At 47.5% G+C, this 144,179-nt stretch overlaps 1 protein-coding gene across 1 annotated transcript; it reads right to left on the bottom strand.

Annotated features, from left to right (window-relative positions):
- Positions 1 to 805: 805 nt before the first annotated feature.
- On the bottom strand, positions 806 to 112,314 carry LOC134965161 (sialic acid-binding Ig-like lectin 10). Its single transcript, XM_063941682.1, has 10 exons — positions 112,218 to 112,314; positions 53,916 to 54,212; positions 37,492 to 37,521; positions 31,467 to 31,721; positions 28,822 to 28,869; positions 15,663 to 15,911; positions 11,152 to 11,436; positions 7,548 to 7,650; positions 4,032 to 4,119; positions 806 to 1,078 (listed from the first exon to the last, which is right to left on the bottom strand). Exons 1-10 carry the CDS (start codon positions 112,312 to 112,314, stop codon positions 920 to 922), a joined length of 1,611 nt encoding a protein of 536 aa, XP_063797752.1. The 3' UTR covers positions 806 to 919.
- Positions 112,315 to 144,179: the final 31,865 nt, after the last annotated feature.

The raw sequence follows: 144,179 nt of genomic DNA on the forward strand, positions 1-144,179 counted from the left end.
CGGAGAGGATCCCAACACTAATTGAATATACCTAATAAAGTAGAGAACATACACATATAAAACATTATTGAGCAGATAATACATTTTTACTGTATAACAGCATAATAAAGAGCAGTGGCGGATTGGGAACTAAAATTGGCCCAGGAACAATTTGTACAAGTGGCCTCATATGGGCAGCACCAGAGGTATACCATGTAACCATGGCGGCAGTACCACCCTTCACAAAAAAAACAGGCCACACGTGCACATCAGCCCACTGGGAATCTTCCCTGAGATCCCTATGGCCAATCCACCCCTTATAAAGAGAGTTCTATGTGTTTCTTTTGGTATCCGGACTCCAGGTCGACAACAAAAAGGTCGACATACCTTAGGTCGATGTCAATTGGTCGACACACCTTAGGTCGACATGGACAAAAGGTCGACATGGACAAAAGGTTGACAGGAACAAGGTTGACATGGGAAAAGGTCGACATGCGTTTTTCACGATTTTTTACTTTTTTGGAACCTTTTCATACTTAACGATCCACATGGACTACGATTGGAACGGTAATCTGTGCCGAGCGAAGCGGTAGCGGAGCGAAGGCACCATGCCCGAAGCATGGCGAGTGAAGCGAGCCTTGCGAGGGGACGCGGTGCACTAATTGGGGTTCCCGGTCACTCTACGAAGAAAACAACACCCAAAAAACATAAAAAACACATGTCGACCTTTTTCCATGTCGACCTTGTTCCTGTCAACCTTTTGTACATGTCGACCTTTTGTCAATGTCGACCTAAGGTGCGTCGACCTAAGGTGTGTCAACCTTTTTGTTGTTGACCTGGAGTCCCAGACCCGTTTCTTTTCTACACCTTTTAGCCAATCCCTAAACCCAGGGGCAGGTCATTATTCTGTTTGAAATTCCGGCTCTTGAAGTGGGATCAGCTATTTTCGTTTGATCTCTGCATACTCAGTCTCAGTCTCTGGTGCATCAGTTTTAGCTTTCATCTTAGAGAAATTAATAGTGACATACTGAACATCCTCACTGTTCATGTACACTGATCCTTCGTCTTCGGTTGGAGGCTGCTGAGGCGTATGGGCTCCCTAAGTGTGAAAAACAGATTTATCCTTAATTAAAAAGTGGAAGCAGTTCCATATTTATTTGCTTGCTTTCTTATATTGAAAACTTTTCTATTGTTAACAGTATAATGATACAGACAAAATGTAAAAAAAAAAAAACGTTGCCGTGATTTTTCTCATTCGAAATGCAGAAATATTGGCATCTTAATAAAAACAGTCACCAACATAAATTCCAATGCTACAGCATAGAAGCTTTGTGCAATCTCTGGGGCACCCAAGGTAGAACCCCACCAACTCCTCAGAAAAAGCACTGCTTCTTAATATAGCAAGTTTGAAATTATAGCCAAGCTGGATTGGTATGGGATCCAAGAATACGGGATGCCGGCTGTCACTTTACCGACAGCGGCAACCCGGCCAGCCCGCATACCAGCCAAGCACCAAATTCTCAGCTCATCAAGGTCATTGAGGAATTTGTCAGTGGCTGGCACACCATTCTATCACTCATTAAGCCTCCCAGCCTTAATCTTTGTGGGATAAAATCAGGCTGCAATTAGGATTAGTGTTAGGATTGGGGTTAAGATTAGACTGTGATTAAGGTACAGCTGTGGTTAGAGTTAGGGTTAGGCTGTGGTTAGGGTATGGCTGTGGTTAGAGTTAGGGTTAGGCTATGGTTAGGGTATGGCTGTGGTTAGAGTTAGGCTGTGGTTAGGGTATGGCTATGGTTAGGCTGTGGTTAGGGTATGACTGTGGTTAGAGTTAGGGTTAGGCTGTGGTTAGGCTGTGATTAGGGTACGGCTGTAGTTAGAGTTAGGGTTAGGCTGTGGTTAGGGTATGGCCGTGGTTAGAGTTAGGGTTAGGCTGTGGTTAGGGTATGGCTATGGTTAGGGTTAGGCTGTGGTTAGGGTATGGCTATGGTTAGGGTTAGGCTGTGGTTAGGGTATGGCTGTGGTTAGAATTAGGGTTAGGCTGTGGTTAGGATTAGGCTGTGATTAGGGTACGGCTGTGGTTAGAGTTAGGGTTAGGCTGTGGTTAGGGTATGGCTCTGGTTAGGGTTAGGCTGTGGTTAGAGTTAGGGTTAGGCTATGGTTAGGGTATGGCTGTGGTTAGAGTTAGGGTTAGGCTGTGGTTAGGCTGTGAGTAGGGTATGGCTGTAGTTAGAGTTAGGGTTAGGCTGTGGTTAGGGTATGGCTGTGGTTAGAGTTAGGGTTAGGCTATGGTTAGGGTATGGCTGTGGTTAGAGTTAGGGTTAGGCTGTGGTTAGGGTATGGCTATGGTTAGGGTATAGGCTGTGGTTAGGGTATGACTGTGGTTAGAGTTAGGGTTAGGCTGTGGTTAGGCTGTGATTAGGGTATGGCTGTAGTTCGAGTTAGGGTTAGGCTGTGGTTAGGGTATGGCCGTGGTTAGAGTTAGGGTTAGGCTGTGGTTAGGGTATGGCTATGGTTAGGGTTAGACTGTGGTTAGGGTATGGCTATGGTTAGGGTTAGGCTGTGGTTAGGGTATGGCTGTGGTTAGAGTTAGGGTTAGGCTGTGGTTAGGATTAGGCTGTGATTAGGGTACAGCTGTGGTTAGAGTTAGGGTTAGGCTGTGGTTAGGGTATGGCTATGGTTAGGGTTAGGCTGTGTTTAGGGTATGGCTGTGGTTAGAGTTAGGGTTAGGCTATGGTTAGGGTATGGCTGTGGTTAGAGTTAGGGTTAGGCTGTGGTTAGGCTGTGATTAGGGTACGGCTGTGGTTAGAGTTAGGGTTAGGCTGTGGTTAGGGTATGGCTATGGTTAGGGTTAGGCTGTGGTTAGGGTATGGCTGTGGTTAGAGTTAGGGTTAGGCTATGGTTAGGGTATGGCTGTGGTTAGAGTTAGGGTTAGGCTGTGGTTAGGGTTAGGCTGTGATTAGGGTACGGCTGTGGTTAGAGTTAGGGTTAGGCTGTGGTTTGGGTTAGGATTACAGCTAGGGTTAGGGATTAGGATTACAGCTAGGGTTAGGGATTAGGGTTAGGGACTCTCCAATGCTAAACCTCATGAGTACTGTAGAGGGCATGACCAAATAGTAAAGGCATGGCCACACCTCTGTACCAGAAATAGATGAAAAATAGTATAAGAGTCGCAACAAATGGCAGCAAGAACTGCACAGGGGGCACTTTAAACCAGGTGTAGATCCAGGGGGTGGTGGCCAGAAGTGTGATCACTCCACCATACACATTATGAAATCAAGGAGACTACTGGACCCACCGGTGCACAGCACACAACAGCATGTGCTGGGCTGATGAGAGAGGATGCTGCCACTGACAAGAAGTGGGGGGACACAGGTAATTAGTACCCCCTCCCTGTCTTGGTGCCACTGCCTGTCTACGACGACATTCTGCATATTGACATTTTGTACACCCCCCCCCCCCCAACGGGTTTTCAACACAAAATAATGTTAGTTTATATTTGTTCCATTTAATGTCACTCTCTTTACAATCCCACAATCTCTATAATGCTAGGTCTGGCCTAGATAAGGTCAGACAGAGGTCAGCAGAGAATTTCATCTTATACTGTGGCTAACCCTACAGACTAACCAAGAATCTCATCCAAAAATGACTTTCTCGAGATAACAAAATTCAACAAAAATTCAGGGGGAGACATATCAAACCTTTGGGAGAGTTAAAGTGGAGAAGTTTCCATAGCAGTCAAATAGCTTCCAACTGTCACTTCATAGACTGTGCTAGATAAATGAGTTGCAAGCTAATTGGTTACAATTGGAAACTTCTACACTCAGGGGCGCCAATAGCTACATCGGGCCCCAGTAATGAGAGGGGGCATGGCTAATGCGGGGGAAGCGGGCAGCAGACCGGGGACCGTCCGGGCCTCTTCAACAGGACCAGGCCTGGGTAATCAGTACCCGCTCTCCCTCTCCCGGTGCCACTGTCTACACTGCATCTCTCTCATAGAGTTGTTACATCTCTCCTTCAGTCGTATAGTAATTATTGGCAGAGCCACTTACATTACAATATTCCGTATTGCTGTAAATGGCATTACTGTCAATAGTGTTGAACTCCTTCTTGTCTTCAGACTTCGGCTGTAATGTTTTCCTGCAAACACAAAGTCAGTTATGGGATAAACAATTTCAGTGCAGATTTGGAAGACTTTCCAAAAAATATTTATAAGTGTAGGACACCTGGGTCACACAAATAACCGGCAATTCAAAGGCACTCCCCATGGCATGTGACTCTAAAATGCCGCAGTAGATTCGCTGTCTGTGCTCTGATTGGGTGATTGAGTTGGGTGGAAAAGTGCACTATTCTCATGTTCCCACAGTAATAACTAACTGTTAATGGAAAAGACACAAAATGTACCTCATGACAATTCTGAAGATCTCGTGTGAGGGAAATGTTATTTCCCAACTGCAGTATTTCTTATTATTTAAATTATCAACGGAAAAATAAAATTAATAAATAACATACAAAGGGAAAGAAAAAAGTTGTTTAACCAAATAATATAAAAGAATACATATGACTATGCAAAACACATAGGGGGTCATTCCGAGTTGATCGCTCGCTAGCCAGTTTTAGCAGACGTGCAAACGCTATGCCGCCGCCCATTGGGGAGTGTATTTTAGCTTAGCAGAAGTGCGAACGCATGTGCAGCCGAGCTCAGCAAAAACAGTTTGTGCAGTTTCTGAGTAGCTCTAGACCTACTCAGCCCTTGCGATCACTTCAGCCTATTCTTGTCCGGATTTGACGTTATACACCTGCCCAGCGAACGCCAAGCCACGGCTGCGTTTTTTCAGACACGCCTGCATTTTTGCAAACACTCTCTGAAAACGGTCAGTTGACACCCAGAAACGCCCCCTTCCTGTCAATCTTCTTGCGGCCATCAGTGCGACTGAAAACTTCATGCAAAACAACAAATGCCTTTGTACCCATACATCGCGTGTGCGCATTGCGGTGCATACGCATGCGCAGAAATGCCAATTTTTAGCCTGATCGCTGCGCTGCGAACAACGACAGCTAGCGATCAACTCGGAATGACCCCCATAGACATACCAAAGCAAATGAGAGCTCTTCATGCCACACGATAAGTGCCCAGGCTTAAAGACAAAAGCAGGATCAACTACAATAAAACCATCTAAACTAGCAAATACATTAATCAAGCCTAGAGTTCAACAGATTATTTAATTTTGTAACAATTTATTTTTTAAAAATACGGTCTTTTGATACCAACCACCCATCTACTCCTGATTCTTTCATGCTATTTTTTAATTCAAGTCTAGGTACCCAAGGTTGGCACCAATGTTTAAGATGAACTTTTTTGTAAGCTGTATAATAATATTAATATTTAACTTTTGGAAGTGGCCTTTAACTGAACCTAGTAGAATGTGTATGAAAAAATAAAAAGGTCAACTTCAAAATAATGTGTTTTCTGGAATGGAAATGCAGTGTTCTAACAGGCAAATAATCATTTTTACAAATTTCTTTTTACTCAAAAAAGAAAAAACACATGTAAGAATAAGAATACACTAAATTATAATTGAACAAGCTACAGTATTAAACATTACATTGTAGCTTTTTAAAATGCAGCAAAAAATATTAATCATATGTTATTTTTACGTGGAGGAATCGTTCAGTGCTCCCATCAATTTGGCCCATATATGTTAATCACCGGGTTCTAGACCCGATAATTATAATTTCTTATTGCATGGCAATAAGAAATTATTGTTTGCCCTAATGTATGAACAAGCACATGATGCAGTGACAGGGGCTCTGAAAGGAGCCGGTCTGCAATCAGGTTACTTCTTCTGAGGATCTCATGTCGCTATTACACGTGTGGTCTGTTGTTAATTTGGCACTAAAGTAGTCCTCATAGAAACCTACGGGGACTTCTTTTGTGGTCAAAAACAGATGAAAAATCTTATATGTCCTCTACACATTCAAGTGAAACTTGCAGGTTCACCTCTGAAAATGAATGGGGTTTTTTTAACAGCTATACCGCAAATATTAATTGGAAAATAGATATTTTTGGCCTACCATATCAACTATGAATAATGTAATGGCCATTGTCTCTCTGAACCAAACAATACCCAAGCAGTAATATTTCGGCAATAGCATTAAAGCATAACATTTTATTGAATACAGGATGAGCCTCCGATATCCAAAGTACTTGATACCAGAATTATTTAGAATATTGTAATTTTCCATATTTTGGAATATTGACGTAACATAATGATATCTTGGGGATTGGACCCAAGTCCAAGTATGAAATGCATTTATGTTTCAAATACACCTTATAGACATGGCTTAAAGGTAATTTTCTACAATATTTGTAATATTTTTTAGTAAAAGCAGAGGTGTACCTATCTCAGTCACGCTCAAAAATTTTGGGGGGTGATTTCGGAATATTTTGGATATTGAACTTTTAGTTATAAGAGATTCGGGGCCTAATTCAGACCCAATCGCTGTTGTGCGAATTCGCACAGCGGCCGATTATCGAACGACTGCGCATGCATACGGATTGTAATGCGCAGGCACGAGGCCAAACTGTGAAAAAAATCCTGCTTTTTTTATTGCTAGGTGTACGCAATTTGATTGACAGCAAGCGGGCGTTTTGGGGTGTGGTAACTGGCCATTTTCTGGGAGTGCCTGGAAAAACGCAGGAGTGCCCAAGCATTTTCAGGGAGGGTGTGTGACGTCAGCTCCGGCCCCGATCAGCCTGTTTGTATTACACTGTAGGAGTAAGTCCTGGGATGCGCACAGATTGCACAGACTGGAAATATAATTTCATGGAGAGTGAGTTGGAAATGGATTTGCAGATGTCCGCTGTCGCATGCATTCGCACACTTGCACGGGACGTTTTTTTCACTCTCTATGGGTGGCGACTATCTGATCGCAGACCTCAGGTCTGAATTAGGCCCTCAATTTGTAACAAAATGGATTACTTCCTCCTCAGCCTGGGATCCGGTCTGAAGATCGACAGTGTCTAGGTCGACAATGTTTAGGTCGACCACTATAGGTCGACAGTCACTAGGTCGACATGGATGGAAGGTCGACAGAGTTTCTAGGTCGACATGTGCTAGGTCGACATGAGTTTTTCACATTTTTTTTCTTTTTTTGAATTTTTTCATACTTAACGATCCACGTGGACTACGATTGGAACGGTAAAGTGTGCCGAGCGAAGCGGTAGCGGAGCGAAGGCACCATGCCCGAAGCATGGCGAGCGAAGCGAGCCATGCGTGGGGACGCGGTGCACTAATTTGGGATCCCGGTCACTCTACGAAGAAAATGACACCAAAAAAAATAATTTCCTCATGTCGACCTTTAGACCTGTCGACCTAGCACATGTCGACCTAGAAACCCTGTCGACCTTCCATCCATGTCGACCTAGTGACTGTCGACCTATAGTGGTCGACCTAAACATTGTCGACCTAGACACTGTCGATTTGATGAACCACACCCCTCAGCCTTAATGGGTAAATATCAATTAATGAAATACGGAAGAAAAGAAATGATAAAAAGATACTTACTTTCTAATGTACTGTATTATTAGGAAGCCTGCTATGAACAGAACAACAATGAAAATGACCCCACAAGCTGCACCAATTGCCAGGGCATTCGAGGCCGATGGAGCTGCAAAAGATGGGAAACAAAAGTGTGCAATGTCATTTATTTCCATAGTAAGGGGCTGACTGAAGGTTGATGTTATTTCCATTATCTGGTTTTTCTAGGATGGTTTTTGATCTCTGCATGCGCGGGAGCAGCACTGCATATGTGCAGATCTGGTCTTGTGACGTCAGTCGCAGTTCCCCAAAAGCCGCAGCATGATTGAGATGCAGCTGGAATTTGGTGGAGGCCACAGTGAGCATTGCAGAAAGCGAAGACATGTCGGATTATTTTCTGAGCGCGCCGAAACCAGCTGCTCCTTCCGCAGGTGTAGTTTTACTGCCTTCGGTAACATAGGGGTCTATTTACTAAGCCTTGGAGAGAGATAAAGTGGACGGAGATAAAGGCCCAAATGTTTTAAGCCTTAAAAAGTGATAAAGTGGAGATGGATAAAGAGTGATAAGTGACCAGCCAACCAGCTCCTAGCTGTCATTTTTCAAACACAGGCAGGAGCTGATTGGCTGGTCATTTATCACTCTTTATCCATCTTCACTTAATCACTTTTTAAGACTTAATATATTTGGGCATTAGTACCAACCAATCAGCTCCTGTCATTTTTCAAACACAACCTGTAACATGGCAGTTAGGAGCTGATTGGCTGGTACTTTATGTCTCTTCACTTTATCACTCTCCACAGCTTAGTAAATAGACACCATAGTTTTGTCGGACATTCTGAGTAATCTAAGGGTTACTCAGATTTCTGATCATGCAGATGATCCAATATTGCATCTTCGGATGTAGGCAGTGGGTCAGAAAATCCTGCACTGGGTGACTTTTTACACCAGACGCCTCTTGTGGCTTTTGCATTTTTTTGCACAGCCCCTGCGCACAATGATTCCCCAAGATCCTTCAGTTCCTGGATTCAGAAGTTTTTTTAATTTAACATTATAAGGCTCATTCATGTGCGGTTGTTCTTGCTGCTGCCGTTGCTATCTTTTGCCGTATGCAATTGAGATTATATGCTAATATGGGCAGAACCTACCTGAGCATAAAGACGCCCGCTGCTGTTATTTCCACCCGACAGTATAAAATTGCTGATACATACTGTAGGTACCATTGTCACACATCAGGTCATGTCACTGAATCTGGGTGCCTTCAGTAGACGTGCAGGCTGAGATGCTCTCCAGAAACGTGGGCCCTCCAGTATTATTACTATCCTTTATTTATATGGCGCCACAAGGGATCCGCAGCGCCCATTACACAGTACATAATCAAATGAGCAAACAAGAAAACAGCACTTACAGTACAAGACAGTATAGGACAGGTATAGAGAACCCGGGGTTAGGTGCCATCAAAGGGAGTATGGAGTATAAGATAGTGTAAGTAAGAAAAGGAAAGGCACATGAGGAAAGAAGTCCCTGCTCTTGTGAGCTTACAATCTAAAAAGTGAAGGGCTAACAGACCGGAGTGACACAGAAGGGGTAGACAGTGAGCACAGACAAGAGGGTTAGTAGGAGAGTTGGTTGGGTTTGGTGAAGAAGTGGGTCTTGAGAGCCCATTTGAAGTTTTGTAGAGAGGTGGAGAGTCTGAGGGAGAGAGGTAGAGAATTCCAAAGATAGGGAGCAGCATGTGCAAAATCTTGTAGGTAGGAGTGGGAGAAGGTAATCAGTTTGCAGGAGAGACGAATGTAAAGAGAGATAAAGTCAGAGACGTAAGAGGGAGAAGAGTGGGTGAGGGCTTTGTAGGTGAGTGTGAGAAGCTTGAATTGGATTCTGAATGTAAAGGAAAGCCAGTGAAGGTCCTGCAAGAGAGGGGATGTGGATGTAGTACTTTTGGTGAGGAAGATGAGACGGGCAGCAGCATTGAGGATAGATTGGAGTGGAGAGAGGTATTTTTGAGGGAGACCAGATAGGAGGAGATTGCAGTAGTCCAATCGGGAGATGATCAGTGAGTGGATGAGGGTCTTAGTAGCGTCCTGGGTGAGAAAGGGTCTGATCCTGGAGTAGCAAATACAGTTTGCAATAGGGAGGCATATCCCAGTATTGGGAGCGGTGGGATCCCGGGATTTGGGGCCAAAATTACCAGAATTTGAATCCCAGGATTGGAGGTTCCAATCCTTATATTTTAGGATTGCCCTGCGCCTGCGCTGTTTCATTTCTGTGGGGCAGAGCTAAGCACTCGGATCAGAGGCTGCCCGGCTGTGCGCTGTGCCACGTGACATTCTGGCTGCCCCATGCTGGCCTGCCCCTTCAGCCGCAGCAGTACTCCGTCCGTCCCCTGTGCCTGTGGCAATAAAAGTTGGCTGAGGGAGCTGGGATGGGACTCAGGAGGAGGAGGGAGCCCTGCTGCTGCAGACCAGTGCAACAAAGGCCAGCTGATCCCCAGTGAGACAGTGCAATTGCCTGGGCTCTGCTTGACCCTGGTTGTGCCCTATCATAACACCACAGCAATAAAATAACATTCATGGCCCAGCAAAGGACCACAGAGTGGTGAAGTGAGCCAGTGGAGAAGTTGCCCATGGCAACCAATCATCTGCTACATATAATTGTATAGAATGCCCTTGATAAATGTTACTTCAAAGCTGATTGGTTACCATGGGCAACTTCTTCACTGGCTCACTTCTCCATTCTAGTCATTGCTTCATGAATAGACCCCCAAGTATCTCACACTGTATGACTCAAAAACGCTTGGAGAATTTGAGGCATATCTGTAGCAGGGATGTGCAGTGAGTTAAATGGCTGAGGAGGCACTGGCTAGTACCAGAACCAGATTCACACAAAACATATGAGCCAAAGGGTTCATGTGGGAATTATACACAGGAGCAGCAGTATATACATCTGGGCATTATACACAGGTGTAGCAGTATATACATGTGGGCATTATACACAGGTGCAGCAGTATATACATGTGGGCATTATACACAGGAGCAGCAGTATATACATCTGGGCATTATACACAGGTGCAGCAGTATATACATGTGGGAATTATACACAGGAGCAGCAGTATATCCATGTGGGTATTATACACAGGTGTAGCAGTATATGCATGTGGGCATTATACACAGGTGCAGCAGTATATACATGTGGGCATTATACACAGGAGCAGCAGTATATCCATATGGGCATTATACACAGGTGCAGCAGTATATACGTGTGGGCATTATACACTGGTGCAGCAGTATATACATGTGGGCATTATACACAGGTGCAGCAGTATATACATGTGGGCATTATACACGGGTGCAGCAGTATATACGTGCGGGCATTATACACTGGTGCATCAGTATACGCTGCTGGAAATTTGGAGAGTTTGATCAGAGATGTGTGGAAAAGGGAGGCGGGGGGAGGCACTGCTTCACCATATACTTTTTACTCCAGCGTTTTGACTATAAAAATGATTAGAATAATACAAAGAAGATATTTGTAATATATTCTTTGTATTTTTCATATACTTTATATGGTTAAAACTCTGACATTTACATATGACCCCTCTGCACTCATACCCATTAACATTGCAACCAATACTTACTGTTACTCAGCAGAAGAAGACTCAGCTGCCCATAGTTATTGGACGCCAAGCACTGTATCTGCAGAACACTGGGCAGGCTTACTTTCAGAGTGCTATTCGTCACTGCGTTTAATGTCACAGTGGAAATATTAAGGTCTTTTTCATTATAGGAAGACGTATAGAGTTTCTCATCAATCTTCCATTGCAGGACTGCCAGTGGAAATGACTGGATTTTACAAGTACACTCAATGTTGTTTTTGTCCTGCAGGCAAGTGGAATTTTCACCTGCTAATGTTTTCGGTTTATCTGTAACAACAAAAGGAAATTTTATGATAGCGACATACATGTGGATGTATGTATACTGCATAATTGTAAAATAAGGCATTTTAAACTTATGTTGACATAAACCTTAAATAACTGAAATAACTGGCAATTTATACTGCAACTCAAGGATGAACGCATGGGGGTATATTTACTAAGATCCCGATTTTGACCGATTTTTTATTTTTTTTCAAAGTGTCATCTCGGGAATTTACTAAACAGAAATCTCGGCAGTGATGAGGGCATTCGTATTTTTTATGAGGGCAGAGAAAAAAAAATCGAATGAATACACCATCGGTCAAAAACGCCTGTTATTTTATACAACTCGGTAATTTACTAACAATTCGTATTCACAATCACTGCTGGCAGTAGCCAAACACTGCCAGTAAATGTTACAATTCGTAAAAAAAGCAGTTTTCAAATAGACCTACTTTTTTTTATCCGTATTCTGATAGGCATGCATGGATCAGTGAAATCTGTGCATGCTTATCAGTGGGAAGGGGTGTGAATGGGTTAAAAATAAAAAAAAATTGCATGGGGTCCCCCCTCCTAAGCATAACCAGCCTTGGGCTCATTGGGCCGGTCCTGGTTGAAAACATACAGGGAAAAAATTGTATAGGGTTCCCCCATATTTCATCAATCAGCCCCGGGCTCTGCGCCTGGTCCTGGTGCAAAAAATATGGGGGACAAAAAACGTAGAGGTCCCCTGTATTTTTAACACCAGCACCGGGCTCCACTAGTCAGAGAGATAATGCCACAGCCGGGGGACACTTTTATACTGGCCCCTGTGGCCGTGGCATTACCCCCCCAACTAGTCACCCTTGGCCGGGGTACCCTGGAAGAGTGGGGACCCCTTAAATCAAGGGTCCCCCCCCTCCAGCCACCCAAGAGCCAGGGGTGAAGCCTGAGGCTGTCCCCCCCATCCGTGGGCGGTGGATGGGAGGCTGTTAGCCATAGTATAAAAATAAAGAATATTGTTTTTTGTAGAAAAACTACAAGTCCCAGCAAGCCTCCCCGCAAGCTGGTACTTGAAGAACCACAAGTACCAGCATGCGGGAAAATAACGGGCCCACTGGTACCTGTAGTTCTACTACAAAAAAAATACCCCCCCACAAAAAAATACACACACACTGTGACAGTACAACTATAATTTACAAACATGCACACTTACACACACACACACACACACACACACACATACTTACCTATGTTGACACGGAGCCCCTCGGTCCTCTTGTCCAGTAGAATCCACGGGGTACCTGTAAATAAAATTTATACTTACAAACAATCCGGTGTAGATCGGTCCTCTTCTTTATCTTTATAATCCAGGGACTTGTTTAAAATAATAAAACGAAGAACCCGAACCGCGCACTGAAAGGGGTCCCATGTTTACACATGGAACCCCTTTCCCCCGACTGGTGGGACCCCCCGTGACTGCTGTCAGTGAAGGTCCCACCAGCCAATCAGCGAGCGCCACGTCATGGCACTCTCCTGATTGGCTGTACGCTCCTGCACTGTCAATCAGGAGGAGCGCACTGGTTACAATGTAGCGTAGCGGCGCTCCATTGTAACCAATGATGGGAACTTTGCAGTCTGCAGTTAACTGCAAAGTTAATTGTGGTCACCCACAAGAGTGACCCCAATTAACTTTGCGGTTAACCGCAGACCGCAAAGTCCCCATCATTGATTACAATGGAGCTGCGCTAAGCTACATTTTATTATTTTCAACAAGTCCCTGGATTACAAAGATAAAGAAGAGGACCGATCTACACCGGATTGTTTGTAAGTATAAATTTTATTTACAGGTACCCCGTGGATTCTACTTGACAAGAGGACCGAGGGGCTCCGTGTTAACATAGGTAAGTATGTATGTGTGCATGTATATAAATTAAAGTTGTACTGTCACGGTGTGTGTGTGTATTGTTTTTTTGGGGTATTTTTTTGTAGTAGAACTACAGGTACCAGTGGGCCCGTTATTTTCCCGCATGCTGGTACTTGTGGTTCTCCAAGTACCAGCTTGCGGGGGAGGCTTGCTGGGACTTGTAATTCTTCTACAAAAAACAATATTCTTTATTTTTACACTATGGCTATCAGCCTCCCATCCACCGCCCACGGATGGGGGAACAGCCTCGGGCTTCACCCCTGGCCCTTGGGTGGCTGGAGGGGGGAACCCCTTGATTTAAGGGGTTCCCACTCCCCCCAGGCCAGGGGTGACTAGTTGTAGGGGTAATGCCACGGCCGCAGGGACCAGTTTAAAAGTGTCCCCCGGCTGTGGCATTATCTCTCTGACTAGTGGAGACCGGTGCTGGTGTTAAAAATACGGGGGACCCCTACGTTTTTTGTCCCCCATATTTTTTGCACCAGGCGCAGAGCCCGATGCTGGTTGATGAAATATGGGGGAACCCTACACAATTTTTTTCCTGTATTTTTTCAACCAGGACCGGCTCAAAGAGCCTGAGGCTGGTTATGCTTAGGAGGGGGGACCCTATGCAATTTTTCTTTCTATTTTTAACACTTTCCACACTTCATTTAATGTACACAGTGAAGCCCTGCACGGATCTCACTGATCCGGCCGGGATTCATTGTGTTAAATCCAGCAGTGTTTTACTAATCACTCCCGTAAAACACTGCCCGACAATACGAATCACATCGACATTGGAAAATACAAAAGAAGACAACTCGGCTGCTTAGTAAATTACATGCACTTTCTTCAAAAAGTTGCAAATTAACACAACCGATGTCATTCGAATTTAATCTCCCACCAAATCCCTACAAATACGAATGTTAGTAAATATACCCCATGGTGGTAAATTTACTAATGATTTACTAATGATCAATGTTAAAACTATTTCAAAATCATACGTACGTAAAAATGTGATCTAGACCCTGAAACACAACATCGATGTTAATTGATTTCGAACATTTCTTAATCGAACATCGATCTTTAGTAAATGAACCCTATCTGGATGCATCAAGCAATGAATAGAGGGGACAAGTGAACCAGAGAAAAAATTCCCTTAGCAACCAATAAACTTGTACCCAGGGCCGGACTGCCCATCTGGCGCTTCTGGCAAATACAGGTCCCGGCTCTCTGTTTTGTCCCTCGCTGCCACCGCCGACACCCGGAGTGCCCATTGCTGAGCAATATGGGGCGTGCCACGAGTCCATGACCCCTGACTCACAGCATGCCCCAATTTGCAGTGTCCACACGCCCTGTTGCTAAGCAATATGGGGGCGCGCCGCAAGTCCACGCACTCTGACTCGTAGCATGCCCCCATTTGCACTGTCTGCGTGCACCTTTCTTGGCACGTGCCCCCTTTTACGTGCGTACGCGTGGATGCCAGGGCCGGAAAGAGGTCCCAGTCTGTCCCTGCTTGTACCGATCACTTTATAAAACATACATAACAAATGCTACCTCAAAGCTGATTGGATTCTATGTGAAACCTCTCCACTATTTTCACTGCTTGATATATCGACTCCATAACACTTTATCTAATAGCCAAACTGATAATATAAAAAATATAAAGTTACTGTAGAATATAAAATTTCCTGTTTTCATGGAATTTATCATCGTTAAAGTGCTGGGTTAAATAAGAACCCAACTCGCAATGGAGTTTCCTCCCTAAGCAAGGGACTATCCCCCATTGTCTATACAAAAGAGAGAAGGATGAAGTAAGTGAATATACTGCAAACAACTGATATTAATGATCACATGAAAAGTTGGGTTCCTCAGTAATTCATTCAGGTATCATAAAGGCAAAATAATGGTTTGAATTCTTACTTAGAGCCATTTTTATCTTTTATTGTTTTATTGTTCATCTTTAATTTGAGACTTTAATTAATCTTAAGGAATTGACAGTCAACTAAAAATCAAGAATTTTTTTACATTTTTTTTTTTTTAATGAAACAAATAGTTACTGATAATAATCCTGTTTTGGAACTTGTAGTAATAACATGATAATAGAATTTAGCAAACACATAAAAAAACATGTTAGATAATAAAAAAAGGCCTATATATGATTATCGTAGCAATGCCAGCAAAAGCATGTAAGTTGGTCACATATTAAAATAAAATAATAAAATTCATGACCGTGTTCTTCTTCAAATCATTAATGATATCTTAAAATCAATAATTTATTCATAGAACCAGTGGTGGCAAGAAAGGTGCAAAATATCCTGATTTCACCTTTGTATAATAGTTATTTACTTACATGTCACTTTGATGATGACTGAAGCATCTGACATCCCATGAGTGTTATTAGCTTGGCAGGTATATGATCCTTCCTCACTGAGTGATATGTTGGGGAGGTTGAGTTGCCCCGAAGAAAGAGGTGGAATAATGTGATGATCCGGCTTTATCCAGAACACAGTAGCTGCTGGAGAACTTTCTGCAGAGCAGAGAAGAGAGAGAGTGGATCCCTCTAGAGCGTATGTAACATTAGAATCTTCCATGATACAGTCTGCAGGAAAAAGATAAAATGAATTACATTTCTTTTTATTTTCTAAAGGAAATTTTTTTTATTTCTCAGATTCAATGGTCTATTTACTAAGACTTGGATGGAGATAAAGTGGACGGAGATAAAGTACCAGCCAATCAGCTCCTAACTGCCATGTTACAGGCTGGGTTTGAAAAATGATAGTTAGGAGCTGATTGGCTGATACTTTATCTTCATCCACTTTACCTCCATCCAAGGCTTAGAAAATAGGGGATCCGGTCTCTAAGTCGACAGTAACTAGGTCGACAATGTCTAGGTCGACCACTATTGGTCGACAGTAACTAGGTCGACAGGGTGTCTAGGTCGACAGGGTCTTTAGGTCGACATGTTCTAGGTCGACAGGTCAAAAGGTCGAGTTTTTCACAATTTTTTTCTTTTTTTTTTTAACCTTTTCATACTTAACAATCCACGTGGACTACGATTAGAACGGTAATCTGTGCCAAGCAAAGCGGTAGCGGAGCGAAGGCACCATGCGGTGCACTAATTGGGGTTCCCGGTCACTCTACGAAGAAAACGACACCAAAATAACATAAAAAACTCATGTCGACCTTTTGACCTGTCGACCTAGAACATGTCGACCTAAAGACCCTGTCACCCTAGACACCCTGTTGACCTAGTTACTGTCGACCAATAGTGAGCCATGCGAGGGGACGTGGTGCACTAATTGGGGTTCCCGGTCACTTACGAAGAAAACGACACCAAAATAACATAAAAAACTCATGTCGACCTTTTGACCTGTCGACCTAGAACATGTCGACCTAAAGACCCTGTCGACCTAGTTACTGTCGACCTTCAATACCACACCCAGTAAATAGACCCCTTAATATCTTGTTAATCAGTGAGACAAGTATCTGCTCCTTGGTATTGGTTATGATGTTGGCTTTAGTAGCCCACCATAGTGTTATTTCTAATATTTTTTCCTCTTTTTGAATTATGACTATGGACTATGTAAATGTACGTAACAGCCTTTTAATGTTTTGCCTTTTAAATCATTGCCCCTTTAAAATATTGTAGAATCTCACCAATGCCTTTTATTACATTTACCCCTATGATGCGATGGAGACCAACGTTTTTGTCTGGAAGAAGGTGATGGAGCTGAAGCCTTATGTAAAAAATTATTACTGGTTTCCGAAGTTTAAAGGTTTTCTTATGGAAACCATTTATGGGGAAATCTTACATAATGCATCTGTTGGATCTTCCCATTTCTACCAATTAAAAAATGCCGCAGTGCAGTGGGTCCCAAACTTTCAATCACGGCTCCCTACAGTATCAGATTTTTTGTCATGCCACGCCTAGGCCAAAAGTTTCTTATAAATAAATTCAGTACAAAAATAGAAAATGAATGCCCTTATTTATCAATGAGTGATAAATTTCACTGTGTGTGATAAATTGCACCAGCACCGCTTACACCAAATTCACTGTGTGTGATAAATTGCACCAGTACCGCTTACACACGTAGCGCCCCTTGTACCAGTGCCGCTTACACACATAACCTAACGCCCCCTGTACCAGTGACGCTTACACACATAACGCCCCTTGTACCAGTGACGCTTACACACATAACGCCCCCTGTACCAGTGACGCTTACACACGTAACGCCCCCTGTACCAGTGACGCTTACACACATTATGCAGACAGTCACACATACACACACACACCAGACACATATATATACAAACACACACACACTGCACAGCACTCTCACCTTTTATATTGATTCAGCCAGTCACTCAGTTCTGCCAGCCAGTCTCTATTGTTATCACCAGTGTCCCAACGCGCCGCATTACAGGGAAGTAGACGCACTACATAAACTACAGCTCCCAGCAGCCCTTAGCGCCGAAGCATTCCACCCCTTAGGGCTGCTGGGACCTGTAGTTTATTGCGTACATCTTCTTCCCTGTAATGCGGCGCGTTGGGATAGGGACACCGGCGCAAACAATAGTGACTGCCTGCTGTGCGAGTCTCCAGGAGAGCCACTGCCAAAGGGAGGACAGCAGCTTAGCTGCTGACAGGAGGAGAAGCATTACCCGCCCCTCCCCCACTCACAGTACCTCCGAGCCCCATCCGCGGCACCCCCACACTCCCCCTCTAGCACCCGCGATAGCTCCGGACCCCCTCCCCCACCCGCAGCGACCCCGCACCCGTACCTCCCGCCGCACCACCGCAGCCACCCCTCCCCCACCTGGGGCAACCCCGCAACTGCTCCTCCCCCACCTGAAGCGGGTCCGGACCACCACCCGCAGCACCCACGCACCCTCCCCCACCTGCGGCCCCACCACAACCGCCCCTCCCGTGGCACCCCAGGATCCCATCCGGCTCTTCCCCGCACCCCCTACTTCCCCAACCAAAGCACCTACTAGGTGATTCACCAGGCCCTGCATGCGCTGTTCACGCCGTTGCAAGGGGCTATGACCCCTTAACCATTGCACGCCCTTTGTCCGTGCAATATTTAACCACTCACACAATTATGATTGGATGTAATACTCCATATAATAAAAATATTCCACGCCACAAGGGTGTGCAAGGGTTAAGGGGCCGTAGCCCCTTACGACGGTGTGAAGAGCGCCCGTAGGGCGCGATGAATCACCTAGTATATATAGATATAATGACCTGAAACTAGAGATGTGCACCGGACATTTTATGGGTTTTGTGTTTTGGTTTTGGATTCGGTTCCGCGGCCGTATTTTGGATTCGGACGTGTTTTGGCAAAACCTCCCTGAAAATTTTTTGTCGGATTCGGGTGTGTTTTGGATTCGGGTGTTTTTTTTCAAAAACCCTTCAAAAACAGCTTAAATCATAGAATTTGGGGGTAATTTTGATCCTATAGTATTATTAACCTCAATAACCACAATTTCCACTCATTTTGCAGTCTATTCTGAACACCTCACACCTCACAATACTATTTTTAGTCCTACAATTTGCACCAAGGTCGCTGGATGACTAAGCAAAGCGACCCAAGAGGGCGGCACAAACACCTGGCCCATCTAGGAGTGGCACTGCAGTGTCAGACAGGATGGCACTTTAAAAAATTGGCCCCAAACAGCACATGATGCAAAGAAAAGAGAAAAAGAGGTGCACTGTGGTCGCTGGACGGCTAAGCTAAGCGACACAAACACCTCAATATCACAGGAATTATTTGTTCTAATCAATGGTATTATTGGTCCAAATCACTGGAAGAAAATGACAATATCACTGGAATTATTTGTTCTAATCAATGGTATTATTGGTCCAAATCACTGGAAGAAAATGACAAAATCACTGGAATTATTTGTTCTAATCAATGGTATTATTGGTCCAAATCACTGGAAGAAAATGACAAAATCACTGGAATTATTCTGTCACAACTGAGGGCCTGAGCTGACGGGAGGCAGCCTCAGTTGTAGGGGCTGAGATGTACCGGAACCTGGGAGGTTGTATCAGACCCCTGGACATGTAAGTAACATGAATAATAACTGCCCGAAGGCGTGACCACGACAACTTGGATAAAAGTCAAGGATGTTTATTATGACAACTCCGCAACACAGCAGCAGTAAAAGAAAACGTAAAAGTCAGCAAAGAATAAATACAGTTCCTGGGTACTACAGGATGGCAGGAGCCACAGGGCACTGGTAGTGTGAGATAGTTCTTATGATCTTCTAGATGGAAAGTCCTTACCAGGCCCGACTGTAGCAATGGAGATAACCCAGGATTGTGCCAGCTGGTGTTCCAGGAAAAGCTGGGTTGCTGAAGATAAAACAGCTGCTGTGGATACTGGCTGGAACCAGACTGTTGTTAGCACGGAGTGGATACTGGCTGGAACCAGTTAAATAATAAATGAACTTGGGAGCGATGAAATATGAACTGAAATGTAGAACTTGAGAGCGGAGAAATAATAATACCGGTGGAGAGTGGTAAAGTGTAGAAAGGACACCGGCCCTTTAAGGAAGCTGTACTCTGCTGGAAGCTGAGCTGGAAGCAGGTAATGTTGTAGCTGGAAACAGATGAATCCACAATGGATTGGAGAGTCAGGCTACACCGCAGGTGGAATGCTGGTGCGGGTCTCTATGGTGGAAGTCTTGAGACAGGAGCTGGAACCTGGAAGACAATCACAGGAGAGAGACAAACAGGAACTAGGTTTGACAACCAAAGCACTGACGCCTTCCTTGCTCAGGCACAGTGTATTTATACCTGCAGCAAGGAAGGGATTGGCTAGGCAATTATGCAGATTATCAATACTGAGAACAGATTGGTGGAAATGATCAGCTGACAGAATCCAAGATGGCTGCGCCCATGCAGACACTTGGAGGGAAGTTTGGTTTGTAATCCATGTGGTAATGAAAACAGTAATGGCGGCGCCGGCCACCGGAGACAGGAGGCGCCAGGCTGACAGATGCACATCCAACCACGCGGACACAGCGGAGGCCGCGGCTGACATAATCGCCACTCAGACACTCTGCATGCAGAAGTTCAGGGACGGCGGCGGAGGCCGCGGGAGACGCCATGCCAGGTGTAATATGGCGTTTACTGTGACAGCGTCCCAGAGTGACAGGAGAGGAAACAGGAATGTACACATCAGGATAACAGATGGGATCCGGTCCTGGAGCGCTGAGCCAGCCTTAGGAGGCATCTGATGGGTAAGAAATGGCGTCCAGATACCCGGATCGTGACAGCACCCCCCCCTTTAGGAGTGGCCCCAGGACACTTCTTTGGCTTTTGAGGAAATTTGGAATGGAATCTCCGGACCAAGGCAGGAGCATGGACATCAGAAGCATTGGTCCATGAACGTTCCTCAGGACCATAACCCTTCCAGTCAATAAGATATTGTAGTTGACCGTAACGGTGACGTGAGTCCAGGATCTTGGCCACTTCATACTCAACGCCTCGTTGAGTTTGGACTTTCGGAGTTGGAGGAAGTGAGGAATGAAACCGATTCAAGATCAGCGGTTTCAACAGGGAAACATGGAATGTCCTGGGTATTTTTAAGAAGGGAGGCAACTGAAGTCTGTAAGCAACAGGATTGATGACTTGTTCAATCTTGAAAGGACCGATATAGCGAGGTGCAAACTTCATACTGGGAACTCTTAACCTCAAATTCTTCGTGGATAACCATACCCGATCACCCACCTTGAGAGCAGGAACTGCTCGACGCTTCTTATCCGCAAACTTCTTGTACCTGAACGATGCCTTGAGCAGAGCTGATCGTACGCTCTTCCAGATATTGGCAAACTGATGCAAGGTGATATCCACTGCGGGAACAGAAGTTGCTGGAAGCGGTTGAAACTCAGGGACTTTAGGGTGGAATCCAAAGTTAGTGAAGAATGGTGTTGAAGCAGATGAAGAATGATACTGGTTGTTATGACAGAACTCGGCCCAGGGAAGTAATTGAACCCAGTCATCTTGAGAGGAGGACACATAGATGCGGAGGAAGGCCTCCAAGTCCTGATTCACCCTCTCGGTTTGACCATTGGTCTGAGGATGGTAAGCCGTGGAAAACTTTAGCTTGACTTGGAGGACTTGACATAAACTTCGCCAGAATTTGGCTGTGAATTGAACTCCTCGATCTGAGATAATTTCTTCAGGAAGACCGTGGAGTCGGAAGATCTCTTGTATGAATACTTGAGCCAACTTGGAAGCTGACGGAAGACCGGTGAGAGGAATAAAGTGTGCCATCTTGGTGAACCGGTCAACTACCACCCAGATGGTATTGAACTTGTTGCACATGGGTAAGTCTGTAATGAAATCCATCGACAAGTGGGTCCATGGTCGACGGGGAACGGATAGTGGAACCAGTTGCCCCGCAGGCGACTGGCGGGATACTTTATGTTGGGCACACTTTGGGCAAGATGCAATAAACTCCAAGACGTCCTTTTTCAGAGTTGGCCACCAATAGGACCTAGAGATAAACTCCAGGGTTTTTTGGATACCTGTATGTCCGGCAAAACGGGAAGCATGGGCCCAATGCATGAGCTTCTTCCTTAGCATCGGCTTCACAAAACTTTTCCCTGATGGGGGCGTAGAGTCCATCCCTACCGTGGAGAATGCCAACGGATTTATAATAGGATGCTTGTCTGAAGACTCTGACTCATTTTCTTGCTCCCATGAGCGGGAAAGGGCATCGGCCTTGCGATTCTGAGAGCCCGGACAGAACTGGAGTTTAAAGTCGAACCTGGAAAAGAAAAGTGCCCATCTGGCCTGACGAGGGTTGAGACATTGTGCGCCCTTCAGGTATAAAAGGTTCTTGTGGTCTGTAAGTATGGTGATTGAATGAGAAGCTCCCTCCAACAGATACCTCCACTCTTCTAGAGCGAGCTTGATGGCTAGCAACTCCTGGTCGCCAATGGCATAGTTGCGCTCAGCTGGGGAGAACTTCCGGGAGAAGAAACTGCAAGGGTGTAAATGGCCATCTTTAGCCCTCTGAGATAACACCGCTCCTACTCCAACGGAGGAGGCATCCACCTCTAAGATGAAAGGAGAGTCGATGTCAGGCTGTTTCAGAACAGGCGCAGAGATGAACCTTTGTTTTAAAAGATGAAATGCTTGCATGGCTTCTTCAGACCACTTGGACGGGTTAGCACCCTTCTTAGTGAAAGCAGTAATAGGCGCCACAATGGTGGAAAAGTCTCGTATAAACTTTCGGTAATAGTTGGCGAACCCTAAGAACCTCTGGACCCCTTTGAGGGTTAAGGGTACCGGCCAATTTTGGATTGCTTGTAGTTTCTCAGGATCCATCTCTAGTCCGGAACCGGACACAATGTACCCTAGAAACGGAATGGACTTGACTTCAAAGACGCATTTTTCTAATTTGCAATAGAGATGATTGACACGGAGACGGGACAGAACCTCTTTAACCCAAAAACGATGTTCCTCTAAATCGTTGGCAAAAATGAGGATATCGTCTAGATAGACCACGACATGACGGTATAGAATGTCTCTGAAGATCTCATTGACAAAATGCTGGAAGACAGCTGGAGCATTGCTCAATCCGAAGGGCATGACGAGGTACTCATAATGTCCGTCACGGGTGTTAAAGGCGGTCTTCCACTCGTCACCCTCACGGATCCGGATGAGATTGTATGCACCTCGCAAGTCCAGCTTTGTAAAGATGGTAGCTCCGCTAACTCTGTCAAAGAGCTCAGTAATCAAGGGTAAAGGATAACGGTTCTTGATGGTAATGTCGTTCAAACCTCTGTAGTCGATGCACGGCCGCAGACCACCATCTTTCTTTTTTACAAAAAAGAAGCCTGCGCCGGCTGGAGAAGAAGAAGGTCGAATGAACCCCTTTGCTAGGTTCTCTTTAATATATTCCTCCATAGAATGCGTCTCAGGCAGAGACAACGGATAAGTTCGGCCTCGAGGTGGAACCTTCCCTGGAACGAGATCAATCGGACAGTCCCATTCTCTATGAGGAGGAAGGATATCAGCAGAAGCTTTACTGAACACATCCGTGAAATCTTGATATGGAGGAGGTGGAACATCAGACGACCTGGGGGAGGAAGAACAGACAGGCAATACTTTAAACAAACATGTCTCAGCACAGGAGGAACCCCATGCCAGGATTTGTGTAGTCGTCCAATCAATTGTAGGATTGTGAAGACGGAGCCATGGAAGGCCCAGGACCACAGGATGTGTGGCTCTTGGAATCACTAAAAAAGAAATAAGTTCGGAATGAAGAACTCCCACTCTCAGACGAACTGGTAGAGTCCTTAAAGAAATAACTGCATCAAAAATTTTGCTGCCATCCACGGCAGTTAAAGAAATGGACGAAGGAAGTCTCTCGGTGGGTAGGGACCACCGTTTAACATAGGCTTCGGTAATAAAGTTCCCAGCTGCTCCGGAATCAAGGAGGGCAATGACGTTCCGATAACGTTGAGCAACTTGAAGCGAGACTGGGAGATTACAATCTTGAGGAGATGGAGAGGAGATCATTACTCCTAGCCGGCCCTCTCCTTGGCGAGCTAGGGTCTGGAGTCCCGGACGTTTGGGACAGGCATTAATGGTGTGAGACGGAGCTGCACAATAGAGACAGAGAGACTCGGAGAGACGTCTTCGGCGCTCAGCAGGAGTTAAACGGGAACGGCCAAGTTGCATGGGCTCATCTTTAGATGGTGACAGTTGACGAGTAGGAGGAGCAGAAGATTTTGGAGCAGATGATCTTCCACGCTCAGTTGCTCTCTCTCTGAAACGTAAATCAACTTTCGTGCAGAGTGAGATTAGCTCATCTAACTTAGAAGGTAAGTCTCTGGTAGCTAACTCATCTTTAATACACTCAGATAAGCCATGCCAGAATGCAGCATACAGGGCCTCGTCGTTCCATGCCAGTTCGGATGCCAGGATCTGGAACTGTATCAGATATTGTCCTACAGTACGTGACCCCTGGCGTAAACGGAGAATCTCGGATGAAGCTGAGGTTACCCGGCCTGGCTCGTCGAAGATGCGCCTGAATGTTGACACGAAGGCAGTGTAGGAAGATAGCAGGGTGTCAGACCTCTCCCATAACGGTGATGCCCAATCAAGGGCTGAGCCACTGAGAAGAGAAATAATGTAGGCAATTTTTGTACGGTCACTGGGAAAATTGCCAGGTTGTAGCTCAAACTGAATCTCACACTGGTTGAGAAATCCCCTGCAGAATCTTGGAGATCCGTCAAATTTTGCTGGCGTTGGAAGATGAAGACGTGGAGCAGAAATGGGTAAGGTGGGTGGGGTTATAGCTGGAGTCACTGTGGTTGACGCACCAGACGCGCCTGATCCACGGAGAGTTGTCTGAATCCCATCCAGCCGAGTAGAGAGATCCTGGAGACAGCGGATGATGTGGCCCTGTGCAGCCTCCTGATGTTCTAGTCGGGCTGCCAGTTCTTGCATCGGCCTGGCCGCTTGATCCTGGTCTCCGGCTGGATTCATTAGGTCAGTGCTTACTGTCACAACTGAGGGCCTGAGCTGACGGGAGGCAGCCTCAGTTGTAGGGGCTGAGATGTACCGGAACCTGGGAGGTTGTATCAGACCCCTGGACATGTAAGTAACATGAATAATAACTGCCCGAAGGCGTGACCACGACAACTTGGATAAAAGTCAATGATGTTTATTATGACAACTCCGCAACACAGCAGCAGTAAAAGAAAACGTAAAAGTCAGCAAAGAATAAATACAGTTCCTGGGTACTACAGGATGGCAGGAGCCACAGGGCACTGGTAGTGTGAGATAGTTCTTATGATCTTCTAGATGGAAAGTCCTTACCAGGCCCGACTGTAGCAATGGAGATAACCCAGGATTGTGCCAGCTGGTGTTCCAGGAAAAGCTGGGTTGCTGAAGATAAAACAGCTGCTGTGGATACTGGCTGGAACCAGACTGTTGTTAGCACGGAGTGGATACTGGCTGGAACCAGTTAAATAATAAATGAACTTGGGAGCGATGAAATATGAACTGAAATGTAGAACTTGAGAGCGGAGAAATAATAATACCGGTGGAGAGTGGTAAAGTGTAGAAAGGACACCGGCCCTTTAAGGAAGCTGTACTCTGCTGGAAGCTGAGCTGGAAGCAGGTAATGTTGTAGCTGGAAACAGATGAATCCACAATGGATTGGAGAGTCAGGCTACACCGCAGGTGAAATGCTGGTGCGGGTCTCTATGGTGGAAGTCTTGAGACAGGAGCTGGAACCTGGAAGACAATCACAGGAGAGAGACAAACAGGAACTAGGTTTGACAACCAAAGCACTGACGCCTTCCTTGCTCAGGCACAGTGTATTTATACCTGCAGCAAGGAAGGGATTGGCTAGGCAATTATGCAGATTATCAATACTGAGAACAGATTGGTGGAAATGATCAGCTGACAGAATCCAAGATGGCTGCGCCCATGCAGACACTTGGAGGGAAGTTTGGTTTGTAATCCATGTGGTAATGAAAACAGTAATGGCGGCGCCGGCCACCGGAGACAAGAGGCGCCAGGCTGACAGATGCACATCCAACCACGCGGACACAGCGGAGGCCGCGGCTGACATAATCGCCACTCAGACACTCTGCATGCAGAAGTTCAGGGACGGCGGCGGAGGCCGCGGGAGACGCCATGCCAGGTGTAATATGGCGTTTACTGTGACAGCGTCCCAGAGTGACAGGAGAGGATACAGGAATGTACACATCAGGATAACAGATGGGATCCGGTCCTGGAGCGCTGAGCCAGCCTTAGGAGGCATCTGATGGGTAAGAAATGGCGTCCAGATACCCGGATCGTGACATATTCGTTCTAATCAATGGTATTATTGGTCCAAATCACTGGAAGAAAATGACAAAATCACTGGAATTATTCGTTCTAATTAATGGTATTATTGGTCCAAATCACTGGAAGAAAATGACAAAATCACTGGAATTATTCGTTCTAATCAATGGTATTATTGGTCCAAATCACTGGAAGAAAATGACAAAATCACTGGAATTATTCGTAAACATTTGTAGAAAGTCGCTGCTTTCTGATTACAGAAATGCTCAGATATAACTGCGAATCCACAATCCCTTCCCAGAGGAAAAAGAAATTGAGAAACCATTGTTTGAGAATGTTTGTTCTCTTTCCCTTACAAAGGAACAAACCACTTTCCAAGAAGACTGACGTTTTTGGGATTATGGAGACAATGTTTTTGAATATAAATCCTAAAGCAGGTGGTGTATTAGAGCAAAAGAGTGCAAGAGACCAGCCATGCAGTTTCTGAAATATTATGACAAAATGTTACTGTATTTCATAAGCACTCATTCCTAACTCTGCTAAGTACTGTTTGGTATACTGTATCTGGCTTCCATGAGGTAGTTGTCCATTATTTCAGCTTCCATTGACCTTTTTGAAAGCAGTAGAAGTTATCGATTCTTTTTTTTTTTTTTTTCCTATTTTTAATTTTCTCCTGCATAGCCCAGTAAAATGTTGCAATGTTAAGTATTGTCTTGGGACTTCTGGGGGTCCACTTCTTCACCAAACCCAGCCAAATCTCATCCTGATTCCGAACCCTCTGTTCCACGTTCTCTATGTACCCCATCTGTGTCACCCATGTCTGTCTACCCCTCCCCTTTAGATTGTAAGCTCTCACGAGCAGGGCCCTCTTCCCTCATGTGCTTATATACTGTTGGTCACCAAAATACTGCACTGTAATACTATATATACTGCTCACAAAAATGCCGCACAGATATGGAATGGATACTTGCAGTGACACAGAGCTGCAAGATACAGCAATGGCCTACTGTACAACTATATACTGTTAGTCACCAAAATGCTGCACTGTAATACTATAAATACTGCTCACAAAAATACCGCATAGATATGGAATGGATGCTTGTAGTGACACAGAGCTGCAAGATACAGCAATGGCCTACTGTACTGTACTACTATAATTATTATATACTGGTGGTCCCCAGTCCCCACAATGCAGCACACTGATCAGATATTTGCAGCACACCAAGCACAGATATGGAGCGTTTTCAGGCAGAGAACGTAGATATTTTCAGCACATTGAGCACAGATTATTTGCAGCACACTGAGCACAGATTACGGAGCTTTTCAGGGAGAGAACGCAGCCACGTCCTCTCCGTTCAATCTCCAATGCACGAGTGAAAATGGCAGCGACGCGCGGCTCCTTATATAGAATACGAATCTCACGAGAATCCGACAGCGGGATGATGACGTTCGGGCGCGTTCTGGTTAACCGAGCAAGGCGGGAGGATCCGAGGCTGCCTTGGACCCGTGTAAAATAGGTGAAGTTCGGGGGGGTTCGGATCCCGAGGAACCGAACCCGCTCATCTCTACCTGAAGCAGAAGGTTTCATGGGCCTATATAAACACTTCAACCTCCCAACTCATCCTTGGCGAAGATGGGAAAGAAATAGTTAAAAATGATGCTCACAATTCCCCCTCCAGTGCTTACTGCGGATGAAAGCGGGGAAGGGAGCTGCGTATAACGTGCCTGCCTCCAAGTTAGAAGCCAATCAAAACAGTAACAATTTACTCCTGGAACATGTGCAATGCCAGGGGGGAATATACCTTTATTTGTTGCCATACTGACTGCTAATTGATATATTAAGTAATTCCAGATTTACTGTAAGCTTGGACGCACCATTCCCAATTTAAAATCGCTCTGTTAGTATGCGTACTTGCCACTGTCGGTATTCTGACTGCCGGCATCCCAACACCAACCCAAAATATAAATACAGGTTCAGTATCCCATATCCAAATATTCCGAAATACGGAATATTCCGGAAAAAAATGAATTTTTTGAGTGAGACTGAGATAGTGAAACCTTTGTTTTCTGATGGCTCAATGCACACAAACTTTGTTTCATACACAAAGTTATTAAAAATATTGTATAAAATGACCTTAAGGCTGTGTGTATAAGGTGTATATGAAACATCAATGCATTCTGTGCTTAGACTTAGGTCCCATCACCAGGATATCTCATTATGGTATGCAATTACTCGAAAATACGGAAAAATCCCATATCCAAAATACTTCTGGTCCCAAGCATTTTGGATAAGGGATACTCAACCTGTATGCACAAAAGTGAATAACATCACAAACATTGGGCCTAATTCAGTAAGCAGAATTTGCAATACTTTGGATCGCATGCTGGGGGCCACCCATCGCAGGGCAAGACCGCCCAGCATGCTGACCAGTGCCAGAACCTACCCCCAGATGAAGCAGAAACTAGGAAGGAACTAGGAATGCCATCTGCTGGCACAGCTTAGCCGCCATGTTCCTGATCGCGGCTGCTGCATGTGACATCACGGAGCCGCCGCGATCACGCCCCTGCCACGCCCCCATTTGCGCCGCACCACCCCCCGTTTTCCCAACTCCACCGCGGCAACACTACATCTCCGCCCTGGAAACGTATATATATATTAAGTTTATTGAGTACACCAAGAAATTATTACTTGTGCTCTTAGCCATGGAACAGATGATCTTTGGTGTTCGTGGGGGATCTAAAATGACATAAAAAACATAATTACATTTTTGTAAATCTCTTTAGAGTCCTAGAACCTTAATAGCTTTAGATCAATGCAATTGTTATTTATGAAAGTATCTTCATTTTAATCTTATATTTACTTTAATAATGGTAATATAAAACTAATTTCACCGCACTTTTACCAATATCCTGTATTTTGCACAGTACCGTTTCTCTAAAATAATATACAGAAATTTGGGGATTTTTATTTTTTGGGAGGTTGATTAAATTAATAACCAAATCTACAGTAGTGGGTTTGCATCTCCTATTTACACACCACACAGCTTACAAATGAAGGGCCCAGTACCATGGAACAAGATTCAAGGGACAGATGTGTAAACTGAAATTCAAACTGTACGACATCAGGAAAAACCACAGATGTGATAAGGTACCAGCCAACCGGCGCCCTTCTCTCATTTTTCAAACACAGCCTGTAACATGGCAGTTAGGAGCTGGTTGGCTGGTCATTTATAACTCTTTATCCATCTCCACTTTGGGGGTGATTCAGAGTTGATAGTAGATGTGCTAAATTTATCATAGCTACGATCAGGCACACTGACATGCGGGGGGGGGGGGGGGGGGGGGCGCCCAGCACAGGGCTAATCCGCCCCACATGTCAGCTCCAGCTCCGTTGCAGAAGTACAAAAGCATCGCACAGCGGCGATGCTTTTGTACTGTAGGATTAACTCCCTGCCAGTGCAGCTCCTGCCCGCTGGCAGGAGTTACTCATCCCTGTGAGGGCCGCAGTGGCTGCGTGTGATCTCACCCAGCCACCGTGGCCTGCTCCGCAACGGTCCAGGCACGCCTGCGTTGCCCGGACAACGCCCCACTAAATGGTGGCCAAATGCCGCCGCCCCGCCCCCTCCCGCCCAGCAACCACCTCCGCCTGTCAATCAGGCAGAGGTGATCGCTAGCCAAAGACAGCCATCGGCTGTCTGGCATGCGCCGGCACACTGCGGCACCGTTGCATGCGCAGTTCAAACCCGATCACTGCTGTGCAAAAACGCACAGCAGCGATCGGGTCTGAATGACCCCCTTTATCTCGTTAAAGCTAAATACATTTGTGCCGCTATAACACTTCCTTCCTTGCCTCATTACCGAGGTGATGCAGGAAGGGACATCGACAAGATGTATTAACATCTGTCTGCCGAAAGGGGGCGGGGGTGGGAGCGAAGGCTCCACTTCTGATGATGCCCCTGAGCACACAGCGCATCAGCTTAGTGGTGAAGCGATGTTACCCCCTTGTTACACACCGTCCACATAGAAAAATATGGGGATGGCGGATGCAAGGGCTGGTGACCGAAATGTTTCTATGATTTTACAGTACTTTCAGGCAACACTTATTTCTGCCCTTAAACATGTAGAAACAACGGTGTAGTATTTTAGGATAAACATGGGAAAGATTTAATTAATGAGGACTGTTTGATTGTAAAGTAGTACAGTAGTAAGTAGAAATGTCACCATTTTCAGATTTTTATTCTGCCAACCCATAATATTATGAATGAGTTTACCAAAGCATCCCCAAATACCATATTGTAGGTGTGCACTTTAAAGAACGGGGGCTAGCCAATGAGAAAGTGATTTGCAGTGCACAACCTGTGCATGCTATAAGTTATCGTCATTGTCAAACTTATACTACATGCATCCGGAGATATATATATTTAATGTTGCCGTTACATTTAAAAGGTAGATTTGCTTTCCCTTTGGAACATTGAATTCTGTTTTCTTTATATAGTTTGGTGTGTTTAACTAATTATTTGAATTGACATAGGTGGTCATAGGACATAGGACATAGGTTGTTCGCTTGTTGCCGTTTTTCGCAACGGAGTGATTAGGTAGAAAATGCGCATGTGCATTATACGCAGCGCACATGCACTTAGTTATTTAACACAAAACTTAGTCGATTTACACGAGCTCGAGCAACGTTTTTTCAACGCTCGAGTGATCGTAATGTGATTGACAGGAAGTGGGTGTTTCTGGGCAGCAACTCTGCGTTTTCAGGGAGTGTGCTAAAAACGCAGGCATGCCAGGTAAAAACGCGGGAGTGTCTGGAGAAATGGGGGAGTGGCTGGCCGAACGCAGGGCGTGTTTGTGATGTCAAACCAGGAACTAAACGGACTGAGCTGATCGCAATCTAGTAGTAGGTCTGGAGCTACTCAGAAACTGCAGGGAATTATTTAGTAGCAGTTCTGCTAATCTTTCGTTCGTTATTCTGCTTAACTAAGATACACTCCCAGAGGGCGGCGGCCTAGCATGTGCAATGCTGCTAAAAGCAGCTAGCGAGCGATCAACTCGGAATGAGGGCCATAATGTCATATTATAAGTAAGTTTAACTGAAAAATGTTTGAAAAACAGCTGCTGGAGAAGCCACGTGCAGTTTTAGTATGCTTATTGAAAGTCACCAAAAATGGTAAGTGCCTATAATCCCTATAAATCTAAATATTTTATCAGTAAACAATTTTACAATGTACTATAAGTAATAACTCTTGGATAGAATGTTATATGAGATTTTATATATATATATATATATATATATATATATATATATATATATATTACATTTATTTTACTTACATTGTACAATGATTTCAGCTCCTTTGTTAGCCACCCCTTGCACATTCCATGCTGAGCAGAAGTATATTCCAGCATCACTGAGTCCAATGTTCTTCAGTTCATAGGTTAGTTCATTTCCATTTAATGTACCATTTTTTTCTTGTCCTCCCATAATCCACTTGATGATAGCCTTTGGGTTACTGTCCACTGTGCAATGCATGCTTATGCTTTCTCCTTTCTTCACAATAAAAGGTATGCTTTCATTTGTGACAATCTCTAATAAAACAGCAAATGTTACATAATTAGGTTCAATTCTAGAGCAGTTTACAGTAAATTAATATTAAGTAAAAAAACAGGGAAATAATATATACATATTATAGCATGCACAGTACAAGAAATCTGGCATAAATCATTGACAAAGCCACCGAGGGAAGCACCTGAGGATATAAATGATGATGATGATGATGATGTTGATGTCTCCTAATATCTGGTTGCTAGCCAGGACTGTGCAGTATAGGAGCTTTTACCAAACTTGGACTAATGTCTTCTTCCTAGGTTTTTGTGCAGTAGCAGGGTAACCTCACCTGCCTCACCCCACCCCACGTCACTGGGGCACAGGTCACATGACTCTCCTCAGCCTATCAATCATTTCCCAGGTGTGAGTCTCTATGGAGCTTCCAGGTTTTTATTTGTAGATAAGTGTTTAATTGTGCGTGTAAATTGTTGGACACTAAGGGGTAAATTTACTAAAGCTTCTAAAATTGACAAATGGTGATGTCGCCCATAGCAATCAATTCAATTCCGTCTATCATTTTCTAGGATGCAATAGAGCAGTGGTTCTCAAACTCGGTCCTCAGGACCCCACACAGTTCACGTTTTCCATGTCACCCAGCAGCTGCACTGTGTATCACCAACTGCCATATTTTAAAAATCTACAGGTGACCTGCAAAACATGAACCGTGTGGAGTCCTGAGGACCGGGTTTGAGAACCTATGCAATAGAGCAGTGGTTCTCAAACTCGGTCCTCAGGACCCCACACGGTTCACGTTTTCCATGTCACCCGGCAGCTGCACTGTGTATCACCAACTGTCACATTTAAAAAATCTACAGGTGACCTGCAAAACATGAACCGTGTGGGGTCCTGAGGACCGAGTTTGAGAACCTGTGCAATAGAGAAATGATAGTCAGAATCTGATTGGTTGCTAGGGGCAACATCAACACTTTTTATTTTTAGAAGCTTTAGTAAATTTACACCTAAGGATCAATTATCAATTTTACTGTCATTAACAAACATGGTGGCGCTATACAGTATAAGTAACTGTAAATAAATAATAATAATAATAAATAAGTAAAAGAGTCAGCATTTACTCAACTGACGTTGTGCACAGCACTGAATACAAGTAGGGGAACTAGCTTTCATTTCTTAACAAAGAATAAATAATAAAGCAATACTTCTTAAAGTAACGTCTTAAGCAATATACTCTATCGGTTACCATCCCAGCAGTTGGTATGCCAGTGCTCATGTAACCGAGGCCGGAATCCTGACACCACTCGGAATCCTGGTGCCGGAACACTGGCCGCCGGCATCCCGAAGTTAAGTATTGGAATGCCTGTTAGGGTTAGAGCCAGGCTGGTGAAGGGGGGGGGCTGATTAGGGCTAGGCACTAGAAGGGGGGGGGGGGATTAGCCATAGCTGCCACCCCTGTGTCTTAGCCCTAGCTATCACCCCCGTATCTTAGCCCTAGCCATCACCCCCATGTCTTAGCCCTAGCCGCCACCCCCTGTGTCTTAGCCCTAGCCACCCCTGTGTCTTAGCCCTAGCCGCCATCCCGTGTCTTAGCCCTCGCCACCCCCTGTGTCTTAGCCCTAGCCACCATCCCCTGTGTCTTAGCCCTAGCCACCACCCCATGTGTCTTAGCCTTAGCCACCACCCCCTGTGTCTTAGCCCTAGCCACCCCCCTGTGTCTTAGCCCTAGCCACCCCCCCTGTGTCTTAGCCCTAGCCACCCCCCCATGCCTTAGCCCTAGCCACCCCCCCTGTGTCTTAGCCCTAGCCACCCCCCCTGTGTCTTAGCCCTAGCCACCCCCCCATGCCTTAGCCCTAGCCACCCCCCCTGTGTCTTAGCCCTAGTCGCTACCCCCACTATCTTAGCCCTAGCCGCCACCCCAGGTGGCTTAAGGTTAGGAAAGGAGGCAGGCAAGGGGTAAAATAACTACCCGTCCCCTATTGACATTCGGAAGGTCGGGATGCCATTGTCAGTCATGTGACTGCCGGTACCCCAACCCACGGGCACATGTATCACACCCACACTATCAGGCCATTTCAAAGGTAGGCTAAAAAGAAATTGAGAATATGTTGAAACATACTGTGCGTAATACATGTCACCTGTAATATAGCGTGGGGCTGCCTATAACAATGGCCATGTCGCTGATAAAACTGTGTGGTCAAGGGCCAACTTCTTTTCAGAATATTATGGGGGAGATATGTCAAAGCCTTAATAGAGATAAAGTGGAGAGAGATAAAGTGCTAACCAATCAGCTCCTGTCATTAGGGTAGAGGTATCAAACCCTGGAGAGAGAAAAATGAGAGAGAGATCAAGTACTAACCAATAAGCGTCTAACTACTCCAAGGTTTGATACATCTCCTCCTGTATTTGAAAAATGAAGCCGCTTGGCCTGTAATTTACCCCTCTCCACTTTATCTCTCTCCAAGGTTTGATACATCTCCCCCTATAGCATATAACATGTGGTATTGGGTATACAGGAGAGCTAGGAGTCACAATAAAGCTTTCCAGGGTCATATCTGGGGCACAGATGGGCAACCGTTTGGCCTTATTATAATGGGATGACCCATGTGTTAAACCTACATACGTTGATGCTTCATCAGAACCCATTACATCTTTTTGGATGGGGCAATAAACCCTTCAACAAATCATAAGGGAGGTTGTGTTTCCTCTCTGCCAGAGAGCATCTCAATACACCGAGTGACGACTGCACAATGGAAGGATAGTACCACCTTCATCAATTCATCCCTATGGCAAACGCAGTGTCAGTACACATTACAGGCAGAATGCACAGAGAATGGCAATGGAACATTGATGACGTCAGCTGAACTCTCAGGAACTGATGCTGAGTAGATATACCTAAAACCCAAGCAGAGCTGGCCATATATCAACGATGTGTCCAGCTCTGTGTGGGTAGCATATGTGCCTTCATTACTCCTGGGTGGGATTTACCAAAGTGTGGTTTTGTAAAACCAACATTTTTTTTTTAATTTGAGAGGTATCAAGCCTTGGGAGGAGATTTCTCAAATCTTGCACAGAGAGAAAAAGAGGAGATAAAGTACCATCCAATCAGCTTTGAACCATTGGCGTTTCTACAAAGGGTGCAGGGTCCAGGGGGGGCCCACACCACACCCATTGCACCCATTTTAACACTTTAGCCAAATTGGTCTCCGGATCATGGTGGGCGCCATGTTTCTGGAGACCTGCACATGCCCCCTCCTCTGTAGAAATGCCCCTGCTTTGAACTTTCATTTTATGGACTGTGCTAGAAAAATGACAGAAGCTGATTGGCTGGTATTTTATCTCTCTCCACTTTATCCCTGTCCAAGATTTTATAAATCTTCCCCTTGGAGAGAGATAAAGTGAAGAAGTTGCTTAAAGAAACTCATCAGCTTCTCTCATTTCAAAGACTGTGCTACTGTATGTAATTGACAGAAACTGATGGGTTACCCTGGACAACGTCTCCACTTTATCTCTTTCCAAGGCTTGGTACCACCTTGGTCTTTTTTTCTGGATTTTATATTATATGCCATAATTACTAAAGTTTAAACTATCACTAGGACACTAGAAAACCACCAGTTTAGGTAACACCAGACATATCACTGATTTTTACAATGCAAGTTTACAAATCACAGCCATGCCCACCACAACTTAATGCCGTGATTTGCGGCATTACTTTACTGGTGAAGTGGGTGGCATGTAGGAGGTTTGTCTATTCTCCTGGGAGTTGGAGGAACTCCCCGAAATGTCATAGTCTTGCGGAAATACTGGAGAGTCGGCAAGTGAGACCGGAATCTTTCCTGGGGTCAGTATGGCATGCATTTTGGGTGAATGCCCACACAGAACTTTGGCTTAGCTTACATGCCCTTCCAATGCCCATCCTGTCCCTTTAGAGCAGTGATGGGGAATCTTTGGCATTCCAGCTGTTGTTGAACTACACATCCCAGCATGCCCTGCTACAGTTTTAGCATGGCCAATTAGCAAAACTATAGCAGGGCATGCTGGGATGTGTAGTTCAACAACAGCTGGAGTGCTAAAGGTTCCCCATCACTGCCTTAGAGAAAGAAGCTTAAACTGCATCTCAGCCAACATAGGTACAAATCTTTGGTGCACATGCATTTTGCAGGGAACTCTATATGAGCCTCTCAGGCAGCGCCGTAACTAGGTGTGTGCAGAAGGGGCATTGCCCACAGCGCACACCTAGTTAGAGCGCATATTCCCCCTGGCTGCGCTCCCACTGCCCGTCCATGAGGAGGCTGTCTGAAAGGGCCCCCTGCCACCCGCCACAGATCGGATCTCTATTACCGATCTGTGGTGCGGCAATGTGCTCCCCACTGACAGCCGATACAGCCGCCGGTCCTGCGCTCCGCCTACCCCTGCCTAATAGGAACCCGCCCGCACGTGATGTGAAGACGCCAGGCTGTGTGCGCCCTCCTCCTTTACCGCGTCTTGACGTCTCCTCCCCTGCTCCAGCTTTTTTTTATGAAGCTCTCTCCCGAACCTGCGGTGCGCTGTCCCCTCCTGTTCCAAGGCTCTCCACATGTGCGCTCTCTCCTGTAGCCGCCTCCTGTCAGTCCTAGGATGCCTGCCAGGTAATTGTTATATGTAATGCGACTGGGGGGGAAAGGGGGGGGGGAGTTTGATTTTGAGCCACGTATGTAACTCAGTGCCGGATAAAATATGTTTGGAAGTATATACACATTATAAGTTATATTGTAACTTATCATGTGTATATACTTGCAAACATATTTTAAGTGTTATGTCCCTGTATCTCCCCCTCAGCACCCATAACCTCCCTGTAACTCCCCCTGAGTGCCCCTTTCCTCACCCTCCCTGTTACTCCCCCCTCAGCGTCCCAGCCCTTACCCTCCCTGTATCTGCACCTTTAGTATCCCTGCCCTCATCAAAAAAGGGCACGCTATCTGCCGTAATGTGTAAAAGGGGGACGCTGTCTGCCGTAATGTGTAAAAGGGGACGCTGTCTGCCATAATGTGAAAAAAGGGGATACTGTCTGCCTTAATGTGTAAAAAGGGGACACTGTCTGCCGTAATGTATAAAAACGGGGACACTGTCTGCCGTAATGTGTAAAGAGGGGATGCTGTCTGTTATAATGTGTAAAAAGGGGAAGCTGTCTGCCGTAATGTGTAAAAAGGGGATGCTGTCTTCCGTAATGTGAAAAAGCAGCTCTACCTGGTGTAGTGGCGCTACTGTGCGGTGTAATTTGAATAATGGAGACTACTGTGCACCATTATATGAATTGGTATTATTTTGTGGCCACACCCCTTTCCCGTGAAGCCTCGCCCCTATATTTTTTACTGCCGCCGGTTTACGTTAAGGGGGGGGGGCGCCGATGCCGTTTCTTGCGCTAAAATCAGCGTTTTCAGCGCTAAAATGTCTAGTTACGGCACTGCTCTCAGGTTATACGACTCCAACGTTACCACAGAGAGTAAAGTGGTCATCCGTTGTGACATCCAACCGCCATGCAGGAAGAGACAAGAGGGGAAAATAGATTTACTCTGGCAGAGGGGAAATTCAGATCCAACACTCTTGAGTACATATAGAGATTTGTTCTAGTGTGTGTAAGTGTGTGTGTGTGTGTGTGTGTGTGTGTGTGTGTGTGTGTTTTAAATGGCAGGTTCCTCATTAGCAGATAGAAAAGACATTCAGCAGTATAAATTATCTATAGTTCTATTTCTGAAAACCACTGTGCCAGTTTTTTTTGTAATTTATTTAAAACAATTTGAGTAAGATGAGAGCTTTTACCTCCAATGGTGATTTTTATTGAAGGAGGATCTGAAAAACACACAAAAACATGATACACACTCAGTAGTATGTCTATGAACTCTATATACTGTACATATTAAGAAGCTGTTACTGCTCCACACAATATAGACATCCCTTACACCACAACGTGGTGACATTACTTATAATAATGATGCTGCATGGAATTCCCAGGAGCATTTAACTACTGTATCAGCAGCATATAGTAAGTGGTACACAATGGACCACATTGGTTCTTCCCTGCACTGGTATGGCCATCACTCAATGTAGGCAATGGCTACATTTCTGCAGCAGCTCCATTAATCTGCATGGGGCCATTGAAAGAAAATGGAAACATAAGAAGCATGCATTTTCTAGTAAGATATAATATCATCCTTTACACTTCAACCCATGACATAGTTACTGAGAGTAGACCAGGGGTGAGCAATAATCATCTTTTCAGCTGCTGTGGGACTACATATTCCAGCATACCCTGCTATGGGCAAAGGTGCAGTGGTGGCATTACAGGTCCGTATGGTGGCATGATGAGGGGGTGTGGATCATTGCATCGACAGGTTCTAGGTCGACAATGTATCAGTCGACCACTATAGGTCGACAGGGTTGGAAAGTCAACAGGGGTTCTAGGTCAACATGGTCTAGGTCGACAATTCAAAAGGTCGACAGGAGTTTTTCATGTTATTTTGGTGTTGTTTTCCCCTAGCATGGCTCGCTTTGCTCGCCATGCTTCAGGCAATTACTGTTCCAATCGTAGTCCACGTGGATCGTTAAGTATGAAAAAGTTCAAAAAAAGAAAAAAAACTCATGTTGACATTTTGACCTGTCGACCTAGAACATGTCGACCTAGGAACCATGTCGACCTAGTGACTGTCGACCAATAGTGGTCAACCTAAACATTGTTGACCTAGACAGTGTCGACCTTCAGACCGGATCCCTGATGAGGCTATGTGCTGGTGTAATGACGGCATAATGGAATTTATGTATGTTGAATAAAGGTCTCCTGGTGACATGTTGGGGGCCATATTGTGTTGGACTGTATGGTGTACAGATGAAGCTGTACATTATATAATGGGAACAGGGTTGTAATGCTGGTAATGATACTGTGATAGTAGACAATGCATGGGGGCGGGGGGGGGATTTGTTGCACTCAACACTGGTATTTAAAATAAAAGGTATGTACAGCCTGGATATTAAGACGCAGTTTCCTTGGCCTCGCAAGCCGCCCTGCGATGGCAAGCATGAGTAAGCTGAAGCAGCTTTGCATTTGCAATTCTTAATGGATCAGGCCCTATGACCAATATGCAGGAAGTACTAAAGTGGACAGATTAAAGAATCCATAGTGAATTCAGGCTAGGCACAGTCATTTACCTATTTAGAGACATAAAACTCAGATGTGCTTGCTAATTTTAAAAAAATCCTCTGCATGTGCATTTTGAAAATAAAGAAAAAAACATATGTATGCATGATGGACACACAAAGGATTATGGTTAGGTCTAAAACCAAGTTGAGGAAGGGACCTCTGACGTCACCAGGTGAGGAGCGACATCAACATGGGGAGGAGCCATGGCCGAACAGGGTACCGGAAATGTACCTTCGCCGCTCACCACACTTCGGGTTACTAAAGGGAGTACTTGGTGGCGTGGATAGTAGAAGATCTATCCCGCTGGCCTAGCTCCTCCCCCTGGTGTCATGGCTCCTCCCCCTGACATCAAAGGTCCTTTCTCCAACTTGATTCTAGCATCTACCAAATATGTAGCTGCTTTTATGCTTGTTTGATACAGAGAATTCTAAAGGCCCCCATCCACTAGTCCGATTTGGGCAGTTTACTTCAGATTTTGACGCATCTGACCGTCAAATCTGAAGAAAAGTGTCACATCGGACAGCTCTTCTGATCCGATGCGCAGTCCCGTGTCAGATAAGTCTGAACTACAAATCTCTGAGGCTGCCCCAACTATTTATCTGAATCTGAAGAAATCAGGTGCACATCGGAGTGTTTTTTTTTACTTCAGTTGTATCTGATCAGATTCATCTGAAGCGTCACTTGACTGACATCTCCCTGGCTACTCCCACCCACCACTGGATTCGGCAGCAGCATCATATCAATCGCAGATAGATACAGTGGCGGAAGTTCGTCCCATTTGCCTGGAGTCAAGATAAATATTGGTGCCCCCCCTATTTCCTATATTAAGATAAATAAATGTATGTATGTGTGCGTATATATATATATATCAAAAAGGAAAATATTCGGCACTCCCATAAATTCAATGATACAACTCGCCTGGTGCCATCCACAGAACAGGTCATGTAGGAAATGGATATTGGCGGCACTCACGGTCTTTACATGGACATCAGGAAATGAAATAAATCAGATCTGTGTTGCTTAACGTTTCGGTCTTTATTCGACCGTCATCAGAAGTCACTTCTGATGACGGTCGAATAAAGACCGAAACGTTAAGCAACACAGATCTGATTTATTTCATTTCCTGATGTCCATGTAAAGACCGTGAGTGCCGCCAATATCCATTTCCTATATATATATATATATATATATATATATATATATATATGTGCGTATATATATGTGTGCGTGTGTGTGTGTGTGTGTGTGTGTGTGTGTGTGTGTGTGTGTGTGTGTGTATGTGTGTATGGAGTGTTCTAAAAAAATGTATATACTGTATTTATACATTTAATTGTCTTTTATTTTAAATCACACATTTCTTAGCAGTCATACCCAGGATTAGAACCCATGACCTTTTACACTGACAGCAGACACTTTACTGATGGAGTTATTTTACTCCTGTACAGGAAGCATGAGAATTCTAACTATATGAAGTTACATGTAATTGTCAGAGAAGTATCTTCATATAGTTAAAATTCTCATATTTCCTATACAGGAGCAAATAGCTCCGCTAGTAAGGTGTCTGCAACCAGTGTAATAGGTTGTGGTTTCTAATCTTGGGTGTGACCTTTGTGAAATGTGTATATTCAGTATAATAAAGAGGGTGTGATTTGTAAGGTGCAGGGACCAGTGAGGAAGTCGGCCACTGAAAAGACAGCGACAGATATCAATTAACTTAATTCAATGGTGTGTCAGAATGGGAGGAGAGGTGCCCCCCTTCAGAGCAGGAGCCCGGCGGCAGATGACTCCATTGCCTCCCAGAGTTCTGCCTCTGATTAGATATATCTGATGCGATCTGACACATGATAGGTCGCATTAGATATATCTGAAGTGAATGTAGTTTAAATTAAAACCATCCGATTCCCGGAATGCTCTCGGGAGAGTTCAATAGAAATCTGATGCGATCTGTAGTTCAGACAAGTCTGAGTAGTGGATGGGGGCCTTAACAGTTTTATTCAAAGTAAAGTTTTACTTTTCTTACTAGAGGATGCAGACACAATACTTTAATCAGCACATATTGATGCACAGAATTATTATCTGGCATTGAACCTATCTGACTTCTCTCATAGTGCGCCCTTACCAATATAATTTATATACATAAAGAGTTAGGCAGCAGCCCTTAAACAAATTGCAGGTTTATATATGGAGGAGAAAAATCATAATCTACTCTGGGCGTTGGGTACGGGATCCAGGCAGTCGAGATGACGGAGGTAATTATACTGACCCCAGCATCCCAACTGTTTATAATGCCAACAGGAATGCAGGAGGGAGTTAAGCCTAATCCTCTCCCTCCCCCTAACCCTCTCCTCCCACAGCCTAAAGGCCCATACACACTTGGCGATAAAATGAGCGATGACGCTCATTTCCCCCCTCCCTGAGCGACGTCGCTCATTTTATCGGCAAATGTGTATGCCGCCAGCGATGACCGATGCGCGGCCTCGCGGGTCGGCAACGATCGTCGCTGTCGGCAGTGCATGCATGCAGGATCTGGACTGTCATCCAGGACCTACATGCACGGCTGGCGGAGGCGTGACGTCACTTAGCGATAATGTGTATGGACCTTAACCCTAACCCTTGGTTCCAGGGCCGTAACTAGGTGTGTGCCAGTGGTGCCGTGCCCACAGCTCATATGCACTGTATGGGCACCATGTAGCAGCATCACCCGCACGACCACTGTATAGGAATAAATCTGGGCAGCCAAGAGGCGCCCGCCACACCGCACTAGTGAAGAAACAACTGGAAATAAACTACAGCTAAGGCTGCTGGTAGCTGTAGTTTATTACCAGTTTGATCACTCAGTTAGAGTGGGTCCGGCCGTGTGATGCTTCCCCTACGGCCTACGCTATTACTATTGCCGGCCCGACAGTGCAGCACTGCAGGAGAGGGGACAGTGAGACGGCCCTCGCTGCTGGGAGCTGTCAGGGGACGGAGCCTAGCTCAGGCAGAAGGAAGAAACAGAAGGCCCACTCCAGAGGAGTAGAGGTGACAGGAAATGTGTAAGTCTGTCACTCCCTTCCTCATATCCCTCTGTACAACTCTCTCCCTCATCTCTCCCTCTGTATAACACTCTCCCCTTTCTTATTTCTCCTTCTGCATAACACTCTCCTTCATCTCTCCTTATGTATAACACTCTCCTTCATCTCTTCCTCTGTATAACACTCTCCTTCATCTCTCCCTCTGTATAACACTCTCCTTCATCTCTTCCTCTGTATAACACTCTCCTTCATCTCTCCCTCTGTATAACACTCTCCTTCATCTCTTCCTCTGTATAACACTCTCCTTCATCTCTCCCTCTGTATAACACTCTCCTTCATCTCTCCCTCTATATAACTCCCTCCTTCATCTCTCCCTTTGTATAAATCCCTCCTTCATCTCTCCTTCTGTATAACTCCTTCCTTCATCTCTACCTCTGTATAACTCCCTCGTTCATATCTCCCTCTGTATAACTATCTCCTTCATCTCTAACTCTGTATAAAACGCCCCTTCATCTCTCCTTCTGTATTACTCCCTCCTTCATCTCTCCCTCTGTATTACTCTATCCTTAATCTCTCCCACTGTATAACACTCTCCTTCATCTTTCCCTCTGTATAACTCCCTCCTTCATATCTCCCTCTGTATAACTCTCTCCTTCATCTCTCATTTTGTATAACTCCCTCCTTCATCTCTCCCTCTGTATAACTCCCTCCTTCATCTCTCCCTCTGTATAACACTCTCCTTCATCTCTTCCTCTGTATAACGCTCTCCTTCATCTCTCCTTCTGTATAACTCCCTCGTTCATCTCTCCCTCTGTATAACTCCCTCGTTCATCTCTCCCTCTGTATAACACTCTCCTTCATCTCTCTCTCTGTATAACACTCTCCTTCATCTCTCCCTCTGTATAACACTCTCCTTCATCTCTCCCTCTGTATAACTCCCTCCTTCATCTCTCCCTCTGTATAACTCCCTCGTTCATCTCTCCCTCTGTATAACTCCCTCGTTCATCACTTCTTCTGTATAACTCTCTCCATTATCTCTCCCTCTGTATAACTCCCTCGTTCATCTCTCCCTCTGTATAACTCTCTCCTTCATCTCTCCCTCTGTATAACTCCCTCTTTAATCTCTACCTCTGTATAACTCTCTCCTTCATCTCTCCCTCTGTATAACTCCCTCCTTCATCTCTCCCTCTGTATAACACCCTCCTTCATCTCTCCCTCTGTATAACACTCTCCTGCATCTCTTCCTCTGTATAACGCTCTCCTTCATCTCTCCCTCTGTATAACTCCCTCCTTCATCTCGCCCTCTGTATAACTCCCTCGTTCATCTCTCCCTCTGTATAACACTCTCCTTCATCTCTCTCTCTGTATAACACTCTCCTTCAGCTCTTCCTCTGTATAACTCCCTCATTCATCTCTCCCTCTGTATAACTCCCACGTTCATCTCTCCCTCTATATAACACTCTCCTTCATCTCTCTCTCTCTCTCTCTGTATAACACTCTCCTTCATCTCTCCCTCTGTATAACTCCCTCGTTCATCTCTCCCTCTGTATAACTCCCTCGATCATCACTTCTTCTGTATAACTCTCTCCATCATCTCTCCCTCTGTATAACTCTCACCTTCATCTCTCCCTCTGTATAACTCCCTCCTTCATCTCTTACTCTGTATAACTCCCTCCTTCTTCTCTCCCTCTGTATAACTCCCTCCTTCATCTCTCCCTCTGTATAACTCCCTCCTTCATCTCTTACTCTGTATAACTCCCTCCTTCATCTCTCCCTCTGTATAACTTCCTCCTTCATCTCTTACTCTGTATAACTCCCTCCTTCATCTATCCCTCTGTATAACTCCCTCCTTCATCTCGCCCTCTGTATAACTCCCTCGTTCATCTCTTCCTCTGTATAACACTCTCCTTCATCTCTCTCTCTGTATAACACTCTCCTTCAGCTCTTCCTCTGTATAACTCCCTCATTCATCTCTCCCTCTGTATAACTCCCACGTTCATCTCTCCCTCTATATAACACTCTCCTTCATCTCTCTCTCTCTCTCTCTCTCTGTATAACACTCTCCTTCATCTCTCCCTCTGTATAACTGCCTCGTTCATCTCTCCCTCTGTATAACTCCCTCGATCATCACTTCTTCTGTATAACTCTCTCCATCATCTCTCCCTCTGTATAACTCTCTCCTTCATCTCTCCCTCTGTATAACTCCCTCCTTCATCTCTTACTCTGTATAACTCCCTCCTTCTTCTCTCCCTCTGTATAACTCCCTCCTTCATCTCTCCCTCTGTATAACTCCCTCCTTCATCTCTCCCTCTGTATAACTCCCTCCTTCATCTCTTACTCTGTATAACTCCCTCCTTCATCTATCCCTCTGTTTAACTCCCTACTTCATCTCTCCCTCTGTATAACTCCCTCCATCATCTCTCCCTCTGTATAACTCACTCCTTCATCTATCCCTCTGTATAACACTCTCCCCTCTCTTATTTCTCCTTCTGTATAACACTCTCCTTCATCTCTCACTCTGTATAACTCCCTCCTTCATCTCTCCCTCTATATGACTCCCTCCTTCATCTCTCCCTCTGTATAACACTCTCCTTCATCTCTCCCTCTGTATAACTCCCTCCTTCATCTCTCCTTCTGTATTACTCCCTCCTTCATCTCTCCCTATGTATAACTCCCTCCTTCATCTCTCCCTCTGTATAACTCTATCCTTCATCTCTCCCTCTGTATAACACTCTCCTTCATCTCTCCCTCTGTATAACTCCCTCCTTCATATCTCCCTCTGTATAACTCTCTCCTTCATCTCTCCTTCTGTATTACTCCCTCCTTCATCTCTCCCTCTGTATAACTCCGTCATTCATCTCTCCCTCTGTATAACACTCTCCTTCATCTCTTCCTCTGTATAACGCTCACCTTCATCTCTCCCTCTGTATAACTTCCTCCTTCATCTCTCCCTCTGTATAACTCCCTCGTTCATCTCTCCCTCTGTATAACACTCTCCTTCATCTCTCTCTCTGTATAACACTCTCCTTCATCTCTCCCTCTGTATAACTCCCTCCTTCATCTCTCCCTCTGTATAACTCCTTCGTTCATCTCTCCCTCTGTATAACACTCTCCTTCATCTCTCTCTCTGTATAACACTCTCCTTCATCTCTCCCTCTGTATAACTCCCTCCTTCATCTCTCCCTCTGTATAACTCCCTCGTTCATCACTTCTTCTGTATAACTCTCTCCATCATCTCTCCCTCTGTATAACTCCCTCGTCCATCTCTCCCTCTGTATAACACTCTCCTTCATCTCTCTCTCTGTATAACACTCTCCTTCATCTCTCCCTCTGTATAACTCCCTCCTTCATCTTTCCCTCTGTATAACTCCCTCCTTCATCTCTCCCTCTGTATAACTCTCTCCTTCATCTCTCCCTCTGTATAACTCCCTCCTTCATCTCTCCCTGTGTATAACTCTCTCCATCTCTCCCTCTGTATAACTCCCTCTTTCATCTCTACCTCTGTATAACTTTCTCCTTCATCTCTCCCTCTGTATAACTACCTCCTTCATCTCTTACTCTGTATAACACCCTCCTTCATCTCTCCCTCTGTATAATTCCCTCCTTCATCTCTCCCTCTGTATAACTCCCTCCTTCATCTCTCCCTCTGTATAACTCCCTCCTTCATCTCTCCCTCTGTATAACTCTCTCCTTCATCTCTCCCTCTGTATAACTCCCTCTTTCATCTCTACCTCTGTAAAACTCTCTCCTTCATCTCTCCCTCTGTATAACTCCCTCCTTCATCTCTCCCTCTGTATAACACTCTCCTTCATCTTTCCCTCTGTATAACTCCCTCCTTTATCTATCCCTCTATATAACACTCTCCTTCATCTATCCCTCTGTATAACTCCCGCCTTCATCTCTCCCTTTGTATAACACTCTCCTTCATCTCTCCTTCTGTATAACACTCTCCTTCATCTCTCTCTCTCTCTGTATAACACTCTCCTTCATCTCTCCCTCTGTATAACTGCCTCCTTCATCTCTCCCTCTGTATTACTGCCTCCTTCATCTCTCCCTCTGTATAACTCCCTCCTTCATCTCTCCCTCTGTATAACTCCCTCCTTCATCTCTCCCTCTGTATAACTCCCTCCTTCATCAATCCCTCTGTATAACACTCTCCTTCATCTCTCTCTCTGTATAACACACTCCGTCATCTCTCCCTCTGTATAATACTCTCCGTCATCTCTCCCTCAGTATAACACTCTCCTTCATCTCTCCCTCTGTATAACTCCCTCCTTCATCTCTCCTTCTGTATAAATCCCTCCTTCATCTCTCCCTCTGTATAACTCCCTCCTTCATCTCTCCCTCTGTATAGCACTCTCCTTCATATCTTCCTCTGTATAACTCCCTCCTTCATCTCTCCTTCTGTATAACTCCCTCCTTCATCTCTCCCTCTGTATAACTCTATCCTTCATCTCTCCCTCTGTATAACTCCCTCCTTCATATCTCCCTCTGTATAACTCTCTCCTTCATCTCTCCTTCTGTATAACTCCCTCCTTCATCTCTCCCTATGTATAACTCCGTCCTTCATCTCTCCCTCTGTATAACACTCTCCTTCATCTCTTCCTCTGTATAACGCTCACCTTCATCTCTCCCTCTGTATAACTTCCTCCTTCATCACTCCCTCTGTATAACTCCCTCGTTCATCTCTCCTTCTGTATAACACTCTCCTTCATCTCTCTCTCTGTATAACACTCTCCTTCATCTCTCCCTCTGTATAACTCCCTCCTTCATCTCTCCCTCTGTATAACTCCTTCGTTCATCTCTCCCTCTGTATAACTCCCTCGTCCATCTCTCCCTCTGTATAACTCCCTCGTCCATCTCTCCCTCTGTATAACACTCTCCTTCATCTCTCTCTCTCTCTGTATAACACTCTCCTTCATCTCTCCCTCTGTATAACTCCCTCCTTCATCTTTCCCTCTGTATAACTCCCTCCTTCATCTCTCCCTCTGTATAAGTCTCTCCTTCATCTCTCCCTCTGTATAACTCCCTCCTTCATCTCTCCCTCTGTATAACTCTCTCCATCTCTCCCTCTGTATAACTCCCTCTTTCATCTCTACCTCTGTATAACTCTCTCCTTCATCTCTCCCTCTGTATAACTCCCTCCTTCATCTCTCCCTCTGTATAACACCCTCCTTCATCTCTCCCTCTGTATAATTGCCTCCTTCATCTCTCATTCTGTATAACTCCCTCCTTCATCTCTCCCTCTGTATAACTCTCTCCTTCATCTCTCATTCTGTATAACTCCCTCCTTCATCTCGCCCTCTGTATAACATTCTCCTTCATCTCTTCCTCTGTATAACGCTCTCCATCTCTCCCTCTGTATAACTCCCTCCTTCATCTCTCCCTCTGTATTACTCCCTCGTTCATCTCTCCCTCTGTATATCTCCCTCGTTCATCTCTCCCTCTGTATAACACTCTCCATCATCTCTCTCTCTGTATAACTCCCTCGTTCATCTCTCCCTCTGTATAACTCTCTCCTTCATCTCTCTCTCTGTTTAACTCCTGCCTTCATCTCTCCCTCTGTATAACTCCCTCGTTCATCTCTCCCTCTGTATAACACTCTCCTTCATCTCTCTCTCTCTCTCTCTCTCTGTATAACACTCTCCTTCATCTCTCCCTCTGTATAACTCCCTTGTTCATCTCTCCCTCTGTATAACTCCCTCGTTCATCTCTCCCTCTGTATAACTCCCTCGTTCATCACTTCTTCTGTATAACTCTCTCCATCATCTCTCCCTCTGTATAACTCCCTCGTTCATCTCTCCCTCTGTATAATACTCTACTTCATCTCTCTCTGTATAACACTCTCCTTCATCTCTCCCTCTGTATAACTCCCTCCTTCATCTCTCCCTCTGTATAACTCCCTCCTTCATCTCTCCCTCTGTATAACTCTCTCCTTCATCTCTCCCACTGTATAACTCTCTCCTTCATCTCTCCCTCTGTATAACTCTCTCCTTCATCTCTCCCTCTGTATAACTCCCTCTTTCATCTCTACCTCTGTATAACTCTCTCCTTCATCTCTCCCTCTGTATAACTCCCTCCTTCATCTCTCCCTCTGTATAACACTCTCCTTCATCTCTCCCTCTGTATAACTCCCTACTTCATCTTTCCCTCTGTATAACTCCCTCTTTCATCTATCCCTGGAGGGCTGGGTCAGTTGATGGTGGGCAAGTTTGTAAGCCATTGGCGGCGGCAGCGGGCATTGGCTCAGAGGCAGTAGCGGGCATTGGCTCGGCGGTGGTAGGGGTCATCGGCAGGATTCGGTGATCATTATGGCTGTAGTGCCTCACCAGCATCTGACCTCACCGCACGCCACTGCTTTGTATAACACTCTCCTTCATCTCTCCCTCTGTATAACACTCTCCTTCATCTCTCCCTCTGTATAACTGCCTCCTTCATCTCTCCCTCTGTATAACTCCCTACTCCATCTCTCCCTCTATATAACTCACTCGTTCATCTCTCCCTCTGTATAACTCCCTACTTCATCTCTCCCTCTATATAACTCCCTCGTTCATCTCTCCCTCTGTATAACTGCCTCCTTCATCTCTCCCTCTGTATAACTGCCTCCTTCATCTCTCCCTCTGTATAACTGCCCCCTTCATCTCTCCCTCTGTATAACTGCCTCCTTCATCTCTCCCTCTGTATAACTCCCTCGTTCATCTCTCCCTCTGTATAACGCCCTCCTTCATCTCTACCTCTGTATAACTCCCTCCTTCATCTCTTCCTCTGTATAACACTCTCCCCTGTAAAAAGGGGCACTACCTGCCATACTGTGTAAATAGGGGCTCTGCCTGCAGTAAAGTGTGATTGGGGCTCTACCTGGTGTAATGTGTATAAGTACTGTGTGGTGTAATTTGAATTGGTATTATTTTATGTCCATGTCACTTCCCCATGAAGCCACGCCCCTGTATTTTACAGCACGCACCGGCCCTGTTTTAAATATGGGAGGTGGGGGGCGCTGATGCTGTTTCTTGCACACAGCGCTAAAATGTCTAGTTATGGCACTGCTTGGTTCCTGCAGCCTAACCCCTAAGCTCTCCTCAATGCAGCCTAACCCAACCCCCCCCCAGCGCAGCCTAAGCCTAACCCAGCCCCTGCAGTCTAACCCTACCACTCCTTCCCTGCAGCCTACACTTAACCCTCTCCCTGCAGCCTAACCCTAACCTCCCTGCCCCCTAAGCCTAACCTCCCCGCAGCCTAACCCTACCACTATCTCCCTGCAGCCTACAACTAACCCTCTCCCCGCAGCCTACCCCTACCACTATCTCCCTGCAGCCTACAACTAACCCTCTCCCCGCAGCCTAACCCTACCACTATCTCCCTGCAGCCTACAACTAACCCTCTCCCCGCAGCCTAACCCTTACCTCCCAGTCCCACAGCCTAACCCTATCCCTCCCCGCAGCCTAACCCTACCACTATCTCCCTGCATCCTACACCTAACCCTTTCCCCACAGCCTAACCCTTACCTCCCAGTCCCACAGCCTAACCCTATCCCTCCCTCCCCGCAGCCTAACCCTACCACTATCTCACTGTATCCTACACCTAACCCTTTCCCCACAGCCTAACCCTTACCTCCCAGCCCCACAGCCTAACTCTAACACTCCCTCCCCACAGCCGGATTGTCCTTTTGAATTGCCTGATAGGACTTTATTTAGATTCGATAGGACTTCTGAGTCTGGAAAGAAAGAAGGTGGTGGTCTCTGCATATATATCCACGATCGATGGTGTTCCAACGCGGATCTGATTGAGACCTTTTTTTCTGCTGATTTGGAACTCATGCTTATGCGGTGTAGACCATTTTATTTGCCCCGGGAATTTGCTGTGGTTTTTGTGGCCGCAGTGTATATCCCCCCGCAAGCGAATATTGCCTTGGCATTAGATATCTTGCTCATTTCTTTTTCCAAACAGATGACGCTACACCCGGACTGTGCATTTATTGTTGCCGGTGATTTTAATCAGGCAAATTTAAGATCTGTATTTCCCAAATTTGTACAGAATGTTTTGGTACCAACTCGGGGGGCTAACACTCTTGACCATGTTTATACTAACGTTAAACATGCATACAAATGTCTTTTGTGTCCTCATGTTGTGCAGTCCGATCACTCATCACTCTGGTTAATTCCCAGATAATGTCGGTATTAGGGAGGGACCGACCAATTACTAAGGAAGTTGAGATCTAACCAGAGGGAGCTTTATTAAGTTTGCAGGGTTGCCTTGAGTGTACTGACTGGGATCAGTTTATTGAGGAGGCTACTGGGGATTTAGGTGTTGATAACGATCGCTTGGCATCAATGGTGTCATTGTATATCAATTGTTGCATAGAAAGTGTTACTAAGAGGAAGTTAGTTCGTACCTTCCCAAACGACAAACCTTGGATGAACAGTGAGGTTCGTTCTCTATTGAGAGCTAGGCATAGGGCGTTTAGAGTAAAAGATAAATTAGCTTATATGACTGCCCGTTTTAACTTAAAAAAAGGTATTCGTCTTGCTAAGGAAGCTTATTCGAGTAAGATTGAAAACCATTTTAAGGAATCAGGTGATGCAAGAATGATGTGGAGAGGAATTAAATGCATCTCTGATTACAAAAGTTCTACTTCTGTCAGGACAGGCGGTCCTTCGGCTGATGAGCTAAATCATTTTTATGCATGCTTTGAAGAGGTTGACTCTTCTACTGGTAATTCTTTTAGATTCCACTCAGATAGTTTTCTGACCCTAACTGAAGTTGAGGTTAGGGATTGTTTTAGCAGAACGAACGTAAGGAAGTCTCCTGGCCCGGATTGTATTCCAGGCAGAGTATTACGGGCGTGTGCTGAGCAGCTGGCAGGCATTTTTACAAAGATTTTTAACTTTTCACTGAGTCAATGCACTGTTCCACTGTGTTTTTAAACTTCAATAATTGTTCCAATTCCTAAGACTGAGTCGGTCATTGGTCTGAACGACTATAGGCCGATTGCTCTCACTTCATTGATTATGAAATGTTTTGAGAGAATTCTTTTTGTCCATCTAAAAAGTGTCATCCCATCGGGATTTGACCCTAATCAGTTTGCCTATCGGTCGAACAGATCAACGGAGGACGCAGCTCTTATGGTGCTTCATAGACATCTTGAAAATAGAGACACCTATGCTAGATTGTTATTTGTGGATTATAGCTCCGCCTTTAACACGGTAGTGCCGGCGGTGTTAGTAAAAAAGCTTTTAAAGATCGGATATGATACGACCATATGTAATTGGCTGTTGGATTTCCTGATAGATCACCCGCAGACAGTCAGACTGGGCTCTGACTTGTCTTCGGTACTGGTGTTAAACGTAGGAGTTCCGCAGGGTTGTGTTTTTAAGTCCCTTCTTATATTCCTTGTATACCTCCGACTGTGAGTCTAATTTGGAGACAATCTCTGTGATTAAGTTTGCGGATGATACCACTCTGGTGGGTTTGATAACTGGTGGAGATGAGAGTGGTTACAGAGAGGAAGTGAGAAGGCTCGCTGAGTGGGGGGTTAAAAACAACCTGTTATTAAATAGTAAGAAAACCAAGGAGGTTGTGATAGACTTTAGGAAATCTAAAAAAAACAGCATCTGTCCATTGATATTGAATGGTGAGGAGGAGAAAAGAGTTACCGATGTGACATTTTTGGGGATAACATTCACGGAGGATTTATCATGGTCCTTGCATATCACGTCCGTGGTTGGGAAGGCTCAGCAGCGTCTTTTTTTCTTACGGTAGCTCCGAGCAGCAGGTCTGCAGCAATCTACTCTTGTTAACTTTTATCGCTGTGTGATTGAGAGCTTGCTGACCTACGCGATCACGGTGTGGTATGGTAATGCCAAGTGTTCGCATCTTGTTTCCTTGGAAAGAGTTATTAAATCTGCGGAGAGTATCATTGGCCAACCCTTGCCTAGGTTGGCGGATGTATTCACCGCGAGGAGTCTGTCGAAGGCAACCAAGATGATTAAAGATTTGGGTCACCCCTGTAATTTGTGTTTTTCCCTTTTGCCATTGGGGAGACGTTATAGGTGTTTAAAATGTCGTACCACTAGGTTAAGAAATAGTTTCTTCCCCTCTGTGATTGTTGGTTTGAATTCTCAACTTTGCTAAACTTATGTGATGTATTTTATCTGGTGTATATGACATGAGAACTGTATGTAATTTTGCTATACATGTCCATGTACAGTGACAATAAATTATTCTTATCTTATCTATACCTAACCCTCCCCCCACAGCCTAGCCCTAACCTCCCAGCCCCGCAGCCAACACCGAACCCTACCACCCCACATCCTAACCCTAACCTCCCAGCCCCGCAGCCAACACCGAACCCTACCACCCCACAGCCTAGCCCTAACCTCCCAGCCCCGCAGCCAACACCGAACCCTACCACCCCACAGCCTAACCCTAACCTCCCAGCCCCGCAGCCAACACCGAACCCTACCACCCCACAGCCTAACCCTAACCTCCCAGCCCCGCAGCCAACACCGAACCCTACCACCCCACAGCCTAGCCCTAACCTCCCAGCCCCGCAGCCAACACCGAACTCTACCACCCCACAGCCTAACCCTAACCTCCCAGCCCCGCAGCCAACACTGAACCCTACCACCCCACAGCCTAACCCTAACCTCCCAGCCCCACAGCCAACACCGAACCCTACCACCCCACAGCCTAACCCTAACCTCCCAGCCCCGCAGCCAACACCGAACCCTACCACCCCACAGCCTAACCCTAACCTTCCCGGGATACTTGCGTTCGGGATCCTGCCTACTGGGGTGCCGATGTCATAAATATGACAGATGTCTGTATTCCGGCGCTAGCATTCTGACTGTCGGGATCCCGAGCACTGGGATCCTAACTACATCCCCTAACAATATAGGGGATATAAAGACTTACAGTCTATGTTTGTGAGAAATTTATTTAGGGTGGAGGAAATTCCTATTTGAACAGAGTAAAATGTATAATGCGCATACAGTAGTAGAAATGTTCTTCTCTCTGTGCAGGGCAGCCCTGTGTGTTAGTTGTGCCTGAGCCAGAGGTGGGTACAGTGCCGATATGTGCGCAGGTGACCAGTGATTGATGCAATTCCTGGGATGCAATAAGGGTTTCCCGGGCATGTCACTGAAAAGGCTACTTAGAAGGAGAAACTGAACCTGCCATAATGCAGGTGCAAGTTCTGATAGTGTGCCGATGGTAATGCAATGTCCTAAGACACTGTAAGTGGGCGTTGAGGTTCTTTAAAAATTAGAGGAGGCATTAGCATAATGACTCAGACACGTATATGGCAATAGATGCAGCCACAATTGGTTCCACCAGAGAATCAAGCTCTTTCATCCCCTTTCTTCCCTGTTCCCCACAGGTAACTGTCATGCTGTCTTCAGGGCCATCCTGATGTATAGGCACACCAGGTGGCTGCCCAGGGCCCCACAATTCTAGGGGCCTCCGAGCAGGGGCAGGCGGTGGTCACACAATCAGAGTGGCCAGAGAGCATTCTCTACCGGCCTCCCAGCCTGCAGCCAGACAGTGAGTGGCTGTCAGCACGCTGATTGGTGGATGGCTGGAGCTATTGACTTTACTTGCAATTGTCGGTGCTATTTTCCTGGTGCTTTCTTTAGAAATATGGAGCTATTGAACACGAGCAGTAGACTCTAGCACAGCGCCTCCAGCGCTTGTATTGGTGCAATTTCTTCCAGGTGAAGACTCCTCAGAAATTGCACATGGACCCCATGCCCTAATAATATGCCCCTAGAAGAAAGGTAGAGGGCAAAGCATTCACTACACGCAGTGTTTAATGACACTATCATGCATGTGCACACTTGATCCAACATGGCTCCTTTTCCAGGTAAGTCCCCGGCAGATGACCATGAATTGTGACTTAGAGGAGGCAAATTTGTAGGAAAAAGAGCAGATCGACCAGTCTGTCTTCCAATTTGCTTTAGTACATAGACCCTGCTGTGTATAATATATGGATAATAAGATTAGTACGTAATACAAGACATGAAGACAATCAGACTTACATTCAACATGTAAAATAACCGTCTTTCTGGTTGTCACCATGCTGGGCTGGAATGTCACAGTGCAGGTGAGTGGTGACTGGTTGTCTCTCTGCCCAGCTATGAATGTGAAGTTGGAGAAGTATGTCCTGTTACCATCTGTATAATTAGACTGGAAATCTGTAGAACTCCCCTGTACTCCTGTCCATGTGATAATTGGAGGATATCCAGCACATCGTCCAGGACTCGTGCAGGTAAGTGTCACCTCTTTACCAGCAACCAAACTCTTCACTGGAGAGATCTCAGGTTGATCGTGTAAGTCTATAAACAAATTTAGAAACATATTTATATGGCGAGCCAAATTCTACTTGTTCTGTTCCAACATTACTCTACACCAGTGGTTCCCAAACTTTTTTGAAACACGGTGCCCTAGAGTATCAGAATTTGTTTCACGGCGCCCCTAGGCCAAAAGTTTCATATTGAGAAATTTAGAATGAAATATTACATTAAGTCAATTGTGTTTATATGTCATCCTGAAGGTGTGTACACACGGTGAGATAAATCTGTAAGACTTTGACTATATTGTCAAAATCTTAAGGAAAGTTAGTGCACATCTCAAGGGGGGTCATTCCGAGTTGTTCGCTCGTTGCCGCTTTTTGCAACGGAGCGATTAATGTGAAAATGCGCATGCGCACGGTACGCAGTGCGCATGCGCTAAGTATTTTAGCTCAAAACTTAGTAGATTTACTCACGTCCGAAAGAAGAATTTTCATCGTTGAAGAGATCGGAGTGTGATTGACAGGAAGTGGGTGTTTCTGGGCGGAAACTCAGCATTTTCACGGCGTTTGCGGAAAAACGCAGGCGTGCAATGCTGCTAAAATCTGCTAGCGAGCGAATAACTCGGAATCACCCCCAAGGTGTTTGGCAGCTTGCGATCCCGATTCGATCCCAAAGCGCGGTCCCGTGGGGTTGGTATTGCAAGGCTAAATAAACTGCAGGCAAGTCACTCTCTCACTATCCAGTACAAACTATAGTCAAAAATGGCACTTAATCAAAACCGTACACAGTAAAAATCGAAAGTACAGATAGTCAAGATCTGTGCTGTTCACGGGAAATTGCATAGTCAAAACGGGCATAGCAAGGATCTCACCGTGTGTACACACCTTTAGGGTCAGTAATATGGTGGGGGATAAGATTTGCTTCTTTTTGTCCACATATATTATAATTGGCAGCCACCAGCACTGGTTTTACCAATTACATAGACCATAAACAATTTGAATTGGTCCTGGACCACCAACCCAGGGCACCCCTGCAAGTGTCCTGGGGCACCCCAGGGTACCACAGCACACAGATTGAGAACCACTGGTCTACACATAAAGTAGCCTCTCATGATTCATCAACTCAGGTCAATCAATAGGTAGATGATGAAATGACATATGCACAATGATTGTTCCCTTCTGTAAATGACCCTTACTCAGTTTGGTCTGATGCTGAGTCTAAAGGACTGGAGAAACTAAAGATACACTGGGCCTAATTCAGAGTTGATCGCAGTAGCAAATTTGTTAGCAGTTGGGCAAAACCATGGTGGTCATTCCGAGTTGTTCGCTAGCTGCAATCGTTTGCTGTGCAGCGATGAGGCAAAAAAAAGGCACTTCTGCGCATGTGTATGTGGCACAATGCGCATGCGTAACATACTTTCACAACAGCCGATGTAGTTTCACACAAGGTCTAGCGAAGCTTTTCAGTCGCACTGCTGGCCGCAGAGTGATTGACATGAAGTGGGCGTTTCTGGGTGTCAACTGACCATTTTCAAGAAGTGTTCGAAAAAACGCAGGCGTGCCAGAAAAAATGCAGGCGTGGCTGGGCGAACGCAGGGCGTGTTCGTGACGTCAAAACAGGAACTGAACAGTCTGAAGGCATCGCAAGCACTGAGTAGGTCTGAACCTACGATGAACCTGCACAAAATTATTTTGTAGCCGCTCTGCGATCCTTTTATTCGCACTTCTGCTAAGCTAAAACACACTCCCAAATCTCTCTGCAAATGTTATCTCTTCCACACCTGCAGTTCACATGGTTTTGCCAAACTGTTAACAAATTTGCTGCTGCTATCAACTCTGAATTACCTCCACTGCGCAGCGATCAGGTTGAAAATCTGCATTTTTGCGCATGGGTATGCACCGTAATGTGCACGCGCATTGTACGGGTACAAAGCCCGTTGTGGTTGTGCACAGGTTCTAGCGAAGTTTTCAGTCGCACTGACGGCCGCAAGAAGATTGACAGGAAGGGGGCGTTTCTGGGTGTCAACTGACCGTTTTCAGGGAGTGTTTGCATAAACGCAGGTGTGTCTGAAAAAACGCAGGTGTGGCTGGGCGTTCTCTGGGCGGGTGTATGACGTCAAATCCGGACACGAATAGGCTGAAGTGATCGCAGGCGCTGAGTAGATTCAGAGCTACTCTGAAACTGCACAAACTGTTTTTGCAGAGCTCGGCTGCACATGCGTTCGCACTTCTGCTAAGCTAAAATACACTCCCCAGTGGGTGGCGGCATAGCGTTTGCACGGCTGCTAAAACTAGCCAGCGAGCGATCAACTCGGAATGACCCCCATTGTCAATTGACAAGCATTACCATCTGTTTCTGCTTACAGAGTAGGGAGGGTCCTATAACCGAAGCTGTCTCAGGCCTTAAGGACTCCATGTGCTAAGCTTTGGAGAGAGATAACGTAGACGGAGATTAGGGGGTAGATGTATAAAGGCTAGTTATGGCTGGGAAGTGATATCAGCAACGTTATGTGGGCTGCTACAGCTTCTTCCCCATGTATGAAGAAGGAGAAATATCCCTGGCTGCAGTGGCTGCTGGCTCCGAGGATGCACAGAACATATTTCAAGAGTAGCACGATCTCGGGCATGCCCAGTGGAGTTGTGCAGGGGCAGAGACATCGCGCTTAAGCACTAGGCTGATGCGCTGTGGGGGGTCTGGCAGCGATTGCGAGAGAGGGGAGTTTTCACTCTCCCACTTTGGCACCTGCGATGTTAATACATCTCAGAGATGCTGCCTCCTGCTTTCCCTCGATAAAGAGACAAAGCAGGAAGCATTATACCCGCATGATATGTGCCAGTATAATGCATTTACCCCAAAGTACCAACCAACTAGCTCCCACCTGTCATTTTACAGGCTGTGTATGAAAAGAGTTATCCGGTTTATAGGTCATTGGTAAAAAGGTCGAGAGTCACTAATGTTCGACATGCATTACATTGACATGGTCAAAAGGTTAACACGGTCATTAGGTTGACATGTAATAGATCGACAGTGCTTATTTGTTAACATGTATAAAAGGTCAACTGGTTCAAATGGTTGCCATGGCAACGATCAACACACATATATGGTCAACACAAGTTTTTAAGGGTTCTTTGTAATTTTTTTACTTTTTCATACTTTACCATCCATGTGGACTACGATTGGGAATAATAAGCTGTGCCAAGCGCAGCGGTTGCAGAGTGAGTACACTAACTGGGGTCCACCTAATGATCCATTCCCTTTGAAAAACGACAGGAGCTGACTGGTTGGAACTTTACCGCTCTCCACTTTACCTCTCATGAGGATTCCCTCATGTCTGTATACCAGTTCTCATAATAAATATCATTGCGTGAATATACATTATTACCATTCCTTATGGCTACTTGTGCAACTGCACCCAGGGATTTCTTGACATGATGCAACTGGTATGTATGAGAGGGTGGCTAGAAAGATGTCATCTCTGAAGAAAAGCTACAAATCTAAATGCTATGTGTGTTAAAAACCTAACACTGCCCATTCCTCAGAAAGCACCAACCCAACAGTGGACTTTGGGGCTGGAATCTTGTTGTATGGGATGCATTTCATCAGAAGGGACTGGGCATCTTGTTGAAGAATGGATGGATGGCGCATAATACAGGGAGATACTGCAAGACAACCTGCTTCTGCCTGCTAGACAACTAAAACTTGTGAGAAAGTTAGCAGGACGGGTGGTCTTCAGTTTGCCGGCTGTCGGGATCCCGGCGCACAGCATACCGACACTTTATCTCCCTCTTGGGGGTCCACGACCCCACTGGAGGGAGAATAGATAGCAAGGGGCTCATTTGCGCTCGCCACACTGTCGGTATGCCAGTGGTCGGGATTCCGGCGCCAGTATGCTGGTCGCCGGGAGCCTGGCCGCCGGCATACCATACTACACCCAGCAGGACAATGATCCAAATCTAGGCCAAAAGCAACATTGGGGGTCATTTCGACCTGATCGCATGCTAGGATTTTTTGCAGCGTTGCGATCAGGTCAGAACTGCGCATTCGTATGCACCGCAATGCGTAGGCATGTCGCACGGGATTGTTGCTGTGCTATGGCTTTTACGAAGAATCCATTCGTACAGCTGACCGCAAGGTGATTGACAGGAAGAAGGCGTTTGTGGGTGGCAACTGACCGTTTTCTGGGAGTGGTTGGAAAAACGCAGGTGTGTCCAAGCGTTTGCAGGGCGGGTGTCTGACGTCAGTTCCGGGACCAGACAGGCTGATGTGATCGCAGCGGCTGAGTAAGTTTTGGGCAACTCAGAAACTGCACAAAGTTTTTTGTACAGCTTGGCTGCACATGCGATCGCACACTTGCACAGCTAAAATACACTCCCCAGTGGGCGGCGACTATGCGAACGTTGGACTGCGAAAAAAAGCACAAAAGCACTAGCGAGCGATCAGGTCTGACTTAGGCCCACTGGTGGGGTAAAACTACAAGTCCAGCTTTCATTCCAATTAAGAATCTGTGGCATACTAGCCTATTTTTGAAAAAAACATTTCAGGAAGACTATGAGCGATGATGTGGACTCGTACATCTGAGAGACGTGTCATAAAAATGACTTACATACAAATGTAAATGAGCCCCAAAGCAGTTAGTAACATCTACTTGTTGATAAGAAATACACGCATACTTTTCAGAGCTTGCTCATGTATAGTGTTTCACAAGCGGTTCTATATAAGTGGCCACGAGAAACCTTATTTGAAAAAGCATGTAGCCAGGGATCACTGGCCCTCATTCCGAGTTGTTCGCTTGCTGACGATTTTCGCAGCACAGCGATCAGGTGGAAAATGCGCATGCGCATGGTAAGCAGCGCGCATGCGCTAAGTAATTTAACACAAAACTTAGTAGTTGTACTATAGCTCGAGCGACGTTTTTCAGTCGCTCGAGTGTTCGTTGCTTGATTGACAGGAAGTGGGTGTTTCTGGGCGTCAACTCAGCGTTTTCAGGGAGTGTGCTAAAAAACGCAAGCGTGCCAGGGAAAAACGCAGGAGTGGCGGGAGAAACGGGGGAGTGGCTGACCGAACGCAGGGCGTGTTTGTGACGTCAAACCAGGAACCAAACATTCTGCAGTGATCGCAATCTGTGAGTAGGTCTGGAGCCACTCAGAAACTGCAAGGAATTATTTAGTAGCAGTTCTGCTAATCTTTCGTTCGTTATTCTGCTAAGATACACTCCCAGAGGGCGGCGGCCTAGCGTGTGCAATGCTGCTAAAAGCAGCTAGAGAGCGAATAACTCGAAATGAGGGCCACTATGCCCTACAACCAATGCAGGGAAATTGCACATATGATCCCATTTGAATGTATAAGGGGTATATTTAATTGAAGTCGAAAGTTGCCGTCTGTCGAAAAGACGGCAGTTTTCGACTTTTTTTTTAGGTCGGAAAGGGTTCCGACCTATTCAATCTAACCCCAAATTTTTTGACAAGTCGAGGAATTCGACTTGTCGAAAAACCCGTGGATCGGCGGAAGAGCTGCCGATCCACGTGCTTGTGTTGAAAACAGGGCCAAAACCGACAGGTTTTGGCCCCCTTTTCGACCATCTCAATTCGACTTTAAAAAAAGTCGAAGTGAGATGGGGAGAGCAGTGGCGGAGACGGGGAGAGCAACGCCGGAGATGGGGAGAGCAGCGCCGGAGAATGTCACAGCTTCCGCTCACTCACAGCAGCGTCCACCCGGCTCCAGCAAGCGAGACCTCGCTTGCTGGAGCCGGGTGGATGCTGCCGTGAGCGGCGGCTGCGATGCAGGGACGGGGAGAGGAGGGACGGGGAGAGGCAGGGAGATGGGAAGGGGGGAGCCGGGGGAGAGCCGCGGGCAGACAGGGGAGAGCAGCGCTACAGCAACGGCTATATAGCCGCTGCTGTAGCGCTGCTCTCTCCCGTCTCCCCGCGTATCTCCCCCGTCTCCCCTCCCGCATCTCAATTCTACTTTTTTTAAAGTCGAATTGAGATGTCATTGAATAGCCCAAATCGGATTCATTCCGACAAATGAATGTCGTAATGGATCCGACTTCAATTGAATATACCCCTATATCTCTGATTTCCTTTATTTTACTCCAAGATTATAACAGCTACTGATGGAGGTAAGGCATAATTAGAGAGATTGCTAGACTCTTCAGGGAGTCAAGGAGATTGCAGAGTTTTGAAGGAGTCTCCCTGACAATCAGGGAGAGTTGGCAAGTGTGATCTGTGGCACGATTTGCAAAGTAAAGCACGCAACCTACAAGGGAAAATGGGCAAATAACCCCTCCAAAAAGTGGATGTCATTCAGCTTCAGTTGCAGTTCTGCAATTTTAGCAGAACTGCAACTGCAATCGCACTGGAAGAGCCGCCCAGCACGTACACAAGGCTGCCCAGCCCACAACAAGCTGCCCACCGTTGCATTTGCAATTCTGCAAATGCATCTGCAAGATTGTAAATGCATCGCAAAAACCAAGTACCATCGACAATTCCAGTTGATCCAGGGCTACACAATATTGAGACTGCATTAGCACTGGGCGCCATGTTTTAAGCCGCAGCAATCGCAGCTGACATCAGATGCATGCCCTGAAAATGGCCATGACACACTTGCATTTTCTCAACCACTCCCGGCAAATGCTATGTGAACACCCACAAACAGCTGCGGCCTGTCAATCAGTCTGCGATCACATTCTGGCAAAATGCGAGCGCAGAAAAATTGCAAATCATAGACCGCGCACGCACAATGCATTCGCAGCGCATGCGCAGATGGCCAATAATTACCCGATCTGCAATTTTGCAATTGTAGCTGTATAATGCCCAATGTGCCAAGCATGCAGAAACCCCAACAGACAAAACTGCTAATTCAGCTAAAGGTGGTACTGCCGATACTAGATTGCAGCATTTGAATGGTTAGGTCTAAAACCAAGTTGTAGAAGGGACCTCTGACATCAGTAGGGGGAGGAGCCATGGCCGAAAAGGGTACACGAAATGTACTCTTGCTTTGGGCACGGTGGCTCGTTCCGCTTCGCTCGTCATCGGGTTGCTAAAGGGAGTAGTTGGTGGTGTGGATAGTAGAAGAACTATCCCGCTGGCCTAGCTCCTCCCCCTAGTGTCATGGCCCCTCCCCCTGACGTCAGAGGTGCTTTAGCCCACTTGATTCTAGCATCTACCGTATTGGAATACTTATGCAAGCAACAGTTTCAGTTTATTTATTTATTATTATTTTTTTATATCTGCAGATCAATAATAAATTATCAGTTTGAAAATGTACTTTTAGGGCTACTGGTTCACAGTAGAATTCTGGGGGTGATTCAGCCCTGATCGCTGCTGTGCATATTTTGCACAGCAGGCGATCAGGTCATAACTGCACATATTTATGCACCTCAATGCGCACGCGCGTCAGACAGCAACAACCGGCATTGCCAATCAGAGACAGGATGGTGCGAAAATTCTGATTGCACGGGCGTTCACAAGGTGATTGACAGGAAGAGGACATTTGTGGGTGGTAACTGACCATTTATTGGGAGTGTATGGAAAAACGCAGGCGTTCCCAAGCGTTTTCAAAGAGGGTGTGTGACATCAGCCCCGACCCCGATCAGCCTGATGTGATCGCACTGTAGGAATAAGTCCTGGGCTGTGCAGAGACTGCACACAGTGGATATTTGCAGCTCTGCAAACACATGCGATCACACAATTGCACAGGCGAATTTACACTCCCCCTGTAGGCGGCGACTCTCTGAACGCAGGATAGCAAAGTTTTCAGCCCGGAGATCAGGTCTGAATCACCCCCTCTGTCTGGAATCATCTGTGATGTAGCATTGTAATACAGCCAAATCTGTTTTCTTTTTAGGGGCTAAATACATTTGTAAGTCACTGTAGAAGCTAGTAAAGAGAATGTTATATACAAGATCCATTACTTAGAAGCCGAAGAGTGGCCTAAAGGCTAAGGTCCTATATTATTAACTTTTATTGGTAGTTACTTTGCACCCATACAAGCAGTCATTTTCTGAAAAAAGAATTTTGCATTTCACTACAGCTGACAATCTTGTATTAACGACTACTGTCATCACAAACGGGTGTGGATCATTAGATCGACAGTGTCTAGGTCGACAATATTTAGGTCAACCACTATAGGTCGACAGTCACTAGGTCGACAGGGTCAGAATGTCGACAGAGTCAGAAGGTCGACCTGTTCTAGGTCGACAGGTCAAAAGGTCGACATGAGGTTTTTGTTTTGTTTTTTGGTGTCTTCGTAGAGTGACCGGGAACCCCAATTAGTGCACCGTGTCCCCTCGCATGGCAAGCGAAGCGAGCCATGCTTTGGGCAAGGTGCCTCGCTGCGCTGCTGCTGTGCTCGGCACAGATTACCGTTCCAATCGTCGTCCATGTGGATCGTTATGTATGAAAAAATTTTAAAAAAAGATTTAAAAAAAAACCTCATGTCGACCTTTCGACCTTTCAACCTAGAACATGTCAACCTTCTGACCCTGTCGACCTAGTGACTGTCGACCTATAGAGGTCGACCTAAACATTGTTGACCTAGACACTGTCGATCTTCGGACCAGATCCCATCACAACTAGTCCAGCAATTCCCAAACTCTGGGCCTAATTCAGACCTGTGAATTTGCAGAGGTTTGTGATCAGATAGTCGCTGCAAAGACAGAGTGAAAATCCACCCCACGCAAGTCTGCGTACGGCATGCGAAAATTTCTACGAATGCCAGAGAGCTGTAAATCCATTCGCAATTCACTCACCATCTAATGATTTTTCCAGTCTGTGCGTAGCCCAGGACTTACTCCTACAGCGCGATACACACAGGCTGATCGGGGCCGAAGCACCCGCCCTGAGAACGCTTGGGAACGCCCGCATTTTTCCTGACACTCCCAGAAAATGGCCATTTACCACCCCCAAACGCCCGCTTCCTGTCAATCAACTTGCGTGCGCCTAGCGATAGAAAAAAATCGCTGGATTCTTTCGCAGTTTGGCCTCGCGCATGCGCACTATGATCCGTATGCATGCGCAGTCGATCGATAATTGTCCGCCTTGCGAATTTGCACAACAGCGATCAGGTCTGAATTGGCTCCCTTCTCCTCAAGGCACCCCAACAGTCCAGGTTTTAATGATATGCATAATTAAGCACGGATTGCTAAATCAAATTGACTGAGGTGCTAATGAACTCAACTGTGCTCAAGCAGGGATAGCCTTAAAACATGGACTGCTAGGCTGCCTAGTGGATGGAGATTGGGAACTGCTGCATTAGTCTGTTTCCCATTTGCATCTATGTGAAATGTCTTTTATAAAATACTTTGCCAGTATATAAAAAGAGGGAAACATTAAAAAAATTGTTTTAAATTATGAAACTTGCAATGTAAATGGTCCTTTTATTCACCTGTTACTGTCAAATGGGGCACAATATCCCGGTAGTTGAAACTGACTGTATCTTCAAGTCTGAATTGATAATAGTTTGTATCTCCTGAGAGTGCATTATTTATGGATAAGGAACAGTCTCCTCTCGACACTTCTCCAGTCAGGAAGAATCGTCCTTTAGCATTATCAGAGATTGAAGATCTAACATTAGCGGCCACAAGTTCACCATGGGAATCAGGCCTGTACCAGTAACCCCTGGCAGTCTGGGATAATGTCACATCTCTGGGTACTGTAAAAGTGCATGGGATGTGCACACAAAGTCCTTCTTGCACTGTCACCTCCCTTGGTGCATATATGTTATATCCTGGCAGTTGACCACCAATGCCTGCAGAGATAAAAAAAAATATTTCATCATTTAATTATTGTTGTCTTAAGGAACACAGATACAGGATTTGCCATACGGAATGCATGGGGCTTTTCCAGGGGTAATTGCATCATTTGGTGACACATGCCCAAAATATTCTAAAATATAGATATTTAAAAAATATGCAAGTCATTCCCCATACTGTTCCTATCATTCCCTTCCCCACACTGCCCCCCTCATTCCTTTTCCCACACTATCCTTAGCATGCCTTTCCCCACACTGTCCTTATCACTCCCTTGCCCACACTGTTCCTATCCTTCCTTTCCTCACACTGCTCCTATCCTTCCTTTCCCCACACTGCCCCTATTCTCCCTTTCCCCACACTGCCCCTATCCTTCCTGTCCCCATGCTGCCCCTATCCTTCCTTTCCTCACGCTACCAATATCCTTAATTTCCCAACATTGCCCCTATCTTTCCTTTCCACATACTGCTCCTTCCTTCAATTGCCCACACTGCTACTATCCTTCTTTTCCCCACATTGCCCCTATCCTCACATTCCCCACACTGTCCCTATCCTTCCTTTCCCCACACTGCCCCTATCCTTCCTTTCCCCACACTGCCCCTATCCTCGCTTTACCCATATTGCTACTATCCTTCCTTCCTTTCCCCACACTGCTCCTATCTTCCTTTCCCCACACTGCCCCTATCATCCCTTTCCACACTGCCCCTATCCTCCCTTTCCACACTGCCCCTATCCTTCCTTTCCCCACATTGCCCCTATTCTCCCTTTCCCCACGCTGCTCCTATCCTTCCTTCCCCATGCTGCCCCTATCCTTCCTTTCCCCACACTGCCCCTATCCTTCCTTTCCCCACACTGCCCCTATCCTCCCTTTACCCATATTGCTACTATCCTTCCTTCCTTTCCCCACACTGCTCCTATCTTCCATTCCCCACACTGCCCCTATCCTCCCTTTCCACACTGCCCCTATCCTCCCTTTCCACACTGCTCCTATCCTCACTTTCCCCACACTGTCCCTATCCTTCCTTTCCCCACACTGCCCCTATCCTTCCTTTACCCATATTGCTACTATCCTTCCTTCCTTTCCCCACACTGCTCCTATCTTCCTTTCCCCACACTGCCCCTATCCTCCCTTTCCACATTGCCCCTATCCTTCCTTTCCCCACATTGCCCCTATTCTCCCTTTCCCCACGTTGCCCCTATCCTTCCTTCCCCATGCTGCCCCTATCCTTCCTTTCCTCACACTGCCCATATCCTTCCTTTACCCATATTGCTACTATCCTTCCTTCCTTGCCCCACACTGCTCCTATCTTCCTTTCCCCACACTGCCCCTATCCTCCCTTTCCACACTGCCCCTATCCTCCCTTTCCACACTGCCCCTATCCTCCCTTTCCACACTGCTCCTATCCTCACTTTAACCACACTATCCCTATCCTTCCTTTCCCCACACTGCCCCTATCCTTCCTTTCCCCACACTGCCCCTATCCTTCCTTTACCCATATTGCTACTATCCTTCCTTCCTTTCCCAACACTGCTCCTATCTTCCTTTCCCCACACTGCCCCTATCCTCCCTTTCCACACTGCCACTATCCTCCCTTTCCACACTGCCCCTATCCTTCCTTTCCCCACACTGTCCCTATCCTTCATTTCCCCACGTTGCCCCTATCCTTCCTTTCCCCATGCTGCCCCTATCCTTCCTTTCCTCACACTGCACCTATCCTTCCTTTCCCCATGCTACCACTATCCTTAATTTCCCCATGCTGCCCCTATCCTTCCTTTCCCCATACTGTCCCTATAATTCCTTCCTTTCCCTACACTGCCCCTATCCTCCCTTTCCCACACTGCCCCTATCCTTCCTTTGCCCACACTGCCCCATCTTTCCTTTCCCCACACTGCCCCTATCCTTCCTTTCCCCATGCTGCCCCCATCCTTCCTTTCCCCACACTGCCCCTATCCTTCCTTTCCCCATGCTGCCCCTATCCTTCCTTTCCCCACACTGCCCCTATCCTTTCTTTCCCCACATTGCCCCTATCCTTTCTTTCCCCACATTGCCCGTATCCTTCCTTTCCCCACACTGCCCCTATCCTTCCTTTCCCCAAGCTGAACCATCCTTCCTTTCCCCACACTGCCCCTATCCTTCCTTTCCCCACACTGCCTCTATCCTTCCTTTCCCCATGCTGCCTCTATCCTTCCTTTCCCCATGCTGCCCCTATCCTTCCTTTCCCCACACTGCCCCATCCTTCCTTTCCCCACATTGTCCCTATCCTTCCTTTCCCCATGCTCTCCCTATCCTTCCTTTCCCCACGCTGCCCCTATCCTTCCTTTCCCCATGCTGCCCCATCCTTCCTTTCCCCTCATTGTCCCTATCCTTCCTTTCCCCACACTGCCCCATCCTTCCTTTACCCATATTGCTACTATCCTTCCTTCCTTTCCCAACACTGCTCCTATCTTCCTTTCCCCACACTGCCCCTATCCTCCCTTTCCCCACTGCCACTATCCTCCCTTTCCACACTGCCCCTATCCTTCCTTTCCCCCACACTGTCCCTATCCTTCCTTTCCCCACGTTGCCCCTATCCTTCCTTTCCCCATGCTGCCCCTATCCTTCCTTTCCCCATGCTGCCCCTATCCTTCCTTTCCTCACACTGCCCCTATCCTTCCTTTCCCCATGCTACCACTATCCTTAATTTCCCCATGCTGCCCCTATCCTTCCTTTCCCCACACTGTCCCTATCCTTCCTTCCTTTCGCTACACTGCCCCTATCCTCCCTTTCCACACTGCCCCTATCCTTCCTTTCCCCGCATTGCCCCTATTCTCCCTTTCCCCACGCTGCTCCTATCCTTCCTTCCCCATGCTGCCCCTATCCTTCCTTTCCCCACACTGCCCCTATCCTTCCTTTCCCCACACTGCCCCTATCCTCCCTTTACCCATATTGCTACTATCCTTCCTTCCTTTCCCCACACTGCTCCTATCTTCCTTTCCCCACACTGCCCCTATCCTCCCTTTCCACACTGCCCCTATCCTCCCTTTCCACACTGCTCCTATCCTCACTTTCCCCACACTATCCCTATCCTTCCTTTCCCCACACTGCCCCTATCCTTCCTTTACCCATATTGCTACTATCCTTCCTTCCTTTCCCCACACTGCTCCTATCTTCCTTTCCCCACACTGCCCCTATCCTCCCTTTCCACACTGCCCCTATCCTTCCTTTCCCCACATTGCCCCTATTCTCCCTTTCCCCACGTTGCTCCTATCCTTCCTTCCTTCCCCATGCTGCCCCTATCCTTCCTTTCCTCACACTGCCCCTATCCTTCCTTTCCCCACACTGCCCCTATCCTTCCTTTACCCATATTGCTACTATCCTTCCTTCCTTTCCCAACACTGCTCCTATCTTCCTTTCCCCACACTGCCCCTATCCTCCCTTTCCACACTGCCACTATCCTCCCTTTCCACACTGCCCCTATCCTTCTTTTCCCCACACTGTTCCTATCCTTCCTTTCCCCACGTTGCCCCTATCCTTCCTTTCCCCATGCTGCCCCTATCCTTCCTTTCCTCACACTGCCCCTATCCTTCCTTTCCCCATGCTACCACTATCCTTAATTTCCCCATGCTGCCCCTATCCTTCCTTTCCCCACACTGTCCCTATCCTTCCTTCCCCTACACTGCCCCTATCCTCCCTTTCCCACACTGCCCCTATCCTTCCTTTGCCCACACTGCCCCATCTTTCCTTTCCCCACACTGCCCCTATCCTTCCTTTCCCCATGCTGCCCCCATCCTTCCTTTCCCCACACTGCCTCTATCCTTCCTTTCCCCATGCTGCCTCTATCCTTCCTTTCCCCATGCTGCCTCTATCCTTCCTTTCCCCATGCTGCCCCTATCCTTCCTTTCCCCACACTGCCCCATCCTTCCTTTCCCCACATTGTCCCTATCCTTCCTTTCCCCATGCTCTCCCTATCCTTCCTTTCCCCACGCTGCCCCTATCCTTCCTTTCCCCATGCTGCCCCATCCTTCCTTTCCCCTCATTGTCCCTATCCTTCCTTTCCCCACACTGCCCCATCCTTCCTTTCCCCACACTGCCCCTATCCTTCCTTTACCCATATTGCTACTATCCTACCTTCCTTTCCCAACACTGCTCCTATCTTCCTTTCCCCACACTGCCCCTATCCTCCCTTTCCACACTGCCACTATCCTCCCTTTCCACACTGCCCCTATCCTTCCTTTCCCCACACTGTCGCTATCCTTCCTTTCCCCACGTTGCCCCTATCCTTCCTTTCCCCATGCTGCCCCTATCCTTCCTTTCCTCACACTGCCCCTATCCTTCCTTTCCCCATGCTACCACTATCCTTAATTTCCCCATGCTGCCCCTATCCTTCCTTTCCCCACACTGTCCCTATCCTTCCTTCCTTTCCCTACACTGCCCCTATCCTCCCTTTCCCACACTGCCCCTATCCTTCCTTTGCCCACACTGCCCCATCTTTCCTTTCCCCACACTGCCCCTATCCTTCCTTTCCCCATGCTGCCCCCATCCTTCCTTTCCCCACACTGCCCCTATCCTTCCTTTCCCCATGCTGCCCCTATCCTTCCTTTCCCCACACTGCCCCTATCCTTTCTTTCCCTACATTGCCCGTATCCTTCCTTTCCCCACACTGCCCCTATCCTTCCTTTCCCCAAGCTGAACAATCCTTCCTTTCCCCACACTGCCCCTATCCTTCCTTTCCCCACACTGCCCCTATCCTTCCTTTCCCCACACTGCCTCTATCCTTCCTTTCCCCATGCTGCCTCTATCCTTCCTTTCCCCATGCTGCCCCTATCCTTCCTTTCCCCACACTGCCCCATCCTTCCTTTCCCCACATTGTCCCTATCCTTCCTTTCCCCATGCTCTCCCTATCCTTCCTTTCCCCACGCTGCCCCTATCCTTCCTTTCCCCATGCTGCCCCGTCCTTCCATTCCCCTCATTGTCCCTATCCTTCCTTTCCCCACACTGCCCCATCCTTCCTTTCCCCACATTGTCCCTATCCTTCCTTTACCCATATTGCTACTATCCTTCCTTCCTTTCCCAACACTGCTCCTATCTTCCTTTCCCCACACTGCCCCTATCCTCCCTTTCCACACTGCCCCTATCCTCCCTTTCCACACTGCCACTATCCTCCCTTTCCACACTGCCCCTATCCTTCCTTTCCCCACACTGTCCCTATCCTTCCTTTCCCCACGTTGCCCCTATTCTTCCTTTCCCCATGCTGCCCCTATCCTTCCTTTCCTCACACTGCCCCTATCCTTAATTTCCCCATGCTGCCCCTATCCTTCCTTTCCCCACACTGTCCCTATCCTTCCTTCCTTTTGCTACACTGCCCCTATCCTCCCTTTCCACACTGCCCCTATCCTTCCTTTCCCCACATTGCCCCTATTCTCCCTTTCCCCACGCTGCTCCTATCCTTCCTTCCCCATGCTGCCCCTATCCTTCCTTTCCCCACACTGCCCCTATCCTTCCTTTCCCCACACTGCCCCTATCCTCCCTTTACCCATATTGCTACTATCCTTCCTTCCTATCCCCACACTGCTCCTATCTTCCTTTCCCCACACTGCCCCTATCCTCCCTTTCCACACTGCCCCTATCCTCCCTTTCCACACTGCTCCTATCCTCACTTTCCCCACACTGTCCCTATCCTTCCTTTCCCAACACTGCCCCTATCCTTCCTTTACCCATATTGCTACTATCCTTCCTTCCTTTCCCCACACTGCTCCTATCTTCCTTTCCCCACACTGCCCCTATCCTCCCTTTCCACACTGCCCCTATCCTTCCTTTCCCCACATTGCCCCTATTCTCCCTTTCCCCACGTTGCCCCTATCCTTCCTTCCCCATGCTGCCCCTATCCTTCCTTTCCGCACACTGCTCCTATCCTCACTTTCCCCACACTGTCCCTATCCTTCCTTTCCCCACACTGCCCCTATCCTTCCTTTACCCATATTGCTACTATCCTTCCTTCCTTTCCCCACACTGCTCCTATCTTCCTTTCCCCACACTGCCCCTATCCTCCCTTTCCACACTGCCACAATCCTCCCTTTCCACACTGCCCCTATCCTTCCTTTCCCCACACTGTCCCTATCCTTCCTTTCCCCACGTTGCCCCTATCCTTCCTTTCCACACTGCCCCTATCCTTCCTTTCCCCACATTGCCCCTATTCTCCCTTTCCCCACGCTGCTCCTATCCTTCCTTCCCCATGCTGCCCCTATCCTTCCTTTCCCCACACTGCCCCTATCCTTCCTTTCCCCACACTGCCCCTATCCTCCCTTTACCCATATTGCTACTATCCTTCCTTCCTTTCCCCACACTGCTCCTATCTTCCTTTCCCCACACTGCCCCTATCCTCCCTTTCCACACTGCCCCTATCCTCCCTTTCCACACTGCCCCTATCCTCCCTTTCCACACTGCTCCTATCCTCACTTTCCCCACACTGTCCCTATCCTTCCTTTCCCCACACTGCCCCTATCCTTCCTTTACCCATATTGCTACTATCCTTCCTACCTTTCCCCACACTGCTCCTATCTTCCTTTCCCCACACTGCCCCTATCCTCCCTTTCCACACTGCCCCTATCCTTCCTTTCCCCACATTGCCCCTATTCTCCCTTTCCCCATGTTGCCCCTATCCTTCCTTCCCCATGCTGCCCCTATCCTTCCTTTCCTCACACTGCTCCTATCCTCACTTTCCCCACACTGTCCCTATCCTTCCTTTCCCCACACTGCCCCTATCCTTCCTTTACCCATATTGCTACTATCCTTCCTTCCTTTCCCCACACTGCTCCTATCTTCCTTTCCCCACACTGCCCCTATCCTCCCTTTCCACACTGCCCCTATCCTTCCTTTCCCCACATTGCCCCTATTCTCCCTTTCCCCACGTTGCCCCTATCCTTCCTTCCCCATGCTGCCCCTATCCTTCCTTTCCTCACACTGCCCCTATCCTTCCTTTCCCCACACTGCCCCTATCCTTCCTTTACCCATATTGCTACTATCCTTCCTTCCTTTCCCAACACTGCTCCTATCTTCCTTTCCCCACACTGCCCCTATCCTCCCTTTCCACACTGCCACTATCCTCCCTTTCCACACTGCCCCTATCCTTCCTTTCCCCACACTGTCCCTATCCTTCCTTTCCCCACGTTGCCCCTATCCTTCCTTTCCCCATGCTGCCCCTATCCTTCCTTTCCTCACACTTCCCCTATCCTTCCTTTCCCCACACTGTCCCTATCCTTCCTTCCTTTCCCTACACTGCCCCTATCCTCCCTTTCCCACACTGCCCCTATCCTTCCTTTGCCCACACTGCCCCATCTTTCCTTTCCCCACACTGCCCCTATCCTTCCTTTCCCCATGCTGCCCCCATCCTTCCTTTCCCCACACTGCCCCTATCCTTCCTTTCCCCATGCTGATCCTATCCTTCCTTTCCCCACACTGCCCCTATCCTTTCTTTCCCCACATTGCCCGTATCCTTCCTTTCCCCACACTGCCCTTATCCTTCCTTTCCCCAAGCTGAACCATCCTTCCTTTCCCCACACTGCCCCTATCCTTCCTTTCCCCACACTGCCTCTATCCTTCCTTTCCCCATGCTGCCTCTATCCTTCCTTTCCCCATGCTGCCCCTATCCTTCCTTTCCCCACACTGCCCCATCCTTCCTTTCCCCACATTGTCCCTATCCTTCCTTTCCCCATGCTCTCCCTATCCTTCCTTTCCCCACATTGCCCCTATTCTCCCTTTCCCCACGCTGCTCCTATCCTTCCTTCCCCATGCTGCCCCTATCCTTCCTTTCCCCACACTGCCCCTATCCTTCCTTTCCCCACACTGCCCCTATCCTCCCTTTACCCATATTGCTACTATCCTTCCTTCCTTTCACCACACTGCTCCTATCTTCCTTTCCCCACACTGCCCCTATCCTCCCTTTCCACACTGCCCCTATCCTCCCTTTCCACACTGCTCCTATCCTCACTTTCCCCACACTGTCCCTATCCTTCCTTTCCCCACACTGCCCCTATCCTTCCTTTACCCATATTGCTACTATCCTTCCTTCCTTTCCCCACACTGCTCCTATCTTCCTTTCCCCACACTGCCCCTATCCTCCCTTTCCACACTGCCCCTATCCTTCCTTTCCCCACATTGCCCCTATTCTCCCTTTCCCCACGTTGCCCCTATCCTTCCTTCCCCATGCTGCCCCTATCCTTCCTTTCCTCACACTGCCCCTATCCTTCCTTTCCCCATACTGCCCCTATCCTTCCTTTACCCATATTGCTACTATACTTCCTTCCTTTCCCAACACTGCTCCTATCTTCCTTTCCCCACACTGCCCCTATCCTCCCTTTCCACACTGCCACTATCCTCCCTTTCCACACTGCCCCTATCCTTCCTTTCCCCACACTGTCCCTATCCTTCCTTTCCCCACGTTGCCCCTATCCTTCCTTTCCCCATGCTGCCCCTATCCTTCCTTTCCTCACACTGCCCCTATCCTTCCTTTCCCCACACTGTCCCTATCATAGGTGTGCGCAGGGGGGGTTCCTGGTGCGCACAGGCACCCCCAAATGTCTGGCACCCCGATTTCACATGCCTGATGCAGCGATCGCCGAGCAGGCTGATTACTGTCCCCTCTGCTCTGCACCCTGTCAGGACTGCATTACTGACCGGACGCCTGGTCAAGGGTGCCACTGACACCGCTTTCAAATTCCCAGCTCCACCTCCATGTACAAAAACTGTGATGTGACGTGATTACGTCATGCTGCTTGCATGCCACACCCGCCACATGCCCACCTCTCTCCTTCTATGCTATGCCAACGCCAGCCACTGATGAGGATCAGCATGCAGCCAGCGTTCCTCTTAGGAAGACAAATTCAATACTGGCAGGCAGTCGGCATCAGCATTAACACGTTACTCGTTTTTCCAGCAGCAGCAGTACTAGTCTGCGACTGTCAGTGTCAGTTTAGTTACCGACTTGTAAGTAAGCTGCTGCAGCTTGCTGGGGAAAGAGAGGGGGAACCAGACCAGGCTGAGGAGGAGCAGTGTAATTGCAGTGAGTGCCATCAGGGGTGTTTGTTTGGTGCACACCACAACATCTGACAATGTACCTGCTTTATTAGGATTGGTACAAAGGTGGATATTTTATATGCGTTGACCATCGATAGATGGTGCTAGACACGCCCAAAAGGCGATGCTATACACACCCCTCCGACGGTGCACCCCCTAATAAAATGAGCTGCGCACGCCAGTGGTCCCTATCCTTCCTTCCTTCCTTTCCCTACACTGCCCCTATCCTCCCTTTCCCACACTGCCCCTATCCTTCCTTTGCCCACACTGCCCCATCTTTCCTTTCCCCACACTGCCCCTATCCTTCCTTTCCCCATGCTGCCCCCATCCTTCCTTTCCCCACACTGCCCCTATCCTTCCTTTCCCCATGCTGCCCCTATCCTTCCTTTCCCCACACTGCCCCTATCCTTTCTTTCCCCACATTGCCCGTATCCTTCCTTTCCCCACACTGCCCCTATCCTTCCTTTCCCCAAGCTGAACCATCCTTCCTTTCCCCACACTGCCCCTATCCTTCCTTTCCCCACACTGCCTCTATCCTTCCTTTCCCCATGCTGCCTCTATCCTTCCTTTCCCCATGCTGCCCCTATCCTTCCTTTCCCCACACTGCCCCATCCTTCCTTTCCCCACATTGTCCCTATCCTTCCTTTCCCCATGCTCTCCCTATCCTTCCTTTCCCCACATTGCCCCTATTCTCCCTTTCCCCACGCTGCTCCTATCCTTCCTTCCCCATGCTGCCCCTATCCTTCCTTTACCCACACTGCCCCTATCCTTCCTTTCCCCACACTGCCCCTATCCTCCCTTTACCCATATTGCTACTATCCTTCCTTCCTTTCCCCACACTGCTCCTATCTTCCTTTCCCCACACTGCCCCTATCCTCCCTTTCCACACTGCCCCTATCCTCCCTTTCCACACTGCTCCTATCCTCACTTTCCCCACACTGTCCCTATCCTTCCTTTCCCCACACTGCCCCTATCCTTCCTTTACCCATATTGCTACTATCCTTCCTTCCTTTCCCCACACTGATCCTATCTTCCTTTCCCCACACTGCCCCTATCCTCCCTTTCCACACTGCCCCTATCCTTCCTTTCCCCACATTGCCCCTATTCTCCCTTTCCCCACGTTGCCCCTATCCTTCCTTCCCCATGCTGCCCCTATCCTTCCTTTCCTCACACTGCTCCTATCCTCACTTTCCCCACACTGTCCCTATCCTTCCTTTCCCCACACTGCCCCTATCCTTCCTTTACCCATATTGCTACTATCCTTCCTTCCTTTCCCCACACTGCTCCTATCTTCCTTTCCCCACACTGCCCCTATCCTCCCTTTCCACACTGCCCCTATCCTTCCTTTCCCCACATTGCCCCTATTCTCCCTTTCCCCACGTTGCCCCTATCCTTCCTTCCCCATGCTGCCCCTATCCTTCCTTTCCTCACACGGCCCCTATCCTTCCTTTCCCCACACTGCCCCTATCCTTCCTTTACCCATATTGCTACTATCCTTCCTTCCTTTCCCAACACTGCTCCTATCTTCCTTTCCCCACACTGCCCCTATCCTCCCTTTCCACACTGCCACTATCCTCCCTTTCCACACTGCCCCTATCCTTCCTTTCCCCACACTGTCCCTATCCTTCCTTTCCCCACGTTGCCCCTATCCTTCCTTTCCCCATGCTGCCCCTATCCTTCCTTTCCTCACACTGCCCATATCCTTCCTTTCCCCACACTGTCCCTATCCTTCCTTCCTTTCCCTACACTGCCCCTATCCTCCCTTTCCCACACTGCCCCTATCCTTCCTTTGCCCACACTGCCCCATCTTTCCTTTCCCCACACTGCCCCTATCCTTCCTTTCCCCATGCTGCCCCCATCCTTCCTTTCCTCACACTGCCCCTATCCTTCCTTTCCCCATGCTGCCCCTATCCTTCCTTTGCCCACACTGCCCCATCTTTCCTTTCCCCACACTGCCCCTATCCTTCCTTTCCCCATGCTGCCCCCATCCTTCCTTTCCTCACACTGCCCCTATCCTTCCTTTCCCCATGCTGCCCCTATCCTTCCTTTCCCCACACTGCCCCTATCCTTTCTTTCCCCACATTGCCCGTCTCCTTCCTTTCCCCACACTGCCCCTATCCTTCCTTTCCCCAAGCTGAACCATCCTTCCTTTCCACACACTGCCCCTATCCTTCCTTTCCCCATGCTGCCCCTATCCTTCCTTTCCCCACACTGCCCCATCCTTCCTTTCCCCACATTGTCCCTATCCTTCCTTTCCCCATGCTCTCCCTATCCTTCCTTTCCCCACGCTGCCCCTATCCTTCCTTTCCCCATGCTGCCCCATCCTTCCTTTCCCCTCATTGTCCCTATCCTTCCTTTCCCCACACTGCCCCATCCTTCCTTTCCCCACACTGCCCCTATCCTTCCTTTACCCATATTGCTACTATCCTTCCTTCCTTTCCCAACACTGCTCCTATCTTCCTTTCCCCACACTGCCCCTATCCTCCCTTTCCACACTGCCACTATCCTCCCTTTCCACACTGCCCCTATGCTTCCTTTCCCCACACAGTCCCTATCCTTCCTTTCCCCACGTTGCCCCTATCCTTCCTTTCCCCATGCTGCCCCTATCCTTCCTTTCCCCACACTGCCCCATCCTTCCTTTCCCCACATTGTCCCTATCCTTCCTTTCCCCATGCTCTCCCTATCCTTCCTTTCCCCACGCTGCCCCTATCCTTCCTTTCCCCATGCTGCCCCATCCTTCCTTTCCCCTCATTGTCCCTATCCTTCCTTTCCCCACACTGCCCCATCCTTCCTTTCCCCACACTGCCCCTATCCTTCCTTTACCCATATTGCTACTATCCTTCCTTCCTTTCCCAACACTGCTCCTATCTTCCTTTCCCCACACTGCCCCTATCCTCCCTTTCCACACTGCCACTATCCTCCCTTTCCACACTGCCCCTATCCTTCCTTTCCCCACACAGTCCCTATCCTTCCTTTCCCCACGTTGCCCCTATCCTTCCTTTCCCCATGCTGCCCCTATCCTTCCTTTCCTCACACTGCCCCTATCCTTCCTTTCCCCATGCTACCACTATCCTTAATTTCCCCATGCTGCCCCTATCCTTCCTTTCCCCACACATGTCCCTATCCTTCCTTCCTTTCGCTACACTGCCCCTTTCCTCCCTTTCCACACTGCCCCTACCCTTCCTTTCCCCACATTGCCCCTATTCTCCCTTTCCCCACGCTGCTCCTATCCTTCCTTCCCCATGCTTCCCCTATCCTTCCTTTCCCCACACTGCCCCTATCCTTCCTTTCCCCACACTGCCCCTATCCTCCCTTTACCCATATTGCTACTATCCTTCCTTCCTTTCCCCACACTGCTCCTATCTTCCTTTCCCCACACTGCCCCTTTCCTCCCTTTCCACACTGCCCCTATCCTTCCTTTCCCCACATTGCCCCTATTCTCCCTTTCCCCACGTTGCCCCTATCCTTCCTTCCCCATGCTGCCCCTATCCTTCCTTTCCTCACACTGCCCCTATCCTTCCTTTCCCCACACTGCCCCTATCCTTCCTTTACCCATATTGCTACTATCCTTCCTTCCTTTCCCAACACTGCTCCTATCTTCCTTTCCCCACACTGCCCCTATCCTCCCTTTCCACACTGCCACTATCCTCCCTTTCCACACTGCCCCTATCCTTCCTTTCCCCACACTGTCCCTATCCTTCCTTTCCCCACGTTGCCCCTATCCTTCCTTTCCCCATGCTGCCCCTATCCTTCCTTTACCCACACTGCCCCATCCTTCCTTTCCCCACATTGTCCCTATCCTTCCTTTCCCCATGCTCTCCCTATCCTTCCTTTCCCCACGCTGCCCCTATCCTTCCTTTCCCCATGCTGCCCCATCCTTCCTTTCCCCTCATTGTCCCTATCCTTCCTTTCCCCACACTGCCCCATACTTCCTTTCCCCACACTGCCCCTATCCTTCCTTTACCCATATTGCTACTATCCTTCCTTCCTTTCTCAACACTGCTCCTATCTTCCTTTCCCCACACTGCCCCTATCCTCCCTTTCCACACTGCCACTATCCTCCCTTTCCACACTGCCCCTATCCTTCCTTTCCCCACACTGTCCCTATCCTTCCTTACCCCACGTTGCCCCTATCCTTCCTTTCCCCATGCTGCCCCTATCCTTCCTTTCCTCACACTGCCCCTATCCTTCCTTTCCCCATGCTACCACTATCCTTAATTTCCCCATGCTGCCCCTATCCTTCCTTTCCCCACACTGTCCCTATCCTTCCTTCCTTTCGCTACACTGCCCCTTTCCTCCCTTTCCACACTGCCCCTATCCTTCCTTTCCCCACATTGCCCCTATTCTCCCTTTCCCCACGCTGCTCCTATCCTTCCTTCCCCATGCTTCCCCTATCCTTCCTTTCCCCACACTGCCCCTATCCTTCCTTTCCCCACACTGCCCCTATCCTCCCTTTACCCATATTGCTACTATCCTTCCTTCCTTTCTCCACACTGCTCCTATCTTCCTTTCCCCACACTGCCCCTATCCTCCCTTTCCACACTGCCCCTATCCTCCCTTTCCACACTGCTCCTATCCTCACTTTCCCCACACTGTCCCTATCCTTCCTTTCCCCACACTGCCCCTATCCTTCCTTTACCCATATTGCTACTATCCTTCCTTCCTTTCCCCACACTGCTCCTATCTTCCTTTCCCCACACTGCCCCTATCCTCCCTTTCCACACTGCCCCTATCCTTCCTTTCCCCACATTGCCCCTATTCTCCCTTTCCCCACGTTGCCCCTATCCTTCCTTCCCCATGCTGCCCCTATCCTTCCTTTCCTCACACTGCCCCTATCCTTCCTTTCCCCACACTGCCCCTATCCTTCCTTTACCCATATTGCTACTATCCTTCCTTCCTTTCCCAACACTGCTCCTATCTTCCTTTCCCCACATTGCCCCTATCCTCCCTTTCCACACTGCCACTATCCTCCCTTTCCACACTGCCCCTATCCTTCCTTTCCCCACACTGTCCCTATCCTTCCTTTCCCCACGTTGCCCCTATCCTTCCTTTCCCCATGCTGCCCCTATCCTTCCTTTCCTCACACTGCCCATATCCTTCCTTTCCCCACACTGTCCCTATCCTTCCTTCCTTTCCCTACACTGCCCCTATCCTCCCTTTCCCACACTGCCCCTATCCTTCCTTTGCCCACACTGCCCCATCTTTCCTTTCCCCACACTGCCCCTATCCTTCCTTTCCCCATGCTGCCCCCATCCTTCCTTTCCTCACACTGCCCCTATCCTTCCTTTCCCCATGCTGCCCCTATCCTTCCTTTCCCCACACTGCCCCTATCCTTTCTTTACCCACATTGCCCGTATCCTTCCTTTCCCCACACTGCCCCTATCCTTCCTTTCCCCAAGCTGAACCATCCTTCCTTTCCCCACACTGCCCCATCCTTCCTTTCCCCACATTGTCCCTATCCTTCCTTTCCCCATGCTCTCCCTATCCTTCCTTTCCCCACGCTGCCCCTATCCTTCCTTTCCCCATGCTGCCCCATCCTTCCTTTCCCCTCATTGTCCCTATCCTTCCTTTCCCCACACTGCCCCATCCTTCCTTTCCCCACACTGCCCCTATCCTTCCTTTACCCATATTGCTACTATCCTTCCTTCCTTTCCCAACACTGCTCCTAACTTCCTTTCCCCACACTGCCCCTATCCTACCTTTCCACACTGCCACTATCCTCCCTTTCCACACTGCCCCTATCCTTCCTTTCCCCACACTGTCCCTATCCTTCCTTTCCCCACGTTGCCCCTATCCTTCCTTTCCCCACGTTGCCCCTATCCTTCCTTTCCCCATGCTGCCCCTATCCTTCCTTTCCTCACACTGCCCCTATCCTTCCTTTCCCCATGCTACCACTATCCTTAATTTCCCCATGCTGCCCCTATCCTTCCTTTCCCCACACTGTCCCTATCCTTCCTTCCTTTCGCTACACTGCCCCTTTCCTCCCTTTCCACACTGCCCCTATCCTTCCTTTCCCCAGATTGCCCCTATTCTCCCTTTCCCCACGCTGCTCCTATCCATCCTTCCCCTATCCTTCCTTTCCCCACACTGCCCCTATCCTTCCTTTCCCCACACTGCCCCTATCCTCCCTTTACCCATATTGCTACTATCCTTCCTTCCTTTCCCCACACTGCTCCTATCTTCCTTTCCCCACACTGCCCCTATCCTCCCTTTCCACACTGCCCCTATCCTCCCTTTCCACACTGCTCCTATCCTCACTTTCCCCACACTGTCCCTATCCTTCCTTTCCCCACACTGCCCCTATCCTTCCTTTACCCATATTGCTACTATCCTTCCTTCCTTTCCCCACACTGCTCCTATCTTCCTTTCCCCACACTGCCCCTATCCTCCCTTTCCACACTGCCCCTATCCTTCCTTTCCCCACACTGCCCCTATCCTCCCTTTCCACACTGCCCCTATCCTTCCTTTCCCCACATTGCCCCTATTCTCCCTTTCCCCACGTTGCCGCTATCCTTCCTTCCCCATGCTACCCCTATCCTTCCTTTCCTCACATTGCTCCTATCCTCACTTTCCCCACACTGTCCCTATCCTTCCTTTCCCCACACTGCCCCTATCCTTCCTTTACCCATACTGCTACTATCCTTCCTTCCTTTCCCCACACTGCTCCTATCTTCCTTTCCCCACACTGCCCCTATCCTCCCTTTCCACACTGCCCCTATCCTTCCTTTCCCCACATTGCCCCTATTCTCCCTTTCCCCACGTTGCCCCTATCCTTCCTTCCCCATGCTGCCCCTATCCTTCCTTTCCTCACACTGCCCCTATCCTTCCTTTCCCCACACTGCCCCTATCCTTCCTTTACCCATATTGCTACTATCCTTCCTTCCTTTCCCAACACTGCTCCTATCTTCCTTTCCCCACACTGCCCCTATCCTCCCTTTCCACACTGCCACTATCCTCCCTTTCCACACTGCCCCTATCCTTCCTTTCCCCACACTGTCCCTATCCTTCCTTTCCCCACGTTGCCCCTATCCTTCCTTTCCCCATGCTGCCCCTATCCTTCCTTTCCTCACACTGCCCCTATCCTTCCTTTCCCCATGCTACCACTATCCTTAATTTCCCCATGCTGCCCCTATCCTTCCTTTCCCCACACTGTCCCTATCCTTCCTTCCTTTCCCTACACTGCCCCTATCCTCCCTTTACCACACTGCCCCTATCCTTCCTTTGCCCACACTGCCCCATCTTTCCTTTCCCCACACTGCCCCTATCCTTCCTTTCCCCATGCTGCCCCTATCCTTCCTTTCCCCACACTGCCCCTATCCTTTCTTTCCCCACATTGCCCGTATCCTTCCTTTCCCCACACTGCCCCTATCCTTCCTTTCCCCAAGCTGAACCATCCTTCCTTTCCCCACACTGCCCCTATCCTTCCTTTCCCCACACTGCCTCTATCCTTCCTTTCCCCATGCTGCATCTATCCTTCCTTTCCCCATGCTGCCCCTATCCTTCCTTTCCCCACACTGCCCCATCCTTCCTTTCCCCACATTGTCCCTATCCTACCTTTCCCCATGCTCTCCCTATCCTTCCTTTCCCCACGCTGCCCCTATCCTTCCTTTCCCCATGCTGCCCCATCCTTCCTTTCCCCTCATTGTCCCTATCCTTCCTTTCCCCACACTGCCCCATCCTTCCTTTCCCCACATTGTCCCTATCCTTCCTTTACCCATATTGCTACTATCCTTCCTTCCTTTCCCAACACTGCTCCTATCTTCCTTTCCCCACACTGCCCCTATCCTCCCTTTCCACACTGCCACTATCCTCCCTTTCCACACTGCCCCTATCCTTCCTTTCCCCACACTGTCCCTATCCTTCCTTTCCCCACATTGCCCCTATCCTTCCTTTCCCCATGCTGCCCCTATCCTTCCTTTCCTCACACTGCCCCTATCCTTCCTTTCCCCATGCTACCACTATCCTTAATTTCCCCATGCTGCCCCTATCCTTCCTTTCCCCACACTGTCCCTATCCTTCCTTCCTTTCGCTACACTGCCCCTATCCTCCCTTTCCACACTGCCCCTATCCTTCCTTTCCCCACATTGCCCCTATTCTCCCTTTCCCCACGCTGCTCCTATCCTTCCTTCCCCATGCTGCCCCTATCCTTCCTTTCCCCACACTGCCCCTAAACTTTCTTTCCCCACACTGCCCCTATCCTCCCTTTACCCATATTGCTACTATCCTTCCTTCCTTTCCCCACACTGCTCCTATCTTCCTTTCCCCACACTGCCCCTATCCTCCCTTTCCACACTGCCCCTATCCTCCCTTTCCACACTGCTCCTATCCTCACTTTCCCCACACTGTCCCTATCCTTCCTTTCCCCACACTGCCCCTATCCTTCCTTTACCCATATTGCTACTTTCCTTCCTTCCTTTCCCCACACTGCTCCTATCTTCCTTTCCCCACACTGCCCCATTCCTCCCTTTCCACACTGCCCCTATCCTTCCATTCCCCACATTGCCCCTGTTCTCCCATTCCCCACGTTGCCCCTATCCTTCCTTCCCCATGCTGCCCCTATCCTTCCTTTCCTCACACTGCTCCTATCCTCACTTTCCCCACACTGTCCCTATCCTTCCTTTCCCCACACTGCCCCTATCCTTCCTTTACCCATATTGCTACTATCCTTCCTTCCTTTCCCAACACTGCTCCTATCTTCCTTTCCCCACACTGCCCCTATCCTCCCTTTCCACACTGCCACTATCCTCCCTTTCCACACTGCCCCTATCCTTCCTTTCCCCACACTGTCCCTATCCTTCCTTTCCCCACGTTGCCCCTATCCTTCCTTTCCCCATGCTGCCCCTATCCTTCCTTTCCTCACTCTGCCCCTATCCTTCCTTTCCCCATGCTACCACTATCCTTAATTTCCCCATGCTGCCCCTATCCTTCCTTTCCCCACACTGTCCCTATCCTTCCTTCCTTTCGCTACACTGACCCTATCCTCCCTTTCCACACTGCCCCTATCCTTCCTTTCCCCACATTGCCCCTATTCTCCCTTTCCCCACGCTGCTCCTATCCTTCCTTCCCCATGCTGCCCCTATCCTTCCTTTCCCCACACTGCCCCTATCCTTCCTTTCCCCACACTGCCCCTATCCTCCCTTTACCCATATTGCTACTATCCTTTCTTCCTTTCCCCACACTGCTCCTATCTTACTTTCCCCACACTGCCCCTATCCTCCCTTTCCACACTGCCCCTATCCTCCCTTTCCCCACACTGCCCCTATCCTTCCTTTACCCATATTGCTACTATCCTTCCTTCCTTTCCCCACACTGCTCCTATCTTCCTTTCCCCACACTGCCTCTATCCTCCCTTTCCACACTGCCCCTATCCTTCCTTTCCCCACATTGCCCCTATTCTCCCTTTCCCCACGTTGCCCCTATCCTTCCTTCCCCATGCTGCCCCTATCCTTCCTTTCCTCACACTGCTCCTATCCTCACTTTCCCCACACTGTCCCTATCCTTCCTTTCCCCACACTGCCCCTATCCTTCCTTTACCCATATTGCTACTATCCTTCCTTCCTTTCCCCACACTGCTCCTATCTTCCTTTCCCCACACTGCCCCTATCCTCTCTTTCCACGCTGCCCCTATCCTTCCTTTCCCCACATTGCCCCTATTCTCCCTTTCCCCACGTTGCCCCTATCCTTCCTTCCCCATGCTGCCCCTATCCTTCCTTTCCTCACACTGCCCCTATCCTTCCTTTCCCCACACTTCCCCTATCCTTCCTTTCCCCACACTGCCCCTATCCTTCCTTTCCCCATGCTGCCCCTATCCTTCCTTTCCTCACACTGCCACTATCCTTCCTTTCCCCACACTGTCCCTATCCTTCCTTCCTTTCCCTACACTGCCCCTATCCTCCCTTTCCCACACTGCCCCTATCCTTCCTTTGCCCACACTGCCCCATCTTTCCTTTCCCCACACTGCCCCTATCCTTCCTTTCCCCATGCTGCCCCCATCCTTCCTTTCCCCACACTGCCCCTATCCTTCCTTTCCCCATGCTGCCACTATCCTTTCTTTCCCCACACTGCCCCTATCCTTTCTTTCCCCACATTGCCCGTATCCTTCCTTTCCCCACACTGCCCCTATCCTTCCTTTCCCCAAGCTGAACCATCCTTCCTTTCCCCACACTGCCCCTATCCTTCCTTTCCCCACACTGCCTCTATCCTTCCTTTCCCCATGCTGCCTCTATCCTTCGTTTCCCCATGCTGCCCCTATCCTTCCTTTCCCCACACTGCCCCATCCTTCCTTTCCCCACATTGTCCCTATCCTTCCTTTTCCCATGCTCTCCCTATCCTTCCTTTCCCCACATTGCCCCTATTCTCCCTTTCCCCACGCTGCTCCTATCCTTCCTTCCCCATGCTGCCCCTATCCTTCCTTTCCCCACACTGCCCCTATCCTTCCTTTCCCCACACTGCCCCTATCCTCCCTTTACCCATATTGCTACTATCCTTCCTTCCTTTCCCCACACTGCTCCTATCTTTCTTTCCCCACACTGCCCCTATCCTCCCTTTCCACACTGCCCCTATCCTCCCTTTCCACACTGCTCCTATCCTCACTTTCCCCACACTGTCCCTATCCTTCCTTTCCCCACACTGCCCCTATCCTTCCTTTACCCATATTGCTACTATCCTTCCTTCCTTTCCCCACACTGCTCCTATCTTCCTTTCCCCACACTGCCCCTATCCTCCCTTTCCACACTGCCCCTATCCTTCCTTTCCCCACATTGCCCCTATTCTCCCTTTCCCCACGTTGCCCCTATCCTTCCTTCCCCATGCTGCCCCTATCCTTCCTTTCCTCACACTGCTCCTATCCTCGCTTTCCCCACACTGTCCCTATCCTTCCTTTCCCCACACTGCCCCTATCCTTCCTTTACCCATATTGCTACTATCCTTCCTTCCTTTCCCCACACTGCTCCTATCTTCCTTTCCCCACACTGCCCCTATCCTCCCTTTCCACACTGCCCCTATCCTTCCTTTCCCCCACATTGCCCCTATTCTCCCTTTCCCCACGTTGCCCCTATCCTTCCTTCCCCATAATGCCCCTATCCTTCCTTTCCTCACACTGCCCCTATCTTTCCTTTCCCCACACTGCCCCTATCCTTCCTTTACCCATATTGCTACTATCCTTCCTTCCTTTCCCAACACTGCTCCTATCTTCCTTTCCCCACACTGCCCCTATCCTCCCTTTCCACACTGCCACTATCCTCCCTTTCCACACTGCCCCTATCCTTCCTTTCCCCACACTGTCCCTATCCTTCCTTTCCCCACGTTGCCCCTATCCTTCCTTTCCCCATGCTGCCCCTATCCTTCCTTTCCTCACACTGCCCCTATCCTTCCTTTCCCCACACTGTCCCTATCCTTCCTTCCTTTCCCTACACTGCCCCTATCCTCCCTTTCCCACACTGCCCCTATCCTTCCTTTGCCCACACTGCCCCATCTTTCCTTTCCCCACACTGCCCCTATCCTTCCTTTCCCCATGCTGCCCCCGTCCTTCCTTTCCCCACACTGCCCCTATCCTTCCTTTCCCCATGCTGCCCCTATCCTTCCTTTCCCCACACTGCCCCTATCCTTTCTTTCCCCACATTGCCCGTATCCTTCCTTTCCCCACACTGCCCCTATCCTTCCTTTCCCCAAGCTGAACCATCCTTCCTTTCCCCACACTGCCCCTATCCTTCCTTTCCCCACACTGCCTCTATCCTTCCTTTCCCCATGCTGCCTCTATCCTTCCTTTCCCCATGCTGCCCCTATCCTTCCTTTCCCCACACTGCCCCATCCTTCCTTTCCCCACATTGTCCCTATCCTTCCTTTCCCCATGCTCTCCCTATCCTTCCTTTCCCCACGCTGCCCCTATCCTTCCTTTCCCCATGCTGCCCCATCCTTCCTTTCCCCTCATTGTCCCTATCCTTCCTTTCCCCACACTGCCCCATCCTTCCTTTCCCCACACTGCCCCTATCCTTCCTTTACCCATATTGCTACTATCCTTCTTTCCTTTCCCAACACTGCTCCTATCTTCCTTTCCCCACACTGCCCCTATCCTCCCTTTCCACACTGCCACTATCCTCCCTTTCCACACTGCCCCTATCCTTCCTTTCCCCACACTGTCCCTATTCTTCCTTTCCCCACGTTGCCCCTATCCTTCCTTTCCCCATGCTGCCCCTATCCTTCCTTTCCTCACACTGCCCCTATCCTTCCTTTCCCCATGCTACCACTATCCTTAATTTCCCCATGCTGCCCCTATCCTTCCTTTCCCCACACTGTCCCTATCCTTCCTTCCTTTCGCTACACTGCCCCTATCCTCCCTTTCCACACTGCCCTTATCCTTCCTTTCCCCACATTGCCCCTATTCTCCCTTTCCCCACGCTGTTCCTATCCTTCCTTCCCCATGCTGCCCCTATCCTTCCTTTCCCCACACTGCCCCTATCCTTCCTTTCCCCACACTGCCCCTATCCTCCCTTTATTCATATTGCTACTATCCTTCCTTCCTTTCCCCACACTGCTCCTATCTTCCTTTCCCCACACTGCCCCTATCCTCCCTTTCCACACTGCCCCTATCCTCCCTTTCCACACTGCTCCTATCCTCACTTTCCCCACACTGTCCCTATCCTTCCTTTCCCCACACTGCCCCTATCCTTCCTTTACCCATATTGCTACTATCCTTCCTTCCTTTTCCCACACTGCTCCTATCTTCCTTTCCCCACACTGCCCCTATCCTCCCTTTCCACACTGCCCCTATCCTTCCTTTCCCCACACTGCCCCTATCCTCCCTTTCCACACTGCCCCTATCCTTCCTTTCCCCACATTGCCCCTATTCTCCCTTTCCCCACATTGCCCCTATCCTTCCTACCCCATGCTGCCCCTATCCTTCCTTTCCTCACACTGCTCCTATCCTCACTTTCCCCACACTGTCCCTATCCTTCCTTTCCCCTCACTGCCCCTATCCTTCCTTTACCCATATTGCTACTATCCTTCCTTCCTTTCCCCACACTGCTCCTATCTTCCTTTCCCCACACTGCCCCTATCCTCCCTTTCCACACTGCCCCTATCCTTCCTTTCCCCACATTGCCCCTATTCTCCCTTTCACCACGTTGCCCCTATCCTTCCTTCCCCATGCTGCCCCTATCCTTCCTTTCCTCACACTGCCCCTATCCTTCCTTTCCCCACACTGCCCCTATCCTTCCTTTTCCCATATTGCTACTATCCTTCCTTCCTTTCCCAACACTGCTCCTATCTTCCTTTCCCCACACTGCCCCTATCCTCCCTTTCCACACTGCCACTATCCTCCCTTTCCACACTGCCCCTATCCTTCCTTTCCTCACACTGTCCCTATCCTTCCTTTCCCCACGTTGCCCCTATCCTTCCTTTCCCCATGCTGCCCCTATCCTTCCTTTCCTCACACTGCCCCTATCCTTCCTTTACCCATGCTACCACTATCCTTAATTTCCCCATGCTGCCCCTCTCCTTCCTTTCCCCACACTGTCCCTATCCTTCCTTCCTTTCCCTACACTGCCCCTATCCTCCCTTTCCCACACTGCCCCTATCCTTCCTTTGCCCACACTGCCCCATCTTTCCTTTCCCCACACTGCCCCTATCCTTCCTTTCCCCATGCTGCCCCCATCCTTCCTTTCCCCACACTGCCCCTATCCTTCCTTTCCCCATGCTGCCCCTATCCTTCCTTTCCCCACACTGCCCCTATCCTTTCTTTCCCCACATTGCCCGTATCCTTCCTTTCCGCACACTGCCCCTATCCTTCCTTTCCCCAAGCTGAACCATCCTTCCTTTCCCCACACTGACCCTATCCTTCCTTTCCCCACACTGCCTCTATCCTTCCTTTCCCCATGCTGCCTCTATCCTTCCTTTCCCCATGCTGCCCCTATCCTTCCTTTCCCCACACTGCCCATCCTTCCTTTCCCCACATTGTCCCTATCCTTCCTTTCCCCATGCTCTCCCTATCCTTCCTTTCCCCACGCTGCCCCTATCCTTCCTTTCCCCATGCTGCCCCATCCTTCCTTTCCCCTCATTGACCCTATCCTTCCTTTCCCCACACTGCCCATCCTTCCTTTCCCCACATTGTCCCTATCCTTCCTTTCCCCATGCTCTCCCTATCCTTCCTTTCCCCACGCTCCCCCTATCCTTCCTTTCCCCATGCTGCCCCATCCTTCCTTTCCCCTCATTGTCCCTATCATTCCTTTCCCCACAATTCCCCATCCTTCATTTCCCCACACTGCCCCTATCCTTCCTTTACCCATATTGCTACTATCCTTCCTTCCTTTCCCAACACTGCTCCTATCTTCCTTTCCCCACACTGCCCCTATCCTCCCTTTCCACACTGCCACTATCCTCCCTTTCCACACTGCCCCTATCCTTCCTTTCCCCACACTGTCCCTATTCTTCCTTTCCCCACGTTGCCCCTATCCTTCCTTTCCCCATGCTGCCCCTATCCTTCCTTTCCTCACACTGCCCCTATCCTTCCTTTCCCCATGCTACCACTATCCTTAATTTCCCCATGCTGCCCCTATCCTTCTTTTCCCCACACTGTCCTTATCCTTACTTCCTTTCCCTACACTGCCCTTATCCTCCCTTTCACACACTGCCCCTATCCTTCCTTTGCCCACACTGCCCCATCTTTCCTTTCCCCACACTGCCCCTATCCTTCCTTTCCCCATGCTGCCCCCATCCTTCCTTTCCCCACACTGCCCCTATCCTTCCTTTCCCCATGCTGCCCCTATCCTTCCTTTCCCCACACTGCCCCTATCCTTTCTTTCCCCACATTGCCCGTATCCTTCCTTTCCCCACACTGCCCCTATCCTTCCTTTCCCCAAGCTGAACCATCCTTCCTTTCCCCACACTGCCCCTATCCTTCCTTTCCCCACACTGCCTCTATCCTTCCTTTCCCCATGCTGCCTCTATCCTTCCTTTCCCCATGCTGCCCCTATCCTTCCTTTCCCCACACTGCCCCATCCTTCCTTTCCCCACATTGTCCCTATCCTTCCTTTCCCCATTCTCTCCCTATCCTTCCTTTCCCCATGCTGCCCCTATCCTTCCTTTCCCCATGCTGCCCCATCCTTCCTTTCCCCTCATTGTCCCTATCCTTCCTTTCCCCACATTGTCCCCATCCTTCCTTTCCCCACATTGTCCCTATCCTTCCTTTCCCCATGCTCTCCCTATCCTTCCTTTCCCCACGCTGCCCCTATCCTTCCTTTCCGCACACTGCCCCATCCTTCCTTTCCCCACATTGTCCCTATCCTTCCTTTCCCCATGCTCTCCCTATCCTTCCTTTCCCCCACGCTGCCCCTATCCTTCCTTTCCCCATGCTGCACCATCCTTCCTTTCCCCACATTGTCCCTATTCTTCCTTTCCCCATGCTGCCCCTATCCTTCCTTTCCCCATGCTGCCCCTGTCCTTCCTTTCCTCACACTGCCCCTATCCTTCCTTTCCCCATGCTACCGCTATCCTTAATTTCCCCATGCTGCCCCTATCCTTCCTTTCCCCACACTGTCCCTATCCTTCCTTCCTTTCCCTACACTGCCCCTATCCTCCCTTTCCCACACTGCCCCTATCCTTCCTTTGCCCACACTGCCCCATCTTTCCTTTCCCCACACTGCCCCTATCCTTCCTTTCCCCATGCTGCCCCCATCCTTCCTTTCCCCACACTGCCCCTATCCTTCCTTTCCCCATGCTGCCCCTATCCTTCCTTTCCCCACACTGCCCCTATCCTTTCTTTCCCCACATTGCCCGTATCCTTCCTTTCCCCACACTGCCCCTATCCTTCCTTTCACCAAGGTGAACCATCCTTCCTTTCCCCACACTGCCCCTATCCTTCCTTTCCCCACACTGCCTCTATCCTTCCTTTCCCCATGCTGCCTCTATCCTTCCTTTCCCCATGCTGCCCCTATCCTTCCTTTCCCCCACGCTGCCCCTATCCTTCCTTTCCCCATGCTGCACCATCCTTCCTTTCCCCTCATTGTCCCTATCCTTCCTTTCCCCACACTGCCCCATCCTTCCTTTCCCCACATTGTCCCTATCCTTCCTTTCCCCATGCTCTCCTTATCCTTCCTTTCCCCATGCTCTCCCTATCCTACCTTTCCCCACGCTGCCCCTATCCTTCCTTTCCCCATCCTGCACCATCCTTCCTTTCCCCACATTGTCCCTATCCTTCCTTTCCCCATGCTGCACCATCCTTCCTTTCCCCACATTGTCCCTATCCTTCCTTTCCCCACACTGCCCCTACCCTTCCTTTCCCCACACTGCCCCTATCCTTCCTTTCCCCATGCTCTCCTTATCCTTCCTTTCCCAAAAGTCCTATCATCACAAAAGACAGCTCTTTTTGGAAGATCTGCCCTTTGCAATGATAAGACTTCTTCTTTTAAGACCCAGGAGTACTATCTGCTCAAGCAGCAAGTGGCGCACAGCCGCAGGGGACACTGGGAGGGATCTTACTGAATCCCTCTCAGGGAACTTTGCGAAGAGAGTCCCATAGGCTTCTTTTATGCAATAGAACTTTTCTCAGTGATAATATTCTTAGGGGTTAATTTACTAAGATGGGAGTTCTATTTAAGATGGGATGTTGACCATAGGAACCAATCAGATTCCAGGTAATATCTTCTAGAAGGTGCTACATAAATGAGAAGTAGAATCTGATTGGTTGCTATAGGCAACATCCCATCTAAAATAGAACTCCCATCTTAGTAAATTTACCCCTTAGCATAAAGAAAGAGAGCGCATGTATGAACAACAGATGTGGGCCAGATGTACTAAGCCTTGAAAAGTGATAAAATGGAGAGTGATAAACGACCAACCAATCAGCACCTGTCATTTTTTTAAACACAGCCTGTAACATGGCAGCTAGTAGCTGATTGGCTGATACTTTATCTTTCTCCACTTTATCATTTTTCAAAGCTTAGCACATCTAGCCCTATACAATATATGAAAATATTTAAGAGCTTAGACATACATTAAAACATATATAAAAAATACAAATTATGTATAGGTGCATTTCCTTTCCTTGGAGACATGGGGATAATTCAGACGTGATCATTAGGCTGCGTTTTCTCACAGCCACCAATCAGATCTGAACTGAACATGTATATGCACCGCAATGCGCAGGCGCGATGGACCAACAGGGATTGCCAGAAAGCAACGGGATGGTGCAAAAATTCAGAACGCACAGGCGATCGCAAGGAGATTGACAGGAAGAGGGCGTTTGTGGGTGGCAACTGACCGTTTTGTAGGTGTTTTGAAGGAGGGTTTCTGATGGCAGCTCCATCCCTGATCATCACAGCGGCTGAGTGAGTCCTGGGCAGTGCAGAAACTGCACAAACGTATGTTTGTGCATGTCTCCAATGATTGCGATCGCACACCTGCTCACAGCAAATACCCTCCACCTGTAGTCGCCGACTACCTTATTGCAGGTAGTTGCAGTTCCGGTGCAAGGTCTCGCTGCACCCTAGGAAAATATTCAGCCTAGCACCTCCTATCCTGCAATCCCCACCGCCACCTCTCAGAGGGGAGATGCAGGTGGCCACTAGGTGGGCTGGGGTGAATTGCATCATTATACATATACAGAGATAAGGGACAACAGTCAGGACTTTTATAGTTTTTGTGACTTAGTTTACAATATCCTTTCACTGAAAAAGTCCTTGAGTGCCATCTATTCTTTATATACTCTATAACACTGTATATGGGGTCAGGTAGAAATATTTAATTGGGGTGGGGTACGGGATGCCGCCGGCCAGAAAACTGACAGCAGCAGCCCGACCACCATAATACCTAAATCTGAATGAAATTTATGAACCTTACCCCTTACCCTAACTTTCCCTTCCCCCAGCCTAACCCTAACCCTGCCTGTCATACTATCATTCAGGATGCTGGCTGTCGGGATTCTGAATGCAACATACCGACCGCCGGGACGCCATCTACATCCCTTTAATTGTATGTGTATACATGTGTATATATACAGACATACATATATTTGTATGTTCCTTATTGTGTTCTGTTCCACCATCTGTAAGTTCATTACTAATCCGCATACATAGACATCCTTCAGTTTTTTGCTAGGTGAATTCAGTGGTGCCCTCCTGTGGCCGGCGCCCCTAGGCAGCCGCCTAAAGCTGCCTAATGGATGAGCCGAAACTGGGTAGTTGCCCTAATGATCACGTTTGTTAGCTATTCAGAAACAGTTCAGTTCACATAGTCTATCCCTGTCTGGTATCAGGCATCATGATATTCCAAATATGGGATGTAGTCACGTTGCCGGTGGCCGGGATCCCAGCGGTCAGGATAATGACACCGGAATCCTGACCGCTTGAAATGCCGACAACCGGAATGTTGACATACAGGGACTATTCCCTCTCAGTGGTGTCCACGAGAGCCATAGGGGAGTATTGAATTGAGGTCGGAAACTGCCGTCTTGTCGGAAAGACAGAAGTTTCCGGCTTTTTGGGGGGTCAGAAGGGGTTCTGACCTATTCAATCCTTTCCGAAAAGTTGGCAATTCTGACTTGTTGGAAAGCACGTTGATCGGCAGATTAGCCGCGGATCAACGTGTTTTGTCGGATTCCGCTGTCAAATCCGACAGGTTTTGGCGCCGGTTCCAACAATGGGCCTAATTCAGAGTTGATCGCAGCAGCAAATTTGTTAGCAGTTGGGCAAAACCATGTGCACTGCGGGAAGGGGGCAGATGTAACATGTGCAGAGAGAGCTAGATTTGGGTGGGGTGTGCTGCTTTTCTCTCCTTACTGACGCTGGGAGGAGTCGTGGCCATGTCCGGGGATGTCCGTGCTGGCTCAGCCACGCCTCCTCCCAGCATCAGTTAGTAGGAGATGGAGACAGCCGCCAGAGCAGCAGCACACTGCTGAGAAATAAAAGCAATGGGGCCCAGCAAGTAGGTGCAGAAGGAGGGACAGGCCCCTGAGGCAGCCTGGGCCCCGAAGCAGCCGCACCTCCTGCATGCACCTATAGTAGCTAGGCCCTTGATTGCACAGTTAAATAAAGTTAGCATAGCAGTACAGTCACAAACAGAGTTTTAGCTCGTTCTTATATGGAACCCAGTGGGTGCGATTCAAATGTTTTTTGGGTACCCAAAGTAATGGGCACCTATCAGAGAAATTCAACAGTTGCCAATTACTTTTTAAGCACAAAAGCTTGCAAAGTGGCTAAACCCAACTAAAATAGTGCCTGGGGCATTAAAAGTCACATTTGGGCGCCCAATGGGACACTTTGCCGCAAACTTCTGCTCGTTAACTCAGGAGGTGGCAAGCGGACATGTTGGTGCCGTTAGTGATCGAGCACATAGTATAGAACAATTGAATTTCCGCCTGGTGCCATCTAGTGGCCGAAACCTTTAGACCCTTTAGAATGTTTAGAAAATAGGATTTTAATTACCTACCCGTAAATCATTTTCTCCTAGTCCGTAGAGGGTACTGGGGATCCATTTAGTACCATGGGGTATAGACGGGTCCACTAGGAGCCTTGGGCACTTTAAGAATTTAATAGTGTGTGTTGGCTCCTCCCTCAATGCCCCTCCTACCAGACTCAGTCTAGGAAACTGTGCCCGAGGAGACGGACATACTTTGAGAGAAGGATATAACAGGATAGTGGTGAGATTCCGAACCAACACACAAAACAAGGGGAAAGCCATGCTAACCAAACTTGAAAAAAGAACAGCTACAGCTGAACCAGGAACAATACTTAACCAAGTAAACCGTGCAGGAAGTATGAAGCACTGGGCGGGCGCCCAGTATCCTCTACGGACTACGAGAAAAGGATTTACCGGTAGGTAATTAAAATCCTATTTTTTCTTACATTCTGGAGGATCCATTTAGTACCATGGGGAAGTACCAAAACTCCCAAACTGGGTGGGAGAGTGCCAAGGTTCCTGCAGAACTGATTGACCAAACTGAAGGTCCTCAGAGGCCAAAGTATCGAACTTGTAGAACTTAGCAAACGTGTTCGAACCTGACCAAGTAGCTGCTTGGTAGAGCTGTAAAGCCGAGACACCCCAGGCAGCCGCCCAGGAAGAACCCACTGACCTAGCAGAGTGGGCCTGTACAGATTTTGGAACTGGCAAACCTGCCATGTAATAAGCATGCTGGATAGTGAGCCTGAACCAGCATGCAATGGACTGCTTTGAAGCAGGACACCCAATTTTACTGGGATCATAAAGCACAAACAAAAAGTCCGATTTTCTGTGACGAGCTGTTCGCTTTACATACACCTTCAAAGCCCTCACAACATCCAAATACTTTGAAGTAGCAGGGGTGTCGGTGACAACCGGAACCACAATAGGTTGGTTGATGTTAAACGCAGACACCACATTAGGAAGAAATTGCTGACGAGTTCTGAGTTCAGCTCTGTCCTCATGAAAAATTAAATAGGGGCTTTTGTGAGACAAAGCCCCCAGCTCCGACACACATCTTGCTGAAGCCAAGGCCAACAGTGTGACGGTCTTCCACGTAAGATATTTTACGTCCACCTCCTGTAACGGTTCAAACCAGTCCAATTGGAGGAAGTGCAGCACCAAATTGAGATTCCAAGGTGCCGTGGGAGGCACAAATGGAGGTTGGATGTGCAGAACACCTTTAAGAATGTCTGGACCTCAGGGAGAGAATCCAATTGTTTTTGAAAGAAAATGGACTAGGCCGAAATCTGGACTTTTATGGAGCCCAGATGTAGCCCCACATCCACGCCTGATTGCAGAAAAAGCAGGAAACGTCCCAGATTAAATTCCACTGCAGAATAGTTTCTGCTCTCACACCAAGAGAGGTATTCCTTCCAAATACGGTGGTAATGTTTAGACGTTACCTCCTATCTGGCTTGTATCATAGTCAGGATGACCTTGTCAGGGATCCCTCTGCAGGATAGAATCCGCCATTCAACTTCCATGCCATTAAACGTAGCCATGGTAAGTCTTGATAGATGAAAGGGCCCTATTGCAGAAGATCCTTGCGAAGAGGTAGAGGCCACAGATCCTCGAGAAGCATCTCCATAAGGTCCGCATACCAGGCCCTTCTTGGCCAGTCCGGAGCAATGAGTATCGCTTGAACCTTTTCCCTTTTTATTTTTTTGAGAATTCTTGAGATCAGAGGAAGTGGAGGAAACACGTACATCATCTGATAGACCCATAGAGTTGTCAGAGCGTCTACCATCACTGCCTGTGGGCCTCTCGACCTGGAACAATACAGCTTGAGCTTCTTGTTGAGACGAGAGGCCATCATGTTGATTTGTGGATATCCCCACCGATGTGTGAAGCACCTGAACACCTCCTGAACACCTGAACACCTCCTGGGTGCAGGTCGTGTCTGCTGAGGAAGTCTACTTCCCAGTTGTCTACTCCCGGAATGAAGACCGCTGACAACGCCACAGCATGTTTTTCTGCCCAGAGGAGAATTCCTGACACCTCTGACATTGCTGCTCTGCTTTTCGTTCCGCCCTGTCGGTTTATGTACATTACCAACTTCACATTGTCTGACTGGACCTGAATGGCCTGATCTCGAAGAAGATATGAGCCCTGCAGAAGGGCGTTGTATATGGCCCTGAGTTCCAGAATGTTGATTGGAAGGACAGCTTCCTGACTTGACCATCTTACCTGAAACTACACCACCTGGGTGGCTGCTCACCAACCTCTGAGGCTTGTGTCTGTGGTAAGCAGAATCCAATTCTGAATCCCGAACCGTCGACCCTCGATTAGGTTAGAAGTCTGGAGCCACCATAGAAGATAAATCCTGGCCTTTGGCAACAGACGGATCCTGTGCATGTGAAGATGCAATCCGGACTATTTGTCCAACAGATCGAGCTAGAAGGGTCTTGCATGAAACCTTCCGTACTGAAGCGTCTCGTAAGAGGCTATCATTTCCCCCAGAAGGCGAATGCATAGATGCACCAATATCCGGGTTGGCTTCAGGACATCCCGAACCATCGACTGGATTACCAATGCCTTTTACAATGGAAGGAACACCTTCTGTGACTCTGTGTCCAGTATCATTCCCAGGAATGGAAGCCTCCATGTTGGCTCTAGGTGAGATTTTGGAAGGTTCAGAATCCACCCATGATCCCGGAGTAGTCTGGTTGAAAGGGCAATGCTCTCCAACAACCTTTCCCTGGATGATGACTTTATCAGAAGATCGTCCAGGTACATAATTATGTTCACTCCCTGTTTGCGGAGTAGAAACATAATCTCTGCCATCACCTTGGTGAACACCCTCGGTGCCGTGGAAAGACCAAATGGTAGGGCCTGGAACTGGTAGTGACAGTCCTGCAGTGCAGACCGTAGATAAGCCTGATGAGACAGCCAGGTCGGAATGTGAAGGTACGTATCCTTGATATACAGAGATAGGAATTCCCCTCCTCCAGACCTGAGATCACCACTCTCAGAGTCTCCATCTTGAATTTGAACACTCTTAAGTATGGAAAAAAATAGGGTAAAGGAAGATCTAGCGTGCAATGGAGCTGCTGAACAGGAACACTTTCCTGAAAGTGTTAGGATCTCCTGCTCTGTGCTGCCACGTCGCCATGGCAACCGGGAGGCAAGTGTTAGCGAAGTAACCTGAGCGCAGCTGATACTCCGGTCCGGGTTTTTACTGTGTAGTGGTTACAGGCTCTGTGCACGGCAGGGAATCCGGCGCTGGTTTTGTGCTCACAGTCTGTGAGGTCTGAGTGGGGCGTGGACAGCACCTGCTATATAAACCATCCTCTCAGGCTAGGCAAATGCTGCTGAATCTTTGTTTGTTAGTCAGTTCCAGAGAGTTAGCTAGTACTGTGTGACTTTGTATTTACTTGTTGCTTACTGCGAATAGGCCTTGGGATTCGGTACTTCATTCTGCCAATCCGGACCTATCAGTAAGACTGGAGTCAGTTGTTTGACCTGCTGGGGTTCCTTTGCTATTCTGTGAACCCAGCAGGTTTACGGCTGTACTCTCAGACCTGCTTGCTTAATCCGCCCTCACTGTGCAGAGCGTCCAGGTGTCAGTTTAGTGGCAGTAAGCTGAACCTGTGCCCTGCAAGTGGGGGTTAGGATTGTGGATACTCTCCTTGTGTCTATATTTCTATCTCTGACCAAGGAGTTTATTTCCACACCCGTTGGTAACCCTTTGGGGTTTTCTCTGTTGCTCTTAGCAACATCATTTCGGGTGCTCCACATGTTAAATCACTACACCTCGCTTCTTTGTCCGCTCTATTCCATCTGAGCATTCCTGACACTAGGGAGACACCCAATCCCTGAGCCTTTGGGCTTCTCCGTTCACTTTGTGTTTATTAGTTATTCCCTCACCTCCTGTGTATGTTATGTTATGCTGTCTGTGAGTTCGTTTGCTTCGCTTCCCTCTCTGTTCATACACCGATATACTCCTGTTAGCACTGGTGTGCGTAACATATTCAGCAGCCCTACTCCTGTTGAAATTTTGTGGGAATATGGAGCATACCCCTCAAAATACTTTGCAACAGGTGGTCGATCAGGTGCAGGTCCTGACTCGACAATTTAATGAGATGTCCATTAAAATGAACACCCCGCAGTCCGCTAGCGGAGCTCCCGCAGCAGCAGCGGCAAATTCAGGGGTTAAGGAGCCGAAAGTAAATCTCCCGGATCGTTTTTCTGGAGATCGCTCGCAGTTCTTTTGTTTCAAGGAGAGCTGTAAGCTATATTTCAGGCTTAGGCCCCAGTCTTCTGGGTCGGAGATTCAGCGGGTGGGCATAGTGATTTCCTTGCTACAAGGAGACCCACAGGTCTGGGCATATGGGTTGCAGCCTGACTGTCCGTCGCTTAAAAGTGTTGATGCTTTTTTTACGGCACTGGGCATTTTGTATGATGACCCTGACAAGATGGCTTCAGCCGAGGCTCAGATTACGGTCCTTAAGCAAGGGCGACGGCCAGCTGAGGTTTATAGTACGGAGTTTCGGAGGTTGGCTCATGATACCCAGTGGAATGACCCAGCCCTGAGAAACCAGTACCGAAGTGGCCTTTCTGACCAGATAAAGGACCAACTGGTACAATATCCCTCGCCTGATAGCTTAGATCAGCTCATGCAGTTATCCATCCGGGTGGATAGCTGGCTGAGAGAGCATAGGCTTGAAAGGGAGACCGCAGTTTCCTTTTTTCCCAAGGGAACCTCAGACTCTGAGGAATATTCAGAGGAGCCTATGCAGATTGGGGCTACCCGCCTCTCCTCGCGTGAGAAGACGCGGAGGAGACAGCAGGGTTTGTGTTTGTACTGTGGGAACAAAGGTCATGTTGTAGTATCATGCCCAGAAAAACCGGAAAACTTCAGGGCCTGAGGGTGATGGGAATTATCCTGTCAGGCCAGAAGTCAGAATTTCCCAGAAAGACTTTTCTCATTCCGGTGACTTTGGAGATCCTCGGTCAAACTGTCAAGACTCAGGCCTTTGTTGACAGTGGGGCCGATGGGGTTTTCATGGACCGTCAATTCGCCCTGGAACACTCTGTTCCCTCAGTACCTTTGGCATCAGAGATTGAGATCTGTGGGTTAAACGGGGAACCATTGTCCCAGGGTAAAATTACCTCCTGCACCAGCCAAATTCCTTTGTTTATTGGAGCAACACACTCTGAAAAATTGTCTTTCTATGTGACTGTCTGTTCTTTTGCCCCATTGGTTTTGGGGTTACCCTGGTTAAGGGCCCATAACCCTCAATTTGACTGGGTCTCTGGGGAGATTCTTAGTTGGGGTAGTGATTGTTTCAGGAGTTGCTTGAGCCTTCCAGTCAGGCTCTCGCAGCTACGTTTGCCAGGATGTTATGCAGATTTTGCGGATGTGTTCTCCAAAAAAGTTGCGGAGGTACTACCTCCCCATCGCCCCTATGACTGTGCCATTGATTTGTTGCCGGATGCTAAGCTTCCCAAGAGCAGGTTGTACTCCCTGTCACGTCCTGAGACTCAGGCTATGGCAGAGTACATTCAGAAGAACTTGGCTAAGGGATTTATCAGACCCTCACAGTCCCCAGTTGGGTCGCGGTTCTTCTTCGTAGGTAAAAAGGACGGTTCGTTGCGACCCTGCATCGACTTCAGGGAATTGAACCGTATCACGATTAAAAACTCGTACCCACTGCCTCTCATTTCGGTTTTGTTTGACCAGCTTCGTACTGCCACCATTTTTTCTAAGATTGACCTACGCGGTGCTTACAATCTAATCCGAATAAGAGAGGGGGATGAATGGAAGACTGCCTTTAATACCCACTCAGGGCATTATGAATATTTGGTGATGCCTTTTGGGCTCTCTAATGCCCCGGCAGTCTTCCAGGAATTCATGAACGATGTGCTCAGGGAATATTTGGATAGATTCTTAGTTGTTTATCTAGATGACATCCTAATCTTCTCTCATTCCCTGGAGGAACATCGGAAGCATGTACGCTTAGTCCTCCAGAAACTCAGAGACCACCAGCTTAGGGCGAAGCTGGAGAAGTGCGAATTTGAAGTCCAGCAAATCGCATTTCTAGGGTATATTATCTCCTCAGAAGGTTTCCAAATGGAGGGTTCTAAGGTACAGGCAGTCCTGGATTGGGTGCAGCCCACTAGTTTGAAGGCGCTTCAGCGTTTTCTGGGCTTTGCAAATTTTTATAGACGGTTTATCGCTGGATTTTCGTCTATAGTGGCCCCCTTGGTGGCACTCACTAAGAAAGGGGCGGATGTTGCTCACTGGTCTTGTGAGGCCAAAGCGGCCTTTGCCCGTCTCAAAAGGGCATTTGTCTCGGCCAAGGTGCTGCGACACCCAGATCCAGAGCGTCCTTTTGTGGTAGAAGTGGATGCCTCTGAGAAAGGTATTGGGGCAGTGCTCTCTCAGTTGGGGGTGTCTGATAATCGCCTTCATCCCTGTGCTTACTTTTCCCGTAAATTTTCATATGCCGAGATGAATTATGATGTGGGTAACCGGGAATTGTTGGCTATAAAGGATGCACTCGGGGAATGGAGACACTGGCTTGAGGGGGCTAAGTTTGTGGTCTCAATTCTCACCAACCATAAGAATCTGGCATATTTAGAGTCAGCGAAGCGGCTCAATGCCAGGCAGGCACGATGGGCTTTGTTTTTTGCTCGCTTTAATTTTTTGATAACATATCGCCCTGGGTCAAAAAACATCAAGGCTGATGCGCTCTCGCGGAGTTTTGCTCCAGTCCAAGAGACCACCGAGGAGCCATTGCCCATTGTGTCCCCATCATGTATTAAAGTGGGCATTACCCAGGACCTCTTGTCATTAGTCCTTAGAGCACAGAAGCAGGCTCCTCCAGACCTTCCGGTAGGTCTCTTGTTTGTGCCTCCTAGGTTAAGACAGCGAGTGTTCCTGGAATTCCATGCCAAGAGGTCGGCAGGGCATCCGGGTATTGCCAGAACTCGGGAGTTGCTGTCTAGGGTGGTGTGGTGGCCCTCGGTGGCTAGGGATGTGGATCAGTGGGTTCGGGCATGTGACGTTTGTGCCCGAAATAAAACTCCTAGAGGGGTTCCTGTCGGCCCATTACATCCACTCTCTATTCCATCTAAGCCATGGACCCACATTTCCATGGATTTTGTGGTGGACTTGCCCAAATCCTCGGGGATGACAGCCATTTGGGTGGTCGTTGACAGGTTTTCGAAGATGGCGCATTTCGTTCCACTGGTTGGGTTGCCATCGGCCAGACGCCTGTCTGAGTTATTTATGCAGCATGTTGTGCGCCTCCACGGGTTGCCACTTGATGTGGTCTCTGACTGTGGATCCCAGTTTGTGGCCAAATTCTGGAGGGCATTTTGTTCTGATCTCCAGATTTCTGTGAGCTTGTCGTCAGGCTACCATCCACAGTCTAATGGGCAGACTGAGAGGGTGAACCAGTCCTTGGAGCAGTTCCTCAGGTGTTATGTCTCCAAGTGTCATACTGACTGGGTTGCTCATCTGTCCATGGCGGAGTTTGCCTATAACAACGCGGCTCACTCTGCTACAGGGATCTCTCCCTTCCTTTGTGTGTATGGGCATCATCCTAAGGCCAATTCTTTTGACCCCCTGGATTCCACGCCTGGTGGTTCCTCTGTGGTTTCGGCCCTTAGGGGTATTTGGAGGAAAGTGAAGAAAGCCCTTGTGTCTGTGTCATTAGTGACCAAAAGGGTTTTTGATAAGCGGAGAAGACCCTGCAGCTTCAAATTAGGAGACTTTGTCTGGTTGTCCACCAAGAATTTGAAGTTGAGACAGCCATCTCATAAGTTAGGCCCCCGGTTCATCGGCCCTTATAAGATCACCAGGGTTATCAATCCGGTGGCATTTCAGTTAGATCTGCCCCGTTCATAGGGTATCAATAAAACATTTCATTGTTCCCTTTTAAAACTGGCGGTTAGTAATCCTTCTTCCAGTGGAAGACCTTCTCCTCTTCTGATACGGGGTCAGAGGGAGTTTGTGGTTGAAAGGGTTCTTGACTCCAAGATGGTTCGGGGTCAGCTGTCATTTTTGGTGCACTGGAAGGGGTATGGCCCGGAGGAGCGGTCGTGGGTGCGCAGTTGTGATCTTCATGCCCCCAGACTGATACGCTCTTTCTTCTCGCAGTTCCCCGATAAACCCAGTGGTAGAGGTTCTTTGACCCCTCGTCAGAGGGGGGGTACTGTTAGGATCTCCTGCTCTGTGCTGCCACGTCGCCATGGCAACCGGGAGGCAAGTGTTAGCGAAGTAACCTGAGCGCAGCTGATACTCCGGGTTTTTACTGTGCAGTGGTTACAGGCTCTGTGCACGGCAGGGAATCCGGCGCTGGTTTTGTGCTCACACTCTGTGAGGTCTGAGTGGGGCGTGGACAGCACCTGCTATATAAACCATCCTCTCAGGCTAGGAAAATGCTGCTGAATCTTTGTTTGTTAGTCAGTTCCAGAGAGTTAGCTAGTACTGTGTGACTTTGTATTTACTTGTTGCTTACTGCGAATAGGCCTTGGGATTCGGTACTTCATTCTGCCAATCCGGACCTAGCAGTAAGACTGGAGTCAGTTGTTTGACCTGCTGGGGTTCTTTTGCTATTCTGTGAACCCAGCAGGTTTACGGCTGTACTCTCAGACCTGCTTGCTTAATCCGCCCTCACTGTGCAGAGCGTCCAGGTGTCAGTTTAGTGGCAGTAAGCTGAACCTGTGCCCTGCAAGTGGGGGTTAGGATTGTGGATACTCTCCTTGTGTCTATATTTCTATCTCTGACCAAGGAGTTTATTTCCACACCCGTTGGTAACCCTTTGGGGTTTTCTCTGTTGCTCTTAGCAACATCATTTCGGGTGCTCCACATGTTAAATCACTACACCTCGCTTCTTTGTCCGCTCTATTCCATCTGAGCATTCCTGACACTAGGGAGACACCCAATTCCTGAGCCTTTGGGCATCTCCGTTCACTTTGTGTTTATTAGTTATTCCCTCACCTCCTGTGTATGTTATGTTATACTGTCTGTGAGTTCGTTTGCTTCGCTTCCCTCTCTGTTCATACACCGGTATACTCCTGTTAGCACTGGTGTGCGTAACAGAAAGGACCCCTCTCCCTTCACCACAAGTGTTAAAAAAAATCTTAATGAATGGAAAGCGTAACTTATCCTGCTCTCGTCGTTATTTTTGTTGGTACAGTCAGTTCTCATATAACGTATTTGACCATAGAACAGAAAAAAAAATTAAAAATGCATATAGTGAAGCACAATTTAATAAAACACATATATACACATAAAATTAAAATCCACAAAAATGTTAGCAGCATATCATAATGTACAGGAATCCCAGTGAGAAAGGTGTAGTGGATAATTACCAAATTTATAAGAACTGTGGCAAACAGTTCTTAACCAACATGCGGGATTTTGCTCAAGGGGATCCCGGAAATCCTCTAAATCCTCGCCTTGCTGAAACAGTCTGGTATTCCTTTCTGTCCTTAGTCCTGGGGTCCTGTGCATTCACCAACGTGTTTCTACGCCAAACCAGGGTCTTTTTCAAGGTGTGTAAATGAATGATCTGAATGCTGCTCCAATCCTGACTTTTAAACTAGTAAACAACCAATTGGCACATCACATATGCACCTGGACCCTATACAGATTAATCCTACCAAGTCCCATGGTCCTTTGCTGCTAGTGACGTCCTAACTTTGTACCTGGGTGTAGATTGGGAACTATGGCAACTCAGCATCCTTTGTTACCACAGCGACGGTCACTCGGGTAATACTTCCAGATTACGGAAAGCCAGGGCTTACTCACAAAGCGCTCTGTTATCTTATATCCACGGATCAGTGTGCCAGAGTGAATGTCCTTCGAATATTGATAAATAATGATCATGCAAAGTTGAGTTTCTCAAATTTGTCCCCGCATATTAAATCCTTGTACCGACAAATGCAGCGACGTCACTTCCGGTGATGTCATCCATTGAAAAATATAAACGGTAATATCCCTTAAGATAAATTCTAAAATAGCATTAAAACATTAAAAAGATTATGTAACAGTCAAACTACACATAGATTCAGTATTAATAGGAGAGAATTATCCCATGGTCTACAAAAGATTATAAAAACACTTAATCTCAAAGTCGCTATTCAGGCCACCATGTTTTAATGTCCGCAGTTCATAAATAGTTCTCATTTCTGCTTGAGCTAATTGTGTAGCAATATCACTACGTCTCCAATTCCCTTTGATGTACTTGAGTCCACAAAATTGTTTAATTGCAGTTGTACTGCTCGGTTGACATACTCTAAAATGCTCAGATAGGGCATGTGTTGTTAAGCCCTTTTTAATATTCCTAAGGTGCTCGCCTAGCCTAACTTTAAGGGGTCGTGATGTTCTTCCTATGTACCAAAGTCCACAGGCACATTCTATAGCATACACTACATTTCTACTGTTGCATGTTATAAAGTCTGTTATTGTAAATGTATTACCATTAATTATGACTTCATTTACTTTATTTCCATTACCACAAATGTCCTTGCATCCTAAACACAACCCACACCGAAAGAAGCCCTTAGATTTAATAGTATTCATCGGCTTTTTTGGTGGTTGCGTACTTCTTACCAAATTTGTTTTAATATTTGGAGCTTTTCTAAAGATGCATTTTGGCTTTGGTGGGAAGAAGGTTACCTATTATTGGGTCTTTTTGTAGGATCTTCCAATGTAATAAGTAATAAATGCCCATTCGTAGTCGTTATTCTTTTGGACTTTATCTTTAATTTTGGGTTTTTTAGCAACTCTTTTCTATCTAATAATCCTGCTTTAGTCTTGGAACTTAATATCCTATCAGCATTGTAACCTGAGGCTTCAAACTTCTTACTCAAAATTTCGGCCTGTTCTTCGTATATTACTTGTTTCGTACAATTCCGTCTGAGCCATCTAAATTGGCCTTCTGGTATTGATTCCAGCCAATTAGGATGGTGGCAACTAGAAGATCTAATATATGCCCCGGAGTCCATAGGTTTAATAACATTTTTCGTATTGAGACAATTATCTTCTATGAAAACTGTGACATCTAAAAAATTAATTGTTTGTTTGTTACTGTCAAATGTAAAAGAAATATTCATGTCATTTTTATTAAGATAATTAAAAAATTCTTCCAAGCTTTCTTCCCCACCTTTCCAAATAAAAAATACATTGTCGATGTATCTTTTCCAAGACACCAGGCTTGCCCCTAAGGGGCAGTGGTTCAAGATGTTCTAATCTTCCCACTGCCCCATAAAAAACAATTATTCCAGTACTCTATATGTTGCCCAAGGTCCATAAAGACACAGTAAAACCGCCAGGTAGACTGATAGTATCAGGCATAGGGTCGATAACATCTAACCTGTCTGAATACATTGACATCTATCTACAACCCCTTGTAGTAAAATACCACTCACATTTGAAGGATACAAGGGACTTTTCACAGACTATTGATGAACTTAAGTGGGAGGATGGTTCCACAATTGTGGCTGCAGACGTTGAGTCGCTGTACACCATTATAGACCACAAAGATGGTTTAGAAGCACTTTCTCTAGCCCTTACTAATAGCACTTTAGAACATAATCTACAGGATTTTATTAAAGAAGGAGTGAAGTTTATTTTAGAAAATAATTAATTGTCTTTTAATAATATGTGTTATATACAAAAGGTAGGAATGGCTATGGGCACCAGGTTCGCTCCAAGTTATGCTTGAGAAGGTGCACTACACTGAGTACACTGTAGTGAGCCCCCTGGGGAAGAGAAACACTCTGCCATACATGAAACACACTCTTTGCCTGACATATTGTAATGTGACAGCACACACACACACACACACACACACACACAGAAAAGGTTAAAAACACAATTAACCCACAAAGAGCCCTTCCAGGGAGACAAAAAGGTATTATGGAGCAAACACACCATGCCCTTATCGCTAATGCAAAGCTTAGCCGGGTCACAGACAAAGTACTCAGATTGGGGACCTAGTACACAATATAGTCACTCCCCCCTACTATGACCCCCTGGTACCGCTGAGGTAATCTGGAGTCACTCTGGAGAAGCTGCGTGTCCCTGTCAGTCAATGTCTGTGTCCACTGCAAAGGGAAAATGGCACTGGTGAGCTGCTGGATCCGCTCATAGTGAAGCCCCACCCCCTCAGGGGCGCGCGGTCTTCCCACTTTTTTATGTTGGCTGAGGTAATTTTGTGCTTAAAATGGAGTCAGAACCGTTTTAAGTCTGTGTTTGCCAGTCTGGGTACTGTGTACAGTGTACTGAGACTCAGTTCCCCTCCTCAGAAGCAGTGCGACTGCACTGTGTACTGAGTCTGGAGACGCAGTTTGCCTCAGTTAGAAGCCGCACATTTCCATACCCTCGTGCCTCCATAATGGCCGGCATCCCGCTAACCGGGACTCCAGCTTAGTACTCACCACTCTTCATTCTTCTGGCTCTGTTAGGGCTGGCGGCGTGCTGCGGGAATTTACACTTGCCGTGGTGGGGCATACGAATAGTTCCTTTAGGAGCTGTGTCCTGTCAGCGGGGAACGGGACCATTAACCCTTCAAGAGGTTGGGCCACCCTCCCCCCCAAGTCCCACGAAGCAGGCAGGCTGGTGCTATCCAGCCCTGCCTGCAAATAACAAACAGAAAAATAAATGCAGAAAACTCTTCATGAGCTTCCAGCAACACGACTGGCTCCTCCGGGCACATTTTCTAAACTGAATCTGGTAGGAGGGGCAAAATGGGAGGAGCCAGCACACACTATCAAATTCTTAGAGTGCCCATGGCCCCTAGTGGACCCGTCTATACCCCATGGTACTAAATGGAACCCCAGTATCCTCTAGGACGTAAGAGAAATATGTGTTTATTTACTTTACAGTGTCAGTACTACAGGGTGCGGGGAGTGCAGTTGTCACCCACTGAGGCAGTGACACCAAAATGTCAGCTACTCCTCATTGACAGGAGCTGGGTGCTGCACTGTAACATTATATGTAGCACCCGGCTCCTTTCATAGTGCAGGAGCCGATATCTGCAGACAATCTCCAGGGGCAGAAGAGAGTTTGGTAGAATATATAGGGCACTCCTTGGAATATGGACTTCCTGCTGCCTCTCTCTGACACCACTGGATTAACCCCAAATAAATCCAAAACTGAACAAGACTAAAAAAAGGGGTAGATTGGTGCAGAGAGTTGGCGCTGGAATTAAAAAAAACCTTAGAACCTGATGATTCAGCTAAAAATTTTATTGATTTAAATAGTGATGTGACCCGAACATTTTTCAGGTTTTGTGTTTTGGTTTTGGATTCGGTTCCGCGGCCGTGTTTTGGATTTGGACGCGTTTTGGCAAAACCTCCCTGAAAATTTTTGGTCGGATTCGGGTGTGTTTTGGATTCGGGTGTTTTTTTTACAAAAAACCCTCAAACACAGCTTAAATGATTTGGGGGTCATTTTGATCCCATAGTATTTTTAACCTCAATAACCATAATTTCCACTCATTTCCAGTCTATTCTGAACACCTCACAATATTATTTTTAGTCCTAAAATTTGCACTGAGGTCGCTGGATGACTAAGCTAAGCGACCCAAGTGGCCGACACAAACACCTGGCCCATCTAGGAGTGGCACTGCAGTGTCAGACAGGATGGCACTTCAAAAAAATAGTCCCCAAACAGCACATGATGCAAAGAAAAAAAGAGGCGCAATGAGGTAGCTGTGTGACTAAGCTAAGTGACCCAAGTGGCCGACACAAATACCTGGCACATCTAGGAGTGGCAGTGCAGTGTCAGACAGGATGGCACTTCAAAAAAATAGTCCCCAAACAGCACATGATGCAAAGAAAAAAAGAGGCGCAATGAGGTAGCTGTATGACTAAGCTAAGCGACCCAAGTGGCCGACACAAACACCTGGCCCATCTAAGAGTGGCACTGCAGTGTCAGACAGGATGGCACTTCAAAAAAATAGTCCCCAAACAGCACATGATGCAAAGAAAAAAAGAGGTCACCAAGGTCGCTGGATGGCTAAGCTAAGCGACAAAAGAGGCCGACACAAACACCTGGCCCATCTAGGAGTGGCACTGCAGTGTCAGACAGGATGGCACTTCAAAAAAATAGTCCCCAAACAGCACAAGATGCAAAGAATAAAAGAGGCACAATGAGGTAGCTGGATGACTAAGCTAAGCAACCCAAGTGGCCGACACAAACACCTGGCCCATCTAGGAGTGGCACTGCAGTGTCAGACAGGATGGCACTTCAAAAAAATAGTACCCAAACAGCACATGATGCAAAGAAAAAAAGAGGTGCACCAATGTCGCTGGATGGCTAAGCTAAATGACACAAGTGGCCGACACAAACACCTGGCCCATCTAGGAGTGGCACTGCAGTGTCAGACAGGATGGCACTTCAAAAAAATAGTCCCCAAACAGCACATGATGCAAAGAAAAAAAGAGGCGCAATGAGGTAGCTGTGTGACTTAGCTAAGCGACACAAGTGGCCGACACAAACACCTGGCCCATCTAGGAGTGGCACTGCAGTGTCAGACAGGATGGCACTTCAAAAAAATAGTCCCCAAACAGCACATGATGCAAAGAAAAAAAGAGGCGCAATGAGGTAGCTGTGTGACTAAGCTAAGCGACCCAAGTGGCCGACACAAAAACCTGGCCCATCTAAGAGTGGCACTGCAGTGTCAGACAGGATGGCACTTCAAAAAAATAGTCCCCAAACAGCACATGATGCAAAGAAAAAAAGAGGTGCACCAAGGTCGCTGGATGGCTAAGCTAAATGACACAAGTGGCCGACACAAACACCTGGCCCATCTAAGAGTGGCACTGCAGTGTCAGACAGGATGGCACTTCAAAAAAATAGTCCCCAAACAGCACATGATGCAAAGAAAAAAAGAGGCGCAATGAGGTAGCTGTGTGACTAAGCTAAGCGACACAAGTGGCTGACACAAACACCTGGCCCATCTAGGAGTGGCACTGCAGTGTCAGACAGGATGGCACTTCAAAAAAATAGTCCCCAAACAGCACATGATGCAAAGAAAAAAAAGAGGCGCAATGAGGTAACTGTGTGACTAAGCTAAGCGACCCAAGTGGCTGACACAAACACCTGGCCCATCTAGGAGTGGCACTGCAGTGTCAGACAGGATGGCACTTCAAAAAAATAGTCCCCAAACAGCACATGATGCAAAGAAAAAAAAGAGGTGCACCAAGGTCGCTGGATGACTAAGCTAAGCGACCCAAGTGGCCGACACAAACACCTGGCCCATCTAAGAGTGGCACTGCAGTGTCAGACAGGATGGCAGATTTAAAAATTAGTCCCCAAACAGCACATGATGCAAAGAAAAGAAGAGGTGCACCAAGGTCGCTGGATGGCTAAGCTAAGCGACACAAGTGGACGACACAAACACCTGGCCCATCTAGGAGTGGCACTGCAGTGTCAGACAGGATGGCACTTCAAAAAAATAGTCCCCAAACAGCACATGATGCAAAGAAAAAAAAGAGGCGCAATGAGGTAACTGTGTGACTAAGCTAAGCGACCCAAGTGGCTGACACAAACACCTGGCCCATCTAGGAGTGGCACTGCAGTGTCAGACAGGATGGCACTTCAAAAAAATAGTCCCCAAACAGCACATGATGCAGAGAAAAAAAAGAGGTGCACCAAGGTCGCTGGATGACTAAGCTAAGCGACCCAAGTGGCCGACACAAACACCTGGCCCATCTAAGAGTGGCACTGCAGTGTCAGACAGGATGGCAGATTTAAAAATTAGTCCCCAAACAGCACATGATGCAAAGAAAAGAAGAGGTGCACCAAGGTCGCTGGATGGCTAAGCTAAGCGACACAAGTGGACGACACAAACACCTGGCCCATCTAGGAGTGGCACTGCAGTGTCAGACAGGATGGCACTTCAAAAAAATAGTCCCCAAACAGGACATGATGTAAAGAAAAAAAGAGGTGCAATGAAGTAGCTGTGTGACTAAGCTAATCGACACAAGTGGGCGACACAAAGACCTGGCCCATCTAGGAATGGCACTGCTGTTTTCTAGCGAGAGGATGAGTGCTTCCATTCTCATGTGAATCTGAACCACTAGCCATGAACAGCCGTTCCTTGTCACTTCGTGTCGTAAATGGCATATTGGCAAGTTTACGCTTCTCATCATACGCTTTTAATTTTGATTTTTGGGTCATTTTACTGAACTTTTGTTTTTTGGATTTTACATGCTCTCTACTATGACATTGGGCATCGGCCTTGGCAGACGACGTTGATGGCATTTCATCGTCTCAGCCATGACTAGTGGCAGCAGCTTCAGCACGAGGAGGAAGTGGATCTGGATCTTTCCTTATTTTACCCTCCACATTTTTGTTCTCCATTTTTTAATGTGTGGAATTATATGCCAGTAATATATCAATAGCAATGGCCTACTGTACCGTACTGCTATATATTATATACTGGTGGTCAGCAAAATTATGCACTGTCCTAGTACTATATATATACTGCGCACAAAAACTTAAATGCGCCACAGGTATTGATGGATAGTATACTTGACGACACAGAGGTAGGTAGACAGTAGCGGATCTTGCCATGGGCAAGCAGGACTTTTGCCCGGGGCGCCGCCTTCCGGAGGGCGCAGGGCACCGTCTGGATGGCGCCGCACCAGGGCAAGATCCGCTGCTGCTGTGCCCACCGCTGCCCGTTGCCCCCCGCTGCCGCTGTGAAGGGAAACTAGATGCGTACGTGTCTAGTTTCCCTTCGTGGAGAGGTCCTTTACTGTGCGGTGCGCGATGACGTCATTGCGCACCGCACATCATTTCAGTCTGTACAGGGGGCGTAAATGACCATGCCCCCTGTACGAAGCCACGCCTCCTATTGCCGCCCGGGGTGCACAGAGCACCAGAACCGGCCCTGTAGGTAGAGCAGTGGACTACTGTACCGTACTGCTATATATTATATACTGGTGGTCAGCATAATTATGCACTGTCCTCCTACTATATATATACTGCGCAAAACTTAAATGTACCACAGGTATGGATGGGATAGTATACTTGACGACACAGAGGTAGGTAGAGCAGTGGACTACTGTACCGTACTACTATATATTATATACTGGTGGTCAGTAAAATTATGCACTGTCCTCCTACTATATATATACTGCGCAAAACTTAAATGCACCACAGGTATGGATGGGATAGTATACTTGACGACACAGAGGTAGGTAGAGCAGTGGACTACTGTACCGTACTGCTATATATTATATACTGGTGGTCTGCAAAATTATGCACTGTCCTCCTACTATATATATACTGCGCACAAAAACTTAAATGCACCACAGGTATGGATGGGATAGTATACTTGACGACACAGAGGTAGGTAGAGCAGTGGACTACTGTACCGTACTGCTATATATTATATACTGGTGGTCAGCAAAATTATACACTGTCCTCCTACTATATATATACTGCGCACAAAAACTTAAATGCACCACAGGTATGGATGGATAGTATACTTGACGACACAGAGGTAGGTAGAGCAGTGGACTACTACACCGTACTGCTATATATTATATACTGGTGGTCAGCAAAATTATGCACTGTCCTACTATATATATACTGCGCAAAACTTAAATGCACCACAGGTATGGATGGGATAGTATACTTGACGACACAGAGGTAGGTAGAGCAGTGGACTACTGTACCATACTGCTATATATTATGTACTGGTGGTCAGCAAAATTATGCACTGTCCTACTATATATATACTGCGCAAAACTTAAATGCACCACAGGTATGGATGGGATAGTATACTTGACGACACAGAGGTAGGTAGAGCAGTGGACTACTGTACCGTACTGCTATATATTATATACTGGTGGTCAGCAAAATTATGCACTGTCCTCCTACTATATATATACTGCGCACAAAAACTTAAATGCACCACAGGTATGGATGGGATAGTATACTTGACGACACAGAGGTAGGTAGAGCAGTGGACTACTACACCGTACTGCTATATATTATATACTGGTGGTCAGCAAAATTATACACTGTCCTCCTACTATATATATACTGCGCACAAAAACTTAAATGCACCACAGGTATGGATGGATAGTATACTTGACGACACAGAGGTAGGTAGAGCAGTGGACTACTTTACCGTACTGCTATATATTATATACTGGTGGTCAGCAAAATTATGCACTGTCCTACTATATATATACTGCGCAAAACTTAAATGCTCCACAGGTATGGATGGGATAGTATACTTGACGACACAGAGGTAGGTAGAGCAGTGGACTACTGTACCATACTGCTATATATTATATACTGGTGGTCAGCAAAATTATGCAATGTCCTCCTACTATATATATACTGCGCACAAAAACTTAAATGCACCACAGGTATGGATGGATAGTATACTTGACAATACAGAGGTAGGTAGAGCAGTGGACCACTGTACCGTACTGCTATATATTACATACTGGTGGTCAGCAAAATTATGCACTCTCCTCCTACTATATATATACTGCGCAAAACTTAAATGCACCACAGGTATGGATAGGATAGTATACTTGACGACACAGTGGTAGGTAGAGCAGTGGACTACTGTACCGTACTGATATAATTCTGGTGGTCACTGGTCAGCAAAATTCTGCACTGTCCTCCTACTATATGCTACAATGCAGCACAGATATGGTGCGTTTTTCAGGCAGAGAACGTATAATACTGGTGGTCACTGGTCAGCAAAACTCTGCACTGTCCTCCTACTATATAATACTGGTGGTCCCCAGTCCCCACAATAAAGCACACTGAGCACAGATATTTGCAGCACACTGATCACAGATATGGAGCGTTTTTCAGGCAGAGAACGTAGATATTTGCAGCACACTGAGCACAGATATTTGCAGCACACTGAGCACAGATATTTGCAGCACACTGAGCACAGATATTTGCAGCACACCATACAACGAAAGAACTGAGAGGATGCAGACACGTCTTCTCGTTATCATCTCCAAAGCACGAGTGAAAATGGCGGCGACGTGCGGCTCCTTATATAGAATACAAATCTCGCAAGAATCCGACAGCAGGATGATGACGTTCGGGCGCGCTTGGGTTAACCGAGCAAGGCGGGAGGATCCGAGTCTGCTCAGAACCGTGAAAAAAAGGGTGAAGTTCGGGGGGGGTTCGGATCCTGAGGATCCGAACCCGTTCATCACTAGATTTAAATGAATCTGTGTAGTGAGAAGTAAACAATGAATTGATACTGATCCTAAATGGTTTATCTGCTGAACTTCTGGTCGCCGAGATGAAGATATTTTCCTCCAAGAAGAATGGAATCGTAAAGCGGGATGATATAAAAAATAACAAGGTTTTGAGTCAAAGTCTCTTAAAGATTTCAGATATAAATTGCACACTTCTGATAGTAGATCCAATAAAGGAAGCAGAATCCTTCCACAACAATAATCGTACCTCACTTACATAGAGTGAGTGAGGTTTAAACATGTAAAGGTTTCTTTCAATAGTGGTGCTGCTAGAGCTTTAGGCGTACCTAACTTACAATAAAGAAGGTACTCTCATCAAGTTATCTTTAAGCTGAGCTGCGTACCGGTACTCACTGGTTGATGTGTCCTCCGTCTGCATATAAAGGTATCTTTATCCAATCAGCATTCAAGATAGAACACCCATAATTAAAACAGGGGGGTTTATTGGATAAAAACAAATTAACACAAATTCTAAAAATATGGCATTTGCCGCGAGGAAAGAAAGCTGCCAGAAAGAGGGAAATGCACGACTTCCAACACTAAGTCCCAATTGGCCCGGTACCAAATGACCTGAATGAAAAAAAGTTTTTTTAGAAGATCGTACCTCCTCCTCGATCGTGCAGAAAACAATCCAAGCAGGTAAAGGCTCTTTCCATCCAATGCGTTTCGAGTTCGTTCTCTTTGTCAAGGCTGGTGATCATTTCAAAATTTCCAATATTTATAGCAAGTCCACGAGGGTCCTGGCATCGCGTCACTTCCGGTTTCGGAATTAACCGGAAGTGCGGGTCCGTGATGGTAAATTATGCTTTACAGGGATTAAAAGGTGATACAATAGATGTCTATACATTCCTAATGTGTGCAAGAAACCTTTACATGTTTAAACCTCACTTACTCTATGTAAGTGAGGTACGATCATTGTTGTGGAAGGATTCTGCTTCCTTTATTGGATCTACTATCAGAAGTGTGCAATTTATATCTGAAATCTTTAAGAGACTTTGACTCAAAACCTTGTTATTTTTTATTTTTTATATCATCCCGCTTTACGATTCCATTCTTCTTGGACGAAAATATCTTCATCTCAGCGACCAGAAGTTCAGCAGATAAACCATTTAGGATAAGTATCAATTCATTGTTTACTTCTCACTACACAGATTCATTTAAATCAATAAAATTTTTAGCTGAATCATCAGCTACTAAGGTTTTTTTCATTCCAGCGCCAACTCTCTGCACCCATCTACCCCTTTTTTTAATCTCCAGGGGCAGCCCAGCATCTCTCAAACCCCCAGAGTAATGAAAACAGAAGTCGGGCTGTGAGGTCACGCCTTCTTCACACAATGCCACACCCATTTTTATCAGGGTTTTTAACCCAGGGTGTCGCCAAGCTTAGTGATGTCCCTGTTACTTTATACATACCTCCCAACATCTATGACCAGCAGAAAAGGGGCATTACCTTGGTAAAAGGGGGTGTGGCTTTGTGGAAATGAAGCGACCGGGAGCCACGTCACTGTGGGGGCGTGCCCAGTACTCGGTGAGCTGCTGGCATGCCCCCAGTACCTCTGTATACCGTTAATATACACTGTGTCATGCGCACAGCATCTATTCACCACTGCTCTGCTAAGCAAAGCAGAGTGACAGAAGCCTTCCAACTGCCACCCCCCCCCCCCTCTTCCCCCACTGCAGGACACTGTGGACCGTAGGTGGGACAGCAGAAATGTGCCCAAATAACGGGACTGTCCCGCGAAAATCGGGACAGTTTGGAGGTATGCTTTATGAAGGACTTTTCCCCATTACATGCTTTGCTTGTCCCTCTGGGTCAGCATAATTAAAGTTAGTGACGGCTTTAAATATGTTTTTGTTTATCTAAGTAGGTAACTCTTTAATTAAGCTATGTGTAAAATATTGATGCAAACACGATAGATTGCTGCTCCTTCACTCCGCACACCCAGCCAGAGTCTCCACTGAACATACAGGGAATTAACGCTATTTGGAGACTGCCCGATAGCCTGGATCCAAATGCCCGAAGCGGAGACAGCCTCACCATCGGGACTATAAAAGACCAGAGGGCGCCTGTGGCAAGAGGATATCTCCCAACTGCACCTTTCACAGAGGGGTAACTAAACTTTTGTTGAAGTCAGAGGGACTGACGCTCATATACCCAGACGGAACTCTGGTATTGCTGTGATCTTTAGCATACTCCATATAGGGCTATTAACATCGGCTAAATGGCTTGTGCATGAAAAATCCTGTGGCTGGCTTACAAATATGTTTCACCTGCTAACAAATTGCAGTTTATAGCCTCATCTACTTACTATTAAAGCTGAAAGACTTTCTTTAGGAATCCATGGGCCTAATTCAGAGTTGATCGCAGCAGCAAATTTGTTAGCAGTTGGGCAAAACCATGTGCACTGCAGGGGAGGCAGATTTAACATGTGCAGACAGAGTTAGATTTGGGTGTGGTGTATTCAAACTGAAATCTAAATTGCAGTGTAAAAATAAAGCAGCCAGTATTTACCCTGCACAGAAACAATATAACACACCCAAATCTAACTCTCTCTGCACATGTTATATCTGCCCCTCCTGCAGTGCACATGGTTTTGCCCAATTGCTAACAAACTTGCTGCTGCAATCAACTCAGAATTACCCCCTATAGGCGATGTGGAAGAAGTGGCAACTTTGTGATAAAGTATCTGAGAGCACTGAAAACTGTTGATACATTGGCCCTCATTCCGAGTTGTTCGCTCGGTAAAAATCTTCGCATCGCAGCGATTTTCCGCTTAATGCGCATGCGCAATGTCCGCACTGCGACTGCGCCAAGTAAATTTGCTATGCACTTAGTAATTTTACTCACGGCTTTTTCATCGGTCTGGCGATCGTAATGTGATTGACAGGAAATGGGTGTTACTGGGCGGAAACAGGCCGTTTTATGGGCGTGTGGGAAAAAACGCTACCGTTTCCGGAAAAAACGCTACCGTTTCCGGAAAAAACGCAGGAGTGGCCGGAGAAACGGAGGAGTGTCTGGGCGAACGCTGGGAGTGTTTGTGACGTCAAACCAGGAACGACAAGCACTGAACTGATCGCAGATGCCGAGTAAGTCTGGATCTACTCAGAAACTGCTACGAGGTGTGTAATCGCAATATTGCGATTACTTCGTTCGCAATTTTAAGATGCTAAGATTCACTCCCAGTAGGCGGCGGCTTAGCGTGAGCAATACTGCTAAAATCGCCTTGCGAGCGAACAACTCGGAATGACCTCCATTGTTATTATCTTTTAAACATTGTGTATCCACTAACCAGCTGAGCCATTGAGAGAAACATATCTACAGTGTGTGTTCCCTCTCCATGGAAACTGTTTAATCTTTTTCCTGTCTATATGTAAAATATGTTCAATATATTATTTTAATAAATGTTTATGTGTTTTTATAATTAAGCACGAGCCTCCTATTATTCACTTTCTGGAAAACACGCAGCCACCACCGATTTCATGACTACCTAGTATTTCCTATGTGGAAAATATGTCACTGTCAGTCAAGATAATAACTGATTATGGGGCCATTTACCAATCAGTGATAAAACTGTGTATGTTAAATGGTGTTCCGGTCAATCAGCTCCCAACTGTCATTTTTAAAACACATGACATTTGGGAGCTGATTGGCTGGAGCAGTAGTTATCATACACAATAAGTTTTATATTTTACAATGAGTTTTAACACTCGTTGATAACTAGGGGGTCTATTTACTAAGCCTTGGATGGAGATAAAGTCGACGGAGATAAAGTACCAGCCAATCAGCTCCTAACTGTCATTTTTCATACCCAGCCTGTGACATGGCAGTTAGGAGCTGATTGGCTGGTACTTTATCTCCATTGACTTTGGGCCTCATACTTAGTTGATCGCTCGCTAGCAACTATTTGCAGTGCTGCGATCAGGTTAAAACTCAGCAAAACTGCGCAATGTGCAGTCGAGTCATACGGGTACAAAGAGGATTGGTACTGGGCGATGGATTTAACTAAGAATCCATTTGCATGGCTGATCACAAGGAGATTGACAGGAAGAGGGCGTTCATGGGTGTCAACTGACCGTTTTCAGGGAGTGTTTGGGAAAATGCAGGGGTGTCCAAGCGTTTGCTGGACGGGTGTCTGACATCAATTCCGGGACCAAAAAGACTGAAGTGATCGCAGCGGCTGAGTAAGTCCAGACCTATTCAGAAACTGCAAAAAAACTTTTTGTACCACTCAGCAGCAAAAGCGTTTGCACACTTGCAAAGCGAAAATACACTCCCCCATAGGCAACGACTATCTGATCACAGCGCTGCAAAAAGTTGTTAGCGAGCGATCAACTCGGAATGAGGCCCTTTATCTCCATCCAAGGCTTAGTAAATAGACCCTTAGTCCCCTATGTGTGGTTTAATATGTGTTAAGAAACCAGCACAATTTTCTTGTGAAAGCCAAGATGGCTGATTGAGCTGAAGGAAGAAAAAAATGTTAACATTTAATATCAGAAATGAAACAGAAATGATTACATGTCCACTCACATTTTCTCATTTCATTTATACATTTACCTCCAACTGACAATATGATAATGTTCAAAGATTTATATTAATATTTCCCCCTTAAATCGGAGAAAAAGATATAGCAGCACAGAATATGGTACCCTGTAACTCACTGTTAGAGAGATGTACCAAATGTTTGAGCGAGGTGGGAAGTTGCCCATTGCTCCCAAACATCTTGTAGCTATCCTTTATCTAACACAGGGCCTCATTCAGCATCAGTTGCAAATGCGAATAATAACACAATGCGCAATTATCGGCGCACTGCGCATGTGCACACAGCCACTCAGAAGACAGTGCGCACGCGCCAAGCCTGGTTTCCGTGATCGTACCTAGGTATCTGCGAACACAGTAGCGCTCGCATTTAGCAACAATAAAAAAAAATGGTGGAGGCGTGTCATTGTGATGGGTCCACAATTTCTGCATTGCAGGGTGTGTAGTGGGTGTGTTGTGGACGTTGCAAAATATATTGCACAAATTGCAAACACTTGAACAACACAGGCTGGGCAGCTAGAGAGCTACGCAGACTGTGGAAGTACTGAAGGCAAAAGTTCTGATGGTCAAGCTAATAATTGCACAATCACATACAGCTTATGGTGATCAGAGTGATGCAGGCAATGCTGGCTAATGTGCTAAGTGCCTAAATAAACAAATTAGTAGGCTCATTTATCAATGAGTGATACATTTCACTGTTACATAGTTACATATACCCCTTTTCCACTAAAAGCATGGGTCGCAGCCGTGTCGCCTGACACGGCTGCGACCCGTGCTACAGCCCCTTTTGAACAGCGCTCACCAACCCGGCATATTGCCGGGTTGGTGATTCTACTACTAACGTGGCAGGGGTGGCGCAGGGAGATCACATGGTCTCCCAGCGCCGCCCTCCCTATACACTGTGAACGGGAGCCGTGTCGCCTCGACACGGCACCCGTTCACACTAGACAGCTAGCCGGGTTGAACACGTGTTCAACCCGGCTAGCTACCCGGGTAGGATTCCCGGATCACTTGATCCGGGAATTTGCCGGGGGACCCGTTTCCACTAGGGAAAAACACGGGTAAATGCGCGCCCCCACACATTTACCCTTGTTTTAAGGAGCTAGTGGAAAAGGGGTATTAGTTAGTGAGGTTGAAAAGAGGCAAAATGCCCGTCGGGTTAAACCTGTATTCTGTGTTAATCAGTTCATATTATAATGCGCCTGCTGGAGTATTGGTTTAGTACCAATTGACAACTATGATTCTTACCACTCCCAGATATTAATGTCACTATGTTAAATGCTATAACCCTCAATACTTTTTCCAGTTAAAAATGTGTTCAATTCGTTTATAAATGCATTTACAGAGTCTGCCATTATTACCTTCTCCGGCAGGGAGTTCCAAATCTTTATTGCCCTTACCGTGAAGAACCCTTTCCTACGTTGTGTAGGGAATTTTTCCCTCCTCTAGCCTCGGCGAGTGCCCACGTGTCCTATACAGAATTCTATTAATAAACAACTCCCCTGCTAACTCCTTATAATGACCCTTTACATATTTGAAGATATTAATAATGTCTCCTCTTAGTCGCCTCTTTTCTAGTGTACACATATTTAACCTAGTTAGTCTTTCCTTGTACTCCAGTGTATCTAGCCCTTTAATCAATTTAGTAGCTCGCCTTTGAACTCTTTCTAGTTCCCTGATATCTTTTTTATAATGTGGTGCCCAAAATTGAACACAATATTCCAGGTGCGGACGTACCAATGATTTGTACAGAGGCAGGGTTACATTCTCGTCCCTTGTCTCAATGCCCCGTTTTATGCACGCAAGCACTTTACTTGCCTTTTTTCTGCCTTTTGACAATGTGTACTGTTACTAAGCCTTGTATCTATGAGCACCCCCAAATCTTGTTTCACCATGGTTACCCCTATATTTTCCCCATTTAGAGTGTAGGATGAATGTGTGTTTTTTGTCCCAAAATGCATAACTTTGCATTTTTCTATATTGAACCTCATTCCCCATTTAGACGCCCAGGTTTCAAGTTTAAATAAGTCATCACTTTCTGAATTAATTACCTTACACAGTTTAGTATCATCTGCAAAGATTGACACTGTGCTTTCCAGACCTATTCCTAGATCATTGATAAATATATTGAACAGTAGCGGGCCAAGGGGGTCATTCCGAGTTGATCGTTAGCTGCCGATGTTCGCAGCGCAGCGATCAGGCAAAAAAACTGCAAAACTGCGTATGCGCCGCAATGCGCACATGCGTCGTACGTGTACAAAGTGGATCGTTGCTGTGCGATGGATTTAACGAAGAATCCGTTCCCACAGCCGATCGCAAGGAGATTGACAGGAAGAAGGCGTTTGTGGGTGGCAACTGACCATTTTCTGGGAGTGTTTGGAAAAACGCAGGCGTGTCCAGGCGTTTGCAGGGCGGGTGTCTGACGTCAATTTCCGGGACCAAAAAGACTGAAGTGATCGCAGCTGCTGAGTAAGTCTAGACCTACTCTGAAACTGCATAAAATGTTTTTGCAGAGCTCAGCTGCAAAGGCGTTCGCACACTTGCAAAGCGAAAATACACTCCCCCATGGGCGGCGACTATGCGCTTGCACGGCTGCTAAAAGTAGCTAGCGAGCGATCAACTCGGAATGACCTCCCAAGTACGGACCCTTGTGGTATTCCGCTGACTACTGGTGCCCAGCTGGAGAACATCCCGTTGACCACTACTCGTTCTACTTTGTTATCCAGCCAATTACCTATCCATGTACAAATAGTATATCCTAGGCCAAGTTCCCTTCATTTGATGACCAATCTCCTGTGAGTGATAAATTGCACCAGCCAATCAGCTCCTAACTGTCATTTTTCAAACACAGTCTGTAACATTGCTGTTAGGACGTGATTGGCTAGTGCAATTTATCACTCACAGTGAAATGTATCAGTCCTTGATAAATGAGCCTATAGGTTTTTTAAATCTACAAAATAACACTTTTCTTTAGCTATGTATGTTGGCATGCGTATGCACATTTTAGCACAGTGTTGTGCATAACTTATTACTATTGTACGCAACATGTTACTTTAACATTTTACATGTATGTATTGTGTTTACACCATGACCCTTACGTCTGCCTAACATTATTCTGACAGAATAGAACAATAATTTGTGCACCTATGTTTTATGAGGGTTCCGGATGATAGGTCATCAGTCAGTAGGACGAACCCATGTAGTCAACATTTACAAAAGGCCATCATGGTCAGAAGGTCGACATACAAAAGGTCAACAGTTCAAACAGTCAACAGGTTTAAATGATCAAAATGACAATGGCCGACACACATAGTCAACCCAAGTATTTTTTTTCATCATTTACCAACCACGTGGACTACTATTGGGAATAGTAACCTGTGCCGAGGCAGCAGTAGTGGACCAAGACACCTTGCCCGAAGCATGGCGTGTAATGGGGTACACTAATTGGGGTCACATGTGCTTTAACATAGAATATGACACCTAAAAAACAAACAAAAAATTGTCTACCATTTCCATGTCGACATTTTGACTGGGTTGACCTTTTGTACCTGTCGACCTTTTCAAGTGTCTATCTGTTGCATGTTGACCATACTGCATGTTAACCTAATTCTGGTTGACCTAATGATCCGTTTTATGGTGGGACATAAACAGGGGTATGAATAGGGAACCCTTCTGCAAAAAAAACCTAGGTACCCGGGATAAATGAAAATCCTGCACACATGGCCTGCACTGCACCATGGTGGCCCATTTGTGTACATTAAACGATCCAGAGCTGTTTGTTTCTTTTCCTCTCCATTAGCCTAGAACAGTGGTTCTCAAACTCGGTCCTCAGGACCCCACACAGTGCATGTTTTACAGGTAACCCAGCAAGTGCACAGGTGTATTCATTACTCACTGACACATTTTAAAAGATCCACAGGTGGAGCTAATTATTTCACTTGTGATCTCTGAGGAGACCTGCAAAACATGCACTGTGTGGGGCCCTGAGGACCGAGTTTGAGAGCCTGTGGCCTAGAAGCAACAGGCTTAGAAGCAACTACCTGATGATAGTATGATGTGCCCGATTCGGACATATCGATCACCATATCGTCCAGTGTTTATGCACTATGGACCAATTCAGCTTCAGTTGCTAGCACTCGCATACTGGGGCCACCCAACACAGGGCAAGGCCACCCAGCATGCTAATGGCTGCCAGCGAAGCGATCACAATTCAATTGCGCAGACCCCCGCAAAACAAGGGAAGCCCCCTGTCTGCGAAGCCTGGCTGTGAACGCAGGCACAGCATGGCCATCTTTTCAGTCGCATCGGCTGCTTGTGACGTCATGAGGCGACCCTGAAAACGGCCCTGACCGGCCCCCGTTTTTGCCCTCGCAACGCTGCATCGCTGCCCTGCGAAACCCTTTGCATATTCACATCAATGCGATCGCATCTCCCGGCCGGCACGCGCAAAACGGGCCCTGCACGTGTGCACTGGCCCACGGATTGGGAGAATGTGATTGCATTGCCTCTCCACTCCAAGATGAATTAAGCCCTATGATGATGATGATGATGCGCACTCCCACGCGTCATCGGCTACATCATCCGTCTAAAGGGCAGATCTTGTACACTGTAGGCAAGGAGTCCCCAACAACATAGACAGCGCTAGTAACAAAGCTGCACTTGGTGACATAAATAGGCAATGTGACATGGGAAGGGCTCCCAGCTCAGAACCTCTGCTGGTATTTACCATTCAGTTTTGTATGATTTACATTAGACCATACTCACTCCAGATCAGGGACATCAAGAAGACCAGGGACAAGCAATGCTCCAGGTGAGATAATCCCATTCCAGCATCCACACTTACGTGATCTACATTCACTGGTGGTCCTTATAAGCTGCAATACAATATTGTCATAGTTAGGTTCCAAGTCTGTTTTATTGTTAACATGAATTCAATGTAAGTGTATTACACAATTGTGGATTATTTAAATTGGCAAAAATACCAGTTGTATTTTGTTGGCAAACCCTGATTATTCATCGAGTCTATATGGAACAATGCTCGACACAAAAATGGTCGACACACTTTTTGTGCATTTTTGGGGTTAGTGTGGACAGTTTTTTCCATCTGGGATCACCATTTGTAGAAGCATAATACAGTTAGGGCATTTATTCTTATTAATCATCTGCTCGGTGTTCTGCGGATAGTGGGTATGTCGGCTGAACTAATGGGCAATTATTAACAAGGCTAAACTATGCCTTGTAAACGATTGCCCCTTTAAAAAAACGTCTGAGTTCGGCTGGCATCCCGCACGGCTGCCACACTTGGACTTAATTACATCCCGGCCATTACTTCCTCATAATTTTTCTCCATTATGTATTTACATTATTATTTAATTAGAATAACATACAGTATATTCTCCTACGGAGACCTAGCGGTGCCTCCAAAAATAGGTAACTCATTTTTCACCCGCATCTCCTTTGAATTTTCTGAGAAATCATAATGAACTAATGATTATAAGGGGAAGTTCTGCGTGATCGTCCGCAGTCACCCCATGTCATGGCTGACATGCTGTGGCATTTTGGGGTGTAGCCTGATTTTCGTGATGGTGAACATCCCCAACTTAGGGCCTCATTCAGACCTGATTGTAGATGTGCGAAATAACGCACATCTACAATCAAAATCTTTAACATGCGGGGGGACGGCCAGCACAGGGCAGGCCCGCTCCGCATGCTGGGTCCTGCCCCCCCCCTCCACAGACGCGCAAAAGCATTAAACAGCGCACCAGCGATGCTTTCGGGTCGCAGCGGCTGCATGTGATGTCATGCAGCCGCTGTGGTCTGCCCCACAAACGATCCGGACATGCCTGCGTTGTCCGGACCATGCCCTGAAAACGACGCCGCAATGCTGCCAACACACTCCGCGACCGCCTCTGTCTGTCAATCAGGCAGAACGATCGCACAAGTGAGATGCCGTCACATCTCACTGTGTGCGCATGCGTAGTGTGGCTGCTGCACGTGCGCACACAGCACAGGGCTTCAGCCTGCGTACGCTGCAGCGACCAGGTCTGAGTTAGGTCCATAGAGGCACACAGATAATGCAAAGAGACATGACATGCAGTGAAACAAAAATGTACCTCTAAGAAAGAAAATAATAATAAAAAAGATTCCACATACTGTATCTCTGCACTATCACATCATAACAAGAAAGGCCACCTTGTCAAAGTCAACAAAATACATGTGTCCCAACTGTACAAACTCAAGAGCCAGTGTCAGCATATCCATATGTTTTATACATACAGTACAACCACATAGGACATAGAACATCTTGGAAAGCTGGAAGGTACTCAGGGGGTAATTCAGACCTGATCGCTGTCGTCCGAATAGACTGCGCATGCGTACGGATTGTAGTACATGTGCGCGTGGCCAAACAGCGACAAACCTAGTGACTTTTTTGATCGCTAGGCGTACGTAAGTAGATTGACAGGAAGCCGGCATTTGGGGGTGGTAACTGCCCGTTTTCTGGGAGCGTCAGGAAAAACGCAGGCGTTCCCAAGTGTTTTCAGGGAGAGTGTGTGACGTCAGCTACGGCCCCGATCAGCCTGTTCTCATCACACTGTAGGAGTAAGTCCTGGGCTGCGCAGAGACTGCACACACTGAAAAAATCATTCGATGGTGAGTGAGTTGTGAACGGATTTGCAGCTGACCGGCGAACGTCCAGATTTTAGCACGGCGTACACAGACTTGCACGGGGCAGTTTTTCACTCTGTCTGGGCGGCGACTATCTGATCGCAAACCTCAGCCATAAGGTCTGAATTACCCCCCTGAATCTCTGACTGGGCAATGAGCATACTGTATTTGTATTCCAGCCAGCTATCCCAATGGTTACTAAAGGGAGTAGTTATTGGTGTGGATAGTGAAAGTACTATGCCACTGGCCTTGCTCCTCCCCCTGACATCAGAGGTCCTTTAGCCCACCGGGCCCAGATTTATCAAGCCTAGGAAAGTGATAAATTGCATGGTGACATACCTCCCAACTTTTAAAAAACACAAATAGGGACATTGACAAAGAGGGTGTGGCCTATATGAAAGGGGGCGTGACCTCACGGCAGAGCCGTGATCGCGAGCCATGCCCCCTTTTCCCGTCACTGAGGGGGCATGCCCAGCTCTCTCTGAGCTGCTAGCATGCCCTCTCTCCCTCTGTCACCTGTGAATAGACACTGCATCTATTCACCGCTGAGAGCAGCAGTGACTGGAGCCTCCCAACTGCCCCCCATCCCCACCGCGGGACACTGCGGCCCACGGGTGAGACAGTCCCGAAAAAACGGGACTGTCCTGCAAAAATTGGGACAGTTGGGAGGTATGCAGTGATAAGGTACCAACCAATCAGTTCCTAAATGTCATTTGTCAAACACAGCCTGTAACATGGCAGTTAGGAGCTGGTTGGTTGGTACTTTATCACCGTGCAATGTATCACTCTCCAAGGCTTGATAAATCTGGGCATTGGTTTGCTGTATTTAGCTATGATATCATCTTCTATTGTGCCCAAACAACATCCTATAGGCCAGTGGTGGGCTGGGCAGGGGTCCCCAAGGTCGCTTTAACTTTGCTGTTCAGGGCAGCCGACTGTTTGGCAGATGCGTGCTGCATCGAGAGCCATAACTACTGGGTGGTGCGGCCTGCACGTCTCACAGAGTGCAGATGGCCAGATGCCCAGTTTGCAGAACTGGCCACCACCACCCACTTCCCGCTCTGCGCTATGTGAATAAGGGAGAGAGGCAGACTAACCCGTGCCCCCCCCCCCCCCCCCCCCCCCGCGTGACTACCAAATGACTTGAGACCACACCACTTTTTTGGGAAACCTTGGTCACAGCTTTATTTCACAAAATACCAATACACAACACACTGGCAGGGCAAGGAAAGACTAGGTGAGCAAGGGTCTCGACTGAAATAGTGGGGGCATGTCCGGCCCAACCAAGTGGGCATGCTACATCCCGCCACCCCCAAATACCTATGGGTGAAGGTGTGCTCGGCCCAACCTTGTGGTCACACCACATCCCGCCTCCCTGTCTACCAGTGGTTGAGGGCGCGTTTGGCCCACCTATTAGGCACGCGATGACAGCCCCCTCACCTGGGGACCACGACCCCATGTGCATACCTCCTTCAACTGGCATGCACAAGTCGGAGCCAGGCGTGAGGCCTGGTGAATATCATAGCCCTTCTGCTGTCCCCTTCCATACCATACCATTCCATACCATGCCTTACTCACCACTTTCCCCACGCCACCCAAGGTCCTCAGCCTGCTGTGGTCCAACGCCCCACCCTGCGCATGTCCACTATAAGCACATTCACTCCAATGCTTCCTGCAATGTGCTGTTGAACAAGTCCAGCCCCAGCTCTGACAGGTGAACTCCATCACTCCTATATAAACCCGGGCACTTTGATACAATGTGGCTGTGCCCAATGATGCGCCCCCCCCAACTGCAGGGACCACCGTCCTCATGGCTGCATTCACTCTCATTCTGGCCCTGTCCACTCCTGACCCTGTCCTGGCCCCCCGCCAGCCCAACCTAGGGATTATGCTGGACCATACAATGTGGACCCGACTCCACTGTTCCGTCAACAAAACCAGATCCTTTATCCACCTGATTAAGTCTAGTGACTTTCCTTACCCAGGTCGTTCCCCCCAAGATGCAGGACTACTACATCCAGGGGTTGGCCCATGGCTGCCTCTGCCCGGAGCACTGCCTTCCTCAAATACGGCCAACCCATGCCTCTGACTCCGAACCATCTCACCAAGAATCTCTCCTGCTGCAACCCCAGGCGACGGCCCGGGCTCCTACCCAGTGGATGAACGAGTGCCCCATGATCCATACTTGCTTAATGCCTGCGTCGCCTGCAGAAGAAAGGGGGGAGTGAAGGGGTGTGTGTGAGTGCATGGCGTACTAGGTTCCCTGTTGCCTGTGGCTGTGGGGGCCACCGACCTAACGTACCTTTTGTAACAACCCAACATCCACCTCCCCGGCCTCTTAATATCCTCCACCGCCACCCATTTGGCGGCTGCTGATATAGCTGCCCCTGTACAGAAGGAATGCGTGCCGAACTTACTGGCATCCAAGTCCAGCGCAGCGATGCACCTTTTAAAGACCGCGGTGAACTGATATCTTGTTAACGCAGCTGTGTCCTCGTGCCCAAGGAAATTGACTCCCCCCGGTGGACTGACTCCCGCATAGCTCCGCACCGCTCTCACTGGGCAGACCCATAGGTCCGCTCGTTTCTTCAGCTGGACCCACAGGCCCCTACCTGCCTGGTCAGTTTTTGACTTGTGTATTCTACAGATGACGGACTCCTTGCTCAGCACCACGTTCGCATTCAGCAAACCTGTGCCTGTGCATCTGCTGACTCCCCCACAAGCTCCCCAACTCTGAAAGCCCTGGCGAATGCCATAAGAAATGCCATCCTAAAGTGGGCAGCCTCGTGCTCGCTGCTACATACCTGGTGGGGTGTACCACTCCCACCAACGCCCTCAGTCTGTTGGTGGTGACTGGCTGGCGGGGGCCTGGGGCTCTGGCCTCTGACCTGTCCAAAACCCCTCAAGATTGTGCACACCAAAAAGTCCTTAGTGTAATTGCTCCTTCCCTGTAGCTTTGAGAAAAATGAGATACCGGCCATCATGGCACTCACTGTGGCTCTTGACTTCCCTTCCCTCCTTAGCTTACTCAGAAAGGCCAATAGTTGCTGCCTGGTGCCAATCCAGTCCCTTCCCCCTTCTGCCTGGAACCGCCTCCACCTACTCCAAGCTGCCTCGTAGGCCGGCCCAAGTCCTTGAGCCAGGGATCTGACCACCAGCTCCCCTAGATCAGCTCCACTATCTGCCAAAGATGAGATGGACAAGTCAGGTCTGTTTTGCTCGCTAGCGGCGCTTCTGCCCTAATTGCCGCCCATTTATGCTGGGAGAGTGCGTCGGCAATGACGTTTTGCACCCCCGGGACATGTTTGGCCCTGAATGTCATGTTATACTGCAGTCAAGACCAGCTCCTTAAGTAACCTGATCACTGGGGGCGTCAATGCGCTTTGGCTATTGATGGCCTATACCACCCCCATGTTATCGCACCAGAACATACTTGCCTACCCTCCTGGAATGGCCGGGAGGCTCCCAAAAAACGGGTGACCCTCCCGGCCCCCCGGAAGAGCAGGCAAGTCTCCCAATTTAACGAGTAAAGTGGGCGGTCCGGGCAGGTGATGATGCGATTCTTGTTGAATCGCGTCATCGTAACCACGCCCCCTGCTGTATAATGCCGGTAATCGCGGCATTACACAGCGGGGGCGTGGTTTAAATGATGCTGCCCGGAAGCCATGCCCCGTTCCGCCTCTGGCCCACCCCGTTCCGCCCCCTGTCACGTCACCTCACCCCCCCCCCCCCCTGCTGAGCCGACGGGCTGCTCTCTCCCGGAGAGAGCAGCCCAGAAGTCGGCAACCATGCACCAGAACTGTACAGTATGTGCCTGTTGGCCAGTTTCTGCCCCCAGATGACTGTTGCCACTACGATTGGGAACAGCTCCAGGGCTGCCAAGTTCCTTGTAAGGCCCTTGTACGCCAACCTTTCTGTCCATACTTCTGCGCACCATTCTCCCTGCCAGTATGCGCCAAAGCCTCTTTCCTTTATATTTAATTGATTTTACAGTATTTCTGCTTTTCTGGTTCCTTCCAACAGGTGGCAGTAAGCAGCTTCAGATCTTCTTAAAATGTTTATGATTAAAGTATTTGTTGTAGTATTGGTCTCTGTACAAGTAAGGTAATGCTCAGGGGCAAACGCAGGATTTACTTGGGGGGGTTTGCATAATATATATATATATATATTTATATATATATTTGTATTATATACATATACATACACGCACGCCAACATACACACATATAAATATATATATATATATATATATATATATAGGTGGTACTCATTAGGCTTGTTAATATAGTAAGAAAATTCAGTCCTTTATTCAATTGGGACTTAACGCATCATCAGGGAAATACGTACAGTATGCAAAAAAGTACAGATATGCGACTCCCTAGCCCGGTGCGCTCCCCGCAGCAGCTGACCCTCAGCGTCGTCCAAGTGAGTAGCATTGTGTGATTATTGGGGTAATACTTGTGAGTATAAATGTCTGTACTTTTTTTTATCACTATATGTACACTATATCTCTGATGATGGGTTTAAGTAACAAAACATCAGACTTGAATAAAGGATAGAATTTACTTACAGATATAATGTGTGTGTATACAAATCTAGAATATATATCTATATGTGACATACATAACACACACACACACTGTACATACATATAAAAAAACACACACACACACACACACACACACACACATATAAACACACACACACACACTGTACATACATATAAACACACACACACACACACACACACACACACACACACACACACACACACACACTGTACATACATATAAACACACACACACACACACACACACACACACACACACACACACTGTAAATACATATAAATATACACACACATACCCTTAGGAGACTGGTGGTCTGGGTCACTGTAGATTAAAACGCCGGCATTCATCGTGGAGGGAACTGTTGTCGCTGAGCATGCGCAACAGCTCATATGCTCCTCCGGGTATATTCCCTGCAGAGAGCACAGACGTCCAGAGCTCCCTGCTGCAGCACCAGCTGTGATCGCGGTCGCAGTCACCGTCGCGATCGCGGTTTGTATTGAGATGGAGACAGAGCTGTCTCTATCTCTGCAGGCAAGAATTTAGTCGATAAGGGGGGGTTTCTGGGTACACAGACCCCCCCCCCCCCCCCCCGCGTGCGCTACTGATGCTACTTCTATATTAAGTGTCTGATTCATACTTGTATGCAAACCCGATGGTTTGTGTACAAATACAATGTTTGTGGGTCTGCGTAGGAATGCAGTCTGGGTCTTGGCTGAGTCTGTTGTATGCCAAAGTTGGGCTAATTACTACAACTTGTCTGCTTCCTTTAAAAATTTGTTTGTTCAGTAGGTCATTGATACTGGTGCCAGCAAGTGTCCAGGCGATAGATGGGAGTCTGGGGTTACATTAGGAGCCATTTGCAATCTGTACTACTTCTATTTATCAGAACTTGGACTGTTATGCTGCTGTTTTAAGACTGCCTGTAAAACCTGACCTGCAACACAGTAGCGGCTCTTGCCACGGGCAAGCAGGCTTTTTGCCTGGGGTGCCGCTACCCTGAGGGCGCCGCCGCCGTGGCAAGAGCCGCTCTGATTCACCCTGCCTCCCTCCCCGCTGCCCGGCCCCCGGCTGCAGCAAGTGCCGTGTGCACCTGCTGTAGCCGGCGTCGCTGACTGACGCTAGAGGTCAAAATTGACCCCTAGTGTCTGTGGCGCTGCTTTGGGAGAGACATCATGACATCTCTCCCATAGAGAGGAGCCGGCGCCCGGAGACAGCAGCAGCGGTCCGGAAGCAGGAACGAGGCTGGTAAGTACTGTGGGTTTTTTTTAGGGTTTCAAAGTGGCTACAGGGGGAACAGCTACTGGGGGCAGATCTACAGGGGGCACATACTGCGGGCACTGCTACAGGAGGAATAGCTACTGGGGGCAAGTCAACTGGGGGCACTGCTACAGGGGGTACTGCTACAAGGGGCACAACTACTAGGGGCACAACTACAGGGGGCACTGCTATAGGGGGTACAGCTACTGTTGGCAAATTAACTGGGGCACAGCTACTGGGGGGCCCAAGCACAGGAGGCACAACTACTGGGGGCACAACTACTGAGGACACAGCTACTGGGGGGCAAATCTACAGGGGGCAAAACTACAGGGGGCACATACTGGGGCACTGCTGCAGGGTGCAAATCAACTGGGGCACAGATACTGGGGGCACTACTATAGGGGACACTGCTGCCGGAGGCACAGCTACAAGGGGCACAACTACAGGGGGCACTACTAAAGGGGGCACTGCTACAGGGGGAACAGCTACTGGGAGGAAATTAACTGGGGGCACAGCTGCAGCGGGGCACAAGTATAAAGTGATAACTGTGGGCTTCCCCTTCCCTATGAAGAAGCCACGCCCCTGTTTTGGGGCGCACGGCCTCGGCATGCACCAACTGCATTTTACCTGGACAGGAAACTTTCGCCCTGGGCGCCACAAGGTCTAGAACCGGCCCTGCTGCAACACCTGCATGAATTGTGTAACCTGTCTGAGGCGGAAATATAGGCCCTCATTCCGAGTTATTCGCTCGCTAGCTGCTTTTAGCAGCTTTGCACACGCTAAGCCGCCGCCTACTGGGAGTGAATCTTAGCATAGGAAAATTGCGAACGAAAGATTAGCAGAATTGCGAATAGACACTTCTTAGCAGTTTCTGAGTAGCTCCAGACTTACTCTGCCACTGCGATCAGTTCAGTCAGTTTCGTTCCTGGTTTGATGTCACAAACACTCCCAGCGTTCGCCCAGACACTCCCCCGTTTCTTCAGACACTCCCGCGTTTTTCCCAGAAACGGCAGCGTTTTTTCACACACACCCATAAAACGGCCAGTTTCCGCCCAGAAACACCCACTTCCTGTCAATCACATTACGATCACCAGAACGAAGAAAAAACCTCGTAATGCCGTGAGTAAAATACCTAACTGCATAGCAAATTTACTTGGCGCAGTCACAGTGCGAACATTGCGCATGCGCAATTAGCGGAAAATCGCTGCGATGCGAAGAAAATTACTGAGCGAACAACTCGGAATGAGGGCCATAGTGAGTTGGACTGTACTCCATCTATGTCGTTCTGTCACAATAGACACAAGACCCCCATTTGTTCATGAGCCAAAGCCACATATGCACCCAACTTTCCATGAGCTACTGTGTGCTGCTGATCCCTTCCTAATTCATAGTTCCACATTCTATAACTTGTTAATTTATAACACCCATGTTTCTTTACCTCCTGTCCTGTATTCTATCTGCACTATCTATCATTGTGCTACTGTTTCCAACATTTGCCTGTTATCCTGCCAGTATTTGCTTATTATCTTATTTTCTTATCACACCTTGTGTTTGTATATTTCAAGTTTATCAACAACACAGAATTAATTGAGTTTTTTCCTTCTGAAAAAATCAGGTCTTTGAGAGCAAATAAGTAGATATATAGGGATATTCAATTACAGACGTAAGTTCCGATAAGGCGGAAAGACGGCACTTTCCGCCGATAATCAGAACTTTCCGACACTTCAATATTCAATTGAAGTGCTGTTTTTCCGCCCTGTCGGAATTTCCCACAAGTAGAAAAACACATGGATGAGCGGAATCTCTGCTGATCCATGTGTTTTCGACCATTCATTTTCGCCCATAAACGAGGGGTGTGGTTCATCAAATCGACAGTGTCTAGGTCGACAATGTTTAGGTCGACCACTATAGGTCGACAGTCACTAGGTCGACATGGATGGAAGGTCGACAGGGTTTCTAGGTCGACATGTGCTAGGTCGACAGGTCTAAAGGTCGACATGATGATTTTTATTTTTTTGGTGTCGTTTTCTTCGTAGAGTGACCGGGATCCCAAATTAGCGCACCGTGTCCCCTCGCATGGCTCGCTTCGCTCGCCGTGCTATGGGCATGGTGCCTTCGCTCCGCTACCGCTTCGCTCGGCACACTTTACCATTCCAATCGTAGTCCACGTGGATCGTTAAGTATGAAAAAATAAAAAAAAATAAAAAAATGTGAAAAACTCATGTCAACCTTTAGACCTGTCGACCTAGCACATGTTGACCTAGAAACCCTGTCGACCTTCCATCCATGTCGACCTAGTGACTGTCGACCTATAGTGGTCGACCTAAACATTGTCGACCTAGACACTGTCGATCTTCAGACCGGATCCCATAAAAGAGTGTGGAAAGGAATGGTCAGAATAGGAGGGGAAACGGGCGGAAACGGGCCGCTATTGAATACTGAAGTGTCGGATCCTCTCCGTCTGTGATTGAATATCCCAAAGGCTAGAAATAACTTTAATAAATGCTTATTTTTCCACTAGAAGGTAGCAAACAGGGTTCAGTAAGATTTACCGGTGGCCGGGATGCCAGCTGTCAATATACCGACTGCGGCATCCCGGCTGCCAGTATGCCGGCAGCGTGGTGAGCGCAAAAAGCCCCCTTGTGGGCTCGCTGTGCTTGCCACACCGCACTCACCACGCTGCGGGCTCGTTGCTCTCGCCACAGTTTCTATTCCCACTCTCTGGGTGTCACAGGACGTTGCATCGGTGTTCCGGCTGCCAGCATTGCAACCTGTCGGGATTCCGACGTCGGTATCCTGGATGTCAGAATCCCAACAGCAGGCAAATTAAATGTATACCAGCAAGCATACTAATAATTAGTTTGAACATCAAAGTGTCATTTATATTTCTGTGTTAATTTGATTTATTTTTTTGTAGCAGATATTTCTAAAAGTAAAACATATGTTTCTGTAATGCAGCACTTTTGTATATAATATATTTTATAATTTGTATATCTATAATGCCAAAACTACCTAAATAGTGTTTCAAACAGTATGGTAAGGAGATTTTCAACTAAACATCACACTAAAAATACCAGAAGGGGGGATTTTATTTGGAGCGATGGCCGCAAATTTTTGACTATTTTGCCAACAACTTCCAACCCCCTGATAATGCTAAATTTGCAACACGCACCATAGAGGTGCACAGGAAATTCGCGATGTTGGCCTATCATAATTCCAAGTGATGTGTGCATCCGCAGATCGCAGCCACGCATTTCTCAGAACCGACTTGCACCCGACATGCTATGCCTGATTGTTCTTATCACTTGCATAACCTCTAATATGTAGGTAGATTACACATAGGAATCTGTACAGAAAGATTAGTCTAGTCTCCGTGTAGAATATACTCAGGTGTATATTTACTGAAGGTCGATTTTAATTGATTTTCATCAATCTTAATCAATGTTGGGCTTCCAGGGCTAAAACACATTTACTGTACTAACATTTTAAAAATTAATATAAAAAAAAATCAGATAGTAAATATGTGTTTTAACCCAACATCGGTCTGAGATAGATGAGAATCGATTAAAATCGACCATTAGTAAATATAGCCTTCAGTGTGCAATAGAATAGAATAGACTCAGTGTGCAATAGAAACAGCATAGAAAAGACTCAGTGTGCAATAGAATAGAATATAGTGATGAGCGGGTTCGGTTTCTCGGAAACCGAACCCCCCCGAACTTCACGCTTTTTACACGGGTCCGAGGCAGACTCGGATCTTCCCGCCTTGCTCGGTTAACCCGAGCGCGCCCGAACGTCATCATCCCGCTGTCGGATTCTCGCGAGGCTCGGATTCTATCGCGAGACTCGGATTCTATATAAGGAGCCGCGCGTCGCCGCCATTTTCACACGTGCATTGAGATTTATAGGGAGAGGACGTGGCTGGCGTCCTCTCCGTTTAGAGTAGACTAGAGAGTAGTAGAGACACTTGATTTACTAATTTTGGGGAGCATATTAGGAGTACTACTTGCTGATAGTGTGACCAGTGACCACCAGTTTAATTAATCCGTTCTCTGCCTGAAAAAAAACGATACACAGTGTGACACAGTCACATACCATATCTGTGCTCAGCCTCAGTGTGCCCTCAGTGTGCTGCATCATCTATGTAATACTGTATATCTTACTGTGCTGAGTGCTCACTGCTCACACAGCTTAATTGTGGGGGAGACTGGGGAGCAGTTATAGCAGGAGTACATATTTTAACAGTGCACACTTTTGCTGCCAGAGTGCCACTGCCAGTGCCAGTGTGACTGACCAGTGACCACTGACCACCAGTATATTGTGATTGTCTGCCTGAAAAAGTTAAACACTCGTCGTGTGGTGTTTTTATTCTATAAACGCATTCTGCTGACAGTGTCCAGCAGGTCCGTCATTATATAATATATACCTGTCCGGCTGCAGTAGTGATACATATATATTTTTTATATCATTATCATCCAGTCTATATTAGCACTGCAGCAGACGCAGTACGGTAGTCCACGGCTGTAGCTACCTCTGTGTCGGCAGTCGCTCGTCCATCCATAATTGTATACCACCTACCCGTGGTGTTTTTTTTTTTCTATCTTCTTGATACTAGTAGCTTACTTTAGGAGTCTGCAGTGCTGAGCTGACAGTGTCCAGCAGGTCCGTCATTATATAATATATACCTGTCCGGCTGCAGTAGTGATATATATATATATTTTTTATATCATTATCATCCAGTCTATATTAGCAGCAGACGCAGTACGGTAGTCCACGGCTGTAGCTACCTCTGTGTCGACAGTCGCTCGTCCATCCATAATTGTATACCACCTACCCGTGGTGTTTTTTTTTTTTTCTATCTTCTTGATACTAGTAGCTTACTTTAGGAGTCTGCAGTGCTGAGCTGACAGTGTCCAGCAGGTCCGTCATTATATAATATATACCTGTCCGGCTGCAGTAGTGATATATATATATTTTATATCTCATTATCATCCAGTCTATATTAGCAGCAGACGCAGTACGGTAGTCCACGGCTGTAGCTACCTCTGTGTCGGCAGTCGCTCGTCCATCCATAATTGTATACCACCTACCTGTGGTGTTTTTTTTTTTTTTCTATCTTCTTGATACTAGTAGCTTACTTTAGGAGTCTGCAGTGCTGAGCTGACAGTGTCCAGCAGGTCCGTCATTATATAATATATACCTGTCCGGCTGCAGTAGTGATATATTTATATATTTTTTATATCATTATCATCCAGTCTATATTATCAGCAGACGCAGTACGGTAGTCCACGGCTGTAGCTACCTCTGTGTCGGCAGTCGCTCGTCCATCCATAATTGTATACCACCTACCTGTGGTGTATTTTTTTTTTCTATCTTCTTGATACTACTAGTAGCTTACTTTAGGAGTCTGCAGTGCTGAGCTGACAGTGTCCAGCAGGTCCGTCATTATATAATATATACCTGTCCGGCTGCAGTAGTGATATATATATATATATTTTATATCTCATTATCATCCAGTCTATATTAACAGCAGACGCAGTACGGTAGTCCACGGCTGTAGCTACCTCTGTGTCGGCAGTCGCTCGTCCATCCATAATTGTATACCACCTACCTGTGGTGTTTTTTTTTTTCTATCTTCCTGATACTACTAGTAGCTTAATTTAGGAGTCTGCAGTGCTGAGCTGACAGTGTCCAGCAGGTCCGTCATTATATAATATATACCTGTCCGGCTGCAGTAGTGATATATATATATATTTTTTATATCATTATCATCCAGTCTATATTAGCAGCAGACGCAGTACGGTAGTCCACGGCTGTAGCTACCTCTGTGTCGGCAGTCGCTCGTCCATCCATAATTGTATACCACCTACCTGTGGTGTTTTTTTTTTTTCTATCTTCTTGATACTAGTAGCTTACTTTAGGAGTCTGCAGTGCTGAGCTGACAGTGTCCAGCAGGTCCGTCATTATATAATATATACCTGTCCGGTTGCAGAAGTGATATATATATATATTTTTTATATCATTATCATCCAGTCTATATTAGCAGCAGACGCAGTACGGTAGTCCACGGCTGTAGCTACCTCTGTGTCGGCAGTCGCTCGTCCATCCATAATTGTATACCACCTACCTGTGGTGTTTTTTTTTTTCTATCTTCTTGATACTAGTAGCTTACTTTAGGAGTCTGCAGTGCTGAGCTGACAGTGTCCAGCAGGTCCGTCATTATATAATATATACCTGTCCGGCTGCAGTAGTGATATATATATATATATATTTTTTATATCATTATCATCCAGTCTATATTAGCAGCAGACGCAGTACGGTAGTCCACGGCTGTAGCTACCTCTGTGTCGGCAGTCGCTCGTCCATCCATAATTGTATACCACCTACCTGTGGTGGTTTTTTTTTTCTATCTTCTTGATACTAGTAGCTTACTTTAGGAGTCTGCAGTGCTGACAGTGTCCAGCAGGTCCGTCATTATATAATATATACCTGTCCGGCTGCAGTAGTGATATATATATATTTTATATCTCATTATCATCCAGTCTATATTAGCAGCAGACGCAGTACGGTAGTCCACGGCTGTAGCTACCTCTGTGTCGGCAGTCGCTCGTCAATCCATAAGTATACTAGTATCCATCCATCTCCATTGTTTACCTGAGGTGCCTTTTAGTTGTGCCTATTAAAATATGGAGAACAAAAATGTTGAGGTTCCAAAAATAGGGAAAGATCAAGATCGACTTCCACCTCGTGCTGAAGCTGCTGCCACTAGTCATGGCCGAGACGATGAAATGCCAGCAACGTCGTCTGCCAAGGCCGATGCCCAATGTCATAGTACATAGCATGTAAAATCCAAAACACCAAATATCAGTAAAAAAAGGACTCAAAAATCTAAAATAAAATTGTCGGAGGAGAAGCGTAAACTTGCCAATATGCCATTTACCACACGGAGTGGCAAGGAATGGCTGAGGCCCTGGCCTATGTTCATGGCTAGTGGTTCAGCTTCACATGAGGATGGAAGCACTCAGCCTCTCGCTAGAAAAATGAAAAGACTCAAGCTGGCAAAAGCATAGCAAAGCACTGTGCGTTCTTCGAAATCACAAATCCACAAGGAGAGTCCAATTGTGTCGTTTGCGATGCCTGACCTTCCCAACACTGGACGTGAAGAGCATGCGCCTTCCACCATTTGCACGCCCCCTGCAAGTGCTGGAAGGAGCACCCGCAGTCCAGTTCCTGATAGTCAAATTGAAGATGTCAGTGTTGAAGTACACCAGGATGAGGAGGATATGGGTGTTGCTGGCGCTGGGGAGGAAATTGACCAGGAGGATTCTGATGGTGAGGTGGTTTGTTTAAGTCAGGCACCCGGGGAGACACCTGTTGTCCGTGGGAGGAATAGGGCCATTGACATGCCTGGTGAAAATACCAAAAAAATCGCTCTTCGGTGTGGAAGTATTTCAACAGAAATGCGGACAACATTTGTCAAGCCGTGTGTTGCCTTTGTCAAGCTGTAATAAGTAGGGGTAAGGACGTTAACCACCTCGGAACATCCTCCCTTATACGTCACCTGCAGCGCATTCATCATAAGTCAGTGACAAGTTCAAAAACTTTGGGCGACAGCGGAAGCAGTCCACTGACCAGTAAATCCCTTCCTCTTGTAACCAAGCTCACGCAAACCACCCCACCAACTCCTTCAGTGTCAATTTCCTCCTTCCCCAGGAATGCCAATAGTCCTGTAGGCCATGTCACTGGCAATTCTGACGAGTCCTCTCCTGCCTGGGATTCCTCCGATGCATCCTTGCGTGTAACGCCTACTGCTGCTGGCGCTGCTGTTGTTGCTGCTGGGAGTCGATGGTCATCCCAGAGGGGAAGTCGTACTCGTAAGACCACTTTTACTACTTCCACCAAGCAATTGACTGTCCAACAGTCCTTTGCGAGGAAGATGAAATATCACAGCAGTCATCCTGCTGCAAAGCGGATAACTGAGGCCTTGGCATCCTGGGCGGTGAGAAACGTGGTTCCGGTATCCATCATTACTGCAGAGGCAACTAGAGACTTGTTGGAGGTACTGTGTCCCCGGTACCAAATACCATCTAGGTTCCATTTCTCTAGGCAGGCGATACCGAAAATTTACACAGACCTCAGAAAAAGACTCACCAGTGTCCTAAAAAATGCAGTTGTACCCAATGTCCACTTAACCACGGACATGTGGACAAGTGGAGCAGGGCAGGCTCAGGACTATATGACTGTGACAGCCCACTGGGTAGATGTATGGACTCCCGCCGCAAGAACAGCAGCGGCGGCACCAGTAGCAGCATCTCGCAAACGCCAACTCTTTCCTAGGCAGGCTACGCTTTGTATCACCGCTTTCCAGAATACGCACACAGCTAAAAACCTCTTACGGCAACTGAGGAAGATCATCGCAGAATGGCTTACCCCAATTGGACTCTCCTGTGGATTTGTGGCATCGGACAACGCCAGCAATATTGTGTGTGCATTAAATATGGGCAAATTCCAGCACGTCCCATGTTTTGCACATACCTTGAATTTGGTGGTGCAGAATTATTTAAAAAACGAGAGGGGTGTGCAAGAGATGCTGTCGGTGGCCAGAAGAATTGCGGGACACTTTCGGCGTACAGGCACCACGTACAGAAGACTGGAGCACCACCAAAAACGCCTGAACCTGCCCTGCCATCATCTGAAGCAAGAAGTGGTAACGAGGTGGAATTCAACCCTCTATATGCTTCAGAGGTTGGAGGAGCAGCAAAAGGCCATTCAAGCCTATACAACTGAGCACGATATAGGAGGTGGAATGCACCTGTCTCAAGCGCAGTGGAGAATGATTTCAACATTGTGCAAGGTTCTGCAACCTTTTGAACTTGCCACACGTGAAGTCAGTTCAGACACTGCCAGCCTGAGTCAGGTCATTCCCCTCATCAGGCTTTTGCAGAAGAAGCTGGAGACATTGAAGGAGGAGCTAACACAGAGCGATTCCGCTAGGCATGTGGGACTTGTGGATGGAGCCCTTAATTCGCTTAACAAGGATTCACGGGTGGTCAATCTGTTGAAATCAGAGCACTACATTTTGGCCACCGTGCTCGATCCTAGATTTAAAACCTACCTTGGATCTCTCTTTCCGGCAGACACAAGTCTGCTGGGGTTCAAAGAACTGCTGGTGACAAAATTGTCAAGTCAAGCGGAACGCGACCTGTCAACATCTCCTCCTTCACATTCTCCCGCAACTGGGGGTGCGAGGAAAAGGCTCAGAATTCCGAGCCCACCCGCCGGCGGTGATGCAGGGCAGTCTGGAGCGACTGCTGATGCTGACATCTGGTCCGGACTGAAGGACCTGACAACGATTACGGACATGTCGTCTACTGTCACTGCATATGATTCTCTCCCCATTGAAAGAATGGTGGAGGATTATATGAGTGACCGCATCCAAGTAGGCACGTCAGACAGTCCGTACTTATACTGGCAGGAAAAAGAGGCAATTTGGAGGCCCTTGCACAAACTGGCTTTATTCTACCTAAGTTGCCCTCCCACAAGTGTGTACTCCGAAAGAGTGTTTAGTGCCGCCGCTCACCTTGTCAGCAATCGGCGTACGAGGTTACATCCAGAAAATGTGGAGAAGATGATGTTCATTAAAATGAATTATAATCAATTCCTCCGTGGAGACATTGACCAGCAGCAATTGCCTCCACAAAGTACACAGGGAGCTGAGATGGTGGATTCCAGTGGGGACGAATTGATAATCTGTGAGGAGGGGGATGTACACGGTGATATATCGGAGGATGATGATGAGGTGGGCATCTTGCCTCTGTAGAGCCAGTTTGTGCAAGGAGAGATTAATTGCTTCTTTTTTGGTGGGGGTCCAAACCAACCCGTCATTTCAGTCACAGTCGTGTGGCAGACCCTGTCACTGAAATGATGGGTTGGTTAAAGTGTGCATGTCCTGTTTATACAACATAAGGGTGGGTGGGAGGGCCCAAGGACAATTCCATCTTGCACCTCTTTTTTCTTTCATTTTTCTTTGCGTCATGTGCTGTTTGGGGAGTGTTTTTTGGAAGGGCCATCCTGCGTGACACTGCAGTGCCACTCCTAGATGGGCCAGGTGTTTGTGTCGGCCACTAGGGTCGCTTAGCTTACTCACACAGCTACCTCATTGCGCCTCTTTTTTTCTTTGCGTCATGTGCTGTTTGGGGAGTGTTTTTTGGAAGGGCCATCCTGCGTGACACTGCAGTGCCACTCCTAGATGGGCCAGGTGTTTGTGTCGGCCACTAGGGTCGCTTAGCTTACTCACACAGCTACCTCATTGCGCCTCTTTTTTTCTTTGCGTCATGTGCTGTTTGGGGAGTGTTTTTTGGAAGGGCCATCCTGCGTGACACTGCAGTGCCACTCCTAGATGGGCCAGGTGTTTGTGTCGGCCACTAGGGTCGCTTAGCTTACTCACACAGCTACCTCATTGCGCCTCTTTTTTTCTTTGCGTCATGTGCTGTTTGGGGAGTGTTTTTTGGAAGGGCCATCCTGCGTGACACTGCAGTGCCACTCCTAGATGGGCCAGGTGTTTGTGTCGGCCACTAGGGTCGCTTAGCTTACTCACACAGCTACCTCATTGCGCCTCTTTTTTTCTTTGCGTCATGTGCTGTTTGGGGAGTGTTTTTTGGAAGGGCCATCCTGCGTGACACTGCAGTGCCACTCCTAGATGGGCCAGGTGTTTGTGTCGGCCACTAGGGTCGCTTAGCTTACTCACACAGCTACCTCATTGCGCCTCTTTTTTTCTTTGCGTCATGTGCTGTTTGGGGAGTGTTTTTTGGAAGGGCCATCCTGCGTGACACTGCAGTGCCACTCCTAGATGGGCCAGGTGTTTGTGTCGGCCACTTGGGTCGCTTAGCTTAGCCATCCAGCGACCTCGGTGCAAATTTTAGGACTAAAAATAATATTGTGAGGTGTGAGGTGTTCAGAATAGACTGAAAATGAGTGGAAATTATGGTTATTGAGGTTAATAATACTTTGGGATCAAAATGACCCCCAAATTCTATGATTTAAGCTGTTTTTTAGGGTTTTTTTAAAAAAACACCCGAATCCAAAACACACCCGAATCCGACAAAAAAAATTTGGTGAGGTTTTGCCAAAACGCGTTCGAATCCAAAACACGGCCGCGGAACCGAACCCAAAACCAAAACCCGAAAAATTTCCGGTGCTCATCACTAATAGAATAGACTTAAAGCGTCATTCCGAGTTGATCGTTCGCTAGCTGTTTTTAGCAGCCGTGCAAACGCAAAAACATTTTGTGCAGTTTCTGAGTAGGTCTGAACTTACTCAGCCCTTGCGATCACTTCAACCTGTCTGGTACCGGAACTGACGCCAGGCACCCGCCCTGCAAATACTTGGACACGCCTGCGTTTTTCCAACCACTCCCAGAAAACGGTCAGTTGCCACCCACAAACGCCCTCTTCCTATCAATCTCCTTGTGATCGGCTGTGCAAACGGATTCTTTGTTAAATACATCACTGAGCAACGATCTGCTTTGTACCCATATGACGCGCCTGCGCATTGCGGTGCATACGCATGCGCGGTAGTTACCTGATTGCTGTGCTGCGAAAAACAGCAGCATACGATCAGGTCGGAATGACCCCCTTGTGAAATAGAAACAGCGTAAAATAGACTCAGTGTGCAATAGAAAAGAATAGACTCAGGGGGTCATTCTGACCCATTCGCTCGCTGCTTTTTGTCGCAGCCAAGCGTACGGGTCCCTACTGCGCATGCGCCGGCACCATAGTGCGCTAGCACCATAGTGCACCAGCGCATGCCAGACGACCGAAGGCCGTAGCAGGGTTGCGATCGCCTCTGAGGAAAAATTACCCAAGGGTAATCAGCTCCTGGCGCTAGGTGGGGAGGTTCAACACAGCAGCTATATAAAAAGAGGTTGGTCAGACCTCAAACTTACAGCACAAAAACAAATAAACTGCAATCCACATATCAAATGAACACATACATTTAATAGAAAAAACATAACAACATACACAATTAAAAGTTCAATTAAAATTGCTGCATGTAATGCTGCTTCCAAAAAAATGGAAATAATGTTGGAACTCAAGAAGAGTCTGCTTGACCTGTTCCTTTGTAATAGTCCCTTCTAATCTCATATAGGCCTATAAGATGATCAACCGTGAGTAATAATTACCACTGAAGTATTCAAGGTGTTTAAGTGGTTTGACATTCCGCAGAGTAGCAGTACCTTGAGGAAAAGATGAAAAGTGTTTGCCATGGCTTGAAAGGTCCCTCCAGCAAGGTCCAAATGATGTTAAATGTGGGGACTTGGTCCAGGTCTTTAGCTCTTTAGTTCTTCTTTTGTTGTAGATCCAGGGGAGCAATAGACAACAACTTATACCAACGTGTTTCATTGCGTTCACGCAACTTTTTCAAGGTGCTCACAGTGCTAAAAATAGGGGTTTATATACCCTGACAATATGGCTGCTCATTTGCATATGTGATTGAAACTGATCATTCCATCTCACAACGTGACCAAATAATGACAGACACTTAGGTGAATAATAAACCTTATTCAATATAATAATCTTATATATAGATCAGATACCAGTTATCCCTATATTTGTTATAATAATCATTTGTATACTGTGGTCACATGACCATCAATTTACATACAAGATGTGTAACACAAAAAATATGGAACACTGTTGGGGATGCTGTAGTTACCAGTAATGTGGATCCAGGTTCATAAATGATCCACATATTCTGGGTATCCCTCCCATTGAGAACCGTCCTCCTCTAATTATAAACCAGGTCCATCTGGACCAGTGTATCGTGCTGTGCAGAGTCCGTCGCATCCCTCCGCCACGCCGAAGCGCGCACCGGGTGACGCGACGTCCAGCATGTAAGCAGCGCGTCACTGCCGTGGCGGACGCACACACAGTGACGCTACGAGAGGTGCACTCGGTCGTCAGGGTAACGCGCGGCTCTGCGCGCCGTCACACTGTGACTAGCATGACTGTGTGTGTATATTAAACGAGCCACATAACACTACACCTCCTCTAAGAGCAAGATGACCGTGTGTGTATATTAAATGAGCCACATTACACTACACCTCCTCTAAGAGCAAGATGGAGGAAATATTCCAGACACTCCTCCTTGTTGGCTGCACACCAGACCACACAGGAGCAATTGGTAGGCTTCCTGAAGTCCAAAATTGAGGAAATTTACTCTGGTCAGTTAAAAAAAATGCCTGTCGGTGATGACCCAGAGTTGTGTGCTGGTTCTATACCTTGTGGCGCCCAGGGCGAAAGTTTCCTGTGGCACCCCCCCAAAAAAAAATTATATATATATATATATATATATATGGAACAAACATGGCCACAGTTGTGCCCCCTGTACTTGTGTTCCCAGTACTTGTGCCCCCCTGTAAATTTGCCTCCAGTAGATTTGCCCCCCGTAGTTGTGCCTCCCTGTAGATTTTCACCCAGTAGCTGTGCCCCATATTGTAGTGCCACCTTAGTTCTGTCACCAGTAGTTGTGACCCCTGTAGCTGTGACCCAGTAGTTGTGCCCCCTGTAGCTGTGTCCCCAGTAGCGCCGCTTACAAACACACAAAAAAAAACACAATACTGACCAACCCTGCTACTGATTCCTTTCCGCTGCTGCACTGCCCTCTGTCTCTGGCCGCCAGCTCCTCTCTATGGGAGAGATGTCATGACTTCTCTCCCATAGCAGCGCCGCACAGACACTAGAGGTCAATTGTGACCTCTAGCATCTGTCAGTGGCGCCGGCTGCAGCGGGCACCCACGGCGTCTGCTGCAGCTGGGGAGCAGGATGCGGGTGGGCGGCGGGCTCCTTCAGGGTGACTACGGTTGCGCCTGCGGGCCGCAGTACCCCGGGCACCCGCCCTGCTTGCCCGTGCCTAGAACCGATCCTGGTGAACCAGTTGTATTAGGGGGTTGAAAATTTCCTGCCCTAGTAGATAAAGGCAGTGAATTAACACTCGTGTCTGAGGCTGTGTTACCCAGGGTAACAGAGAGAGTTCCATGCTCTGTAGAAGTATAATGCGTTCATGGTTCTGCCGAGAAGTTTCCAAGAGTTCAAATCAGTATTGGCTTAAGGGGCAGCTGTCATGAAGTAATAGCAGCCGTCGGCCCAAAGCTTCCTAACCCCTTAATTTTGGGGCGCAATTTCCCGGGCTTCGGGGATTTGTTGAAACCGCTATCTGAAGGGTTGGCCAATCTACAGTTCTTGTGGGGAGTCCTTCTATTGGGCATTGGCCTGAGCCTGAGAGTGCTCCTGACCGGGACTGGGAGAATTTGCCGGTTGACACTGATTTGCAAAACTTTGGTCAGAATCAACTGAATGACTCTGCCCTTGCCAACATATGATCACAGGTTGTTGAGGTGAACGGGATCGCTAAAGCCACTTATCCTTTGGATGGGACTCCTTTTTAAAAAAAAATGAGCTAATGTATAGGGTGATGGAAAAAGATGGACATAGGCTGGAACAGCTGTTAGTGCCTCAAGTACATGTACCATTGGTCCTGTGCGCTGCCCATACTTATCCTTGGGGTGCCCACCTCAGAGAAGAGAAAACCCGTGAGAGGGTATTTTTGTGTTTCTTTTGGCCAGGGGTAACTGCTGAAGTAAAAAGGTTCTGTCAACGTTGCTCCATTTGCCAGAGAACCTGTCCAAAGCATCACCTCAGGGCCCCCCTTGTTTCAATGCCTGTCATTGGGGTGCCTTTCGACAGGATTGCTATGGATCTGGTAGGCCTTCCGGACAAGTCAAAGAAGGGCAACCAGTACGTGCTAGTCATAATGGATTATGCCACTTGCTATCCAGAGGCCATACCGCTATGAAACATAAAAACTGTAACTATTGCCAAAGAGATGTTGTTGCTGTTTACTCATCTAGGGTATCCTAATGAACCAAGGGACACCCTTTAAGTCCCAAATTTTTACCGAACTCTGCCGTAAAATAGTGATTTCTCGCCTCCACACCTCTGTCTATCATCCACAAATGGATGGATTGGTAGAGCACTTTAATTGGACTCTTAAAACAATGATCTGAAGGGCCATATTGGATAATGGGGATAATTCCAAGTTGATCGCAGCAGGAATTTTGTTAGCAGTTGGGCAAAACCATGTGCACTGCAGGGGAGGCAGATTTAACATGTGCAGAGAGAGTTAGATTTGGGTGGGGTGTGTTCAATCTGCAATCTAATTTGCAGTGTAAAAATAAAGCCACCAGTATTTACCCTGCACAGAAACAAAATAACCCACCCAAATCTAACTCTTTCTGCACATGTTATATCTGCTTTCCCTGCAGTGCACATGGTTTTGCCCAACTGCTAACAAATTTGCTGCTGCGATCAACTTGGAATTACCCCCAATAAGCGGGATTGGGACCATGTACTTCCATACCTGATATTTGCCATTCGAGAGGTCCCACAGTCTTCAACTGGCTTCAGCACCTTTGAGCTGTTATACGGGAGGCAAACCCGTAGAGTTCTGGACATACTAAAAGAGGGCTGGGAACAAC

Source organism: Pseudophryne corroboree, chromosome 10, assembly GCF_028390025.1.
Source record: "Pseudophryne corroboree isolate aPseCor3 chromosome 10, aPseCor3.hap2, whole genome shotgun sequence".
NCBI classification, from domain to species: domain Eukaryota; kingdom Metazoa; phylum Chordata; class Amphibia; order Anura; family Myobatrachidae; genus Pseudophryne; species Pseudophryne corroboree.

Coding starts and splice junctions, on each gene's coding strand:
- LOC134965161 (XM_063941682.1), bottom strand. CDS start 112,314: ATGATCACCAGCCTTGACAAAGAGAACGAACTCGAAACGCATTGGATG. Junction 15,912..28,821: donor TTCCATGGCTAAGAGCACAA/GTAATAATTTCT, acceptor TTTTTCCTGCAG/ACTGTATCATGGAAGATTCT. Junction 1,079..4,031: donor GCAATACGGAATATTGTAAT/GTAAGTGGCTCT, acceptor TTTCACACTTAG/GGAGCCCATACGCCTCAGCA.